This window comes from Camelus bactrianus, chromosome 10 (genome assembly GCF_048773025.1).
Source record: "Camelus bactrianus isolate YW-2024 breed Bactrian camel chromosome 10, ASM4877302v1, whole genome shotgun sequence".
NCBI classification, from domain to species: Eukaryota; Metazoa; Chordata; class Mammalia; order Artiodactyla; family Camelidae; genus Camelus; species Camelus bactrianus.
In genome coordinates, this window is record NC_133548.1 from 23,252,021 (window position 1) to 23,396,199 (window position 144,179).

General features: G+C 44.9%; 1 protein-coding gene and 2 long non-coding RNA genes across 17 annotated transcripts; 2 read left to right on the forward strand and 1 right to left on the reverse strand.

Annotated features, from left to right (window-relative positions):
• Positions 1-1,383: 1,383 nt before the first annotated feature.
• CD44 (CD44 molecule (IN blood group)) lies at positions 1,384-84,249 on the reverse strand. Of its 15 annotated transcripts, none has more exons than XM_045523944.2 (19): positions 83,811-84,247; positions 49,920-50,085; positions 46,123-46,256; positions 40,257-40,325; positions 37,540-37,770; positions 33,394-33,510; positions 30,993-31,121; positions 29,332-29,487; positions 27,032-27,145; positions 26,452-26,559; positions 23,508-23,636; positions 21,896-22,033; positions 20,188-20,289; positions 18,262-18,351; positions 17,175-17,381; positions 14,471-14,536; positions 10,797-10,868; positions 8,624-8,702; positions 1,384-2,369 (listed from the first exon to the last, which is right to left on the reverse strand). In XM_045523944.2, exons 1-19 carry the CDS (start codon positions 83,878-83,880, stop codon positions 2,165-2,167), a joined length of 2,382 nt encoding a protein of 793 aa, XP_045379900.1. In that variant the 5' UTR covers positions 83,881-84,247; the 3' UTR covers positions 1,384-2,164. The 15 variants fall into 15 exon arrangements, with proteins under 15 accessions (XP_045379900.1, XP_010962981.1, XP_045379901.1 ...); XM_010964679.3 differs by having other exon boundaries at positions 29,332-29,457; positions 83,811-84,244; XM_045523945.2 differs by lacking the exon at positions 18,262-18,351 and having other exon boundaries at positions 83,811-84,249.
• LOC123619585 (uncharacterized) lies at positions 12,380-20,129 on the forward strand. Its single transcript, XR_006728241.2, has 3 exons — positions 12,380-12,718; positions 14,415-14,576; positions 18,232-20,129. It is a non-coding gene; the product is annotated as an uncharacterized LOC123619585 (long non-coding RNA).
• On the forward strand, positions 50,092-52,438 carry LOC141578847 (uncharacterized). The gene is made up of 3 exons (XR_012509627.1): positions 50,092-50,265; positions 50,973-51,113; positions 52,222-52,438. It is a non-coding gene; the product is annotated as an uncharacterized LOC141578847 (long non-coding RNA).
• Positions 84,250-144,179: the final 59,930 nt, after the last annotated feature.

The window sequence follows — 144,179 nt, forward strand, 5'->3', positions numbered from 1 at the left end:
AGCGGGTGGAAAACCAACCCTAACTGTGAGACTTGAATGACCATCCACGGCCCCATAGAGAAGCTGGCGTGGAACCTGGCATGGCCCTTCTGAACCTGACCCTGGAGTGGCGGGCTGCGCTGGGGCGAAGAGCCTGCGTGAGCGTGTCTGGGTCTGCGGCAGACCCAGGAGAGCTCTTGGAAAGCAGGGAGCAACGTGGACACCAGCGGCCGCATAACTGCATGGGCTGGTGTGCCCGTTTTCTTTTCATTCAACTTGAAAATAAAATGGACACCAGACAGCTGAACATGGAGCTGGCCAGTGGTGTTCACAGAAGAGAAAGGTTTTCAAAGACCATGATGGGGAGGGGCTTGTGAGGGTGGACAAGGGAGAGCAAAGGTCGGGAATGGGCAGAAAGCCAGCATCTCTCCTTTAAATATATCCTTCAGAATCAGCTCTTGGTGTAAGCCTGCCCTGATGTATGTGGGACCTTTTCCTTCTTATCTTCCTCCTCCTCCTCCCCCATAGTTGGTCTGAGAAACAGTGCCAGTTAAGTTTGTCAGTTTAAGCAACAGATTACTTTTTATGGGGGCCCAAAGAAGGAGGTCCCGTTTTATAGGAGTCCTTATTTTCCAGATTCAATTTCTTCTGTTACAAGTAGCCTCTGGAAGGTTCAGGACTAAGGGAGCCTCCTGAATTTATAAATAAAGACACAAAGGATTTGCCAAGCAAGGGATAAAGCCTTATTATTCTCTTAACTGGCCATAAACCTACCCGTCTGGTGATAAGATTCCAGTGGTGGGAAAGAAGCCCTGTAACCTTTTGAGGGACTCCCCAGGCACTTAACCCTGAGTAGCAGTTGCATACGGGACAGACCACTGGCTTGGTAAAATACAGAGTCATAAAAATACTCCAACAGGATTTACAATGCTCCCTCCCCCACTTCTCCAACCTGTGCCAGTCAGTGGGCTACTGTCTGTGTTCCTTCATTTCCACTGGCTTCTCCTTTTATTACAGAAGGTCAGAAGGCACTTCCATGTTGGTTTTGGACATCACTAACAGGGGCAGCGTCTAGGACATGGGACGCCGCAAATGGTAGGTCGTGCAAATGTAATGTGACTTTTCAGAGTCTTTCAGGGGAAAAAATCAATAGCCATGAAAACATAACAGCACCTGAAGCTCCTCCTCTCACAACTCTGGTTCTAGGTCAGGACTAGAAAGCCTTCGGAGCCTCAGCAAACAGCATTGTCTCCTTTCTATGAGATTCAGTTGAGTGCGCCTGAGTCGGGGCTTAGCGGCTTAGAGGTGAAGACCTTCAAGGAGAACCTCCTCACATCTTCCTGATGAGCTGGTGGGACCCAGACCTGGCTGATTAAAAAACTGAAGGAATACAGCACAAACGGCGAAGGTGGAAGAAGTACAGGTGTTTATTATGAATCAGCGTAAACCCTTTATGCCTCTGACAAAGTATCAACAAAGGCATAATCCTCAAAGGACCTCCAGGGTTTAATATTTCAAAAACACAGATAAATAGCTTACTACAGATAAATAGCTTCACCCTTTGGGTATTTCCCAGAAGCATTTGAAAAATTTCCAGGGGTTCTGTAGCAGGTGATGTGTAACCAGTACACCCCCGTTCCCGGCCCCACGGGAGAGAAATGCCCAGGGGTTGGGCGCTGGAAGGGCAGTGTGGACCCATTCAAGCTCCCTCCCAGGGACCCATCCCTCCTAGCCCTGGGGGACATCCTTAGCAGGAAGCTGTCACCTGGGAGGTGGGGTGGAGGGAAGGCTGGGGTCAGGAAGATGGGTTTGTAGCTTTTGCCAGAAGCTGTCAGCCCATATCCCAGGAGGTGAGAGGCTTCTGGGTGGGAACTGGAACTGTCAAATTTGTGCCAATAATTAATAGGGCCCTCATTTCAGAAAGCAATGCTGTTTTTAGAAATTGGACCTAACTTTAAAAACACACAGACACACACACACACACACACACACACACACACACACAGACACAGACACACACACACCGATACACACCCACCCCCCCTAAAAAGGAATAGAAAATTTTATGCTAAAAAAAGATCCCCAATGAAACAATCAGTAGCACACTGCATCTGTGAAGTGTCCCAGCTCCCTGTAACGGTTAGGTCTCCGACGGTGGCTTCTTTCAAAGGTCATGGAGTAGGTGTTACACCCCAATCTTCATGTCCACGTTCTGCAGGTTCCGCGTCTCGTCGGCTGTCATAAACTGGTCTGTGGCCTCTGACGACTCCTTGTTCACCAAGTGCACCATCTCCTGAGACTTGCTAGCTTCTCCGTTGAGTCCACTCGACTTTCTCTCCTCCATAGCTCCGTTGCCATTGTTAATCACCAGTTTTTTCTTCTGCCCACACCTAATCATTTATAAAAATCAGATGAGAAATGGGTGCAATGATTCAGTTATCACGGTCATTGTCACTGCCACGATCACCACAGTTTATGACGGTCTGAGTATGTTTCATCTTACCGACTCTGAACAATCAGCGCTTCTCAAAGCAAGACCCCTGAGGCAGCAGCAAAAGCAGCACCTGTAAACTTGTCACAATGTAATTTCTCAGCCCCCATCTCAGGCACACTGAATCAGAAAACTCGAAGGAGGAGGGCCCAGGATCTGCGGTTTAGCAAACACTCAAGAGCTTTCTGATGTGCACTTGAGTTTGAGAATTACAACTCTGGGAAGCCAGTGTTATTATTATCCCCCTATTACAGCTGAAGGAATCCTGGGGCTCAGAAAATTCTGCAACTTGCTCCAGGTTACTCCATAAGTAACAAAAGAACTGAGATTCAAACCCTGGTGTGTCTGACTCTCAAGTTCTAACTCTCCTACCATATGATGCAATGGAAACGTCTGTCTCTCTTAAGCTCTCTAGCAGTGCCTGCAGACTCAGATAAGCCATCAACATGACGGTTATCAATCATTCTGATTTGTGTACTCAAGAAAGCCCCATGACTTCCTCTCCCAGTCAACACTTCGATGGCCTTGTCAGGGTTATGCCTGCAAGTACGGGGAAGAATGAAACAATAGTTCTCTGGAAGTGTAACTCCATACTGATTTTTCCCTTAACATTGGTTAACTGCCGTACAACCCTGGGTCTGGACGTTTGACTACCTAAGGCAAGTTGTTCACTGTTACTTTAAGAATTCTCAGTAACGTTACTTAAGATTCAAAAGCAGGTCTTCCACGGAAGAGCATGACCTTGATCTTGTCCCTGGGTCACAGCACTGCCTTACCCTGCCCAGCCTGATGTAACCCTTCCTCTTTCCTGTAACACGATCACTGCCACATGTCTAGTAAGTCAGATGTTGCTTAAACGAAAGCAAAGTTGCAGAACTTCACAACCAGAAGTGGGGTGGGGATGAGGGGAAACAGGATAGTATTTATGGGACACCTCCTGCATGCCAGGCACTTTACATGTAATTTCATGTAATCCTCACAATAATCTCATAAAGCAGCTATTATTCCCATTATACAGCAGTGGAGACTGAGGCCCAGGGAGGTTTAGTAACTAGCCAGAGGTCACAAAGCTAGTAAGACAGACAGAGTCAATATTCAAATCTAGGCTTTTATGGCCAAAAGCCTGGGCTCTGCCCAGCTCTATGCATGCTGCTAGCCATCTGGAGATGTGGAAAGAGGATGAAGGCAGAACTGTTCCCTTTGCCGCTGGATATTTGGAGTCGTACAGACAAAGCTTCTATTATTCATGATCATGGGCCATTCCCTCCAGGACTGCCAAGGCCATAAACTTTAATCACTTGTTTGAGGAAGCAGAAATTATACCTCCTGAACAGGAGGTAGATCCTGTCTCCCCTGGCATGATGCGTGGTGAGGGGTGGAGGGCGGGATGCTTGACCTGGGCTGGTCTGTGGGGCTGGGAATATGGGTTCAGTACACGTAGACAGGAGCGAGAGCTTGGACGGCCTGGTGTGGGGACCTTGCCACTGTGTCACCTGGGGCAACTCACTTAACTTCTCTGAGCCTCAGCTTTCTGATCTGTGACACCAGGCTGTTAAGAGTACCAGTCTCACAGGATTGTGAAAATCCCCTGAAACAGAGCCTGGCACTGGATACATGGGTGTGCTGCAATTTTATTTGTTGCTGTTATGAACCATGTGGGGTGAGGAAACCAGGGCCTTGGATAAACACTTAGAATAGTATCCGGAACTCAGTAAAAGTTCAGGAAACCCTCACTATCATTGTTAGTACAACCAGAGCCGTGTGAAATGGATTTGGCTTGTTTCATCTGGCTACCTCCACCCACCTTGTTATATTTACTATGAAGATGATGTAAAAAGCCAAAGGTGGAAGGCTGCTTGTGGTTTTTAAAATTCTCAGTGGGTATCCCAGGTGTTCTTTGGAGCAAAGGTGTCTTATTAAAGTCATTCCCATTTGCCTACCTCGTGGGTGCTTGAGAAGTTGGATGAACTATTGCAGGAAAGTGATTTATAATCATAAAAAATGTGTGTGCGTGGAGGTGAGTCGGGGGGGGATTCATGGTATTTCCCCAAACGAAGCTGATTTTGAAAGTGGGTAACATTTGACCTGCAGGGCTTTGCAGTGTGCGCTTGGGTTTTGTCCTGCCCCAGTTTCTCTTTGGATTTAGGTGTGTGTCTGTTTTCTGTCTGAGTTCTTTTAGGAGGGAAGGGTGATTCTCATAAATAACTCAGCTCAATATTTGATGCTCTGGGCATTTAATAAGTACTTAAAAAAAAAAAACAAGTTCTAATTTCTTCATTCTTATTAGTCACAGGAATTTTAGAAGGAACCTGAGAGCCAAGTTCGTCAGAGGGTCCCCACCTCTTCTCTGAGTCCAAGAGGTCAAGCATGTCATCCGAAGAGACACTGCTGGTGACAGCAATAACGACATAGTATCTGCGACTTAGACGTTCTGACTCCAAAGACTCTACTGAGCTGCATCTTGCCTGTTATCTCCCTTCCACGTCAATCTCAGGCATTAGCTGAAGATGCAGTGACCACATGATGTGGAAGATGCCAGACTGTTGTCTGGCCAGGAGAGGGTGGGCAGGCTGGGCAGGGCTTAGGACCCAGGTAACATACCTTTAGGGCTTTTATCTTAAAGCCTTAGTGGGGTAACTTAACAGCTGATCTTATGTCTCTTCTACCAGACAATCCTTACAGGTATTTAGAGATTTATTTTGCATCCTGTCAGAGCTGTACCATTCAATCCAATAGCTACCAGCTACATGTGGCCATTTAAATTCAATCTAATTAAAATGAAATAAAATTTAAAATTCACCTTTTTAAGGTAAACTAGCCACAGTATGAGTGCTCAGAAGCCACAAGTTAGTTAGTGGTTGTATATTAGGGCAGAGTGGAACATTTCCGTCAACACAAAGTTCTACGGGACAGCTCCATTGTAGAGGGCAGAAGCAGGTTGGGTGAGCTCAGAATACAGTGAGCTAGGCTGCAGCTTAAAAGAAGGAAGGCATTTCTAAATCGTGGAGCTTTATGGAGGAGACATACCAAGCCCAGGGTGGATGGCTGTCCTCTTGAGTGAACAGAAAAGACAGTTATTCCTATGAGAGTGAATGCCAGCAAATGCATTTTCTGTACAATCAGTGCAGAAATATTCCTTAATCACTCCTGTTTTGTGAAGCCTTCTCTGGCCAGGTCCTGACTTTTCTTCTCTTCTTCATATAAATCAGATAAATTCTTTAAGGGAAAAGCACCTAACTTCTTCTCTTGGGCCTCATTCAATATCTACCAACTCAACTGACTCCTAAGACAATTGTTGGCTCTTAAAGACAGTGAATAAAGCTATGCTTTCCACTGGAAAGGTGCAATTCACCAACTCTGGTTATAGGAGGAACAGCAAGGAAAGATGATGTGGGTTATGACAGGGATGGAAAAGCTAAGGAAATAGCAGGACCCCTAAATCTGCATCTTTAAGATGATGTGACTCACAGGTCACTTGGTCATGGAAGTTCACAGTCAACTCTCAAACCTCAGCTTCAGCAATGAATGCTTTTCCACTTTCAGCCGTTATCTGTAATTCATGTGACAGTGGCCGGCCCAATGTATGTTCTCAATGCACTTAGCTAACTCAAATTCAGCAGGCCAATCCTGCCACAAAACCTCAAGATTCTCGTAGGGAAGGAAGAACCCTTTCCGTTTTAGCCTCCTCATCCCCCTCTGCAGCGCTGACGGCCAGAGCCGCCACGCCAAAGACGCTGGCTGGATAAATGAGTGCCTGTTGTAGGCCTCTTATCTCCAACCAAACTTTCTTTGAGGAAAATAGCATTCTGTATCCCTCTAAAAGGCAACACTCCAAGCAGAAAGGCGCCAGCCTTTTAAGAGGATTAGAGCTGGGCCGGCAGCTTTAGAAACACAGTGCACATTCAGGGGCCGGTGCAGCCGTTAACCACCCTTTAACTGCGTGGCAAATCTGTTTTCGATGATCAAATCAGGACCTGGTAATTTACGGCATCTCAGCAGCTACTTTCCCAGTGAGATACTCGCTGTGCTGGATCCCGCGCGTCCCTGTTTGCCTGTTGCTAGGGTGACCGCTGGTCTTGGGAGGAGGGGGAGGGCAGCAAGGGGGCCCGTTTTTTGCTGCAGATATGATGGGAAGCGACGCGGGAGCTAAGGAGCCACGCTGTAGGGCCTCCAGCTGCTCTGGGGACAGCTGCGATGCTTCCCTGAGGTCTCCTCCGCACTGACAGCATCTGGGGCCACCGTTTCTCTGGTGACAAGTGCGAAGCTTACGGACTATATCCGTGAGCAGGAGTGGTGTATTCTAGGGCCCGGAACACAAGGACTGAGTTCCAACAATAGGAAATTCATATTTAATTGAGTGAGAGTAATCAAAGGGGAAACATGGAGGCCGAGGGAAAATATAAAGGCTCTTTGTAAAGGCTCCCTCAAGTTGCATTATTTCAATTCAACTAAAAAAAAAAAAATCTCTTTCCATTTAGTCATGGGCGCTTTTCTAGGAGGTCTTTCAGATTTCTTTTCCTAGTTTTCCTTCCTTATGCAATCGGCTATCGTGACTAATTTTTTTTTTTATTCTGCCCTCAAAGGTTCAGAGAGCAATATAGCTGTTTGACTTTCAAAGCCCTTTCATTAACTTGTACCAGCGTCAGGTGGCATTATTTGCTTTCCTCAGATAAGCACCAGCTGCACACGGCAATGGAATTAGCTGTTTCCTGCTTTCCAAAAGCCAACAGGAAAGATTCCAGAATTTTCTCCAAGTCTTTTCCCAAATAAAGGGGCATTCTGTGGCCTGTTAGATGATTTATTGATACGATAAAGGATGGTCCCGTGTGGAAATATGATTTTTTTACCTTATAAGAAAAAAAACCTCAAGGGATGTTTATGAAAGGTTTAAAGTTCCTCTCCATTCGCTTGGAGAAAAATCATGCATCTTTAAAGCATCTCAAATAGGGAATTTACTCTTAGGTTCTGGAGTAAGTTCATTTCCTCTGATGCTAGAATTACTCTTTTACTTCACTTTAGGTGGCGGAATTTCTGAGCAGGGTCATAGCTCAATCAGGTGTACACATTGTATAAATTCCAAAATGATAGGCTTTGGTCCAGGTAGGGAGACAGGGGGCCTTAACAAAATGAAAACAGCCGACATGCCAGTTCTAGGGAGTTGACTGTCTTTGTTCAGACTTTCCTAAGGAAAATTCTTCATTGTTTCATAGACCTCACTCTCAGGGAACTCTTCCTAGGCCATAACCTGAATCTTTTCAATGGCAGCTTCCAGAAAATAGAAAACAGTGTCATTACAAAATACGAACAACAAACAAACACACAAACCCAATGCCTGCTTTAGGGAAGGGTTCTAGAAGTTTCTATGGGCTTCAGACAGGCGAAAGGGCCAATTTCTGAATCTCCGTAACAGCGTTTCCGTGAGCTATGACTACACTTAATAAATATTTGCTTAATGACTCAATGAATGAATATATTCTTTCATGCCTTCCTGGTGAGATATTTCACAACTTTCATCAGATAAAGTCCCCATGGGTTTCACCCGGCCTCCCCCCAAATTAAGAAGCACAAAAGATTCAACCATTATTTAAAAACAGATGTTCAAATACTCACAGCCTCGTTTCTCTAACAAGCATCCAGAACAGGGCTTCCTGAACTGTACTGCCCGCATGAATCCTTATCAAAGGGGCCTGGGGTCTTATCAAAACACAGACTCTGATACGGGCGGTCTGGGGTAGGGCCTGAGCCTGGCATTCTGCATTTCTCACAAGCTCCTATGGTGCAGAGGCTGCTGGTTCCGGGGGCTACACTCTGAGCAGCAAGGACATAACGCCTCAATTTTTTTTTAAATTGAAGTGTAGTTGACTTACAATATTCTATTAGTCTCAGGTGTACAACATAGTAATTCAATAGTTTTATAGAGTATACACCACATAAAATCAATGCAAAATATTGGCTATATTCCCTGTGTTATATATCTTTGTAGCTTACCTACTTTACATTTAGTAGTTATACAAAGTGGTTTTTTTTTTTTAAATAAGGTTCTTTAATAGCCTCCATTTAATTGGTTTATTTGTTCTTCATAAACTGACAACACAAGCCTAAGTTTAAACGATGCCCTTTCAAAGCTGAAGGCCCTGAGGACCGTCCCCTTACCTTCTCCGACTGTTGACCGCGATGCACACCGCGAGGATCAAAGCCAGGGCCAGGAGGGATGCCAAGATGATCAGCCACTCTGGTGTGAGTGAAGCAAAAGGCACGCGTGAGCTTGGGGAACACACTTTGTGAAAACAAAAATGCACTTTATAAATGGACCTGGTCCAAACAAGAATTACAGTCAGCTCTGCACATGGGTCTAACCAAAGGTCCAGCCAATAATCAGGTAATACTGGAGGAATAATTTTGCTATATAGGTCTTTGTCCAACAGGTCTCTTGTTTTCATCTCTTATCATCAGTCAAGATTTCCAAGACCCTCCGGGAGAAACACGTTTCCAAAAAAGTGCAGATTAACCTGTGGAAACCTGTAGATGCCTTTGGGGCATTGTTAAGTAGGTTAAAGGGGTATTCCTTAAAAGGAACATTCTTCTCCTGTATGAGAGCATTCAGCTTACATTTTACTAAGGAATGAAAGCAGAGGCCATATACTAGGGGGTGGGAAAAAAGACATTCCCGTGGAGGGCTGAACTTGTGTGCATTCACTGTTAGGGGGGGTTCTTTGGCAAAACTTGTCAAGCATCTTCAAAATGTCCATGCTTCTGATCCAGGAATTTACAGGACCTCAGAATTAGCTATACAGATATTTATTTCTGTGCTATTTATAATAGTGAAAGTTGGAAACAACCTACTATTCAACAGTAAAGGACTGGTTAAATTAATGAGGGAACATCCATTGTATTGCGTACTAAGATACAGGAGGAGTGTATGCAATGACACTGGAAAGCTGTGGCTGATCAGTTGGGAATGTAGTATATGGTATAATTATGGGTTTGTATGGAAATTGCATTGAAAAGTGACAGCAAGGACGTACATGAACATGGTAACCGTGGTGTTTATGGATGATGAGGTAGATAATAAGGGACTTATATTTTTACCCTTCTGAAAATGTCTCCAATAATTAATAGGTTACTTGTAGACCAATAAAATGTCATATACGTGTTTTAAAACCAAGCTTTAGTAGCATTAAAATATGACTTGACAATTTGAATAAATTTAGTTGCAAAGTGGGTTGAATATCCATGCAATGAACTAGAGCTTAAGGAACAAGGAAGATGGGAAGTCATTCATTGTCCATTCTTCTTTGGGAATCTTGATTCTCCTCTGATTTCCTGCTCAGTCCTGCCTGATCTCTACCTGGTGAGGTGAGTTTGGGGAGGAAGGTAGAGTCAGGAGATGGGGAGGCTGACAAGAAGGTACCATTTCTGTTCTTTCCCTGGGTTTCTAGCCCTGAGATGCTCTGTATTCACTCTGACTAGAGCTGGGAAAAATCCTGCTGCCTGGTTATAGCTAACTGCGTCCCACTCACCCCACCTTCTCAGCCCACTCCGCCTTTCCACCTGCTCAGCTCAGACAAGCCAAGGCAAAGTGACGAGGCCCCCACCATGTCCTTCCCTCTCCCCCAGGAAGGCTCAGTTTGGAGACCTCTGGAGAGGGGAGAGTTTACAAATTTGTAAAGAATAATTTACTACCCTAGGAAAAACCTTCCTTTTTTGTAACCCCTCCCTTTACAAATGCTCAATTTTGAGCCCAAATCAAATAAACAATGCCTCAAATCTTGATGCTCGAGGGAGTCAGGTGGCCCAGCCCTCTCCCTGCAGGCGTCTCCCTCTCTCCTGTCTGGATCGGTACAGACTGCCCCACGAGAAAAAGTAGCTTGGGAACCATAAGATTTTTCACTCCACTCAACACACATGACCCTTGTATCTCCTCACTGTCTGCGAAGTAAGAGGAAAGTTACATACTTCACCCCCAAACCCAGAAATAAAGAAGGAACTGGACTGGGATAAGAAGGCCCTGGGGGTGATGTGGACTCCTCAGGGGGCCACTCATCTGCGAAGGAAGCTTTAGTAACTAACATGGTGCTTACTTTGCGACAGGCCAGGGACAGCTCTGAATATGAGCTCTGCCAACCTATGGGACAGAGGCCAGAAGGAAGCTTCAATCCTCTCCTACCAAGAGGCTGTGGTGCTCTCAGTCACCCTTTAGCTTGCAGGTTCAAGGTTAGACATTTAGGAGAATGTGCTTTCCAACTGGCCTCTTCTTCCTTTCTAGGACCTCCAGACAGACCTGCTTTTAGCATCTTTTTTTCTTGCTTCACAGCTCAAAACTCACCTGGAATTTGAGGTTTCCGTATAGGACCCGAGGTGGTGTTTGCCCCGCCTTCTTGACTCCCACTTGAGTGTCCTAAAGAGAAAAACGACATCTCTCAACCAAAATTTGGAACTCAGAACCACGAGTTCCTTACAGAGCCAACCTCTATGTGTTGCATCACTGCAAAACTATTTATAGATTCAAGCCACTGACATTATAATGTGTTACACGAAAGATTATCTGCCCAGAAAAGTTTGGTTTGATTAAGGCTAAGGCTTGGAAATGTTATTTTTCAACAAGAGCACGAGAACTCTCAGCGGCAGTACTGTGCAGTGTTTAAGAGGCTGTGGGGCAGGACGGCGCCGGATTCGAGTCCTACCTCTGCTAGGTCAAGTCATCCCTCTCCAGGTCTCAGTCTTCTTGCTCATAAAATGGGGTAACAATAGAATCCACTTCCTCATCACTTTACAGAGGTTTAAAGAAGTGTGCAAGAATGGTGATCGTGTACAGTTTACTATTTTCGACTTTTAATTTAGGACCTTGCTACTCAAAGTGTGGTCCCTGGACAGGCAACACCACATGGGAGCTTGCTAGCAGTACAGAGTCCCAGGCCTCACCCCAAACCTCAGAAGCCTCATTTTAACAAGACCTTTAGGGGACTCAAAGGCTCCAAATAGTCCAAAGCAAATCTAAAAATTACATCCAATATCTTCAGTAGACACAGGCATAAATATTAAAAAATAAGGATTTGGGGCAGATGGCAGGGGAAGGGGTTGGCAATGGTCCTTTCTGTCTGAACAAAATCACCCTAATGAGAGTACCGGCTAATATATTCCTGCAACATGCATTGTCTTTTGAAGACAACATTTTCTACTGCCACAAAACCAACTAAGGAGACAAAGAAAGAATCTCAGACTGAAAGGAAGCAGGAAGTATCGCAAGATAAAGAATCCACAAGTCAGAACCAGAGGTTCATCAAAACCAGGGGTGAATCATGTTTTACAAGAAACTTCTAAGACATCTTGTGAAGAGACGCACCCAAATGAAAGCTTTGGTTTTTGTTTGTATTTTGTGTGCATGTGTGCTTCCTTCACTGCTTCAAAACAAAATGTGAAACATCCCCACTGAAATGAACTCTTTTGCCCTACCCAGTGGGAACCCACTGCAGAATTCTCAGGGCTCCCAAGGAAAGAAAATAACCCAGGAAGTCTGTCTGGCTAGTCAGTGGATGGAGATGATCAGGACTTCAATGAAAAGCTTTTCTCAGAGAGTCAGACTGTCGAAGGTGCACAGTGGACACTGAAATTTTGTTAACTCCCGTCATTTTGGATAGAAAGGCTCCTGTTCATGCAATTTGATGTTCTTGTTAAACTCAAAACAGAGGAAAACAGATTCTACCGGACATTTGGCTGTTTCAACATGCCATCTGGACAGTGGCCTTTTGCTTCACAAACCTCAGGAGTCCAAAGGGTTTTCTGTAGTTGCCTCCCAGTGGCCTTGGCCATTGGCAGGTGTTTGCCTGCACAGGTCATAGGATATTTGCCATCTAAACTGGAGATCTTTGGCCTTGAAAACCACCTAAGAGGTACAACCACTCTTGCTGGTCTGTCTCTGACTCACAGCAGCCTCTGATAATTGAAAGGGAGGCCATTAATGCATCATAATCTCTTTATTAGGATTAAAAAAAAAAGTGCTCCCAGCAAGGAAAGATCTGGGTGTGTGTGCGGCCAGATGAAACCTCCCGCTTGAACAACAGACACCTGCACAGGAGTCAAACAAAAGAGACCGTTCCCGCCCACCTGATTTTCACTTCAAACAAAAGCAGAAGATGGACCGGATACACCGGTCTTGCCTTGCACCCTAGAGGTCTGCAAACTAGCCGGAGCTGGGCTGGCTGGGAAAGCAGGTTCTGCAAAGGGGATGCTCAACACTGCAGCTGGGAGGTGAGATCCAATCTGAGACATGTGCACAGAGATAATTCAACTGGCTGGTGCGACTGTGAGGCAAAATAGCCTAGGATAGTGCTTCTCAAACTTTACTGCACATACGAACCACCTAGTGGGGCTGGGTGGGGTAGGTCTGGTTAAAATGCGGCTCTTGGTTCAACTGGTCCAGGATGGCTGGGGATTCTGCAGTTCCAGCCAGCTCTTAGGTGATGTCCCTTGCCGTTGGTCCTAGGACCACACGTGGAATAGCTGGGGTCTCCTGATTTTAGAGAGCATTGTCTTGCAGTAATAACTCCAAATTCAGATCATTTTCAAAATCCTTTCATATTCCTGATACCTCATGCTTTTCATAAGAACTCTAGGAGGTAATGGAGGCTGGTGTTCCAATCTCATTTTTACTAGTAAAGAAGTTATGGCTGGGAAAGGCTAAATGCCCCACCCAAGGCCCCCAGAGAGCCTGGGACTTCTGTCTTTATTTTAGAAGCGTTTCTACTGAGTCCCCTCACCCCTGTGCTCTTCTTACATAATAGGTCATTACTGAAGTCACCATGTAAATATCCATCTTCATATTTGCTTTAAGTGTCTGAACTTTAAGCCTAGAGGCAACCCTCCTCCCACTTAGGCATGAAGGGGACAGTAGTTCATATGGATCACCTGACTTGCCTGGGGTCACCTGGACTGGAGATGCCAGGGAGACCCCAGTAAGACAGCGCCAGCAGAACCTCTCAGTAGCCCCAGTGTCAGTGGTCACACGTAAACCTGCCTCATGGCAGACTTTTGCTGCCTGAAGTCATATTTCTAGGGGTGTGATCAGTACAGTAATTACAGCAGTAATAATGGTCATTACAGAGTACTTTCTCCAGATCATGCTTCTGAGAGGCAAAACAAATCCCTGGGGCTGGGAACCTGGCTTCACCTCCCAGCTCACTAGTCATGTCAACTCAGCCAGGTAACTTAGCTTCTCTGAGCTTGAGTTTCCTCATCTGTAATATTGGGATAATAATAGGACTGACATAATTAAGTGAGTTAATCATAAATGAAATATATGAAATCGCTGATATTTGACTGTTGACCTATAGAAACGGCAGTTTCATATCGTCCAACTTAATACATGCAAAGTGCTTAGAACAATGCCGCCAGCACACAGGAAATTCTCAACGAATGCTAGCTATTATGCCATGTGCTGGGGGTTATGCTAAATACTTTATAAGTATATCATCATTTAGTCTTTAAAACAATGCCCTGTGACAATTATTATTACCCCAGTTTTATTGGTTAGGAAATTGAGTCTTAGATCCTTTAAATAAGGCCCCCAGTTTACATATGGAGGAGCTGGAATTGAACCCAGGCCATTCTTATGGCAAAGTCTATGTTTTTATTCACTCTAGTGTAATGCAGTGTTAAACTGGACAGCCTGCTTGATTCTTTCTGATCCTTTCAGATGGAAGAATTATCTTGAAAGCGGTGGTTGTCAAAGTGGAGTCCCTGTCCCAGCAGAATCAGAATCACCAGGGCACTTGTTAGAAATCCATGCTCAGGCACCACCCCAGACCTACTGAATCGGAAGCTTTAAGGATGGGGGCCCAGCAATGTGATTTAGTAAGCTCCCTCTGAGATTGTGATGCATCCAAAGAAAAATATGAGAACAATTTTTCAGGAGACACTGACTCATACATACTTCATTCATAATCAGCAGGTTCCATGGTGAAAACAGAAAATAACTCAATAAATAAAGCAGCTCAAACTCACCAGCTGATTCAGATCCGTCAGTGGTATGAGACCTCTCGCTGGAGTCAACCGGTGAGACTTGGTCATCTGGAAGAAGCAACGAGGGAAGATTCAGTACTGTGTTCAGGTACGCTGCATCTGTGTTTTCATACAGCCCATCACAAAGTGTAGTCTTTCAAAGGTAACCAAAGACGATGACAAATGAGCTTTGCATGGGTCCATGATATTAATTACTGTTCATTGCTGAATCCACTGATGAGTGGGCCAGAGCTTTAATCAAAATTTTAAAACCTGGGACAGCACAGACCATCAAAGATAACCATAGGAAGTGTGGCTTTAGTAGAAACTGTAACACTTTAACAAAAATATTATAGTGTCTTTGCAGGTCTGATGGTGGGATTTGATACTATATCTTTGAAATAAGGACTGTATGCTTTGGATTATGATAAATGTGATTACTGGGGACAGGTGTACTCTGTGGCTTAGGGCATGAGACATTTAAAGAGATTTCTTTGAGGCAGGAAATAGAAAAAGGTTTTGATGTGCAATAAAGAATATTGGAGTTGAAGTATATAAAGATTCAAAGAGAAAAGTCAACTGCTTATTTAGAGAAAAAGAGTCTGAAAATAAGTGAAAAAGAAATGGGGAAATGATAAGTAACATGTGACTAAGGTGTCCCTGGTTATTAGAATATGTTTCAAATAATAATACTTTTCAAAAATTAAATCTATATTTTTAATATTGGAAGTTAATGTGGTCCCATATCCTCAAATATCCATCACCAAAAGGCTTTTGATTGAGACAAGTTCATGAATTGCCAAAATCTGAACCCGCAGGTCAAATTTGGACTCAACATATGGAAACTCACTCTTCTCCCTTTTCCCCACACATTTCCCAAAACTATAATGGCATCTTAAAACAAAACAGGACAATAATTTCATAAAATGGCTATAGTCACCCATTATGAAAAGTACATATAAGGAATATACAGTAATCTGATCATCACCATTTCCTTGATTAGAGTAGGTGAAGATTACCTGTAATCTCTCATGTAATTGTATAGAGGAGATAGATTGCTTTGTTCTTTGGTTGATGGTAAGAATAACTGAAAATAGCATTTGCTGAAAGATGACACCAATACTGCCCCCACCACCACCACCATCACAGTCACCGCCACCACCACCACCACCACCATCACAGTCACTACCACCACCACCACCATCACCACCGTCACCACCATTACCACCACTACCACAATTCCAAATGTTTACATTGTATGGGAAGAAATGAGCCTTATCCAAGTGTTTTGGAAGAAAACCAAGGATGAGAGTCAGATCATTTACCCATGGAGAACAACGGAAAGTCTGTACCACCGCAGGATGTAGAAGGAATCAGCATATGTAAAAATCAGCTTTGCGGAGAACACTTTATTTACTAATAAATAGTCTATGTAATCCTTCTAGGCTACTGTGACTATTAAAATTGCCATTTAAAATCTAAATTCATTAGGCTACATAACAGGTCTTATTTTGCCAAGAGAAACCAGGCAGTGCTTTAAGATTCATTTCTCCCGAAGAATACCGACCACACTACTTGGAATTTTGAATAAACCGAGAGCAGAATCATGCTGCATAAAGAGCCAGTGGCTGTAAGGGGATTTGTCTTGCTAATATTGCTGAGGTTAGTATTTTTAAAACCTGTTTTCCTTGAAGCCCTGGGGTGGGCAGCCCAGAGGGGAGAGGCTGAGCATGTGGCATTCTGGGTTTCTGTCTCCACATCAGTTAGAGCGCCAATGATGTTATCTGTTTTAAATACTGGGTTCTCATAAGATCTATCCTTCTTTTGAGGTGGAAGGGGCAGGGAAAGGACCAATGCTGCTACATATGTACATACACACTCACATAAATACATATACATATATATTTAAATAATATGTCTTAATGGTTGAGTGTAAAAAAAACACCTGAATAACTGCCATCAGGAGGGAGAGTTCGGTTTTAGTTTCTTAGCCAGATCAGGTATTTTGCAGTTCTGTTTTCTTCAGTGTTAGTTTCTTAATGCAAATGAAGAAACACAGAAAAGTCAAGTTGGGAGGACTGCTTATTTGAGGAAAAAGGTCTCATTCTTACACTAGGTTCATGTCCATCTTAACTGAATAAGTCATCTTCAGTCATCTCTTTGCCATCACAAGAGAAACGATGCCTGTTCATTAATAGGAGATTAAATCGTATTAAGTGTGTATCTTAACTGGAAAAGGTTATCCATAAGCCCTTCACCAAAAGTATATTCACCAATCCATCACCAGTAGAAGAAAATAATTTCAGAGCAAAGACATCAGTATATAGAAATTATTTACAAGTTGGGTAAAACCTTACTAATGGGTGGCATATGCTGAATCAAATGAAATTACTAATATTTGGCTACTTTGACTGACATATGATTCAACTTAACATATCATAAGATCAGAAACAAGACAAAGAAGGAAATTCTACCATAACAACCAAGTCAAAAAAATAAATGGAAGTTACACAAGCAAATAAAAGCATTATTTATCTAAAGGAAGTCTGTTCACTTGCACACTACAATGATGATCTGTGATGAAAGCCGTTCCTGGGTCACAAATCAGTCTCGTCACAGCCTACACAAGAGAATGTCCCCTGTAATAAGAAAGTGTGTTGTTTTTCCCTATTGAGAAAGCAAATCAGATAACAGATGGCCAAATTACCTGATAAGGAATGATCAAGATTAGAGGTGAAATCTCCAAGAACAGTAACTCCGGTAACTCCAGGGGACTCAGGCTCAGTAGGGGTCACTGGGAGGAGGGTTGTGTATTCATTTGTGTCTGGAGAATGAGGAGTATAACCTTCCACTGAAGTGGCTGAGTCGTCAGGAAGATTTCCACCTCTTCTTCCACCTCTGCCATCATTCCTATCTGTGTGAAGGTGGAATTAATGGTAAACCCACTTTTGTAAGAACACCACCCATCATATGCTTGTCTTCAGAATGTGCAATTGCTGCAAAAGCTTGTCGCTTGTTATTTGTGAACACGGAGCAAAAGACAGGGAGGTTTGTTACACCACTGGGCAGAATCAATATTTTGCAATCAACACCACCTGGATATTACTCAATGGAAGAGATTTTGGTGATCTTAATACCCAGAAGAGACATTTGTTACAACAACCGCCTGGGTTATTAAAATAAGGTTTATGCCGCTAGAACTGTTACCTTGAAGTCAACCCAAGTACCAGATAATCTTGAGCTCTTACTCTACTGGACCACCACCTTTGATGAAGTGGAAGGTAAAACTGAACTGAAAGGTAAAATTATGCTGCCTGCAACTGGAATGGCCAATGAAAAGTTTCAAAGACCAGAGGCTTTGATTATTCTTTCCTTGGCCATTTCACACGGCTTCTTAGTCACCAGCATCATGGATTTATGGTCCAGAGGATAAACAGCAAAGTAATATTACTAATGCCAGGAAATCAGAGCATGACATAATTCAGACCTTTATACCAATTGTAAATCATACATAAGCGATGTTATGTGTAAACCAAGCCACTAACTCTGGATTTGAAGAAGCCCAGTCTTTAAGATTAAAAAATAGAGTTTGCCTTTAATGTACAATAGTTTCTAACAGGTCTACAAGCAGAAAAATCAGAGACCCATCACCAGCCACACCTTCTGATCAGAAGTATCAGCATAACTGCAGCCAACTGATGTCCCTCCACCAAAGACACTGCAAAGGCACCCATAATTCATTGATTTCTTTTTTTTTTCACTAGCTGAAGCCACCTGGGCTTTACAGTCCTTACTGCTAGATGTTGGAGCAGAAGTCGTCGGGTGCTCTTTATCTTCTTCCAAGCCTCCGTGTGATGTAGAGAAGCTCAGAGTATCACTCCACTCTGTTTCAATGAGGGATGAATCTGGTATTAATTTGGAGCCATGAAACAAATCCTCTGTTATCTAGCTACAAGTGTCAGATGGGTAGGTGCGTAGGAATACCAAGGTTTGGGCATGCCATTCTTCTCTGATTGACATAAATGCACAACAGATTTCTGCTTTGCCCCTAGTTGGCTTTGCTTTTCAGTATAATCAACAAGGTCAAGTGCCAAGGTGACACCTGAGCCAAAACTTTGTCCATCCTGGATCATTGTGGCCCAATTATAGCACTTCTTCCTGTCACTCGGGAAAACCAGAGAGCACAGAGACAAAGAAAAAGGAACGTGTGAATCCCAGTGTTCCTATTAACCATCAAGAGCACCTAGCTATGTGTCAAGACACGTGACGGTAGAGAAAATAAACACCATCATAGCGGATAGCGTATTTGTCACCACAAAAGAGGAAGAAGTTTATCTAGAATTACTTGCTCAAGTAACTCAGACCAAATTTATACAAGGAAACACTTAAATCTCTTCTGAAGAATATTAAAGTTATCATCGTACTCAGTTATTAGGTTTTTGATCTCATCTGTGGATGCGGATTCTCATCACTGAGCTGAAACACCAGGAAACTCTTATCTGGGCAAACACAGGGCCCTCGCTGATATGTACAATTTCATGTTGAATCATTGCCCGTATCTGAAAAAGCTTTGATTGTTCTCAGTTAATTTCTTTTGTGTTCTTCTAAGAAACATACCAACCTCTGAGTTACAGGTGCAAGCACTCCATAAAGCACACCACTAAGCACACCATGTCCACCACCAAGTAAATATTACAACCAGGAGAGAGACATTCACCAAATCCCAAACTCAACTGCACAGCAAAAGTCAACAAGGACATAAAGTAGGAATACAAAACCCTTGACTGGCAAGGACCACTTTTAGGCTTATCTGCATCTCCTTTGATGCTTAACACTGGGCTATTTACATTCCTGACGATCAACACATGCCTGTTAATTTTTCCTTTTGCCTAAAAGGGCTCACATGGAAAGACTCTGCCCATTATGTAAGACCTACTTAATTCTGGATTTCTTTCATATTCTGTCAAGAAATTATGAATGGGTGATCTCCAGGATAGCCCTGTAAATGTAGTGGGCATTAAGGCTACTAGAAGTTTAGCACTGTTTCTACCATGATGATAGGAGGAGACATGAGCAAATGCTCCTCTTTTGTTCCCTGGCCCTGCCATCTATGTCAACTGTCAACAGCAAGCCTTGCTCCTCCTCTGTGACCTGATGTGATTTCCCTACTCTCCACCACTATCTGGCCCCAAAATATCTTTTTACAACCATCAAAACGTCCTACCCCTATTCTGCATTGACTGAAAGATGGGAATCAAAAGGAGCTGGTCAGTTAAAACGTAGAGAAACCACCGTCTGAGCTGTGGTCTTGGGTTTCACTGACATTACTACTCAGAGAATGAATGGAGTCCCACACCCTTTTTAGTTTTTTTTTAACATAAAATCATTGACTCTGGGAAGCACCAAGAATGGAGGTATAATCAGGTTTAAAGAATTCATCAAGAAAATATAGACAGTGAAGACAGCTTTTACGTTCTGAGCTGAGCTGAGCTACGTAGCACTGAGCGAGCTGTTCCACCACCAAGCTCTGCACCAGGGTCCACGGGAGCAAGAGCTGAAGCAGGAATACAGGTCAATAAGGACACTGGAGGAGGGTATAGCTCAGTGGTAGAGTGTGTGCCTAGCATGCACTAGGTCCTGGGTTCAATCCCCAGTACTACCATTAAGATAAATAAATAAACAAACAAATAAATAAAGAGACTGAGTGTCATTATCCTTACGAGTTGTCATTGAAAGAGGTCCTGTCCTGTCCAAGTCTTCCACCAAACCTGTGTTTGGATCTGCAGAAGGCTGAAGCGTTGTACTATGGCTGGTTTCCATATCTGAAGGAATTAAATCGGGGTGATTACTTGATTTCCTAACTACTACCTGAGGGTGGTTTATGGTCTAGAGACAAATTATTCTTCTATTCAAACTTGAATAAGAGGAACTGAAGTAGATTATCATTTCTCCAAAAGAGCATTCCGAGAAGTAACTGGTTTTCCCTGAAGGGCCGAGTTATAATAAGAGCTGTGATTTTTGTTCTTTTTTGCTGAGTCTGGAAGGACGCTAAATGAGCACATGATGGGCTTCCCAAGCCTTGCAGAGAGAGAAGTCTAACCCCTGTGTGACTTGTCCCGTTCCATACACATGATGTGACACGTGGAGACGAGATAAAGTGCACTGGTTCAGGAGCCATTGTGTTACATCCTCCTTACTTGGCAAAATAATTTTCTTTACAGCCCTCTTCCCTCATTTGCTCCTCTTTTGCTTTACAAAATGAAGGTACAAATAAAACACAAAATCATCATTCAATAATCTCTAGATGGAGGCCACAGGAATATTCTAGGGCAAGAAATAAGAAGCAGTGGATGTCAGTGAATCATTCTTCCCATAAACACAAGCAGGAGATGTCTTTGGAATGTGACATGTACAATGTTGAGCAGTACAGTTTTCACTGACAATAGTTACGGAAGCTGTTTCTAATAATTATCACCAATCAGTTCTGCTGAAATAACAAGTTCTGGGTGAAAGAGTGGTCACACAACCCACAAACACCATCACCACTGCTGGTTCGATTTGAAGTCCACCCACACTGCTACCTCGGGGGAGATATAATCAGTCCCAAATCACCCCAGAGGGAAACACTGGACCATCAGGCACCCACCTGTGCATTGTAGCCTTTACATACAAAAAGAAAAGGACAAAACGTGGCTGACTCCATTATCCCAGATTTCAAAAAAGAAAGGCTAGCTAAGTCAAATCAAAACCCCAAGTGGATATTCTTCCAGAAAAAGTCCTGCCTGTTGATGGTCCCTAGACACTCTTGTTCAGCTTCTTGTTGATAAGTGGAATCCTTTAAGAGGTATCACACCATTCCATGGTTGAAGCCATTTATAATGTTCCTGACATGATCAATTTAATGGAACATCTATCTGCTCATCAGTAAGTCACTGGGTATCATATTTATTTCTAAATATGCAAGAGTAAATAATAAAATTGTTGGAGCCTTTGAGGTACTTGTTTGGAATGAGTACTCACCAATTTTTGATCTCTAAGATTTCACTACCAAAGACAAGTTACATCTTTGGGCCTACAGTGGAAATAGTCATTGAATGCATTACTTCACTCTTTTTAAAACACTGCATTTAGAAGTAAATGGAAAAGAAATCTTGAAACTGCTCCTCTTCAGAGGAAATGACTTCCAGTCTCAACAGCTTAGGACTAATTCTTCTTTGACTCCCTTGCCAAATTCTCCACCCTCAACCAGGACTTCATATCCAGATGAATGTGCATATCACTCTTACCAAGAAAACTAGTTTTTTAAGAAACTTAAAGTTCCTTAGGAAAGCAGACTGGTCAAAACTCAAGGGCACATTTCTAGGAGAACAGCCATTTGGCAGCTTTAAAAAACATAATATATATATATAAAAGCTCAGAGGCTATTACCCATCCTTCTTTCTGTTTGATGACCTCGTTCCATTGGATGTGAGATTGGGTCCAAGATATAAGTCCAGGAACTGTCCTCTTGATGCTGTGTGGTCACTCTTTGATTTGGATGGCTGTCATGGGCTGAAGCTGTTGTGACTATGCAGTTCAAGCAAGTGTCAAAATGTTAGTTGACATTTGGCCAAGGATAGACTGATTTTTTTTTTTAAAAAAGACTGTATTCTCAACACAAGACAATGAAACCGTGTTCTAGGTTTAGAGGGCCAGGAAGCAGCATAAATGCAGAATGTCTTAGCAGGTATGGGTTCATTCAGGCTCATTTTCCTAGCAATCAGCATGTGAACTAGAGGACCCAAAACCATTAGTGACTTCTCTAGTGGGTAGACAATAAGTTATAGACATCAAAGTAAAGATGAAGGAGCAGTTCTTGACCCATGCCAAGTTGCCACTGTCCCCTAAAGGAGGAAGTGTAAGAGCCCAACACATGATGTCATTCCAAGACAACCACATCCCAGCAAAACACACATTAGGCCAGCGGTGATTTAGAGAAGGAATCAAGTAACAGCTTCCCATGAGATACACACGAAAGTAAATGCCACTCATCTCAAAAGCATGAATGGAATCCATTAGAAGCATTACCTTCTAACAACAGGATTTATGGCACAAGTGACATACAGGAATGAAGCGCATGCTTTTGCTTCCTTCTGAGCCAAGAAGTATAGGTGGCAACGATGACAAGAATAGCCCCTTAGCAACAACCACACCACACAGCCAGTCACCGAATCCATCGCTCTGCTAGGTATGCATTCAGAAGTTGCCGTGCACGGGAACAACATTATGCATTACAGTCTATGTTGCAAATGGAAACATGGGAATATTTCTCGCTGACACCAACTAAGAATATGGTATTCACAGTCTTTAACAGGCAGGATGCATTTCAGTCTTTCTGTCACACAGACAAAAGAATCACGCATGGGAGCCGGCAGAGCCAAGTTAGCGGGCATCATTTAGAAATGATGACAAGATTTGAGTCCAGTCTCCACAATCCCACAATTCAAGAATAGACAAGAGGTGTTTTCTGTACATCTAAGAAGAAATCATTATATATTCAAGGAGAAATCTCCAAACAAACATGGCAAAAGGGCCAAATGACACCAGACAGGTATTTTTCTCAAAATGTCTGGCTCCATTTCCTCAAATACTGGGGTTATGAACAAATGCTTTCTAACAAGCCCACTGTTTCATAGAACTATGTTGTAAAGCTGGACCCACATCATAGGGTAGATGCCTTTACAAAGGAAAAGGGAGTGTTTTGTAAGATCAGAGTCTCTGTTACAGTCTCACTAGGGGATACTCCAAACTAGGTCTGAGAGTGACACCTGCAAGGGCATGTTTCCTGTGTTTCCCTTCTGTGCCTGAATCCATTGCTCTTCACGTAATTTGCTACGAGAGTTTAAGGGTTGGCTCTGTGCCGACGGCATCATCATTGATGAAGGAACCTTAACATCTTGTGACAGTCCCTTCAAAGTCTTCTTGTTCACTGCCCTCAATGCCCAACATTTAACCCAAGAGGAAGTTTTCACCCAAATTTGCCTGTTAAACCATCCATTACCAGCTGTCCCTGCTGTTGAATGAGAGTCTTCCTTTGGTGTTTGGGGATATTCCCCAGGCCGTTCATTCTCGAGCCACTGCTCTTTCTGGATAGCTGTTTCTTCTGTTGTACTACTAGGGGTTGCCCAGGCTGTGAGAAGAATGTCAATTGTGAGCCATTATTGTTCAGTTAATTTCCTTACCAACATACATCTTTCTACCCTGAGAGCACATACACGTAGGAGAGAAGGTAGAAGAGGAAAGGAGTAAGGAGCAAGACCACTGATAAACTGAAAGTAGTATCAGAAATCAAATGGTCCAAGACTTTGATTTTTCAGATGGGAAAACTAGAGCCCAAAGAAGTTCTGATTTGCTCAAAATCATATAGTCAGACTGGTACAAACTTAGGACTAGACCATGATCTATGAATTCCCAGTATTATTCATATTTTACTAGAGTCTGTGGACTCATATATCCTGTCTGAGAAAACCCTTTGTTCAAAAAATTAACTTCTTGTCTCCAGGGATTTGGGGGGAGGAATATATTATATAAGAATCAATGACAAGACCAGCCTAGTGGGAAGCCTTCTCTCAAATGGTGGCCACGTGACTCATAACCACACACACTGGAAACGCACCAGCAGTGGATCTGCCCAGCATGAAAGATGCTGGGAACGGCTGGGATGCTACTCCGCTGACATATTACGAGGTTATGTCTATGGAGCATCCAAAACTGCCAAAATTACTTTTTAACAAAAGTAATTCAGTGGAAGAAAACTTCTCTAGCCAGTGTTTGGCATTTATATAAACAACAGCAGTGTAGGACAGGCTTAAAATTTCAAACACTCAGGGTTGCAATTGTTCAGTTTTAAAAAGGACAAAATGAATGAAGTAAAATTGTATCAGGGTGCCTTTGGGAAAAATCAGAAAGCCACTGACATTTTCATCTATAGCAACTAATAGTAAATTTTTGGTTCATCGAGAAAATGAAAGTGTATAACACAGCAATGATATCTCGATTAAAAAAAGAAAAGAAAATGAGTGTGTAAACTTGCCAATTCGAAGTATGTTTTGCAACTTGTAAAACTGGTTGTATTTCATTATTTTAGAAAATGATATACGTGACTTGATAATACCAAAGACTTAAAAAAAAAATAAAATGTATTGTCCTCGTTTTACCCTTGCATTGGCCAAAACATTCCTGGGGTTAACTGGTTATCCAGAGGGAGGAAAAGAAAGAAACAAACTCTTAAATTTTACCTCCCACTGACTAAATCACTACCTCCTGACAATAATGAAGTTAGAAGAAACACTGGGTGTGATTACAAAAAAAAAGAAAAATTAAGCCAAACATAGATTGCCTATTTAAAGCTTAAAAAAAAAGAAAGAAAAATAAAACAAACCAAAAAATGCATGCGCACACACACACCCCACCACTGCTCTATACTTCTTTTACCACTGTCTTTATAAACACAATGATCCTTTAAAGATCCAGTAATCTTCTGTTGCTTTCAACATATGGGTTAGCAGGGTATAGGATTTCCATTGTAAATATGAAGGTTGGATCTCTTCTAGAAGTTGTGATGTTCTTTGGATAAAGCCCAGAGCTCACCAATCAGAATCTCTTTGTTTTGAGAGTCCTGATAATAGACCTGCCGTAGCAGCTACTGCTTCCCCTCTGCTCAGTTCTGTGTTGTCCCGTATTTCAACTACCCTCCAGTAATCATGCCCCTTTCCCCACACCTTTTGGCAATAGGCTTATGAATTCCAAGCCTCCTAAATAGTTTTCTGCTTTTTAAGTACAAACTGTCTAAAATAATTTCTAAGATATACTGTTAGGACCCAAAGGGATGGGTACAGAATCCCATTCTGAAGAGACCTCTGCTTCTTAATTTTTTCTTCTATCAAAAGACTCTTGTTAACTCACCTCGTAAACCTCATGCGTGTATCAAATCTATTAGGGTAAATAATGAGACGTAGGCCTGTTGGGCGTAATCAATACAATGCCCAAGACTTATTAACCTATTCAGTCCTAGCTGATGTCTGAGACATTTCTTTTGTTGTCTGAGGACATCCTCAATCATGGATTCCCAAACTCTTTTGGCTTCTAAGTGATTATTTCTTACATTTCTGCTTTAGGAGTATTCCAGGCTATGAGAATGATCGTTGAACCATAATTTTAAGCATGCTACAAGCTATTATCCTAAGCTAAATCTTCTTTTATTCCAAACATCATAAGCATCTCCCTGAGAGGTAGATTTTAAAAAAAGAAGAGTATAAACTTCTTATTTCTTTTTTTGTTCTATCCTCATAGTCCAGCAGTGAGACCTGAAATTGTTTTAGGAAACCTGAGATGTTTGCACATAAGTAGGAATAACAGCATCAAAGCCTTCCCCAAGAGTTACCATGGGCTTAAAAACAGAAAAAAAAACAGTCATGGAATTCAAATGCAGACCATCTGAGCTACTAACGTTCCTCCAAGGGGTACAAGGGGTGCCTTTCTACAATGCAGCGAGGAACAGAATGTGAAAAAGAAACTGGATTCATCAAAGATCTTCATAGAAAGTAAAGATTTCAAAGATCATTGCACTTTTCATGTTTTCTTTCCAGGTCCCACTACAGGCATCAAAAGAACACACATCATACACTTCCATGAAAACACACAGATTACCCAGATGGAAACTCTGGGAATCTTTAACACAGATTCTTCAAATATCTCACATATTTTTAAACATTTTAACTTTTTAGACATTTTGGCCATTTAGGCAATCTGGTAAGTTAGCATTTTTCCCCAAAATTCTAAGAAATTGGGCACATATTTGGCAGCTTTTCATGCTCTGGGGATAAGAGAAGTTATTGTGTGGAAATAGAAGATGTAGCCAGTGTCTACACAAGAGTCTTCCCTATTCTTTGGAATGACTTCCCTAACTCATCTCAGCCAGGACTGCTGACCACCATCCTTCTTACGTGTGCCTGTAGAATGCTGGGTCTCCTCTTCATCATGGTGACTCAAAGACGAGTGTGGCGTCTGGGTCCACTTTTCTCCATAAGCACTGGTGCTACTTCTGTCCACATCTGTCGTGATGATGGTTATACACATAGTGACTTTTTATCAACCAACTTTTGATGATTCTGTTCTTCCACTAAAGTACATGACCTCTAATGGTCCTGTGCCTAAATGGTACCTCTGAGCATCTACCTTCAATGCTTTTGAGTGACTTCACTCATCTCTCCCAAGGGAAAACCAACGGGCATGGACTTTCTTAATGTTTACCTTTTATTCCACTATAACCATTTTGTCAAGGGCAGTATCACAAACCATTTAAATGCATTCATTTTTAAAATGAAGAACATAAAATATCCTGTACTCAGATGATATAATTGATAAATGACTCCTAAGTTGACCTGAGTATCCTCATGAAAGTTCACTAAAAATTTGTGATGAGATATTAACTAAATTTCCCACTGTGTCCTGATGATTGATCTTTGCAACATCAAAGACTTTGAGGGAAAAAAAATATTTAATTAAGTATGCATAACCCATTACCAGTCATCCTTGTGGTTGTCTGAAGCGATACTTCTGGATTTGAATGGCCTGGGCTCCATTGGGTCCAATCCTGGTTCTGTTGTGGGTGGTTAAAAACCCAGGGTGTAGTTGAAACTGTGATAATGATGATTGAAGTAATTAGGAAAATGTTATTTCTGGAGCTTACTCTGGAGTTCACCACTTGCTTTGCACATTACTCCCTTCTTTAGTCTATAAAGTAAGTCATCTATACCAGGTGGTATAGACGGTTAAGTAGAAATGCCGGGAAAGCAGAGAGTTCCTTCAGCTTGATTCAGCCATACTGTTAAGCATCTCAGTGTCCTTTGCATTCTGTCAGAGAATACGCTGGGGTCAGAACATGAGATCTTCTGGAGAAAGCAGCCAAAGAAGCTGCAGCAGGAGGAAGAAGAGCTTTGAAAACACCAGCCCTCCACCGAGGATAACCAAAGGCATCAGAGCTTTGCCCATCCATGCAGTCTGCAAGTACCCTCTGCACTTGAAAGCCCAGGGAATTCATATCACTGGCAAGTGAGCAACACGGAGATCCACTGGCTGAAGCGTAGACACCTGGAAGTTATACCACGATGACCACTTCACTTCATTAGCAGTTTTGGTGGGGAAAGAAACACCATGAGCAGCCAGAGCTTTCCTAGAGATGAGTCCAAGAAAGAATAGCTACCTAGAACAGCCATATGACTCAGCTATACATTTCTGAATATTTATCAAACGCTTACAGTATTCTCACCAAAAACAAAGCATTTCACAAGCAAGCCATTCATAGCCAATGAAAGAAAACCAAGACGCATACATTCAGTAGAAAAACACCGTTAAGTAACCAACCACCATCCGCAGAAGCTCCCGGAAACTAAAAAGTGGCGTCCATCCACCAGGGCCCTGATGCTGTCACCCAAAACAGTAGAGCTGGAGTAAGAGATGCACCTGGCAAAACCACGACGAAATCAGAATCTTTGTCTTTTGTGAAGGGTTATTTGTAAATCCATCCTAATTCTTTCCAACTTTTATTTTGATGCCCAGATAATACAAAACTCTTTTCAGAACTATAATACTTTCAGCTCTATTTCACAAATTAATGAAGTCAGGTTTAGAGCCATTAACCACATTCTCAGTAAGCATGAGAAAGTGGCAGTTATCACACCCCAACAGAAAAAAGTCGGGCATCCTGCTGAATTACGTGCACAGGTGCCAAGAAGAAAAGTGAGCTGAAATTGGAAAATATGCCACAGAGATGAGAAAATATCAAGGGAAGTTTTCCCCTGGTGTATAAGCATATGTTTTATTTTCAGCTTGATCTGTTTGGCTTACCACCCAAGAGTTTAGTTTCTCAGATATCAAGACCACATCTTTACGATGGCCCCACCTAGAAGATGCGGCCACATTCCGAACTCAGGAGACAGTATAAATCTCCAGTGTTTGGGGTTATTTGGTTTTCTTTCTGAAGTTACTAAAGATAGTTTCCTTGTTCCCTAGACTAAGCTCTGCGGAGATGTCCAGCTGAAGGATATACTCCCTAAAAGCTTAGATATAAAGCATTTAGTTCATCTCCAGTATTTATTGTTATCGATGTCCTCCATTCAGATGCACTTGGGCTTAAGCTCTTCCTTTGGAGCCCTCCCTCCTGGGGTGCTGACCTCTTGGGAATGAAACTCTCAAGTTTCAATAGAATGGACAGAATTTCAATGACCTGAGAGAGCTCACATAGCACCCCAAAGGTACACCTTCTCTGAAAAAAAAAAAAAAAAAAGGAGAGCTGTAATAAAATCAGGCTCAAGATTCTCATCTCTGTTCAGTAATATCTTAGATCATTACAGGCATGAACAGGAAACTCAGTCATCTGGTAGAATATTAGATGAATCTTTGAATTTTTAAGGGGATATTTCAGCTCAATTTCAGTCCCTGCTCTCAAAAAGTTTTATAATTGCCACCAATTTGGGTACCATTAGGCAGTGGTTTCACTATTTGTCTTTAAGAATTGGCCCTGTTTTGTTGTAGCTCAGCTTTAACACTTAAACCAAACAGGAAGAACATGAGGTATTAGGAATTGCATAAAAGACATTTTTCCCACTTCTCCTCCAAATACGTTTTGGCTTCCATTAAAAAAAAAAAACACAAACAAAGAGCAGTTTCTTCCTCTACAGTCTCATCAAGGTATAACTAATGTATAGGCTTATGTTCATTTTTCATATTAACTGTTTCCCAAGATTGGAAATCACTACTGGGCATCAATCGGATTAATCGATACATCTGGCAGGAATGGTTCTACTGGAATGGATTATTCTTACTGGTGCTGGAGAGAAAATCTTCATCATCATCAATGCCTGATCCAGAATAACTGGGCTGTTTGTCTCTTTCATCTTCATTTTCTTCAGTTGGCTCCCAGCCTGCTGAGATGATATTTGAATCCGTACCTGTTGTGGTGACTTGCGTTAGTGGCTGAGCTGGATGCCAAGCAACCCATTTGACAAAGGAAGAAAATCAGGCTCAGAATGTATAACGGAATTCCCAAGATTATAAGAAAAAAAGTGAGACATTTGACTTGTACAACCCAAATGCTCATAGTCTGGTCTCTGAAGCTAATATAGAGATCCTAAAACAATTAGCGAGGATCTTTCCAATTGAACACTCTCATTAAGGAAGTTAAAAGAATAAATGTGGACAAAACCCCACCAAAGAGGTAAAAGAAAAAAAAAAGCCAATAAACACTCCCCCATGCTTTCAGATGCATTTATTATTAACTTGTGAAGCCTATGCCATTAAAGCTAGAATGTCAAGAATAGAACGAAAAGATTTCACACATGCCTATTGGTTTTGTCAAGCCACCTTTAGAAAAATCTTGGAATCTAAACCCATGCCAATCATTTCTAAAACCCGTTAGTTGTATTCACAATGGGCCAATTCACTTTTTGGTCTTCTCCAGCACCCAGTCTCTGTAGCTCTGAATGCAAACGAAAGCTACACTGCAGTTTCCTGTAACACTTCCGCATATAGCGTGAAAAAAAAAGTTAGTCAATCAACAGAAAAACCATGCCTGGTTGTGGTTACCAGGGAGGTGGAGGGTGGGAAGGGATAGACTGGGATTTCAAAATTGTAGAATACATAAACAAGACTACACTGTATAGCACAGGGAAATATACACAAAATGTTATGATAACTCACAGAGAAAAAAATGTGACAATGAGTGTGTATATGTCCATGAATGACTGAAAAATTGTGCTGAACACTGGAATTTGACACAACATTGTAAAATGATTATAAATCAATAAAAAATGTTAAAAAACAAAAAAACAAAAAACCATGCCTGGCATTTATTAGTTAACCAAAAGGGTTGACTAAAGTGGACTGTAGCCAGTATTGGGGGAAATGTTCACTTTTCCCCTTTTGGATGCAGTCAGTCATAGGCAAGGAAGTGGAAAGCCTCCACCTCTTCTCAGTGGTTACTCAGTGGTCAATCTCCCTTTACCTTTAAGAAAAAGGGGTTTTCTACATTTCGAATGAGATTCATGCTATCTTTTGGAATGACCACTTGCATTTTCATACTATGAGTATCTATCCCAAGAACAGTCTCACTGTTGGAGGTTTTCTGTGTTTTGTTAGCTCTAGCTATGCTACTTTATTTTCTCATAAAAAGTCAAGAACGTTTCATGACTTCAATCGTTTTAGAATATCTTTCAGAATCGAAATTTTGTTCTGTCTTTGAGAAAGACCTAGCGCCTTTTTAGCAGCCCCCTTATTAGCCTCCTCCCGAGACACATAGAAGAAATGTGCTTATGAGTGTTACAAAATCAAACATAAATCATAATGCGCATGATCCTTCTAAAGTCATCAAAAACATTTATGAAACCAGAATGGACTTTAGACTTTGACAACATCCCCGAGGTCAACAAGAATTACTGAAGACTGTCAAGAAAACATACGAAATGAGATGATAATAATAACTCATTACCAGCCGTTACTGTTGTTGTGTCAAGATGACTCTTGGAATCTGATGGCTGAAACCACCATGAAAACCAGTCCTGGGCTTCTTGCCTCTCGGTTGCTGTTTTGGAAGTTGTACCACTAGTGATCATCAGAGCTGTTGTGATCATAATTGAATTGAGTGTGGAAAGGTTAATTATCAGTTCCTAAGAAACAGCACTGTATATGCTTTCACTCTTTTACTGCTCAAGTGTCATCTCTACTTGATATCGACGGCGAAAGAAAAGGAAGAAGCACAGATGTTCCATTTCTTTCAGAGGCCCAAGCTGGGATTCACAGAATGTCAGAGATGGAAAGACCTTAAATATCTGGTTCGTGCTCCTCATATGGACAGACTTTGACTTGTTAAAAAGGTTAAACAAGACAGGTCTTGAGGAAAACATGAGAACTGTCTTTGAATTTTGAAAGGCTCTGACGTAAATCAGGGATTACATTTTTATCTATGCCAAACAGGGACTGCTGGTGAGAATTTCAAGGGGATGAATATTCTTCCAGATGTTGGATTTAAAAAGGTAATCAATCATCTGAACCATCCAATAGTGAGCTTTTGCATAAAGTATTACATTCCCTACCATCGGAAAGATCACTTAGCAGGAAAACATTATGTGTAAGACATTAACAAAAGATCAGAAATGCTGATTGAACTAGACCATTTAAGATCCTCTCCAAATCTGAGCATCCATGATTCCAAAACCCAGCTCTTCAGAGTCCTAGCCTTTTGTCTTCTACATACTCCATCTTGGCCAACCAATATCATCTCCAATAATTTAGGGTATGATATTTCTGCCAGCAGTCCCAGACACAAAGCCCCAGCAACCCGAAACACGTGGAAGAAGGACACGGGAAATGGAAGACTGAAAAAGATGCTGTTCCACTTTTCTCCATTTAGCATCCAAATCCTCTAGCAGCCTTGCCCATGGTCACTTTTACATCAGCACTAGATTTTGCAAAGCAGAACAGAATATTCTGAGTCCCAGTCTTTGAAAACAGAATAATCAATCAGGCAAGACAGAGAAGAATTGAGCCCATGATCTCATGAACAAGACAAGAAGCAAGAGTCTTGGTTGGAAAGCTTCCAAACACTGCCATTTCTGCAACCAGGATGTCCATCAGAGGAAGAGTAGAGAATAGTAGATAACAAACTGAGAAAAAGTTCAAGGAGAGAAGCTGGAGCCATTATTACACCCAAATACAAAAGTAAAGTAAGTTAGATTTCTTTTTCCAGCTATCAAGAAAGCCCAGAAATAGCCCAAGATGAAGTACTGACAAGAAGACTTTCTCCTTCACAGTGTTTGTCCTATGAAGATATGCATTGTAAACATTTTAAAATAGCATTTCTTTATTCTGCAGGCAATCTCTCTCCCTCTTTTCAGCATCATCTTAATCACTATGATATGTAATCATAACATCACATCAGCACTATTTTCCTTACAGGAGTATTTGTCCAAATAAAAAATACAGTTTATTCAATGTCTTATAAGCTAAGCAAATGTAGAGGATCATTTAAAAATATATTTTATTTATTTATTATTGTATTACTTAATTATTTTATTTTGGTGGTGGTGGGAGGTAAGTAGGTTTGTTTATTTTTAGAGGCGGTACTGAGGATTAAACCCAGGATCTCCTGCATACTAAGCATGCACTCTACCACTTAAGCTATACCCTCCTCTCTGTAAAGGACTATTTTTATAACTCTTCTTCTGAAAAAAGAATGCCTAATTATTCTAAAATATAGCCCTATCCTCCATCAATGAAAGTTAACAAATGAACATATGCTTATAATCTCCAATGGCTATAGACTTTGAATCTTTTCCCATCAAAAGCTCTCAAGTCAAAACACTTTATAATGATTTAGAATTAATAGTCAGGCATCTAGGGAGCTTGTTAGAGGCTCAGATGCTGACATAAAGCAACAAGTCAATTCCTGTATTTCACAGTTGAGGTTTTAGACATCCAAACAAGAATCCAGGGCTGACACTTTCCATCCGTAAATCAGTATTTCCCTCTGGCATTATGATTGGCTGTGCTAATTAGATCAGCAGAAAATAGGAGTAGGCATTTTCTAATAGACTTCTTTCAAGAAGACGTGTTCTGAACAAATCTCCTAACTGAAGCCTCTGAGGGAAAAGTAATTCTGATTCTATGTGCATGTTGCCAAATGGAAAACAAGGAGGAATTTAGGAGAATCCAGTTATATCCTCAGACCCGTGGGCCTCTCATAAATTGGATGGTCCCACACCCTGTTCTCACTAAGGATGATGACAGAGCATCAGCAGGAAGCTTCGGCATGAGAACGGATGTCCTCTTCCTTAACACTGAAGGCCTTGGCATTCAGGGCAACACGATGAGCAAAAGATGTAACAGTTTACCTGTCGTTGCTGTTGTCTGATCCTGAGTCTTAGGCCGTGAGTTACCATACCAGGACCATATCCAATTATTTTGCTCCTGAGCGGCTGCATGACTGTTTGAGTGCACAGTTGAAGTAACTGGATCAATTATAAAAATATCATTTAGTGAGGTCTTTCTATAAAACCTTTATCTCAGCTCCATCTATGTATAATGTACATATATATCATAGAATGAAGATCGGACAAGAAAGATGGAGGCCTGGTTTTATCTCTGCAGTCTCCGAAAGCCTCTTAGAATCTTAGGACAACATCAGAAATGCAAATTCTGTATGGGTATCAGTTCAGTACTACTCATTCTTCCAACTGAGCCTCTTGGATACAGGCTCAGAGCAAAATCAAATAGCAACTTAAGAACCAATTATGGAAAAGAGATTTTCTATCTACTTGATAGGGTGACCCAGGCATGAGCTGAAATTAGCATCTCATAAAGTTGCTTTTCATTCATTTATTTTCGGAGTATCTTTAGAAGTGCTTGCTTGTATCTTTTGGGTCTGTCTAGCATTTTACTTAGGTAGCCTGTGATGACAACTAGCATTTCAAAGTTCCACCCACACTCGTTAATCTCAAGTTAAGCTTCATTCTCGAGCGGGAACTTTGCAAAGGGTGTGTGTTCAAAGTGTTGAAATCAGATAACGCTTCCTCAAGTATTCATCCATCACTTCCCGTCACTTTTAATTCTAATTCAGAGTGTGTTTCCAGAAAGGAAACAAAACTGCCCAAGCTTGAAAAATTCTGGACTCTATTCAAATTAGAGAAAAGATAACCAGTGCTATTTTGCAATCTGAAATCTCCCACTTGACTCTCAAGTTGGACTTGAGTCCAGAATGTTTCCCTGTAGCAGCAGAATGGCAAAGATCATCAGGATAAACATCTAAACCAGTTGAGATTTTTAAAAGCCATTTAAAATCATACGCCGCTTTGAAAATCTGATCTAAGTTATGGCTTCTCTCCTCAAAAAACAGATCCTACACATATGCAGTTTCAAAGTTTTGCATATTATTTCAGGTGACCTTTGAATGCCTCATGGCCAGTCGAGTCAACTGGAAGTCCATGAACTCCAGGTTAAAAGCTTTGATTCTAAACACATCCAGTGTTAACTGCCCACACAATACGTTCTGTGCTACAAAGGACACATTTACAAAGGATGAACTAGACAGACAGGAGCCAATTTCACCAATCACGCCCCCAGTTAAACCTGGGCAACCCCCTGGAAAATCTGCAGAGAGCTCATTCTTCCCTCAGAAACGTTATGAAAGATGCAGAACTGTGGCCTTCCTCACCCTATAGTACATCAGGTAGAGACCAACAGGAAGGAAACATACAAGAGTGAGTTGTATGAGATTTGTATGAGATTTGGGGAAAAAGAAAAAAAAATTAAAGCTACTGCCTAAGCAGCACAGTTTTCAATTTTCTCCACCCAAGTGGACCATGCCAGACCAAAAAATATATATATACACACACATATATACACAAATATATTATATAAAATATATATTACATAATTATTATAATAAATGTATACAATATATATTTTAAATATATATTTAAAAAATATATAACCCAGAAGACAAGGAAATAGAGCTTTCCAAATAGGAGTCTGCTTCTTGAATTCGTTTAAGTTACTGGATTCCAAAGGATTCCAGATCAACAACAGAGAAGAGGCTGACGACAGAACTCTAGGAAGACTTTTCCAAAAACATTTATAATAAAAAGCCTGCTGGAAGTCAAAACCTACCCAGATGGTGGTTCTTACTGGCTCTCCCTACTGCCACCCACTAAGGACACTTAAGGATGGAATGAGCTGCACAAGCCCAAGATGCACTTCTCTGTACTGAGCCAGCCCTCCTTGACCTCTGCCCCCCTGCCTGCATCAAGAAGGATTTGCAATCACTCCCTCTCACTGAGTCCCACCTCTCAGTCCAACAGTCACGAGGCTTGAGGACTCTCCTTACTGGATTTGGTAAATACGGTCTATTCAGGAACTTACTAGCACTAACTGTTTTGAGTACACCGTATGCTGCAGTCAAGTTTCTACCCGATCGTTTTCTTTGACAGTTTTCTTTGCATGAGTTGACTTATTTGGAGCCACCACTAGCCTTCCTGGCCCCTACAGCACATCCCTGACTCTCAGGTTGGCCCTGTTCTCACTCTGCTGGACATCATGAGTCTCTTTCTAAACCACTAAAAGAAACTTAGCTAAGTGCTCTGGAAAGAGGAAAGCATAATTCTTTTCTCAACTCAAATCCTGAACTGCTTTAGTTAAGAAAACACACTTAACTAAATCATTCCCTTGATTTCTGAATGGTACACAGGCTCCATGAAGACACGTCCAGCTCTGAGTCCCCAGTAACTACAGCAATGCCTGGCACAAAGGAGACCTCAAATACTAGCAGAATGAATGGCTAGAGCTTGCTAGGCCTTCCTTCTCATCAATATTACTTCCTAATAGTGTTTACCGTTGGATCCCAAGCACGAGAATAGCTTGGTACATAGTAGGTCTCCAAAATATGTTTGCTGACTAATTTAGGCAGGAAAGGTGCAGTCCTTAAAAGATGTGCTAGGAATGTTTATAAAATGTCCTCATTGCCTTTTCTAAAGCACATGTGAAATACTCTTCTACACAGGCTATTAGCAGCTTGACTGCTAATTTCTTCTGGCTCCCATGAGATATATTTTGGCCCGATTTTCTTCTTTGGTGGGAAATGGGACTTGAGGATAGACCCGATCTGCTTCCCGCTGAGAGCACTAACAGTTGTGTTGGCCAACATCTGACAAAACTGCATGCCCTGGTGATAACCACCTTCAACGTGGCTACTTTACAAAGGCGGGGAACTCAGGAAGCGGCAGGGAAGGCTTCTCTCAAGAAGGATCGTCTGTGCGATTATAGACAACACAGTGACACCCTCTCCAGAGAGCCAATAGTCTGGGAAATCATGGGCAATTTGAAAACATCTGCTTTTGAAATGTTTCACAGAATCTGCCGGGGATGACCAGAACCCAATCCTATCTGTACCACCCCCTCAGTAAGATGCTAACAGAAATTTAGAACACCACTGAGAAAGTAACCTTACATTACATCACAGTGTTCTGGAGACTGCCCTGGCTTCTGGGCGATGAGGAAGAGAAAAGGGCCCCGTCTTGAGCATTTGCAAAACCAGGACATTTCTGCCACACTCTTTGGAGCTCAGAGTTCGTTCCACCCCTCAAGAGTTGTAGCCAGGAAAAGAGAAAATCCACACCATACTAGGAAAATTGCCCAGGAGGCAGATGTCCTGTTTGAGTTCGAATAATCCTCCACAGGAGGAACGCAGCCAATCTGGAAACCTGTTCTAAAACAAACCATAGGGAAAAAGCAAAGAAGGAAGCAAAAACGGAGACAAGAGGAAGATGTCAACACTTTCCAATGAAAGTGAAGCACCAGGGGCCAAACCCCAAGAAATCCAGTGCAATGTTTACATATCTCTGCTCCAGCAGCCCCAAAGTCATGAATTAGCCACGTAACCAAGCAAGTATTAAGAGCCTTCCCCTATCGGCTGGGATATAAAACTCTTAAAAAGGTTTAATTTGATCAGGTAACTCCTTCAGATACACTTTCTCAGACCAAAAACAAAAGAATTGTTTAGTCAATCATGGATGGTGACTATGACTAATAATAGTTAAGGACACAATTAAGAACATGAATATAAATCAGGTTAGAACATCAAAATATAAAATGAAGCTGAAGAAGGTAGCAGATGGATGGTATGCGTACACTACCATCCCAATTTACAAAAACAATCTTATCCATAGGTGGGTAAAAACAAGAAGGAAACACGCGAAAATGCTAATAGCTTCCACACCAGGCTTGAACCGTCACATCTCATCAACAAAGGATGTTCTTCTAAAAAACTTCCAATAAGGTATTTCTCGTAGATGAAAAAAAAATTGTAGGCAGTAGGAGTCAACGCATACAGCGCACTGACACCCACAGTAGCCCGCCCCCCTCCCCAAATGAGGTCACCACCTTCTATCACAATCAACACACGAGTGCCTAGCACTCGGGGAAGATCAGAGATGTTTTTTGCAAACTCATTGCTATTGGAAAGCACAGTGATTCATTCTCCTTACTGGTAGCAGCGGTGTTCTCCGGGTTGCTAGAGACCGGGGGACTGCCTTGGTCTTGGGTCGGATGTGCAGTTGGAAGGTGAGTGTGGAAGATACTGTAACCCCCGGAAGTGCTTCTTTCGCTGGAGCCACTGCTCACGTCATCGTCGAGCGTGTTGCTGGGGTTGATGTCCTCGGGGTTCCTTCTGTATTCCCCTTTCTGGCTGTAGCGGGTGCCGTCACGGTTAACGATGGCTGGGAGACAGAGAAGGCACTTTCAGAACCTGCCTGCTGACGTGTCCTGACTATAGGAAAGACTGTGGTTACCATATGAGACAGTGACTTCAAAGTCACTTTCCTTTTTTATTGAGCAAAACAACACAGAGTGGCCGATGCACTAAGGAAATGAACCCTCCCCTACTCACCCTCACACCCTGGAAACGGGGAGAGGGAAGCAGGTGTGCTTGGGAGTCCCCATGTTTGAATCCCAGCTTTGTGTGGCTCTAGGCAAGGCAGGTAACCGAGCTTCAGTTTCATCACGTGTAAAATGGGATAACACCACCTTCTGTCGTGAGCACTACAGGAGACGTTGTATGGAAAGTGCTTAACATTGTATCCAAAATACAGTTAGTGCTCAATAAGTGATCATTCTTCCTCCTGGTTCCCACCCTCCCTTCTTAAGTCCATGTGATATTTGTTGCTATTAATTCCACCTATTTGAAAAAGGATTTAAACTAGGAGACAAAGAGGCCAGCAGTCTTTGCAGGGATCAACCAGGCGTTACTGGTTTATCTGTGCTTCGTTTTATTGGGCTTTGCAGATACTGTGTTTTTCATGAATTGAAGATTTGTGGCAACTCTTGTGCTGTCAGATGATGGTTAGCATTTTTTAGCAATAAAGTATTTTTAATTAAGGCATGTATATTTTTAAAACACACTACTGTTGAACACTTGGACTACAGCAGAGTGTAAAAGTAAGCTCTATGTGCACTGGGAAAACAAACAAAATCTTTATCACAGTATTCACTTTATTGCGGTGGTCTGAAACCAAACCCACAGTGTCTCCGATGTATGCTTGTACATTTACAAAGCCACAAAGAATTAGATTTTCTTTCTAAGGTGCCAGTTTTGTCAGTTTAAGTGAACTCCTACTGCCGGCTGAGAAATCAGCATGCTTAAATATTGGCAGACCCTCTGCTACCTTCTGTGAAATTCAACTTGAAATTAAGAAGCACAGATGGACATAAAGATCAAGATCTTTGGTTTAAACAAAGAAATGACTAGAATGACAGGAGGAAGAAAAGCAGGAAGTCGTTCACTGTTCCCCTCTTAAAGTGTCTGCTGCCTTTAAGTGTGGGTCCCTCAATGCACAAATGTGTATTTAGCTGAAATGATTTTCTGCTACATTGCGCTGGTAGGGCTAAAGATTATTTTTGTCCACCTATCTTGGTTGCCCAAGTGGAACTGTTAATAAAACATGTATTAAAAATGTCCCAGAGTCTCAATCACCCTGATAATCTCTGCAGATGAAGATCTGATAAGGAAACAGGACCAAACTTGAACAGGTCTGGACTTTGATGAAGATCTATAGGGATCGAGAAAATGGGGCACTTATTGAGCATCTGCCATGGGCCAGGCAGACATCAGACACATTGTCTTTCTTAATTTTCATGACAAACCTCATTTGTTGTTCCATTAGCCAGATGAGAAAACTGAGGCTAGGAAAGAGTAAGTCATCCCTCTAAGATCAGCCAGATGGTAAAAAACTAGTATTTCAAACCAGCCTGATGTAGCCAGAACATCTCACACTGCAAGCCTCCTCTTCCTTTTGCAAAGTATGGGTCAGGGGCAATCCCTTATGTAATAGTGGAGGTGGGGAGGAGGGGCTGGATTTCTGTGGTCCAGAAAGATTCTAGTCCCCCTGCCGCCACCACCGCTGTCCCTATGCACACCGAGGGGTCTGGCTCTTAGGAGGCAGAAATCCAGTCTCCTCATCACTGTGATGCTTCTCAAAAAATGAGGCTCAGAGGCAATCAGATCAGGGTTAATAGAGTGACCTATTCAAAAGTTCTGGCTGAAATATTCTGTTTGCTGAAGTGCCAAATGCCTACTTCTGGGGATAATCAAGATGATTTTTAGGTTGACATGGTGTAAATAATGTTGAAACACGTATCAGGAAGGTTGTACACTTTATTATCATTTCTCAATAATCCAGTTAAATCAAACAGAAACTCTGTGTGGAATGCCCCTTACCCCTAAAACTTATTAATCCCCCTTCTCTGAGAGAAAGCCTAGAGTTCAGACTCAGAGCCTTTAGCAGCTAGAATTTAAGAACATTATTGAATTTTTCCTATGTTTAAATTAGGTTACCTTCTATTTATGATCAGGATGTTGGTTTTCCATTTGCAGTTTTTTAAAAATGTATTTTAAGTAGAAAAGAATGGGTCAATTGAATGAAAAATACCAAGTAAATGACAGTGCCATGTCCACAGAGATGCAAAAAAAAAAAAAAAAAAAGTGCAAGCTTTCAAATGACCAAAGTTTGAGGAACAAAGAATTGGGGTAAACCAGATAGCAGTTTCAAGTCACTGAAGGAAAAGGGGAAGGGATGGTAAATCATAGTCAGTGTCCCTAGTTGTAGGGAAATGAGTGCTATTCTGTTCAAATATAAAAGACAGGAAATGCACCTGATCCTTTGCCCAAGAACAGGGAAACTTATTCAAGGTTAGAAGAGATACGTACTGATGGTAACTTGTCCTTCAAAGGCACTGGGCAGCTCTGTGACTGACGTACAATCTTCTCCAGGTGGGGCTAGAGGTAGACAAGAAAAAAAGGCATGAGAACACTAAAAATATGAGCATAATTAATGTCCATTTCTATTATGACAAGTTTCTGAAACTTGATTAAGTCTCTTAAGAAATTCTCTGAATTTTGTGATGCATTTTTCCACTTTTATTTCACTTTGTACACTTTTGGAAGCTTATCTGTTCCTCTTCCCAAGCCAACAAATCCATTCATTAACCAATGTATATATTCCACACCAGGGGCTGTGGAAGGCTGGGACGGAATGATAATAAGACAGACATGGTCCTTCTCTAATGAGGCGTATGTTAGGAGTTAGCTTTTAAAAATTTGTTATTATAAACGTCATGTTAAAATAAAGAAGTGTATGAACTATAATGAGGAAATCATGTGTAATCCCAATAATATATAGAAATGATGGGACAACATGGCCAGCAAATGTAATCAAATGCTTATCAACATGAACAGCATGAGAATCTGAAGATTAAAATAATCAACAAAGAATTTAGGGGTAGCAGTATTTTTCAAAAACCAACCTTTTGTCTTTTTATTAATGCATTAAATAATTTATTTAACTAAAATCCTTAAGTGCCTACTCTGTAGACTGCTTCTCACCAAGTAGTTTCTGAGGTTGTCCACCTTTGGTCTAGGTGTTCACTTTGGCATATTTCCGGGGACCACTGCTTTGGCATATCTCACCATGGGCACCTCTGGCTTCTTTGTTTTTTGTCCTCTTCTACTTTCCCTCTTCTTTGGGAATAAAAATTTCTGACTGTACGCTGGGCCTGCCTGACTACCCACAAATGTTACGAGCAGTGATTTGAGAAGCACTGTCTAAGGCCCTCTGAAAGCAGACCTGAAGGTTCCACCCTGCCTGCCCTCCCTTGAGTCCTAAAGGAAGCCTGTAGGATGCTTTAACCAATCATTCCATTCATGCCCAAATGCTCTAGTCCGTAACTGGACCTTGTGTTGAGTACTACAAACTCAGAGCGCTTTGAACTGGCTTTGCAGTTATAAAAAGGTTGGATTCATTTGTGTATGACGGCTATTATACTGTGTGTGTGTATGTGTGTGTGTGTGCTTTAATGTAAAATGGAAACATCTGTTAGGCTGATTTCTTCTAGAGTTGCTTCTTGGCAAAGAGGAAGGAACAAAAAGGGATGGGTGGACAGATGGATGGATGGATGGATGGATGGATGGATAGGTGAATGGATAGAGGGAGGCGGGCAGGCAGATTGCTGTCACAAGGAAGTCTGTCATCATAAGTATTTTAAAGGTCCTGCATAAATCGCTGGGTACTCATGACATTGGACAAAAACACAATTTGAACAAAACAGGGTTTGATCGCTTTCCAGTTCCTAAGAGCATCTTTTCCCACAGATACAAGGGATGTCCTTTACCTGCTTATCCTTTTGTCTCACGGTAAAAGTAATCAGCAGCTTTATATATTCAACTGGAGAAAAGCAGGTTTTAGAAATAGCCATTCTTGCATGGGCTGATTAAAAGATTTTTCAGAAGAGAGATTCTTCAAAGAGAAAGTCACCTCCTTGGAAAGACCATTCCTCACCATCCAATCCAAAAGAGCCCCTCGCATCTCCCCAACACCCATCACCATTACATACTTGTTCTCATTTATTCTTCTTCTGGCTTACCTTTACCTGAAATTATCTTGTTCATTTTACGTGACAGCACATCTCCCATCCCCTTCCCCCTGCTACCCACCCATCTCCACAGAAATACGTAAGCTCCCCAAGATTAGTAGTAACTGTATCTGTCTTAGCTGGAACATGTATGTGTGATGGGGACAGAGAGGCACTCAAATATTCGCTGAATGAACAACAAAGAAAAAAAGTACCAATGTAATTTCCCAAAAGTCCATCCTTCCAGTAAACGTACCTGAGATGTTAACCCCCAAAATGGTCTGCAACTATAAACAGGTCAAGAAACATTCAGATAAACCCTGAATGGCAATGCCATAAGAAATAAGTTTCAGATCCATCCGTTCCTTTATTCATATCAAGCATTTACTCAACACATATGAGAGATTACATTACAAACAAGGAGCAAAAGATGAATGTTTCTTGTCCCTGTTTTGGAGGAATTCACAGGTCATGGGGGACATTTCTTTACATTTTTACAATTTTCAAAAAATTTTCCCAAAGATTCCCTCACTTGAAGATCAGGGCAAACAGCCAACCTGGGAGGTCTTGAAGAGTATCGACCTGCTCTGTTTCGGGGATACCACCCGAAATTAGCCTGACTTGTGAGATGTTTCTGGTACTGTTATGCTGCAGAGACCCAGAAACAGGTCTTTGGAACATGACTTCTTAATGGCAGGGATGGAATAACCTCCCCCAAATTCAAATACAACTGCTGGTAACAGCAGTGCCCTGGGAATTTCCAGGAATGAAGTTGTAATAGAATGAAGCGTGATGTCAAAAACACTGAGAGAGTTTTGCAAATGATTAGAGCATTTGTTCAAATGGCGCCCCTTCACGCTCCAATTCACCCTAACTTTTATAAAGAACATCAAAGCTGGCAAGCAGACTAAGATGGATGCTGACCCAAATGTGCAATTCATACATTCATGCTCCCATGTCGGAAAGCAGGGCCTCCCTGGACAGCCTTTCATTCTGTTTAATGAGCACTGCACTGCTGGGACAATCAGGCTTGGTGAGGTTTTCCCGAAGCTAAAGATTTGTTAGAAAGACTCTGACGTGGGCTTCCTGGTGGGCTGCATCTCAGAGACCTAGCCTCCACCACACCAAAATGGCCAAGAGAAATGTTAATTACTCAGTCTAGCCAACCACTCAGTGAGAGGTAGAAAGACACCTTCCTCGATGCCTAATGCACTCAGGGTATCCAATACATTGAATAAATGAGCGAATGAATAAACAATCTTCCCCTAAATTTCTCCTTCCAAAAAGAATGAGGCATTTTACTGAAAGCACACTTTGACAATGAACTAATTTAGGTCAGTTCTCTGTGTTAATACAAAAGTCACCAAGCTTGTAATGGACCTGACCACTGAGAGAAGGGGTAATAAAAAATCATGAAGCCTTTTCAGGGTCTGCCTTATTTTCATTTGTAAACCGCAGGCTGTGTTTTATAAAAATACTGCTGAAGCTGTAAGCTTCTGGGAGCCATCTGCTAAGACGGAGCTGGCTCTGGTAGTGACCAGACGTAGCCGGTTTGTGGGGGATCCCATCCCAAGGTCCTGACACCTGCTTGGAGGTCTCAGGCTAAGCTGGAGTCAAGGACCTTTCTAATGTGATCCTTCGCAGAGAGCAGAAAATTATTAGGCTCTGTAGCTCACTTAACACCCCCATCATCCAACTCTAAACCAAGACATTTAGAATTTATTTTTCCTTGGATAAACGTTCTTCCTCGGCCCTTTATTTTTCCTCTCATTCCTTCAACAACGTGAACTCCCAAGACAAGAAATATGGCCTCTGGTTCCTTCTCACTCCACTCTGCCCAGCACGGTACTGAGCACGTGAAATTGATCAATAAACAATCTTTTTAAAACGTATCAAAATTTGATAAAAGCACTCTAACCATACTGAGTAAATCTGGACAAGAGAAAAGGAAAACATCACTTCAAACTTCACTGCTTTACTGCAGCTAATCTGGTATGCAACACCCCCGGCCAGGACTTCTCAAGTTTTCAGTGGAACTAACCTCCCCCAAGAAGAGAGAAGTTAATGAGCACTGCTCACTCTCTTTTCTGAAGATGGGCCCAATCTTATGAGCAAAAATGAGGGCAGGGAGAAAAGTCTCAGCAGTAACTTGTCTAGATGGCTTCAACTTCAGGCAATAAAACAGTGTGAGCTTCTAACTTTTTGAGTGAAGGTTGTCTCCAGCAAGGGATACCAACTTGTAAAACAGGTGAGACAACGAGCATACACAACAAGGTAACCGACTGCACACATTCACTCCAGAAGGTTCAGTGCGGGGAGCAACAGGCAGTGCTCAGAGGCTCTGGAGAGTCCACAGTCCCCAGCCAGCCCTTCCCACGTGACCAACCCCTTCACCTAAACACAAAGCCTTCCCAAAGGCTTCCTCTGTCCTCTGAGATTAAGATAAGCTAGCAAGACCACATGATGCTTTGTGTCTATTTCCTGTTTATTTGCACGTGGTTTTTCTCATTATCATGTCATTAGAATGGACATTCTGGTGTGGGTATGGAGACTGGGTATCAATCACGTATTGTTAAGCCTCAGGTGGACTCTCCTCCTTTTGCTCAAACTCCATTTGTGTTCTTTACTTATACAGCAGGGGAGAGTAAACACTCTGCAGTTCTCTCCTCCTTGTTTTGAGTGTCTCTCCACTGGTTCATAATTTGCTAGCACATCACACACTCCATTTCAGCTAACCAGCCCTGATACTCTCTTTCTCCTAAACTCTAGATTTCCTTTCTGAATTCCCACTCTGATTCCTACTACTCACGCAATAGTGGGTGGGTGGTATAGCCAAAAGCTACAGATGTAATCTCGTAATTTCTTTGATGTGTTTATTTAACCTTAAAACTTCATGCAGATTTTTGTAACATTTTTTTATTGAGCTATAGTCATTTTACAATGTTGTGTCAAATTTTATACTCTACTACCATATATAATATCTGTGTGTGTCTCATAAACGCCGCGTCTTAAGTCATCACATAATAACATCTGTGTCTCATGCAGATAATGTCTTAAGTCATTTTCTAGCTAATTTAACATCCCCTTCCCATGTTTAAAGAAATTTACACGTCCAGATGCGCCAAGTCTACCTTAAGACTTCATCTTCCCCTTCATACAATCTTAAACCTTAAGGGGGAACAGAAGGCCCAGTTTGAGAAGTAAGACATTTGATCGTTGGCATTCAAAAATTTGACACTGATGGATTTAACTCTCCACAAAAGACCCTAAAGACCCACGATTGATAGAATTTTAAAACTGTGCTGGGGCCTGAGTTAGGCTTGTAAGCATGAGTTTCCAGGCTAGTGGCTGGAAGCAAATCCTTCACCCAAGGAGGGGGCCTGACCAGCAGCCCACCATGCACAATCTAACTTGGCCATCTTATTCTCTAGTTACTGGGCTTTCAATTGTTAGGTAAGGACACTCAGCAAGGTCAGAGGCCTACCAGCCTTCTCTCCAGCCCCCACAGACAATAAATGCCTCTAAGCCAAGCCATTTGGCTTACACCCCAATTCTACCATTAGATTGATGTCACTCCCTTATTCAAACCCTGCAGTGACTTCCCATCACACTGAGAATACAGTCCAAACTCTCTACCATAGCGTACAAGGCCCTGTGTGATCTGGCACCTGCTTACCTCTCCGCCCTGGCACTCTTCCCCCTGTTCCCTGGGTTTTATCCACCACTGCCTCCCTGCTCTTCTCAGAACAGGCCACGATGCTCCCACGTGCCTGGCTTTGCACTGCTGTCCACCGTACTGTGGCTTCCCTCTCTCGCTCCGATCAGCCTGCCCTAAACCCAGACCCGCTATCTTCTCAGAAAAGAAGCCTCCCTAGCCTCGTGTGGTCCCTTGCTCTGCTTTCTCTTTTATAACCCTTGTCACTCTCTGACTTCATGTAAGTTACTTAACATTTATTTGTTTACTGCTGGCCCCCCCCCCCCAACGTAGCAGGTAAGCACCCTGGAGACAGGAATCTTTTTCCTGCTGGAGAGACACTCAGTGAGCCTCTGCTATGTGGATGGAGGCCACGGGAATTCCCAAGTTAAGTGGAGATTGTCAGCCATGCTGTGGAAGGCTGGCTGGTCAAGGCAACCCAAAACACAGAGCCAGTCCACCTGGAACCAACCTGAAGCATTGAAGCAATACGTGTCGTACTGGGAGGTATTGGACGTGAGGACGTACACCCCTGTGTTATTGGCAGCACAGATGGAATTGGGGTGGATCCGGGGGATCACCACGTGCCCGTCTATGAACCCATACCTGCAAAAGAAAAGCCAGAGGTTATCCACCTGCAAGGCTGCAACCAGGGATTTCACAATATCCCGCTGAGTGACATTGCATGCCGTGCAATGCTTGCTTCAGTTCACCCCTAGGGATGTTAGCAGTTTCGACAACTGAGGTAAATGAAAGCCAAACATGACAGCAGAGGGGCAGTCAAAGGGATCAACAAGGCTGATGGAGACAAAGTGACTTTTTTAGAGCTCTATAAAAAGCTAAAAAAAAAAAATAGATTCATGAAGGAAAAAAAGTTAGTTTCAAATAAAATCTGTGGTCAGCAGTCAGGCTGGTCTGAACAAGCAGAGGGAAGCCCAAGTCACAGAAGAGAGAATGACCCCTTTATGGTGTGAGACCCACTCTGGCCCTCCATTTCCTTCCTATTTTCCAGAAAATACAGAAAATGACTGGCTCCCATGAGGTGGCAGTAAGTGGCTCTTCATTTCCGTCCACGAATGTCAAACCTGCCTTGTTTCCCCTCCCCTCCTCTTCTTCCCTGGCCTCGCCTTTTTCTTCATTCCCCTTGCCCCAGACCTCGTTGCTCTAAACACGAAGTCTTATTATATAAACAGATACAGTGCATCTTGCCCTGTGAGCATCCAGGGCATAATTCCATTGCCAGTGGAAGTCAATTGACCACCATTAAAATGGGAGTAATAGTGATTAAATAAGTAGATGGCAATGTCTCATTAGCTCAGGAATTTTCCAGAAGCAGCGGTCAGAGAAGCACTTAAGCCCCTCTGCCCCATCATGGTGTTTCTGGGAGCCTGTTGGAGCGGGAAGCCCTTTCAGATACAACACACAGCACCCAGCCTCTTCCACTAGCATCACGGTGGCTGAATACTCACTGCATGAATTCTCTAGGATTAAAAAAAAAATGCCTCAAAAAATGAGATGTGGGCTGAGAAAATACCATTTGCAAGGGAAGAGCAGAGAGGGAGAAGCTAAATCCAACAGGTTTTTGAAAATGCAATGCTGGCTAAAATGCGCAGCCCAAATCCTTTAAATCTTTCCTGCCAGGGGCGACATACTGCATCACCCTGCAAGACCCATGGAAATGGCTGTGAGTTTGACATTTCTAAGTACTTAGAACTCATTATGTCTACATTGCAAAAGCTGGCATGACTCATTCCTCATCTGAATGGCCAGACTGGTTTCTCCAAAGACTCCTGAGTTTGGAGGGGGAGGGGGTGCAATTAAATGTTAATACGTTTCCTTATATCTGAGAATTGCTACTAATCAGGGTGGGGCACACAGAAGAGAGTAGCTGCTAAGGTTTTACCATCACCTGTGAGACTCTCCCATCTGTCCTCCGGTGGGTATCTGATTCATAGCTACCTGAGTGAAATGATGGAAATGAATTTTGCAACACTTAAAACCAGCTATGGGTGGAACGATAGATTTCTTTGGCACAGTTTTTCTTTTTTCTTTTTTAAATACTAATACCCCTTGGTAAGCCTGCTCCCCATCCCATTTTCAGCTAGTCCATGTAACACTGAGGTGCCAGAATCTGTAATTCCTTTTGTAAATTATCTCTGAGTTTTTTGCCACACATCATGTCGACCGCCAGTTTTATGAGTCGCCCTGCCCCTGAGTTGGGGATATTACAATTTATAAGTGTGTATACAGCAGGAGTGGGTTGCCGATCACAGGAAGGAGAGAAATACTCAGCAAATCCATCCAGTAGCACACTTCCAACTCCCTTTTGCTCTCAGTCCTTGGGGAAGGCTGGGTCATTAAATCTTGCCCTGGGCTCAGAAGCAGGTCTGGAAACCCGACTCCTCCCCCGCAAGGGATGTGGCCCAGAGTGGGCTGCAGAAGTAAGCCTCAGTTGCTTCCTCTATAAAGTGGATAATAAAACTGACCCGTGGTGCAGTCTGAGGATTGAGTGAGGGACGTGGGCAGGTGGGCCGGGGGTGCCCAGGATCTAAGCCCTCGATGATTGGCCAGTGGGCGTTGTAAGAACTTCCCTTGTTTTCAGCATAGGAGAACGTTTCTGTATTTCATAAGTTTGTCTTGTCTGCATTTCACAATCAAAATTCAGCTTACTAAATCCACTTTCTCAGGCGACTGGCTTCTCAGGGCTGTATTTAAACAATTAGCCTTGGGAATAGAACAAATGGATCTGCTAATTAGCCTTCCTTCACTGCAGCCTACAGCTCAGGAGCAGTAGCTACCAGAGCGGTCCGTTCCTTTAATTTTCTCCCAGACGTAGGTCTGAACACTTGTCTGCACACCTCGGCTCTGTTTTACAGCAGTGCTGCTCAACAGAATTTTCTGTGATAATGGAAATGTTCTCTAATCTATGTTGTCTGATAAGAGTAGCCACTAGTCATTTATGACTAATGAAGCACTTGAAATGTAGCTCATGCCACTGAAGAATTAAAGTTTTGATTTTATCTAATTTTAATTAAGTGTGAACGTGGCTAGTGGCTACCACATTAGTGCAATTGTAAAGATTTTCCTTTTCCTTTTCAGCAAAAGAGTCTCAGCTCCCATCCATACTCTGGCTGCCTCACTCTGTAACCAAGGACAGGGATAGGTGTATTTAACTTACGTTTAATGGTTTCTGTAAAGAGTTCTGCAGCTTGACTTTTTAAAAAGCAGTCTAGTTGCGTACGTGCGCATTAAAGAAAAAAGAGAACCAAGTTACCTAAGGACATCACATTGCAAAAGCACAGAAGGGTAGCTGCAGGCTGGGGTGGAAACTTCGGAGCAGTCACTCAGATTCCCCAGAGCTCTTCTAACAAAAACAAACCAGACCAAAACACTTCACCACGGTGGTCACCACTGCTCATTCCTAATGTGCACCACTCACCACAGGCCATCAGAAATTCAAAAATAAAAAAAAATTAAAAAAATAAGGGCCATGCCTGCTGTGAATGTCCTTGAGCAAAAGGCCCGGCGACCAGCTCCATGAACAGGGTGATATCCGGTGGGAGGCCGCCTATCTTCCTCTGATCACTTGTAATAATACATCGGATAGGTCATTACAAGCTATTGAACTGTGCTCTATAGGAGGACACTGTTGTTTATCTATATATGTAGAACTGAATCACTATCCTGTACACCAGAAGCTAACACAACATTGTGAATCAACTATACTACAATAAAAACAAATAAAATAAAAACAGACTTAGAGAAAAAAGAATATATCTCAATAATTTCCATGTCCTTTTCTCTCAAAATAGAGCAACACAGAAGAGAAACGAAATAAAGAGAGAGAGTTGTTAGAAAAATCTGCTTTAGCCAAGTCTGCAGGGTCAGGACTCCACCAGGTACATATTTATTTTAAACACTGTTATTTGCTTTCCGTGTTCTTGTGGTTCCGACAGTGCTATAATATTGCACGCTTCTTCAAAGCCCGGAGAGAGCGCTGTGGAAGCACTTCAGGCAAGTGGATGCCAACCCATGACCCTTAATGGCCTCTTCTGGGCAACCCCGCCCTGATTCACAAAGTGTCTCTAGCCGGCCTCAGATTTTAGTCTTCGTACAGGTTCCAGATGGACGTGACCAAGTTAATGGGCGGGGCTGACTCTTCAGGCAACCATCCATTCAGCTGTCTGGGAGGGGCCTTCCCGGCTCTAAGCCCCGCCCCCTGCACCCAGGCTGACAGCTTTCAGCAGAGGGCTGGTGCTAGTCTCTCACCTGCAGGTCTCAAACCCTTTGTTCCGGGCTGCCTCCATCTGGGCCATGGTGGGCAGCGTGCTGTTGAAGGCCTTGCAGAGGTCAGCAGCCTCAGTCTTCGAGATGCTGTAGCGACCATTTTTCTCCACGTGGAACACACCTGCGTAGCGGCAGGTTATATTCAGATCTGCGGGATGAAACGGGAAACGTTAGAGTCTTCTGCATCATTAATTTGGAAAGGGTAAGAAGTCTGCTTTAGAGCAACCTCATTAAAAAGCCAAATGATCTTCCCTACTGGCCAGAGCCTTCGACATTCACGGCAGCATTTCAAAGCACCACTAGCTCAAGCTCAAATGTGCGGTAAGAGGTAAGCCTCAGTTAAAGCAGCATCGCGCTTACCGTCTCTCCACCGATAGCTCCACAACAAAGTTTGTTAAAAGCGGATGATTTCTTTCTGGTTAAGAAAGTGATACAAACTTATGGCAAACCTATGAAAATCAGGGAGGTAATGAAGAAATAGCAACTTCACCTCTAAGAAGACTACTGCAAGCATTTTCAACATTTTCCTGTATCTTGTTTCAGTCTGTTTTCTGAATGTGTGTGTGTTGTGTGTGTGTGTGTGTGCTTGTATAGTTTAAATATACAATTTTAGCTGTGGGAAACTTTTTTCCCCACTTAATCTTACATTATGAATATTTCCCCACCATCATGTGATGTTGCTCCCTGGCTGATAACCTCCAATGGCTCCTAGTTGGACCCAGAATAAATTTCCTTATCATGGCTGATAAGACTTACATGATCTGGCTCCTTGCTCCCCCTCTAACCTTTAAGTAGCCCCCTCTGCTCTAGGCACAAAGCTTTCCTTCAGTTCCTTTGGATGTTCTGAGCGCTTCCCCACCTTAGAACATTTATAGCCATCTTCCCTCATCTATATCTGTCTGGAATGTTCTGTCCTCCAATCATCCTGTTTTTGTTTTTCACCTCCACATTGCCTCATGGTAGGATCGTTTCTTGAACATTCTTATCCAACCCTCAGCATCTCCCTCACCTCGCCCTGCTTTTGTGTCTTCACAGCAACTCGTTTGTGATTTATGTATCTGGTTATTTTCCGTCGGCCCTTTCTGTGATGAAAGCCTCAAGGAAGCAAGGGCCTTTGCCCGTTTACGGCTGTTTCTTTAACACTCAGGACCGTGGCTGACAGAGAGAGGATGCTCAGTAAGTATCTGCTGAGTAAATAAACAACTCATTGGAATTTCCTCAAAAACACACTTTGAACATCTGACAGACTGACCCAGGACTTGTTCTTTCCTCCCAAGAGTTAACTGCATCCAAAACGAAACCTAACTGCCACCAACCAGTTAAAAAATGATTTAGTCCTAGGACTTCTGTGAGTTCTGCAGACACGAATCTGAAATCTCAATAGGAGCTAGGAAAAAAAAAAAAAATCACCTGACCCTACGTAACAATCTCAGAAGACTTCAAAGACCTTCAGTGAAAACTTGTTATTCTTCTGTATTACGCTTGGTTTGCACTAGAGTAAACGCCAACACAGAAAGGTTAAGTCCTTGAAGCCATCCTGGTGAAGTGTCAGCACGTCCTTGAGCTTCGGGGACAGTCCTTCTCTAAGGAAGCTCACGGGCGTTGACTCTGGGCCCACCACATGGTGGCCCACGTGCCAGACTCAACACCACTCCATCATTCCCAAGCCAGGTCTGGATTCAGACAGAACTGGCTTTAACTCAGACTCTCCCTCTCACATGGGCACGTCCAGAGGTAGCCAGGAAGATTCTGCTTAGTGATCAATGAAAGAACTGAGGCTCAGAGAAGTGAGTTGCCCAAGGAAGTGAGAATTGCTGTCCGGAGCCTGGAGTTGCCTTCCTGAATCCCAGTGGCTTTGTTCTGCGTTGTTGGGCTGACAGACAGGGGAGGGGAGGAGGCCTGTGACTGCAGCATCCCTGGGTACCCAGCACTTTTGGGGTTCTATGTTGTACCATCTTCCAAGAACCCTAAGAAGCATCTTTTATGTATGTAGGTATGTATTACTCACAGGTAAAGAAACTGAGACTCAGAAAAGTTCAATGACTTTGCAAAGTCACCCAGCTACTTAGTGGCAGAGCTGGAAATCCATTTCAGGCCTGTTTAACACCAAAAGCCACGCTCCAATCCACTCTGTTATGTGACAAGGATCCTTTCGTATCATTAGAGCAAGTTCTCTCTCTGGAGGGGAGAGACAGACCTAAGCAAACTAAACTTACATAATGACAAAGATAGGGTCCATGGTCTGAAATTGTACAGCCAACAACTGCTTTCTCCTTTCTGGCAGGAAGCAGGTTCCAACCACTAGAAAAGTGTCTGACAAATGCAAACCGAGATGATAAGAGAACAGTTACATTTCTGTACAACCTTTCTGGACGCTGAAAATGATAAAAGAAGAAACAAGAAATGGAGCTTTGAAAAGACATAGGCCAGTATCAAGTAATTTTCTTTTCTTTGTATCATTAGCATGCAGGTGCCCTTTAAAAGCATCAGAACTGGGTGAAGTGGAGAAAATGTGTTTGGGGACAATTAATTCCTTTTTGGGTCTAATTCCTTTTTGGTGTCCTTCTAAATCCACCGGCACAATACTTGGCTGATGAGGCAGGGGGAACACAGAGCAGGGAAATGTACACAGTCCTTCTGAAATACTGTTTGTTTTTACTGACATTTTCAGCTCTGGTCTCGGTCAGCTTATCTTTGCCAAAGGAAACTGTCACGCTGGGTGACCGTCCTTCCGGGCACCCTCCATGTCTAGCTTCCAAAAGAAAAACAAAGCCTCCCGATCAGCTTCTCGGAGGTGAGGCTGACTGCAGAGACTTCAGCAGATGCCAGGAGAGGCAGACCTCCCATCAGTGCACGGTCAGGTGGCCACTGTCACTCCCAGGTTAAAAATAAAGTCTGCGGCATGGACGGTGGTTTGGAGCTGAACGGCAGTTCCTGTCTTATTAAAATGAATTTGAGTTTGCCACCTGCCACACAAAATATGCAAATGCAAAAAGAGCCAATTCTGACTGAGACTTCTGAGTAAAATCCCTTGAGTTCCGTGGGCAGCAGCCAACATCGCTTGATAGACAATACACACACGCATGTGTGTGACTCTGGGTGTGCATGCAAGCAGCGAGTGCGTGTTGTGCGTGCCTGTGGTCAGCCAAGACAGGAAGGGACAGATAAACTCAAGCTTCAGCCTTCCTGGACTGCGAGGCTTAAACAGACGGTATAGCACTTTTCAGAAAAGAGCTGCTGAATGAATGAAGAAATTCTATGTGATGTGAGACTTCCACAGCTTACATTTCTTTTCATTTCACAGAAAAAGGTCTGATTCCTAACCCTGATGGCACTGAGCCATCTAGGAATTACAAAGATGTTGCCAAAAGCTTTGTTTCAGGTCAACTATCCGTGAGTGTTCACAGTTCCTCCCCTCTGGGTCCTTTGTGTCTTAAAAGGGACCAAGGCTTCAGGGTTGCGTATCCTTTAAGTCCCGACAGTTGATGAAGTCTTTCCAAAAGGCTTCCTTAACACTTAACGCAAATGGAAATTATTACCCCAAAGGGTACTAACAATACAGCAATAAGAGCAACTAGTGCATATTGTACACTTACCATGTGTATGACAGGCACTCTTCTAAGCATTTTCCGAGTATGAATTCATTTCATCCTTAAAACAGCCCCAAGAGGTAGGTAATTATATTACCCCCATTTTCCCGATACAGAAACTGAGGCACAGAGAAGGGTAGAAACGTGGCCAAGTTCACAGAGCTAGTGATGAGGGAGCCAGCCAGTCGGGGTCCCAAGAGCCCACAGGCTCAGCCGCCAGCTACCACTCCTCACCCCGATTCACGTAACTTTGTGTTCCGTCTCAATCACCCCGGCGTAGAACATTCCCGAGGTTTGAGTAAAGTAAGAGTAGGGCCGAGGCCTGAGTAGCCGTGGACCACAGATCACTGGACAGACACCTGTGTCCCCGGGAATGGTCCGGAACACACAGCAAACCCCCGCAGAGAGGCAGGACTCCCCAGGAGGTCTGTGTGTCTCTCCTGAGAAACAAGGACCTCTGGGCTCCGGGATCTGCCGGTTCTCAAGAGCCTAATATTAAACAGCCGATCACATCTCTCAAACAAGACTCTCCAACTGGACGTGGATCAAGAATGTGTTCCGTTGAGGCCTCTGGTCTCCACTAAACTCCTGTGTCATGTAATAAAGGCATGCTCCCACGGTCCTCGCTCGGAGAGAGCCAATGGGCAACAGTGACTGTTGGAGGCCGCTTTTAGATTCAGGGTGGGGCCCCTCTGGAGGGAGAGTGTCGGTTACCGTCAGGTTTGCCAGGAGGGCAGAGGCGTCGTGGGCCCAGCACCCAGGGCTCTCACTGCCCACATGGGACGAGGTGTGCCAGTGATCTGCTAGGAAGACCACAAACAAGCAGCTCTCTAAGAGAGCATCCTTACGGCTTCACCTACTCTCCAGCGCCAACCAACCTTAACCTCTCTGACACTGAGCCTTCCCTTAATGGAGGACAGGACTGCCCTGTCAGGGCTTGTGGGACTGTGAAATGAGCTAAGGCATGTCGGACACTGGAAGAAGCGTTTGGCACTTAATTAGAGCCAATGGGCGTTGCATACTTACTAGGTGGCTGTACACTTCAGCTAAATTAATTCCCACAAAAATGCTATAGACTCTGAAAAGACAAATGCTCAGGAGTAGGCACTACGGCCAGATCTGTTTTAGAGACAAGCAAACTGAGGCACAGAGAGGTTAAGTGGCTTGCCCAAAAGTCATCTAAATGGGAGAGTCAGCGTTCTAACTTCTGCTATGTTGCCAATTATGCAGGGCTCTGGGTAAATTCATTCTCACTTGGGCAAACCATAGTTGACCAGTAACACCAGTCATCTACCTATATGTTCCACTAAGCCTCACATCAAGGAAAATAGATCTGTCTAGTGAAATTGCCCTGGCACATTTCAAAACCTTCCCTAGGCCCTGAAATGAATTGCTTCTGGGTGTGCTCCAGTCACTTTGCAAGTGGTAGAAAATCGCGTCTGCTGAGAGCAGAGCACTGCGTCATTTGTACTTAACTTGCCATTATCTACCAGTTTCCAAATTTTCCTGAGAGTTGAACAGGGCTGGGGGCGGGGGTGTCACACAACTAACCAGTGGAGCTGAGTGACAAGAGGTCTTCAACCTGGCATCCACGAGTTGGTCTTCAGGGGTCTAGAAACCTGGGAAACTATACACAAGACTGTGTGTGTGTATATATATGTGTGTGTGTGTGTGTGTGTGTGTAGGTGTTTTGGTGAAGACAGCATCCCCGGGTTTCCATTAGCTTTTCAAAAATATCTATGACAGAAACAAGTAAAGAATTACAGGAAATTATCTTCAGGGTCTCTTCAGTAATCTGAAATTCCAGGATTCTGGAATTTTGGAACCTCTTTATGGGCTTCATGACAGCAGGGACCGCATCTCTCCCTCAGGACCCAGCACAGCACTGCACAGAGTAGGCACGTGTGGGACAGATGAATGAATGAATGAATGAATGAGTGACTATACCTCCCTTCCCCCCTCCACGAGACAAGCAGACTGTGGGGTGCGAAGGAGACATGTCTTAGGTCCACTCCCCTCGTCACGTCTGAAAGAATCGCCAGCTGGGCCCTGTGCCTTGAGAATTCCCACCTGGACACTTCCCATGTCTTTAACTCGAAGGATTTGCTTCTGATTTGCTTTGCTATTTTCCCTGAAAGCAAATGTTTCAGAGACCAGCTGTCAGCTTTGTAACGGGCTTTGTCTGGCTGTCATCTCAGAGATGAGCACAGCCTTCTTCTGAGGCCAGATCTGAGAGAGGACGACAGATACAGTGCATCCTGTGCGAAGACCACAGGAGACAGTCTACAGTCAACGGTGCCCGAGACTCCCCGTTCTCCAAACCAGACTTCTCCGGATGGTCCAAAATTGAACCCACTGGTTTTCCAACAGGCTCCAGCCAGATATGCCTGGTCCCTTTTGTCACCTCCTCAGGAGGGAGGAGGCAGGATTAGATTTTTTCCTACTGATTTGGTCCCCGAGTAGGCTCTGTGTCTGGGGAAGCTGGTTTTCTGGAAGATGGGAATAAGGCTTGGTCCCTGTGACCCAATGACGTGCGGTTCCCACGGCCATGATGACAACGGCGAGCGCGCACCCAGCGCCTGGTCCGGCCCAGGCGAGGTTTTCAACACTTTGCACCTAAGAATTCACTGACTTCTCACAACAGTCCCGTGTGGTCGGCACTTTTATTATCCCCATTTGATGCAGGAGGTAACTGATTCCTTGAGAAGACATGAGAGACCTGAGCCAGGGGCTGGTGGACGTGGTTTCAGACTGGGCAGCCTGGCTGGTGACACCACGGTGTTAAGTGATCCCTTGTGCGTGGGAAGATACTAAAGCACAGGAAACCCTCTTATTTTCCATCTTGCATTTTTACAGTGCCGAGAGGTGAGGATTAAAAACAGAGCTCTGGGGAGGGAAACTGGAGTTTATTAAATATAATTTTGAGATCAGAGGTCTCTTGATTTTGGAACATGGGGCTTAAAAGGGCAAGGCCCTTTGCCCAAGAGTTTGGTAAGACTTTAAAGTGAGAAAATCTGAACTAATGGAACTTCCACCCGTCCCCAGGGAGATTTTGAGGTCTCGTGTTCACTGGCTTTCCCTAACAGTGGGCTGGCTTCCTCTCCCCCATTCCCCCTGTGCTCTTCCCATGAGCCCCTCGGCAATCAGAGAATCCAACTCCAGCTGCAGCCTCACGCCTCCTCTGGGCTCTGGCCAAGGTCAGGCAGGGCAGAATAAAGAGAGGACCCCGGACTCAAGGGTGGCCCAGGGCTGGGACGCCAGACCACAGGCTATCCTTGTGACATTTTGAGATGATAGTTGCTCAACCCGAAAATCTCAACAGACCAGGCCATTGTAGCGGAGCACTGTACTCCAAGCCGTGGGTTCCCGACCCCATTGAGCTCCCGACCCCATTGAGCTCCTGCAGTCGGTTACATGCGAGTCTGCTGAGCAATGACAGCCAAAAGCACTGGTGAGCTCACCCCACTTTTCATCTTTATAGTGTTTATCATGAAATAGTGACGTTTCTGTTTCTGTCTTCTGATTTGCTGAGCTCATGTCCGAAAAAGGATTATGTAACTCACAAATCTAACCAAAATGATTCTGATCAGAAGTAGGGAGAGAAAAAGCCAATTTTTTAAAAAGCCTTATTGCTGATCAGATCATCTGTGTTTAAAGCCAGGAGGGACAACAGACAGCTTCTAACCAAATTCTCCTGAGATGCAAGAGAAAACAAAACCCGCAATGACTGAGCCTGGTCCCCAAGCCAGTTTTGAGAAAAGCAGGACCTCAGGGGTCCAGAATTGCCAGATTCCTGACCCTTAGTTCAATGCTCTTACTACTGAACCCCTTTTATAAGAGGCTTGTGCAAGCTGTTCCAATAAAGCCACAATCCACTGTCTTAATGGGACATGAAGAAGCCATTCTGTTCTTCACTATGATTGTCTGATGTCTTCAAAGCCCAGAAGTTTCCATCTGGGAGTCTTCCTGGCTAGATTAGCCCCTGCTGCCACCCAGGCCTGCCCGTCCAGAGGGCTGGGCAGCCTTCCTGCCGCCCCACATCACTCGCCCCCATCCCCTGACGTCCATGTGATGGGCGCCTGGTGAAAGGCTCCATTGTTCAGCATCCACTTCTCAATGAGGCCAAAATCACACTTGGTGGCCGAATCGCCTTTGGCTGCCCAGGGCAGACCATGAGTCTTGAGTGACTCAGTCTCTCCCGGAATTGCCCTGGAGGCAGGCGAGGGTTTAAGGAGCAGAGAAAATAGTCAGACACCATCATACCCGGAGAATTTCCTCCAGAATGTGTCCTGGGTTGCTTTCAACTGAGCTATTCATCTCTTGGCACTTTGAAAAGAAATGCACCCCAACTTCTTGGCACCTGGCTATACTCCCTGACCGCTCAGCTTCTTGTCCAAAGAAACTGTCATGGCAGCCAACAGGGGCCCATCGCATCCCCTCTGCCAGAGAAGAGTCCAAGGCTTCCCTCAGCCACTACCTCGGCCTTTCTCCAGCCCAGGCCTCCAAATGACCAACCCAGTGAGGCCTTCTGGTTGTTTTCACAGTCTGAAGAAAGACCTCACCCCTGCCTCCTAGTGGGGTAATGGGAACTGGGGGAGACGAGGGGTGGGGAGGGCCTGGATCCAACAGCGAAGAAGAGAGTGTGTCCCAGAACTGTCACCTCAGTCCCCAATTCTGTAAGGCCAAGTGGTCTTTGGGGAGCAAGTCTCGGGGAAGACAGTCGAGGGAGAGAAACCGCAGTGTGTACCTTTTGGGTGTTGCCATGGTGACCACGAAATGCTTGGCTCTGGCCCTAAGACTTTGTTTTCTTCTTTTTTGGATCGTATCTGTTTAGCAGACTGACTAGCACAAACCCAGGATGTGGTCAATGAAATGAAAAAGCATCTCAGGGGCCCACATGGGGTTTTTCCTGTTGCAAGTAGAAAAAAAAAAAAAGAAAGAGGTCCCTCTTTGTTTTGTAACTAGATTTTCTTCCCCCAGGGCTAGTTACAGTTTTGGCTACATCACCTAGTTCAGGTACAACTTTTGCTCAGGTCTGTCACTGGATGTTTGAGGAACTGGCTGACTTGATATTGAAGGAAGTATGTCATGAGAGTCGAGGTGAGCTGAGACAGTCACTCACAGGTAATCACTGCATTTTGGGGTAGTTAGTGGGTCACTGACACACTGATGAGCCAGGGGTCTCCATCTGGGAGAAGAATGAAAGGGTTCTAGCCTAAATCCTGGGTTGTATAAGCTGTGTGACCTTGAACAAGTCATTCGAGTTGTCTGGTTCACACCTAGCCTCTGTCTCCCAGGATGAAATACGGAAGGAGTAAAGAAATGCTTTGAGCTGGTGGGATAAAAGGGAGAGGGGGGATACACACACCTGGGACAGTATGAACACCTCAGAAAGCTCCTATAAATTAAGGCATACACAGGCCCCAGCCCCAGCAGAACAGATGCATGAAAGAACAAGCAAGCGTCAGCAATCGCGCCACGGGAGAACGTTCCTCCTTCAATTAAGAAGCACTTCCACATCCAAAAGCAGTTCTGTGAAGCCTGTCAGGTAGGCAGTATGGACCCATTTTCCAGATGAAGAAGCTAGGAGCAAGAGATGCAGAGACTCCAAAGTTTCACAGCGTTTGAATAAAATCCAGACCTCAGCTCAGATTTCCAAGGTCCTCTGATTTTCCCCGTTACCTGTGGTACTGCCCTTTCCTTCCTGGGTTGTCAGCAAACGGGAAACGTGGCAGCACTCAGGGAAGAGCGATGGTTTTCAAACTTCCCCCTCCCCCCAATGATGTCTTAGGTGGAACCACAGGATTTAGGAGAGGTAATGGCAGAGCTGCCCCAGTAGGAGCGGGAGTGAGGGTGGAGGGCAGACCCCAGACCCCCAATCCACCAGCTACTCATTCCTGCCCGGCCCCACCCCACCCCATCAATAGTCCCGCCACCCTCCACAATGCTCTAGGAGGCTGCGTGGAACACTCTGGAAACCACCGCAGGAGGGTCCAATCCTAGCAATGATAACCACCACTTGGGAAGGCCTCCCATGTGCGGGGGACTCCAAAGCCCAGCGTGATAGCTGAGGAAACAGAGGCTCAGAGCACCAAGCGGTTAGCCCAGGGCTCTGCAGTTCAAAGGAAATGCATTGTATAAAAATGCTTTACAGGTGATGCAGGCTGAGTATTTTCTTTTTTTGTATTTTTCCCCCTCAGTCTCAAGAATAAAAATACCTTGCAATTAAAGTTCTCCTTAAAGACTGTCTCTAGTTCACCCCACGGAGAGGAGATAGCAAAGTTTGCTTAAAAAATCCTGTTCTACAGGGGCGGGAGCTGGGTAACAGCAGACTTGACAGGATTGACAGAGTCAGAAGCTGAGGTGAGGCTGTTGTCCTTCACGATAGAGCCATCCAGACGGAGGGGAGCGAGCGGCCAGCACCGATCCCCACAGAGCCCGACATCACCACACAGGCCAGGGTATCTCCATCTTGGATTTGACTTCCTCTTCTCTCTTTTCAGCATCTTCTCAAGGTATAAAGAAAAGATTCTGGAATTCATGGAGCCGCTATCCTACCTCGGGCACGAGTCTAGGTGTGGTAACAGGTGTCACACCGTGGCATCCCCAGAGCCGCTTCGAGAGGTCAAATCATTAAGCCCATTTTGCAGATGAAGCAAGTGAGGTTCAGAGCACAACTGACAACATTTGCTGTGAAAGTGGCAGGGCCGTGAGTCAAACGCTGGGAGGATAGCTGGTCTCCGACATCCCTTAGCCCACGCGTTTACCAAAGCCACGCCCCCTGCTCGGGGCACACGGGTTCTCCCCCTGGGGGCTGGGAATGCAAGGGCACCGTGGGGTGTGGCTGAGCCTCTGGCTGGGGCCCCAGCAACAGTAACATTAACAGAGTACCTACTGTGTGCTAGGTGCTTCACACCGATTATCTCATTTAATCCCTACAGTAAACACGTAAGGACTATTATAGGATCCGACCTTATTACAGATAAGAAAACTGAGGTTTAGAGAGGTTTAGAAACCTGTCCAAGTTGCACCATTGCAGAATCAGGCAGTCTGGCCCCTCGCTCTTAGCCGCCACACAGGAAAGCCTCTCTCATTGCTTAATTTCCAGAGGTCCCTGGTGAGTTTTGGGATAACGCCTTTTGCCAGACAGTTTGAGCACCACTGGATTCGTATTTGCTAGTGCCATGCCAAGAGAGTTGGTGGATGGGAGCTGGTTACCACTGTCTCCTCCCAGGGGTAACTAATAGACCCAGTGAGATGGGGACATTTTCATAGAGAAATCAGTCCTACACTGGGACTTAAGAGGCCTGTGCCCTGGACAGGGGTGACAATCTCAGAACCACAGTCTGAGGAAAAGCTTGATGAATGGCTTGGATTTCTACCTGGCTTTGAGAGTCTCTCACTACCTGTGCTCTTCCCATGACGGATGCTATCTGGTTCAGACACCCCTTAGACTGATGGTTTTTACCCTCTTTGCCCCACAGCACCACTTCCATTCACAGGAGGGACCATGCCAGTCACACTCCGATGGGCACCAGGTGCCTTGCAATCCCAGTGGCCTCTCCCTGTCACTCAAAAAATCTTATCTGAATGCAAGTATGTGAGTGTGCAGGTTTTTCTGGGACTAGCCACGGGTTTGCTGCAGTTTATAAAGAAAAGAAAGTCATCCATCGGCCTTGGTACTTGGTCGCTAGTAGCCCTGTACTTATAATTCACCTGCAACCCATCCTGACTCACATGTGGATTGAGATAGAACAAGAACCATGCCTTTAGGTTACCCCTTTCCTCTTCAAACACATCAGCAGCGAAGTGATGGAGCTGCAAAAGTATTTGTTTGCAGCAACAAGCACTACAAGTGACCGAGGAGAGGTCTAGATTTCCACTGAATCTGAATTAAGGGGGCTCAGAAATCATTAGGTAAGTTTCCTCCCCAGGCCAAGAATCCTACCATTATTCATTCTTCAGATGCTTTCACCAGTCATGCAAATGTTTCAAAGCAGAAACCCTACAGAGGGAGAGGCTGGATTGTGGGGATATTTTTTAAAAATCTGGGCCAAAAGATTTCCAGGATTAGTACAGTTCCAACTGCCCTGTGAGCTAATAGCTTGTAATTCACACCCCTTCCTGAGCTTTCAATCCGTGAAATCTCATCTGTAACCACAGATGCCACTTGCAAACGCCAGGCTCTGGAGAACTTACTTCTGACAAACTTTTAAATCCGACTCAAGCCACAGGGTTTGGACCAAGATCTTTACCATTTCATGCGCAGCTGGAGTGGGCCAACCATAACTTCCTGCTTTTAAGGAACATGGCTCATGAAAAAAGCCAGGAGGCTGGGAAATGGAGGAAGTTACAAATGACCCTTCTGTGAAGTTTTCAAAGCAAATAAGATCCTGATGTTCCTTCAAATAAATGGCCATCAAATGTGGCAAGAGACTACACTCAGGTGAAGGCTTAAGCTCGTTTCACCAAGGACAGTTGAGGGCTAGAAACATCAGGAAGAGGAGACCCGGGCCTCTTCCTCTGAAGTCTGTGCCTCCCAAGTCATTCTTAGCTCCCTGAGGGCATGGCACAGGCATCCATTCAAAGCACCTTCTAGAAGATACGAGTGTTCTGTACCAGACACGACCTTCGATGCTAAGGAGACATATGAGGTCCTTACCCTGAAAGAGCTTATGTTCCAGTGCGGGAAGCAGACAGTATACAGGTAAACAATTAGCATAGAAACAAGGCCACTTCAGGTAGTGATAGGGTGACCCCAAAACAAAAGGGGATTCTATGCTATGGGAGAGAATGACGGGCTGCCTTGCCAGGCCGTCTGTGTGGTCTGACGCTCACTCTTCCATGAACTTATGGGTGTATTTTACTTTATTATGGGGCTCTCGGTGACAGGGAGGAGGGAGGAGGGAGGAAGGAAGGAAGACAAATGATAGATAGATGAATAGACAGATGGATGGATAAATGAATGAATGGACAGAAGCATAGATAGACAGACACTATCATAAAACATCACTTTAGGAAGAAGTCTGCCTCGAGTGATACTAACCCATAAAACGTTCTACTGGGACCTTCCCTTATTAGCTCTACATTCACAATGTCTGATGCACAGTATGGCGCCCAACAGATGTTTCTTTAGTTTAATGGGAAACGCATCAGACCAAGTTCAGTGACCTGGGCTCTCGTGTTGGACTTCTTACTGATAAGCTGTCAGCCCTTTGGAGAAGTCTTCAGTTTCTTCATCAGACCAGGAGGAAGTTGGATTTGGTAGTCTCTAGGCCCCTGGCCAACCCAGCCCTCTGCCTCCAGAAGGGAAGCCTACGTGTCTTTGTAACTTGTTCTCTAAACACTCCAGGAACTGAGTGGGTCCCAGTCGCTTGCAGGGTTGTGGCGTTTCCCTCTGGAATCTGGGCAGTGCTGGTGTGATGAGCACGTCAGGCAGGCTGGAGCGGCCAGCAAAAAGACACAAGAGACAAAACAAGAGCGTAACCAGCATCCTGCTCTCCAATTACACCAACGAACCGCCGTCCAGCACACAGAGACCTGCCCCATCGTCGCTGGAGGGAAAGAATGGTTTCAATTAAGAGGAATACAGCAGGACCGCTGATTTCCTTAGAGAGACTACTCCTAAATCACTCCAAACGGCCCCAGTGCTCCCTGCAGCCAGTTCAAACCATTCTTCAGCTGTGAGACAATCCTCAAGTGAGCCGCTGCGCACAGCCCCCACCTGCACAACTGGAAGTCCAGACACCCACCCCCAGCTGGCTCCTTGATCTTTGGTGGTCTCGGAGGTTCCAGGGCCCGTGCAAAGGGCAGAGAGGGAAGCTCCCTCCACCTCCTTTCTCGAAGAGAACTCTCAGTAGTGCCAATTTGCTTCAAGGCCCTCCATGGTCAAGGAGCCAGAAAAATCCAGGCTCTCAGGAACAGGAGATGTCTTGAATTTTCAAGGCCTCCAATTCTGGGTCTAGAAGAGCAGGATGCACCCCAGAAAGCTGACTGGGCAAGCCGCTGTGAAGTTCAAGGGAGAAGGGAGCTCTGGACCAAATTCCAGCCCCACAACATGAGAGTGGAGGCTTCTTAGGCAAGTTCCTTCATTTTATGAGCCTCAGTTTTTCAGCCTGCATAATGGCTTTAATGAAATTCATTCATTTAGTCAAAGGTTATTTGTTGCATCCCTCAAAGAGAGGTTTAGGGGAGTAAGAGAATAAACACAGGTTCAGTTTGTTTCATAACAGGTGCTGAGTAAATGTCAATCGTATTCCTTCTCCCACAGGAAGATGAAGCCTTGGACAATCCACAGCTCCCCTGGATACCAAGGGGACCCCCAAGTTCTAACTTATAATGTACTTGCACCATGAGCCATCATTTGTGCTTTCCTCTCAGCCCAGACAACAGCTTGCAGCCACACTCTCATAAAATCAAAAGCAAAATGAGAACCTGCCACAAATGCAAACACTCCTATTAAAAGATACAAGTTTCAGTCACTTCTGAGGTGTGGCTGGGAGGGGCCAGATCTTCCTCTCTTTAGAGGCAAACAGAACTACGAAGTTAAAGACAATTAAAGGTATTTTTGGAGATGAGAGAATTGGACACCCCAGTGATTGACGGGTGGGCACTTCGTGCCCTCAAAAGCTGGTCCCCCATCCACCATCAGGAAATTCCAAGCTTGGGCTTCTGGGGAGGAAGTGGGCACTGGGAAACTTCACAATTTCCAGAATGAGAAGGAAGTGATCACATTAAATTGCCCCTAAGGGCCTTTCGAGACCGAGGCCAGAGAACAGCACTTTATAAAAACACTTCTGCCCAAGAAGGAGGAAAATACCATCTCGTCCTCCGGCCCCACCACCCACTGCCAGCACCCAAGGCAGGAAGGGGCAGGTCCTGCTGAGACAAGCAGCCTGGGAGACTGACTGCCGTTGTGCAAGTAAAGACAGGACCTGGAGTGTGTTTCCCCATTCGCTTTCACCAGCTTCTGCCATAGCCAAGCTTCCTGGAACATCCCAGGCTGCTTTAACTGCTCTGCAACCGTCCGTTGTTCCAGTGAGCATGTGGGTGTCAGCGCTCTGCTGTGCCCTCCCCCCAAATTAAATGAGATCTTACTGGGCTAATGTTTTGCCCAGAAATGGAATGAAAGTCTTCCAAAGGTGGTTGGAAGCATTTCTCAAGTGCAACAGGAACCAAGCGTGGGCTGAATGGGGAAGGGAGAGGTCCCAGGTCTAGAACAGCCCTTCCGCACACGATCAGAGTGGTCCTCACACAGCCCTGCAGGGAGGTATCATCGCTCTATTTTAAAGATGAGAAAACTGAGGCTCAGATGTTAAGTCAATTGCTTAAGGCCATGGAGTTGATGAGTGGCGGGACTTGAAGCCAGGTTTAACTCCAGGACCCACACTGCTTTCTGAGAGCTGGGGAGAACCAGACTCAGACCCGACCTGTGCTTGGCCCACAGACCGAACCAGGCATAAACGTCCTCAGGTTCAGCCTTTAGCAAAGGAAGTAGAGAATATGAGTTTGAGAGACGTCATTTCCTGCTGGCCTATCTGAAGTGGGGTCTGTTCCTAAATGTCTTCCAGGGGGACTGGGAAGCTCATTTGGAGAAGAAACCGGAAGAGTTCTTCACAGGCTTTCACAATGCAGAATGCAGACGTGGCTATTAAGTTTGGCCTTCCAAACAATACAAAGAACAGGAAGCTCAAAGAGATAATAGGGTACCCTTCCTCTACCCTGATAAACAGTCCTTAGGGAAGGCTGGGATTATCTGATGATGCTTGTTTGAAAGGAGGGAGAGCTGTCCCCCACCACGTCCCAGAGGGGAGCAATGGCGAGACCCTCCCTCTGCCCCCAGCAAGAAGAGTCTGGAATATCCAAGGCTTGCTTCCCCAAACCCTGCCCCATCTTTCCCGTCCCTCAGCAGAAAAGGTTTCCTCCTTGTCTTTCACATCCATCCTGAGTGGTCAAACATTGCACATATTCAGCTTCCCTTTTGGTGGTCTGGCAGGAAACCATGGAAGAGACTGTTTCTTAGGTGACACCAGCCAAAGACGAGGGTGGGAACTGGGGTGGTGCAAGGCCATAAAGCAGAAGGAGAGAAGATATGGTCAGCTTGCGGACTCTTATTTATTTTTTAAGCACTTGTCTCTTATTCCAATAGATAGATAGATAGATAAAGTTTCTTTGTAAGCTGAATTTGGACATCACAGCCTGACTCCACCATGGTAAGCCACAATCCCACAAACCCAAGCAAACATTAAAAGTGGATACTAGCCTTCAGAAAAGAGAACACCAATCCCAAATTTATTCACTCAACAAGGTTTCATTCAATGCCCCCATGTGCTGGGCACTGTGCTAGGCACTGGGACCAGGGCACTGAACAAGGTCAGCAGGGTTACTGCCCCAAAGGAGTTTATAGCCCAGGAGAAAAGACAGACATTCAACAAGTCCAGAGCAGAGCATAATGAACATTATAACAGAAGTACAAGGTGCTGAGTGCTTAGTCTAAAGGGAGGCCTTTCCTCCCCAGGGCCTTTCTGTCCCTAAGAGATGCCTCCCCGAGGCAATGCCACTCAGCTGAGAGCTGAAGGATGGATGGGGACTCTCAGGCCAGGCTCAGCAAGCCTCATGGTCAGGAAATTCACCCTCAAAATAAAGCATAAATCATTTTAGCTTAATAGAATCCATTTCCTCTAGCTGTTTCATCATTAGATTTTGAAAAGCAGCAGCCCCCTTCCTGTGTAAGAAATAATCACATCCTTGAGGTCCACGTTACACATCGTTGGGTTTCTCATCCCTAGATTCAGTCATTATAAATCCTTTAATAATATTTAAGTGAAAAAAAGGAATGGAAAACAAACAAACAAGCAAAAATCCTGAAGTTTCCGTCCATGCTGATGGACTCGTGAACTAACGACACGGAGGCAGGGGACTGGCCCAGAAAACCCGCCTGTTCATCTTTGGGCTTATGAAAGTGTTAAGATGTTGGGCCCTTGAGCTTTGGACTCAAAGAAACTATTAGGAAGGAGTTTTCCTGCTTGTGAAAGAGCAATTATTAATGTAAAATTCAATAGTCAATTCCAGACTACTCGAAAGCAAATCAAATCCACTGGGATCCAACACAGCGCAGGAACGTGGACTTCAGCCCTGGTGGGTGGACATCTAGGGTCCAAATCCTGAATCTGCACTAATTAGCTACCTGACCCTGGAAAAGTCATTAAACCTCTCTCCTCTGCAGGAGTGTAATGATGCTAACCATGAAGTTAATGTGAGGGGTGGATTCGATAATGGAGCTGAAAACACTTCACACACATTAAAACACTCCAGGAGTGTAGTTATTGAAAAGGGAAGCAGGCTATCTCCCTTAGGGGTCACCACCTCATAATCTACAGGAAGAGCCGCTTGCCCAAGGTCATAGCAATTCTTTTTAAATGGACCGCTACACAGTAGTGGTCCTCATGCCTGGTGCACTCCAGCAGTGCTGAGACGGTTTGCAATAATGAGTTTCTAATAATAAAGTACTCAAGTGTGCACGAGTTTGACTATTTCTTGTAAATTATAACAGATTTAAGATTATTCCCTGATACGCTTTTGTTGGAGAGAGAAAAGGATAAAGTTACAGCTGTTGTGACCATAAGCCACAGACCACCTAAGCTTCAAACTGCAGTGCGTCCACCTTGTGAACTCTATCCATGAGGCATGTCTTCTTGGAATAAAGTTGAGGGTGTGGCTTAGGAACAAAAGAACTTAGCTTTTATTTTTTTTCCAAAGACTCTACAGAGTCTCAAACCACAACTCTAACAGATGTACAGACACCCTTTGGGGCCTTACTCACTGTAACAGACATTATTAACAATGCAACAAAATTCTTCTAATTGAACACTGATTTTGTTCAAAATTTTAAACCTATGCTTCAGGGAAGATGAGTTCCCCGCCCCACCGCAACTCCTAGCTCCAATGGATAGGTCACGGCTGATGTAAGTCAAGACCTACAGCCAGAGTTCTCCTCGCCAATGATTGGTTCAGTGTGGGCATTCCGGGGCATGTGAGACCCCATCTTTGCAATAAGAATTCAAGTCAATTAAAGACTTCTGGAATAGCCATCCTTCCAGTTTTTAGAAGAGATGTTTGTGAATAAGCACTCCTCTTTCTGGTACTGGATATTTTTTTTTTCATGGGATGCCTGAAACTGTGGGAGTCAATTTAGGCTCATGAAGGAGGCTAACCTATAGGAAGACACTGTGAGCAGCAGAGTGGAAACTTGGAAGAAAACTGGGTCTTTGATAAACACCACGGAGCCCCTGGAATCGCCCTGCTTCCACACTTCTTGTTGTGGGAGATAACGTTTTATGAGGGCTGATTGCTCTGTTACTTACAGAGATACTCGGCTGACATGCACTGATATGCGTATATCAAGAAACACGTGACAGATAACAATTTCATAGGGGACAGATCATGATTTGATGCATGGATGGGTTGTAGCTTATGGTCAAGCATAATAGCTGTAACTCCGCCCTTATCTCTTCTACCCAAGAAAGCACATCTGAGTAGAAGTGAAAGGATGTTATCGTCGTTGGGGTGATCACCTGGAATCTGTTCATGTTTACAAGACACAGTTGTTCATAACAGACCATTCGGATTGCTGGTGCCTATGCTCTACCAATTAATAAATAGTGTTATTATTACATGTGCTTTCCTCTGAAAGCATCTTAAGTGATTTTTTTTCTCACCACATCTATCACACTCCCCTGATAGAGTCCACTCTGGTCATCTCTCAGTAGTTACCACCAGCAAAGAAGATAAAAGGGTGAGGCCCTTGGAGCCAAACGGCTGGACATCTATCCCAGGGTTCTTGGGTGTTCCTTCTTCCTGGACCCAGTAGCTGCACCTGCGTGGCTGCTGGAAGTCATCCTATAAACCACCTCCTTCACACACTCCAGTCAAAGCCTGGGCCACGCTCTAGCCACCAAAGTGCTCAAAACAAGACAAAGACACTTCCAATAAAATGGACCAGACTTGATCCTAAACCAAGGCTTAATGTTCAAGATTCTTAAATAATGAATTTTTCTCCCATGGGAAAAAATGACACTTATTGTTTCCCAGAGTTTGGGCTCCTTTGTTCCCCCAACATGTGCTTCTAAAAGTCTGAGTCAGCTTGGAGGTTCCCATGGTTTTCTTCCCACCACTAGTCTATTGCAGGGCGTATGCGCTAAGCCAGCTGCTTTCAGAATGTTGACGTATAGAACTTTCTTTCCTGGCTGTCTCACTCAGATGGCCCACACATGAGGCAGCTGGAACAGGACCTGTGTTGGCTAGAGTTGCTATGAGGAGATTTGACCCCACCCTCCAGACTGTCCCCTGGTCCTGAGAGCCGGTGGGGTTGAGAAGTTCCAACAAGTCGGCCCCCACAAGGAACTGCGGGGATCTGAGAAACACCGGCAGTGCTACTCATCCTTGAGAAGCCTTGAGAGGCTTTCCCTGAGGCCCTGCCCAGCTGAGGTCTCCCTGTCACATGCTGTCACCAGCTCCTGTGCTTCCCTTTCCTTGTTTTACCACCACTGTCATCAAACAAAGGCGCCATCAGTTGTTTACTGTGTCTTCTCAGATAGACCGTAAGTTCCGTCAGAGCAGAGCATGTGCGTCTTTTGTTTAAGGTTGTAGCCCCAGCGCCTGGCAGAGTGCTCGGTACATGTTGGTATTTGATAAACACATGTTGGGTGAACAAAAGAATCACTTGAAAACCGCTGATTGCTCAGGCAGGCTGGGCAGAAGCTAGGCCAGGTTATGCTGGGCCTTCTGGTTTCCGGATGCTCATTGAATCAAAAAGGATCAAAATGAAGGCCAAATATGGATGTACAAGGTCCTGCCCAGAAAACCAGATCCAAGTACAGTGACAGCCTCAGTAGAGTGTAAACATCTACACTATTTCCCATTGTGCCACGGAAAAAGCAAAAACGAAAAACAAACGAACAAAAAAAAAAACCCAGAAACATTTTACCTTCCTCTCTCTGTCACTCAAGGTCTTCCTGCCCTGGTCATCCACTGTCTTGTGTAGTGCCCTTCCCTCTCCTCTATCATCTCAAAGGATGAAACAGAAAGTACACTGGACTGAGAGTCAGAAACCAGGGTTTTGACTCTAACTAGTTGTGTGAACTTGGGCAAGTCATGTGCAGTCTTTGAGACATCCTTCCCTTACTTGTCCAATAAAACAAGTGGGCTACATCATTTCCAGCACTTTGCCCCATCCTAACACGCCATCATCACTTCACTGTGTCACCAGCTCATGATAACTTCCACTTAGGGCCCTTTCTCCTTTTCTCCACTTTTCCCTCTTTGGAGCCATACTTTGGTGCCGTCATGGGGACCCAGGTCAGCCTGCACCTTCTAAGCCCTGGCAAAGCATCTGAAAACCCTCCCACACCTGCCTCCAGCACTTTTATTGAATTACCCCAGCAATGGCATTGGGACTCAACTTGGCAGGGCACCCCTGTCCCCTGTAGGCTGGCTGCATCCACCGGCCTCAGGAAGCAGCAGAACCAAGAATCTGAACACATACCAGGTCCCCTAGGTAAGCACTGCCCAGGACGGCAGCTCAGAGGAGATGGGTGAGCATTCCGAAGAATACAATTTCAACGATTGGGGTCAACCAGCAACAGGAGACAGAGATAAAGGGGAACGTTACCTCAGGTAATAATAGAACCTTGTAGTTCTGCCTCACGTGCTCCTGCCTACCAGCACAGAACACTTTCACACCAGCAGGCAGAGGTGGAGAGGTCTGGGGCAGACAGACGGATTATTATCCCCAGGTGGCTCACACAGTGTATTGAAACATTAGGCAGATAAAGCCAGCAGCCCCAGGTCACACAATTAGGCTTTGACACGGTGGGAATTAGAGCAGAATGTCCTAATCTCACCCAGGGGCTATTTCTAGTAGACTCTTGACGGAGCCTTTAGTTCATACCTTGGTTCTATCTTATCTTACCTGCCCAGGTAGCAAGCTTCTTTTTTTCCCTTGGGGATGAGTACGGGGAAACTTGGGCGGCCCAGAGCGGGCTGATCAGGGTGAGTTCAGAATCCAACCTTCTCGGCTTGGATGCTACCGGCAGGACCCAGCAGGACCAGTCTGTGGAATGCTGCCACTGTTTGCTTTTGGGAGGCACGGAGGAGCCCCGGTGGCAGCTGAGAACGCAGAGGCTCCAGGGCTGGGAAAAGTTGTAATTAACGTGCACACACAACCCTTTCATCTTCAAAGGCTTTACTCACATTAGCGAGTTATGCCTCCTATCACCCCCGTGGCTGAGGCATCACTCTGTCTTCTCTGCTTTCAGATGGAGAAGCTGATGCGAGAAGGGGCCCTTTGCCAGGAAGTCTGGCCCTGATTCAAACAGAGGAAATTCCTGGCCCCGGCATCTTACTTCGCTTGGGGTGATGAGAAAACAGATTGTGAATGAATCCTAAGAGAAGGCTGGAGTGAGCAAACTCCTCTGGGTAAGAGACTGCATTTATATTGTTCTGAAAGGAGGTGGAGTCTACGCTACGGCTAGCTGACTGGATTCAACTGGCTACCCGCCCCAAGTTACACACAACTATCAGAAAGGTAGACTGGAAAAGCCCACTGCTGCAATGTGATGACATCTATGTGACACAAGGGGGTCAAACCCTCCATATTGTGCCCATGGCAGACATCGCTAATGGACCACAGCACTCTCTGTGGCTGAGCCAAGGTTGGCTTCTCAGCACAGTCCTCTGGGATGCCTCTGGTGATCAGCGGGAAATGGTACATGAGCTGAAATTGGTTTGCCATTGCTGCCCTGCCATAGAGTCTGTTTGGGATTCTCTCAAATTGCTACTCAGGCAAAGCTACCAAAGTTTTATCTAAACCAATGTTAGAGCTGGCCTTTTTCTTTCTTCCTTCCTTCCTTCCTTCCTTCCTTCCTTCCTTCCTTCCTTCCTTCCTTCCTTCCTTCCTTCCTTTCTCTCTCTCTCTTTCTTTCTTTCTTTTTCTTTCTACATCTTTATTGTAGTATGGTTTCCGTACAGTAAACTACACATATTTCAGATGTACAATTTGACGAATTTTGATAGATGTGTACACCAATGAAACCACCCCCACAATCAAGATAGCTAACGTTTCCATCACACTAACATTTCCATCACTCCCCAAGAGGTGCAATTTTCGATTTCCCAATTTATCCCTTCCCACCCCTTTTACCCACTGGTAACCATAAGTTTGTTCATGTCCATGAGTCTGTTTCTGTTTTGTAGATAAGTTCACTTATGTCCTTTTTCTTTTAAGATTCCACATATAAGTGATAACATATGGCATTTTTCTTTCTCTTTCTGGCTTACTTCTCTTAGAATGATGATCTCCAGGTCCATCCATGTTTCTGCAAATGGCATTTTATTCTTTTTTTATGGCTGAGTATTATCCCATTATGTATATATATGGGATATATATATATATATATCACATTTTCTTTATCTGAAGCTGGCCTTTTCCTGAAGTCTGTCTAGTACTGTCTAAAGAGGGTGTCATGAGAACTTCTAAGTCTCTGGGGCAGAAGAATTGGAACGCATAGATGGTGCCACTGTTACCTGATCACCTGAATCACGCCAACCTCACCGCTCACTGCTCTTCAACATGGCCTCTCTTATTCAGGTGGACTGAGCCCCCTCTCCACCCGAGTCAGGCCATACTTATTTCTCCCACTTTAAATTTTCAGCTCATCCTTTACATTTGCTTGGGCTGCTCCCCTCTCTCTGTCCATCTCCCTTCCCATGCTCAATTCATCCTCAAATCTCACTCCTTCCATGATGCCATCCTCTACAATTGCCACTCCTGGAGATGTCTGCTTTCTTGTATAATTCACCTGTTTGCTTTTCTTTCACCAAACTGTAAGCTCTGTGAGGACAGAAACTATGTCTTCTAATTCCCTCACTTCTTTCCACAGTGCCAATCACAGAATAGATTTTAGTGCATTGAATTGGTGAGTCTATCCCCATTTTACAACTGGGGAAACAGAAGCAAACAAAAAAGGCAGAATCTTGCCCACAGTCATCCTGTGACTAAGAGGGAGAAATGTGGTCCCTGCTGGCCACACGTGGTTCTCACTTCTCCTAGAACTCTGTGTCTGGGGGACTGGCTGGAGATACAGATGACTGAAGCGTACCCAGTGATCACTAAGGCCACTGACTATGGTGTCATCTTTCAACTTCTGGTCGGCGGCTTCTAAGACTGATATGAAACGAGTCCACCCAGGGTGGACTGTGATCTGATGAGGATTTTCAGGGACTGACAGAAGGTCAGAACCCCAGCAGGGCATACGGTCTCTGACTCTCCGCTTTGGCAAACACCTAAGTAACGTAGTCTTCATAACCTCCTTTTTCTTTCTTTCTTCCCTCCCTCCCTGCTCCCCACCAACCCGCAGTGAGCAAGAAGAGCTTCTCTAGTTTCATGAAAAAGAAATAAGTATCTTAGTAGGAATCTGGAAGGTTCTCCATAGAAGTAGCAACTCACCATCCCAAAGGCCTGCCTTGCCCAGTGCTTTGGCGTGTGTGTGTGTGTATATACACACACACCAATATATACATTTGTTTTTTGCTTGTGTTGGTTGACTATTTTTTTTTTTCTCTTCAGATTCCCATGGCCACCCTAGTTATCTCGCCCTCTAAGCACTGCTTTGTCTGAACATTGTGGCCCATTTTGCACCAACGCATCCCAGGGTCCCCTTGAGGGAAGCCAAGAAATCCAAGGTGTTCATGGAGCTTTCAGAGTGAAGGATATAATCTTTTCTCTTCTTCAGGAGTTGGCATTTCTGGCATCTTGAAGTAATGTTGGTTCAGAGTAAAGCATCTTGCGTTCAGATCCTGTAGCTAATCCCAGGACTGGCTTCTTGTGGTTGTCGCTGTGTGACTGAGACCTGGTGCTAACCTCTCTGCTGCAAGCTTCTCCATCTGCTCTCCTGTCAGTGGTCAGGAGGATTCGGTGGAGTCCTCTGAGCAAAGCACCTTGGCCCAAGAGTCATTCTTGCCCATTGGAGTTTAGAGTGTATCTGGGTCCATTCGCTGGTTGCTTCTGGTGTGGATTAATAATTCACTTGTGATATTTGATACAAACCAGGCATCACTTTTGTGTGTTGTGGTGGGGGGAGGGCGGCACTGCCTTATAGTCATGTTACTCTTTCCATTCAGTTTTATGAGGCTTAGGCATTCACAGGCCCACAGAATGATGGATTTATAGAACAGGAGGTCTGAAAAGGAGCTTACAAGAATCCTGTTGTCTCATTTTACATGTGGGAAACTGGAGGCAAATCGGGGTGAAATGATTGGTTCGGCATCACATAGTCAAATCAGAAACAGAGAGTAACTAAAATGTCATAGTCATTTTTGCTCTTGAGGCACCTTCTATGTACTAGACCCTGAGCTTCAGATACTACGTGCTGAACGTTGTTCTAGACACTCAGCGTGTGCAACCACAGGGTCTCACGCTGCTCTTCAGTGGCAGGAAGGAGAATCAACCTGGGGTCTGTCTTGTTTCAAAGCCCTGACTCCTTCTACATGGTCCTCCTCCAAAGCCAGCCTCCTCGTTTCCATCACATCACAGGAAACAGCTGGTTTGGTACGGAAGGTCTTTAAACCATGGAAAGAAACAACTTCTCCCTTTTTATTTTATCAGTGACCAAAAAGCCAACCTCTTTTCTCTGAGTGTTGTTAAGAACATGACTTTGCAACTTGGGGTTCTTTGTACACAAGACCAGATTGGGAGGGGAGCACTGGGGCAGAGAGGCAGACAGACCTCTAGGAAATCAAGTTCTGTTCTGGTCCACTGGACACAAACCCAATGAGCTCTAAATCTCCCCTGCCTTGCCTGACATGTCAAATGTGAAGAAAGATACACTCAAATGAGAGAGAAGGCAGACAAAGGTGATTTCAAGGAGATTTGAGGATCAGTACATGAGACCCTAGGAAGAAAAAGAAGAAGAAGAAGAAGCTTTCTAGAGACCAGAAAGAAGAGAAAGGGCGCAAACGTATTAGCCAGAAACTATTAAAAAAAAAATCACAGAAGGTAAACGATAGAGATGGCTTTGCTAGCCAAATCTAGAAATTTTACTCATTCAGTCGTCCAGTATTTACTGAACACGTACTATAACTGAGGAACTGACAGCTGGGGACTACAACGATACAAAATTGTATTAATGTCCATAAATGTACAACAATGCATGAGATTATTCTGTAAGGCACTTATATGCTCATCTGTAAAATAGAACAGATTATCATAATATAGCTCAAAGGCATCCCTTGAACATCTTTTTTAGTAAAGATATGCTTGTGAAGGTTTTAGGAATTATCAGGGCGAAACAACTAGAAGACAGCAGGGAAAAGTAAAAGTCACTCTGGGAAGTCTAGAGGGACGTACTTGACCCCTAAGGCTGACACTGATAACCAGTCCCACCACAGAGGACCCCCTACGAAGGACTTCTGGGCAGGAGACTTCTATGACAATGTTACTTCTCTCTCCAAACTCTGGCTTGCATCTGTGTGCCCAGCACTCTGGTGGGTACCTGAACCCTTGTCCTCCCCTTTCAGGGAAATGTGGCCCTGAAACTTACTGGTGGCTGCGGGGCTGATTCGGTGACATCCACTGGTCACCTGCAGACTGTAAGGTAGTGCTCAGCTCTGCTGGAACCTGCTTCGTGGACTGGACACCTTCAACAATGTCAACATCTGACTGGTAAACAGTAGATAATCGTTTAATGCTTTTGGAGTGTACGAAGACTGGGGCCAGGGCCTGGGCCTAGAAATGACCTTCTAGGCCAAAGGCAGGAGACCAGGTATGAGCTGCATGGACTTGTTCATTTTTCCCTGGTGTCTCAGTTTGCAAAACGGTGAACACTTGTGAAGAGGCCTTACCATCTTCTCTAATACCTTGGTGGGTTCTCTTTGAGAGAGGAAGTAGAAAAAGACACTGCCTAGATCCATGATGGTTATGTGGTTTCTTCTAGAAGGCATTGCAGACCTGCTCAAGTGCAAAGAGATGTACTGAAAATGAAACAGATGGGGATCTGGGTTGAATCTCTGCCCTGGGGCCAAAGGCTCAGGTCCCTTCTTGAAAACAGAGTCAGATGTCTCCAGGGGGCTTTGCCTCCTTGCTTCCAGGGTGGCTTGTTCCTCAGGCAGAGCCCTCTGGAGAAAATGCTCTCTACCTCCTTCCCCTCCCCCCACGCAAAGGTCACCTGCTGGGGCCAAGCAGAAGCCAGGCCTCTGGTTTGCGCTGGGGCTCGGAAGAAGGGATGCAGCTCACCTCTAGCTTTTGCTCATTCCTGGTACCCAGGGTGAGGGTAGTCTGATTTGACAGCCTTTGCTCTCAGAGCCCCCTCCTTCCCTCACCAGTTCTAGCCAGTAGAGAGAGGCCCTGACACTAAAGACCCTTAAGCTGAGGGCAAACATTTTTGCTGCTATTTGATGGGCTCATTTCCCAACTGTATCCTGTTACGATCCAAAGTCCCAGATGATGGAGCAGTACCAGTCAGCAATCTTCATCTTCCATCCAGTTGAACAAACAACTCAATTCACCATCCTTTTCAATCCTAACCCGTCTCTAAGTCCCCACCCCCTACCCCATCAGCCCGTATAGAAGAAAGCAGAACTTCTGTCCAGGAGTTGGAATGAATGAGTCACTCAGAAGACGAACGGGAAGAAGTTTCCATTACAACTTCTTTCTCCTTCATATGTGCAATTCCAGCCTTCTCCTGCGACATCATGGTAGAAAGGGAGAGCAAAACCAGCTCTGTGGATGTTACGATCCTGCCCACGTCAGATTCCTGAACGGAGTTTGTGAAGACAACCGGCGTACTATCAGGTACCGTCATACGGGTTTCTGGGATGCCCTGACATCCTGATACACTAAGGGTGGCACAGCAACGCAGTGACCAAGGGCATGAGCCCCGTAGCTGGACCACCTGGGGTGGAACCCCGGCTTCATCGCTCACCCGCCCTGTGGCCCTGGGCAAGTTACTTAAATTCTTTACGCCTCAGTTTCTTCATATGTAAAAGAGGGATAATCAAAGCATTCATTCACGAGGTTAGTGCGTGGATTAAACAAGTTTGTATTTGGGAAACAACTGAGGTGGTGCCAACATGTGGTCAGCACTCTGTTTGCTGTTATTACTAGCAAAGGTCATGGTATCTCAAATACATACAACTAGGGGCAAAGAAACAAACACAAAAGGAACAAGAGCTGTAACTCTCAGGGTGTGGGGAAGAAAGATGAACGTCAGGCACAGCCCGAGGGGGCTGGCCACGACACCACAGCAAATGCTCAGAATTACTGGTCTACGGGAGTCATCTCTCTCTCCCCGGAGTTTTGCAATTAACGTTTACTCCCAAAAGCTGAAGACTTGAGAAAGTTTGGGGGGTGGGGGGTGCCTGAGTTTTGCAAATCACCTCCTTGGTGACTCAGCCCCTCCCCACCTACCTGGGACCTGCGTGCCCACACCTGCACTTAGGAGGGACACCTGCCTCAGGAGGACGCACCCAGGCAGCCAGTGCACCACAAACTCAGGGAGATCCGGCTTCATGAGGTTCTGTTGCGCCATGACACCAACCCCTCCTCTTGTATTTGCCTCCCTGTCCCCAAGCTCCAGGGGACAGCTGACCTACGGGTGGGCAGGACCGCCCCCGTTGTGGACAACTTCACACTTGCCAAGCTCAGTGGGGAGGAGGCATGGTTTGCCAATATGGCTCCCCCTCCGACGTCAGGCTTCCCTGGAGACCTTTAGTAGCTGCAGGAGACCTACAGAAAGAGCAAGAGCCTTCTGAAGTACTCCTGCTTCTCTCCCGACTGCCAACACCTTCTAGAAGCAGGAGGCGGGAGTTGGAAGGCTGTGGGCCTCTCACCCAGGGAGTCCAGCCTTAGCTCAGCAACTCCAAAATAACCAGACCTCCAAGCGGGCCGCTGCTCCAGAGCGTTTTCTTTTGAGGCTTAAACTGGGGGGTTGGTATCATCATCCTGCCTGGCTCCCACTCCCTTCTTAGCTCAAGAATCTAGTAACCCTGTCCTCAGACAGACGTCCCCAGCCACAGCAAGCAGCCACCAAAGCCACAAATAGACAGGCGATGTCCCTCCCTCGGCAGACCAAACACGAGCCCTGTGGTGGGCAGCTGGCCAGCCAAGCACCCTTCTCAGCCCAGTCCTGAACGAGGCAGCCATTACCACCGTTATCACATACAGATAAACGTTTGGCATCTTGGGTAGACTTTCCAGCATGCTTTCATATATACGGCTGTAGTAATTTCTATATTCTAGATATTAATTTCAGTTCCACAGTTACTGGTAAAAACTATGGGCCATGACTGGGAGCTGGGACCACAAAAACGAATGCGATATGATGCCTGATGTTAGGGGGCTCCCACAGCACTGCCGAAGAGAGATAAGAGAAGACAGATCCGGTTTGGGGTTTTCCTCCATTGAGAAGTGTGAAAGTCATTAGCACCTCTTGGCCCTAAAAGATAAATATGGCTCTTTATCTTGATTTTCCTGTGCAGCTTTTAGCCTAATTAACTGGGGATCTATGGGAACCAGATACCACATTGTCAGAGACAGAGTTGGCCACCATCCCATTACACCAGGCGGTGACTTTAACCCCCTCCCCCTCATTTGGCAATGTCTGGAGGCAATTTTGGTTGTCACATCTTCGGAGGAGGGCGCACTACCAGAATCTATTGTGTGGAAACCAGAGGTGCACAGTCAGCTGTTATCCAGGAAACCCTACGCTAGACCGTGAGCTAGTCGGAAGCAAGGACTGTGCCCTGGCAGTGAGTTCTCGGGACCCAACCGCTGTGTGCATCCAATAGGCAATGCATAATCACTTGTTGACTATATCATTCAGTTAATGAACTTACTTGAGAGGGGATAAATTAATAGCAGGGTAACAGAAATATACACGCCTTTAACTCATCCCCTCTTCAGATACCCAAATTGTCTCTTGTCCACATTGCCGCCTCTTCCCCATCACTGATTCCCCAGCCCTCCTGGCTGTGCCTCAGCTTGACAATGCTGTTAGCCTTACGGTCTCAGTTGGACAGGCTGTCACTCGATTGCACTGTGTTACACGTGTAAAACTATAGGTTCTAGGAAATAAGTCCCACATCTCACACATTTAATTCCCCTGTAGTACCCAACACAATGTGGGACCCACAGAAGACACCTTATAAATGCTTCACGAGTGACCAGCAATACCCAAATTATGTGTAGACACACGTGTTCAGAGGCATATATACCTACAAGCACACCCACAACGTGTCTATATCCACATCAAGCAACCGAGAATCCAATATGCTGCTTTTCTTGATTCTTCACATATTGGGGTGATCAAGAAATGGATGGAGAACAGAGGAATACAAATGTTTCTCTCCAAACGTACATGTCTTCTGGACCAAATATCAATTTAATCAGACACTAGACTGATTAAGGAGTTGTATGGATATGAATTCACTCAAGCAAAAAGCCTTGCAAGTCTCTGACTTTGAATCACACGAAGCCGTGAATTTGTTTGTAGAAAAATGCATAGATATTTGGTCAAAATATACACTAGGCTTCAACTGGTAGAGTACTGGCACATTTGAAATCCTGACTCTCCTGGAAAATCTGGAGCGCACAGTCCCAGTGTCTGTGCCAAGCCAGATTCCACAACCACAAACTTTAGAAAACACCCCGTCCTTACTCCGGCGAATCAGGCTGGCTTCCCAAACCCCTGTTGGCCAGCTTTGAGGGAGTACCTTTTTTAAGGAAAACGGTCAATTTGCTAAGTGAGTGACAAGTGGGGTTCCAATGTAAGGTCGGAGGTCCCATTCTAAAGAACACTTGTGTATTTCCCATGCAAGCAGGGACACAAAGGAAATTGAGCCATCGGCTTCTTGCTGTGCAAACCCCTCAGAATTTCTCTGAGACAGAAAAGGTCCCCTTTGAGGACAGCTCTGTCCAACAGCATCTGCCACCTACTGCAGCTCTTTCTTTCACAAGAGCCACTTCCCTTTCAGGCTCTGGGTGGAGTCGGTTAAAAAGGAGGCGCTGGTGAAACACAAGGACAGCCCAGCCCAGCCCCGATCAGGATGGATGGCCGAAGAGGTCGGCTCCCCTCCCATCACCCCCTGTCCATCACGGAACCCTGCCTGGAACTGCCTGACACCGAAGGCGGATCTTAAATCTCATTTGGGTGGCCACATGTCTCCGAGAGCCCCACAATGGCTTTCCATTCAAGAGCCTTGATTTTTCTAGAGAACCGTATCAGTCCATCCCAGGGTCCTTAATACTCTCCCTCACTGGCGCACATACAACCTGCTAAGCGCTGAGGGTTTCCACCGAACATGTGACAAAGGAGCTTCCTGGGTCATCGCACTCAAAATGCTCACAGGGTCAGAGCCTCCACAGGGCCTCTTTCTTAATTTCCAGGCAGAAGGCACTGCCCTGACTTGTCTCTTACACAAGGAACAGCCTCTCCCTTTTCACCAAGCCTGCAAATGAGAGCATGTCTAGAAGGGCAGCTGGACTCTGATAAGGGAATTGGTTTAATTTTAGTTACAAATAACTAGGTTGGCATCTCTGGACAGCTGTGGCCAGGCCTGGGGAGAGACAGGCCAAGGCAGAGCAGGGCAGCCAAAAGTCCTCAGTCTGCCAGGGGGAGAGGAAAGCCACTCACACCAGGCTTCGTGTTCGCCAGCCTCATACAATTTCCAATGTCCTCCAGAGGCTAAGTAACAAACCAGAGGAACACAGGCCCTGGAGTCTAACCCGAGGGATGTCAGACAGTGGGGGACCCCAACGCCACCACTCACTAGCTGTGCATCCTTGGGCAAGTCATGCCATCTCCCTGAGCCTCAATTTCTTTATCTAGAAAAAGGAACTAAGAGAGAGCTAAATGTACATAGGGCTATCGTGAGGCTTATATAGGATAACCTACTTAAGCTCCTGGCTGAATGCCTAGCATAGAGTCAGTACTCAGTAAATTGAATTCCTTGGGGACTCAGGAAGCTACAGGAGCAGAGTGCCTCCGAGGGGTCCAGCAACACTCCAGGAGACCCTGGACGGTACAGAGACTCTTCCCTGAGCAGCAACTTTGCTTGATAATAAGAAATCTATATAATTATTCTTATATTAAACTCAAACTGGGTACACTGTGAAGTAAAATACAAAATTGTAATGAGTGTTGAGGATAGCATTTAAGGCATGAAACAAACATTGCTCCATCGGTAGACCACACCTTCCCCGCCCACTGAAGTGGGTAGAGGTGCGGCTCATGACAGCCCATGATGATAGAGGTATTCTGGAGACCCGAAGTTTGGAAAATGTCCTTGGCTTACACTCTGCCTAAGAGAGGAAAGTGACTTCTCCTCTCTTCTCTCTTTTTCAGGATCTGTTTCCTCCGTGGGAAAAAGAAGGGGTTTTTCAGAATGATCTGTAGAGTCCCTGTCTCTGAGTCTACAACAATAAGTCAAGAAATATTTCTTGAATGAATGAAAGGGGATTTGTCGTCAACTAAGAATTTCATGCTGCTTAGCACCCTCTCCTGCATGGGGCTATTGCGGGGTGGCGGTGAGGGAGAAATGGAAACTTTCCCTACTAGCTGCTAGCCTCAAACATACCTCCTTGGCACCATGCCTTTGCAGGAAGTAAGATGTCCATTGTGTATGTGGAGGACAACTGAATTAACTAATGCTAACCTCAGCAATGATGGTGTTTTGCTTCCTTGCTTCTTCACCTGGGAAAACACGACTAAAGCCGGAACTCCCAGAAAGAGGGGTCTCTAATGCTCAGAGGCCACCCCCAAGCCCCAAGAGCTCTCAGACACATCCATCTTTCTAAACGCCAGGAGTGCAATTCCCTAGCAATGACCTCTCACCCAAAGAGGAAAGGAGAAGGAGGTGCCCACTGCCCAGGGCCACCTTCTTCCTTCCACATGTGACACCTAGTTCAAGGTATCTGTTCTCCAAGTTACAGATTCTGGGTCCAATGCTGCTTCACTACATTTGGCCATTTCTCTACTTCTTCCTTTCTAATATGAAGACTGGACTTTTCTTCCTCCCTAAAGTCTTGCCTTTTTCCAAAGTTTCTTCACTGTCCTCTGGAGCCTACTGCCTCCACTGGAGGGGTGCCACAGAGCCTCCCCGCCTTCTCTTTCTCCTTGCCCTCTCTGCCTGCCCAGCCCCAGCCCCAGCCCGAGCCCGCTGTTAAGTCACGTCTCCTGTCCAAGTCTCAGTTCCTCTCAAACAACTTTATGAGCACATGGAAGCCTGGGCCCAGGCGGTTATTGCTACTAGCACTTTTTTGTGCTTCCTCCGAATTACCGCTACCCAAGGGACCATGAAAATGCAGGCAGGAGTGAGCTGGCTGGTCTCAGGGAGAACTTCAAGGGTCAGGACATTGCCAAATATTTGGGGACGGGGCCCTTTAGAAAAATCAGTGATACAGGGTGGAAGGAGTCAGGAGTCAGAATCCTCACAAAGCAGAAGACATTATAGGAAATTAACAGACAAAGAAACTTGTCTGGAGGCCACGGAGACACCAGCATGGCTCCCTTTCCCTGAGGGCAGGCTCAGGGCTCTCCCCAAAGTCTTTCCCTTTTCTCTCTCATCTCAAGCATGTCTGCCTTTTAAGGGCTCCTTGGAGCTCCCATTCCCTTTGGAAGCTTCCTCTAAGGCCCCTGTCCACCCCACTCCTCCTTCCATAAAATCCTGTCCAAGTTTGTCCCTGCCATACGGACAGCCTAACATATCCTGACTAAGCACAGGCCAAGGGGTCTGGTTCACAGGAGCACCAGTCCTTCCGGCTGTGTGAATACTAGCAGGTGACTTAACGTCTTTGAGCTGCAGTTTCCCTCCTGTACAACAGGGCTAATGACACGACACTTCTCTCCGGGCCATGGAGAGGGTAAAATGAGATGTAAAGAATTTAGCGGGATGCCTGGCACAGTGACGAAAGTTACAATAAATGCTGGCTAATGCTGCCACCCCTAGTATTATTTATTATTATGATTAATTTTGTTTGTTTGTTTGTTTGTTTGTTTCAGGAATCTAAATCCTAGATCCCCACTTATCCTCAGTCTAAAATACCCAGGTCAGACGGTGTCTTTTACTTTCTTGGTACACCCCAGAACTGGTTTTAATAAATACTTGCTGAGTGGAATTAACCATAGGTTGAGCTGTCTTAACAACCCAGCTGGCACTTCTTAAAAGAAAAATTAATTCTGCGAGTGATAAGCAAATCAGCCATGTAATTATCTGTATATATATATATATATATATATATATATATATATATATATATATATATATATAGACAAAGAAAAGGAATGCTTGAAGTTCAGCCTGGCCAGAATACCTCACACGCAGCCACCCCCAGGCCCTCCACAGCCATCAAAAGTCACAGACCCTGTTGGGATGGGATCTTGGCAGCCCCAACTCCAGGATCCCTGATGCAGCCCTGGTGCCCAAGTTCCTCCTGCTCCCAGGCTGCCGGGCAGGGAATCCGAGCAGCATTTCTGTCTGGATTTCCCCTAACTGATTGGCAGAAGCAGGAGGTTGCAAGCTTGGAGCTGCTGGCCCAGTCATTGCCTCTCCTACTCACACTCCCTGCTCCAGCCTGGCACCTCGTGGCGACCCAGAACCTCACCACAGGGCTGAATCAAGTTCCCACAAGTGCTAAGATCCTTAGTAGCTGGGGCCAACTGTAAGAGCTTCGGAGGCCAGGCGCAGTGAGGGAGCCGCAGGAACCCAGGATTCCTCTCGGGAAAGCTCGCTGCCACCAGCTCTCACACATGGCAACTATGCCCACCTCTCTGGCCACCTCGCTAACAGCCCAGCCCCTGCCCCTGCCCCAGTCCCTGCCTCTGTCCCAGCCCTGGTCCCTGCCCTTCTCTGCCCGTACTCAGCCCCGCCTGACTTCGAGCGCCCTTGGGCACAGGAGCCTGTTCCATCCAGACACGGGCTGCGCGCACTCAGGAATACAGTTACTTTCCGCCTTGGTGCTCCCGCTCCATCGACCTCACCCAAAACTGCGCGCCGGCAGCCTGCCCAGTAAACTTGTCCTCGTTCTTTCTCTTTTCAACAAAACGGTGCTTCCCACTGACAGGCTCTCCAACAGCTTAGCGCAAATCCTCGCCCTGCTCTCCTTAACCAAATCCGCGCGGCTCGCCGCCCACTCGACTCCGGCCCCCAAGGGCCAACTCAGCCCGCGCGGCTGCTGGCTGGGTCCCGGCCGCGCCCGCCACTCCCTCCCGCGGCCCCGGCGGCGGGCACTCACCAATCTGCACCTCCAAGCTCAGCTGCACGAGGCAGAGTCCCCAGGCTGCGCGCCACCAAAACGTGTCCATGGCGTCGGAGAGACCGAGAGAGCAAGCGAGTGGAGCTGGGGCGCTGGGCGGGGGCCGGAGCGCTGGGCGGAGGAGGGCGCCCGAACCTGTCGGAGGCTGGGGTCCGGCTGGCAATGAGGGCGCCTCGGAAGTTGGGTGCAGTTTTTATTCGAGGGCCGAGAGTGACCTAAGAGGGAGGGAGCGAGCAGAGGACACACCCAAGCGAGGGGGCTGTGACTAAGCAGCCGGCAGACGTTTAAAGACGTACCGGCTCTCCCTGGCGCTGGCCCCTCCGCCCCCGCCCCGTTCTCCGCCGAGCCGGTAAAGCGGGGCTGCCGGGGCGGCCGCCCGGAGGGCAGCGGGGTCCCCGTGCACCCGGGGCGCGCCGACCTTCCTTTTCCGGCCGGCGGGGAGCGCGGCCTCCGGAGGCAGAAGGGAAAGACTGAGTCCTGAAACCTTTCCTCGTGGGGATGAGCCTCTGGCCTCTCCTCTCCGCTAAGTTTCTCTTTGAATCTAGCTGGGGAACTCGTCTCTCTGGGTTTCACAGGCAGCTGGATCTTCTGGGAGAGGAGCCGGGACAGTGGCCAGGTCCTTCACTGGACAGTGGTGCTTTCCTGCCCACGGTGGGCAGCTTGTGATTCTTCCCAGAGGAAAGAGGAAGAGCTCATTCTTTCGCCGTGAAAGGGAAGGGAAATCCATGTGCCTTAGGTGGATTTTTGATTCTTATCAGGACTGCTCAGCGAAAGCTAATAATAACCAGCCGTGGGGCTGTTATTGGGCTCCACTAACCCATGTGTCATCTTCCAGTCACCTTCCACCTGGACCCATCCACCCATTCATCCATCCACTCACTCACACTCTCAGTCATCCTCCCAAACATCCTTCCATCCACCCATTCAACTATCTACCCATCTTACCCTATGTCCCTCCAGGGCTCACACATCTATCCATCCACTGTCCATCCATTATGCACCCACATCCAACCATCCTCCTGTCCATCCATTTATCCAACCACATATCTTTTCATCTGTACAATCAACCACATATTCTTCCATCCACCCTCCCATACAATTTATCATCCACCTTTCTTAATCTTTTCACATCTCTTTATAAATCCACATCCATCTATATACTATCCTCTTCTCCCCCTATCTGTTCATCCATGTATCCATCCATCATCCATATATCCATTCATCATTTTATCCATCCTGTCATCCACCCATACAACTATCCCTTCTTTCTTGCTCTCATTTATACTCCTATCTATGCAAACATTAATCCACTTTCCCCATCTATCTTACCCAGCAAATCTCAAAAACGGGAGGAGATTGTCATATTCTGCATTTTAAGTTTGAAAAACCATACTTTGCATCGTAATTTCATATCTACCTATAATATATCATGATTTAATATTGAAAAGCAAAAGCAGTATTTATTGTTAATGTGGACTGCTGAAAGTAAATCTGAATGGAATTCTTGCCTTGTGAGACACACAGAAAATAATAGTCGTTACCAGTGACTATGGCAGGACCATGATGGAGCTGTGCCAGAATTTCTGAGGGAAAGTAATTCCCTTTTGATTTTGGAGAGCAGTTTAGAATGACTTGAACGTTTGATCAGATGAAGAGGTTGAGGGGGGACAGCAAGACATGAGGCTCGGGGGATAAACAGGGGCCAGGTCATAAATTATACTAGGAAGTTTGAGCTTGATTCCTAAGAAATAAGGAGCCAATGTGAATTTTATTTGTATTACTATTGTTGTTGTTGTTACTGTTCTTGTGCTGAAATACACATAACATAAAATTTACCATTTTATCAATTTTTAAAAGTTACCATTTTAGCCATTAGGTAGCATTTAGTACATTCAGAAAATTGTGCAACCATCACCACTGTCTTATTCGGGCTGCTGTAACAGAATAACATAGAGGGGGGGCTTAAACCACAAAAATTTATTTCTCACGTTTCTGGAGCCTGAGACATCCAAGGTCAGGTTGCCATTTTGGTCTAGTTCTGGTAAGAACACTCTTCTGGTTTGCAAATAGTTGTCTTCTCCATCTTCTCCTATCTTTACATGTGGGAGAGAGGAAGAGAGAGAGGAGAGAGAGGACAAGATCTCTTGTGTGTCTCTTCTTATAAAGGCAGTAATACCATTCATGAGGGCTCCATCCACATGACCTCATTACCTCGCAAAGGCTCTACCTCCTAAGACCGTCATACTGAGGGGTTTAAGATTTCAAAGTATGAATTTGCCTTGGTGGGAGGCAAACATTTAGCCAATAACAAACACTATCTGGCTCAGTGTAAGTTTTTTGAGTTAGGGAGAGACTGCTTGACTACAGGCTGCTCCTCTTGCATTTTCAGGGAGAGTGTTCGGGACTGAAAAAATCACTGGACCTACCACTCTCCAACCACTCAGCGACTGGCATCCCATGACTCATGGGGTGGTGTGTTTGAAACAAAAACAGTGCCCCTGAGCCCCACCTGAAGAGCAAGCACTTTGAAAAATACTGCCAGTAGCAGCAGAGTAGGCCCTGCCACTGTCTGTGACCAAGAGGATGCTCTCCTGAAACAACTGGGGGCAAACTGGCTCCCAGGTAGATCTCCAGGCTCTAACCACCTGAGAAGCCAGCCCTGGTGAGTTTCATGGCAAGAACACTGCACAAGTGATGGCCTTGGCCATCTCATGTCACCTCCTGGGCTTCCAGCTTTCTTTTTTTTTTGGAAGAGGGGAGAAATGTGGGGTGGGTATTATATAAATACTAGACAAACTGTCTTTCTGTGCTTCATGGAAGTTGGAGGTTCCTTGGAAACCCCTCAGAAGCAGACACAGAGTGGTCTGTGCCGCCCCCAGCACTGTCCCCATCACAGCCACAGAAGTGCCACTTGCATCAATTTTATACACTCAACTACTGGGTGAGATTTCATTTTGACAAAGAATTTCACCTTTAAAAAATGTATAAAAACCACTCGACTAGGTCATCTTGAAGCCTGGTCCCTTCTGCACTTGTGTGGTAACCTCAGCAAACAAAGAAACAAAGTAATGGATGTGAAAGTATTTTGCAAACTGCAGTGGGACACGCAAATGCGAGGCATTGTAATTAGGATTATTCTCCCAGGGGAGATCTTTTGCCTGCCTGCTTCCCGACAGTTTAGTGAGGGACTGAGGTTGTTTGCCCCCATACCACAAATGACTCATTTCAAGCTGACCTGGTGACTTACTGAGTCAGGGCTGGCCTTTGGGGCTTCCTGGATCACCTCTCTGAGCCAATCCCCTCCCCACTCCCACCCATGGGTCTTGGTCTCACCAAGTCTTTCCCGTGCTCTATAAAGGTGAAATCCTCAAAATTACTAATCTTAGATGCTCAATATCACTTGTAATTTGCAGCAAATACTTTTTTCTTTTAAGCAAACACTTCTTAAAGCCAAACCATGCAATGTGGGAAACTGAAATAGAGAGCTTGAATTGATCTGGGTTGATGTGAGATTACACTATTTGAGAAGAATCCAGAATTCGATCTGCAGCCTTGGATGAGGAAGACCAAGTCTGAGCCTCAGCTCTCCCCTTATCAGCTGGTGACTTTATTCAGGTCACTTAACCTCTGGGAGGGTCAGTTATCCTGTCCACAAAATGAGGTTAACCAGATTTTTCGCACAATTTGTTAGGAACAGTAAGTGAAGGAAGGCAGCAAGGACTGGGGTGCCTGCTTCATGGTGGGACACATGACCCGCCAGCCTCTAAGTCACCTGAGGACTGGACCATGGCTGTCTTAGGTCCCGTGCACGCTCAGCTCTCTGTGCCTGATGATTCTCTGTATGTGCTGTGCTCAACAAAAAAAACTCCATAAATGCATGAATGCCTGTTCATTCTGTTGTTCTTTTTCCTCCCAGCACACTTTAGAGGGTGACTTCAAGAATCACATGAGCCAACAGGTAGAAGCGTTGGGACAACTTGGTGCTTTCTAGACAAATACAAGCAGCAGGGTCACAACTGGGTGACCACTTTCAGACCCGAGGGAGCCAGAGTCTAGTTCATGCTGGCAGACTAGGCTTTGTTTATTTTTTTTCCCTAAGATGTTGGGACCCGCTGGCTTCTGACTAGGAATACATCTTGTTCTTCTTAAGCAAAGAAAAGTCAGATCAAAAGCAAATGTTAGAAGGAATGTGTGGAGCAAGCCTGGGAGATGGGCGATTCAATCCTGGGATTTGAGGGTTACGAACACAGCAGGCCACCAGGCTCTTTTAAAGGGACAACATTCAATTCTGCACACATGGGGCTGCTTCCCAGGGAGGGAGCAATCTGGCAAAGTGAATGAAAACGTTCCATTCCAGTTCAGCTTTCACTCAAAAAATAAATCCATTCCTGGGTCACCCTCACAGTGTGAATTCCACATATGCACGTGAGCAGAGGTGAAAAAGCTCTTGTGAAATAATTATCAGTGAAGTCTAAATACATCTGTACTTTGGGAAGTAATCTTCATGATACATAAACGACATTGCATGACTAATTGATCTTGAGCTAACCAAGTGTGATTATGGAGCTGAGCCTTTAGGATTACTAAGGCTTTCAAATTATGGCAACAAAAGTAGTTGGTGCATCCTGGAAATGCCAAGGAGGTACGATGCCTCTGGACTCCAGATATGGCATGTCAGTTACAAAATAAGCTTTACACAGACCTCTGGAAGTTAAAATAGTATGCTGTTAGGACCAAATCCGACAACTCAAATGGTAACTAATTAAGAAATGTGAATTTTCGAAGATGAGGTTTGAATGGACAGTGTGTGACTTTATGTAGCAAGCTAATTAGGAAGACAAATGAGAGTCTATATTGTGTGCATTATTATTTAAAAGAAATTTAAGTATTCCTTTTAAGTTCACGTAGTAACTAAAATTCTTATTTATTCATCTTCTCTTCACGTCGTATGAATTGCTAGTTAAACATCTATTGGAAGTCTTTAAGGGATCTGCATCAATGAAAATTTAAGCATGATTTGTGTTGGTCACATCCATGATTGATATACAATGTTAGCAAATATCCTTGAGGTTGTCTGAAAATTGTTTGTTCTCTTCATTCATTCACATGTGACTATTAGATGTTGAGCAAAATTTAAACATTTTTGATTCCATTATAATTAATTGTCACACACCACCACTGCTGCTATCACCACCACTACCACCACCACCATCTCCACCATCATCACCACCATCGTCACCACCCCCACCACCACACCACCACTGCCAGCAACACCATCACCACCACCGTTGCCACCACTACCATAATCACCACCACCAGCATTACCACCACCATCACTACAATCACCGTCACCACTACCCACCACCACCACAACCCCATGATCATCGACACTGCAGCTAACTGCCAGTGCTTAGTACCTGCCAAACCTCATGCCATTTAATTATCATCACAACCCTATGAAAGGTTCATTCTTATTTTATAGATGAGGAAACCAGGGCTCAAGGAAGTCAGTTGACTTGTTCAAAGTCACATCTTCATTTCACTTAAGGGAAATCTTTCTTGCCATTAAGAGATGGAAAGATAGAAAATTTTGATCCCTTTCTGATACTTGATCTAGCAAAAATGCTAAGTCAGTTGAGCCTTAATTAATTAGTTTTCATTGAATTTTGTTCCAGTCAGTTTCTTTTAAGAAGGAACATTTCCTCTGGAAGCTTTTGTTAGAGCTGGGGAGGCAGAAAGCAGGTTACAAAGATAAAAGATGGAGAATGTTGATTCTTACAACCCACTGAAAAATTAGACTGTTAGAATGAGGCAACTTGAAATATATAAACTCAGGTTTGATTACTTACTAGAAAATTCTAGATTTGCATAGGACTCTGCCTTCATTCCTTAGAGTGTCATCGTGAGATAGCTGCGTGTCCTCCCTAGAAATAAACACCATTCTCTGTTAATAGCACTGGGAGGTTTCTTCAGTGACATGCTCCTCATGAGACACTTTTTTGTTTGCTGGCCATACACACAAGTTATAGTTCCTTCTCTCAATATTGTGTCTAGATCCTGAAAGGCTGCCCCCCAATGGCAGTCATAGTTTTACTATGTGGCCCCTCCCCCACAAGCCCCTGACTGGCTGGGCCAGGTGCCGGACACCTGATGTAAGTTGGGCCAGTCAGAGTCTTCCTTCTAGAAACTTGGGAGTGGAGTGTGGCTCTTCCTGGAAAACAAAACGTGGAAGCTATGGCGTCGCCACATACCTCCACGTGGATGGAGAAACAAAAGAAAGAAGAAAAGCTGAGAGAAAGGCAGGAAGACATGAGTTCTGACACTTTACTGGTTTCCTCGTTCTAGTCCAGCCTAGACATCTGACTGCACTCTTCCCCCTGACGCGTGTGATGCACCCTGATGTCCTTTCACAAACCCCCTTTCTTCTCCTCATGTTAGCTTTATCTGGCTTCTGCTGTACACAAAAGACTTGTTGAATAAGGAGGGCATCCGTCTGTTTCACAAAAGAGTAAACAGAGGCACAAATGGCCGGGATGTGCCTTCTACCGCGTTTTCGATTCAGGACTATGACTCTAAATCTCAGGTCTTCTGATTCTAAGTTCCATACTCTCTCACTACCTGGCCTCACCTACAGTTTCCCTCCCCCGCCATCGGCTAATTATACTGAAAGAATACAACTATTTCTCCTTCACTGTTATAGAAACTAGGCATCTCTGATGATTTGCCCACAGTTGCATGGCAATCCGAAGGAGTGGCAGGTCTTGTGAGTCCTGTCTTCCCAAACCTTCTCCAAAAAGCCCCTTTCTGCCCGAACATGCCTTACAGTCTATTTTAAAGACAAAACCTTTCAGCTGGCAAATGGTAACAGCTGCTTCTCTTCAAAACACCCAAAGGGTAAAACTTCTGGGCTCTAGTGCACAGGCGTGAGGCTCCAGCCAGGTCTGGACGGGGCTTGGTATCAACTACTACAGAAAAGGGAGTAAGTACTGAACTTGGATGTGAGGCCAGGCCAAAACCCATTTTATTGCTGGATGCTGTACCTCAGCCGCAGTAGACTGCTGCTCTGGAAGGCCTTGCGTGGGTGAGAGGGAGACCTGAACTGAGCTTCATCGGAGAGGACGTGGTGAGAGAGAAGGGAGGAGAGAAAAAAGAAGAGACATCTTGAGAGAGCACATAAGAGGTGGAAGGGAAAAGGGCACAGACATGACGCCACCATGGTACAAAGGGAAATAAAAGCCTTCTAACCATCGATCAGTCAAGAACATAATGGACTCCTACTTGAGGCATTACATGGACAAAGCACGGAGGAAAAGCCAAAAACGAACTGGACCTGCCCTCCCTCACCAAAAAAGATTATAGTCCTTAGGAAGGTTGGCAGATGAGTTGCCTTTATTAGTTCCAGAAATATTTAGTAAGTGCCTCTGTGCATCAGGAAGCACTCAGTACTAGAACTGCAACAGCAAAAAAAAAAAAAAAAAAAGACAGACTAGTGTTTAATACGGTGAACAGGAAGTTCTGCTTGAAGAGGTGACATTTGAGCCAAACTTGCAAAAATATGAGAGAAAAGCTTTCAAAAAAGAGGGCACAGCAAATGTAAAGATTTGAGATGAGAATATTCTTGGTGTGTTTGAGGAACAGAAAGGTCAGTGTGGCTGGAGCAGAGTGAACGAGAAGTAAGTGGTTAGGAAATGAGATTGAAGAGGAGGCCAAGGGCTAGCTCTTGTGTAGCTCTGCAGGCTATGGTAGGAAGTCTGGATTTTACGCTGATTCAGTAGAATGATTTTGGTGGATTTCCCTTCATTTCCCAGCTCCTATTAGTTAGTGACGGCCTAGGTCACTGTGATAAGAAAGATTCTGAGGTCTTATAGCTCAATGGGTAAGAAGAGTTCAGTGATGGGTTGTTAGTATATATCCTATCTGCATGATAATGCTAATGGTCAGTATGTGCCATCTCTCATGAGGATAGAATATTACATTGTATTAGTCAGGATAGTCTGACTTATGCGGCAGAAAAAGCATCACCAAAATTTCAATAGCTTAACACAGTCACCTGAGTGACTTCTTGCCATGCTAAGTCTGCTGTGGGTCCAGGCAGTGCTTCAAGGCAGCTGTCTTCCATGCAGTAGCTTAGTGATTCTGTGTGTTTCAATTTTATGGAAACTCCGTTTTAACACAATTGCCACATCAGGGAAAGAGAACAGTAGAGGACCTCAGACCAGCGATTAAATGCTTTGGTTCAGAAACAATACATGCCATTAGTGCTCACAATGCATTGGCCAAAACTACTCACACAACCTCGTCTAGCTGCAAGAAGGCTGGGGAAGGGTAATTCTCCCATGTGCCTAAAGATGGAGGAGAACTTAATGTAAGTACAGTTGTCCTTCTGGTATCCAAGGGGGATTAGCTCCAGGAGCCCCCGACAAATACCAAAATCTGCCCATCCTCGAGTCCCTTATATAAAATGGTGAAGTACAATGATACAGTTGGCCCTCTGTATCTGCTGCTTCTGCACCTGCTGTTCAACCAATCTGTGGATACAGAAGGCCCTGCAAGCAGTAAAAATGGACGCGTAAGTCAACTTTAAAGAAAGTCCAGTAATCTTTCAGGGCAGTCTATACTGAACTGGATGGGGAGGAGTAAATAAAAAAGGAGTTTGAAGAGTAGTGAGGTGGACCAGTGAGGTTCAGAAAGGCTCTATAGAGAACGGGTACGCGAGAGAGATCTTGATGGATATTTTTGTTAGAAGGTCACCCTGTAGCTCAACTCTCCCCACTGCAAGCTCATTAAACCCTTCCCTTTCCCTGGTCCATCCCTTTCCACGATCTTGCAATGGGCTCTTTACTCGTACCTGGCTCTTTAGATTTAGCATTTTGGATGAATTATCACATGATGTGGAACAGCGTTATTTATTTGCTGTATAACCTTCAGCGATTTACTCATCCTCTCAGAGCTTAAGTTCCTCATTTAATGCTTTATATAATTATCATGAAAATTAAAATATATCGTGTAACAACGTATCTCTGTAGATTATCATAGGATTGGGAATAGAGCAGAGTCCAAAAAACTGTAGTTACTGTTATTATTTTTTAAGGAGAGCCATTATTGTTTTATTAACCAAAAAGTACAGAGAAAAGTAGTTCCAGGGTTGGTTTGGAGCAAAAAAGAAAGAGAGTGGGGGTGGCAGCAGGGGTTCGATTCCAAAATCAGTCATCTAGGACCTTGGGCACAGTGCACAAGCAGGGAACTGGTCTGTTTAGCAGTGGACTATACGCTGTGCCTCTCTTTGCCGACTCACTGGGACCTTGTGAGGCTAGTTTCAATACTATTTGTAAAATGTGTTGAGCCCATTTCCCAAAATACTAATTTCAAGGGAGGTTAATGTAAGGGTGCTCATCAATAAAGGTGTTCATTGACAAATACGTTTGCGAACACTGGACTAACTATGGGTTAACAGGTTTCCTTACTGCAGAGTCTGTTTCTTTTCACCCCTTGGCCACTTGTTGAATATTTGTCTGTTCCAGGAACTGCAGGTCAGCGGTGTATTTGCCCACGCAGTCTTGATTCTCCATAGTAAGTAATACACAATGTACGTTTCCAAGAGGGGGCCAGGGTATGCAATTTTCCCCAAAATTATTTGACTGCAGATTCTTCCCCCTTTCTTTAAAGAAATTTCTCAGAAAGTTAGTATATAAACATAATTTTTTTATAAACATAATTTTGAAATCCCCACAATAAAGTGTGGAAATATTAATATTGACCAAACAAGGTCTTATTTTCAACGCACTGTTACAAATCCCAATAGAGTACAGTTTCACCTTGTGTAAATCTGTGTACTGAAAAAGGACTGGGGTGAGATGCTGGTGATTTTTTTTCCAAATAAGGCAATGAAGATTTAATGGAAGGATATATATGGCACAAAAGGAAGACCAGAAGTTTTAAAAGGTTTTTTTAAATAATAGAAAATTTCAATCATAAATATAGATAAACAAGAAGTGAGAAAAATATTATGGATTCCCACGTACACATCACCCAACTTCAACAATATCAACTCATGGCCCATTTTATCTATCTGCACCCCCTACTTCCTTCTTTACCCCTGGACTGGATTATTTTGGAACAAATCCCAGACATCATATCTGTTTATCTATAAATACTTTAATATATGACTGTAAGAGATAAGAGCTCTTTACAATAACAGAACCACCTATGGGTGATTTAAAATTTTCTCCACCAGAAGCTTTCATATGAATCATTTTATATATATATATATATATATATATATATAAAACTTGTTGATTTTTTTAATCTTTATTTTTTGATTTACAATGTTGTATGAGTTTCTGGTATACAGCATAGTGATTCAGTTATACTATAAATACATTACTTTTGAATCTAACAATCACATTTTAAAAACATATTAAGATGCAGTAAGCATCACTGGTATCTTCAGGTGCGTGCACGAGCATACACACACACACACACACACACACACACACCCATACACATACGCTGAGTGGCGCCCACATCATCTCTAGGGAAACACCCGGGTCCCGAAGGCAGCCTCTACCACAAACTGGGTGGACCTGTTCTGCCTGCAGTAGACCTGGAAGGGAAATCCTGCCCATTCTCATCCCAGTCTGTGGGAAATGGGGCCAAGGGGAGTCTGGTCCAGTCTTAAAAGTGAGTGGTCCAGACTGGTGGCCTCTGGAAAGCAATGTGAGGGAGTTTATCACAGCTGGGAAGCAGGAGGCAGGACCACCATGTGACATCCTTCAGAGAAGGTCCCGTCAGCCCCTCTTCTGCCAGACAGCAGATGCCCTGACATCTGCCATCTAAACTAGCCACTGGGTCAGAGAGTTTAGAAGATCATTCCTCACCAGCAAGTCTGGCTCAGGGATGGTGGATGTGGGTGAGGGCATGAGAACTCTGAATACTCAGGAAAAACCAGAGGGAAAACCCAGAAAGACAGACTGTACCTAAGTTATAGTTGGCTTTTGTTCCAGTTGTACCTAATCTGGCTTCTCAGAAGCAACCACTGCCCCTTTCCCAGTCCAAACGGGGCCACACCAGTGATGGTTGGTGCTGTCAAGACCGGGCTTGCCTTATTCAAGGATGGAAAACTTTCTTCATTCTGGCCTAGGCTTGCGGAGGAGGGGGATCCCCAGGACAAGGGTTCATGGATCTCCACCGAGAAATCAACCAACAATGGCATTTCCATTGCCTCATCTCGTGGAGAAACTGCCCCTTGTCCAATGACTGGTTCCTGCTCACATCCACATTGTATCATGATGCACCTAGGCTGGGACCAGGTGGGTGATGTCTGCAGGATGCAGACGAATGACGGGCAGTCTGTCAATTTCTCAGATACATTTCATCTTTCTCACTCCCCACTCTTTCCATCTTCTTTTAACTTCTGTTTTCTCCTGACTTGTCCCTCTCGCTTTTCCTCTGCCCACCTCACATCCTCATTATTCAACCTCTCCCCAGTTTCCCTTCACTCCTACATCTTGGCTGGCTGGCTTCCCCTCCCACCAGCCACATTTATGCATTTTCTTAAAACTTCACTCTTGCTCCCGCCTCTTTGGTCTGCCCATCTGCCACCTCGTCAGCAGGGGTTTGTCCCCTTCTCTTTCCCCACCCACAGAGTGTCAGCCCCAGGTGGCCTGATTTAAGTTTTTCATGTGTTTCCATTCTCATCACACGCAATCTGGAAACTCACCTTCAGAGTAGAAAGATGGCTCTGGGGTGCAGCCCTCAGGATATTCCAGTTTCACACTTCTCTGTTCCCTCAGAAAGTAGGGACAGGCTTCTTCAAGCAGGGGGGAAGACAGAATGCTAGGAAGTTATCTCATGGAATGAGCATGGGGGGCATGGGAAATGCCTTCCAGTTTCAGTGCTTATAAAGAACCCCATCTCCACAGGGAAAGAGATGGAGGACAAAGAAAGAACCATTTATGTTATCAGGCAGGCACTGGGAGAAGGGCAACCTCAGGATGTCTCACTGAATTCTGTGTTGTAGGACTGGCTATTGCCACTTAAGGATAAAGAATCTGAAAATCAGAGAGACTAAGTGACTTGCCCATAGTCACACAGCAACCGAGCCAGCGACAGAACCTGGTCTCCTGTCAAAGCACTTGTTCATTCCACTGCAGTGAGGGCCTCTGTGGACTGAGGAAACTGGCTCACTGGAGTTCCTTTTTCTGTCGTAACCATCTGAGAAAGTCTCTTACCATCCAACACCTCAATACTTGTTTCCCTCGTTCCTGCCCTTTACTCATTTGCATCTCATTTCCTCTAGATAAGTTTTTGGTGTAAATGTCTTCACCTCCTCTCCTGTCCTGCCCCATGCACTTCTCCACCCACATCTCAGTGATGTCACCAGCCCCTTGGGCAAGTTGTGGAACACTTCCCCGCTCCGTGGTGCTTCGGGATTCTAGCTGTCTGGAGTCAGGGTCAAAGTTTCCCTTCCCTGTGAGATGCTTAGAGGAAGCTGCGCTCAGGATTTCAGTGTCTTCCTCAAGTTAAATGGAGACCTGGTTAGCACATGTTGAGCCATCCTGTGTCCCTGGGATGAATCCAGCTTGATTGTAGTGTATAATCTTTTTTATGTGTTGCTGTATTTGATTTGCTAATATTTTGTTGAAATGCTGGAGAGGCTGTGGAGAAAAGGGAACCCTCCTACACTGTTGGTAAGAAGGTAGTTTTGTGCAGCCATTATGGAAAACAGTATGGAGATGCCTTAAAAAACAAAAAACAGACTTACCATAAGGTCCAGCAATTCCACTCCTGGGCATATATCCAGAGGGAAGCTTAATTCAAAAAGATACATGCATCCCAGTGTTCACAGCAGCACTATTTACAATAGCTGAGACATGGAAACAACCTAAGTGTCCATCAACAGATGACTAGATAAAGAAGATGTGGTATATTTATATAATGGAATACTACTCAGCCATAAAAAGAATGAAATAATGCCATTTGCAGCAACGTGGGTGGACTTGGAGATTGTCTTGCTAAGTGAAATAAGTCAGAAGGAGAAAGAAAAATACCACATGATATCACCTATATGTGGAATCTAAAAAAACACAAATGAACTTATTTACAAAACAGAAACAGACTCACAGACATAGAGAACAAGCTTGTGGTTACAAGGTGGGAAAGAGGGGTTGGAGGGATAAATTGAGAGTTTAGGATTTACAGATACATACTACTATATATAAAATAGATGACAGGGTCCCACTGTACAGCACAAGAAACTATACTCAATACCTTATAATAGCTTATAATGGAAAAGAATATGAAAAGGAATATATATAACTGAATCACTATGCTGTATACCAGAAACTAACATAAAAAAACAAATGAAATAAAAGCATACTAAGAGTAAATTCAGGTCACCTAATTTAATTCTTTGATCAATTTTATATTAAACTCTATTGAAACATTGAAATAAAAAGATTTGAGATCAGGAAAGGGGAGAACATGACCCGACTGCAGCCCTCACAAGGTCAGGCTAATATCTACGGGTCAGATGGAGGCTGAACCCCATCAAGCCGTCCCACATATGCCCAGGGACCCTCTCCCCACCCACGCACTAACTGATGCACAAACACGTAGTTCTGCCTACGGCGCCCCGTGCAGATCTGTTCTGATTTTATTGACAAGGTAGTGTCTCTGCAATGCAGAAAACAATTTTGGTAAAAAGAAAAAAGATTCACCCGGATCCCATTTGGCATTAAAAGTTATTTTTGCTTTTGCATATTTCCTTTCAGTTTTTGATCACATGCACTCTCAGACTTTTTTTCTACCCTGTTTGCTGTCACGCTGTTCAAAACATTTTCTTTTCTGTTTTGTACCCTAAGCACTGTATTCTCTAGTGCTCAGTTTTCACTGTAAGTTCCACAATTTACTATTTTAAAATTGTGACTAACATTCCACTGAGTGGATGTAGCATAATTTATTAATATATTTTCCTGTTGAGGTACACGTAAGTTGCTTCTTCTGGCCACAATTACATAAAACATTCTAAGGAAAATTTTTTTATGCATGTAGCTTTTTGCTTAAATTGAATTATTTCCTCAGAAAATATATCAGGAATGCGAATGGTCATGAACTGCTTGATTGCAGTACAGAGTTAGTATTGAGTGGCGTTCCAACGACCAGGTTAAAAACATAAGTTTGGCAATTGCTAGCTGTGTGACCTTGGACAAACCACTTAATCTTTTTAAGCCTCAATTTCCTCAAATGTAAAACAAAGCTAATACATAATGCTTAATCCATAGGGTTGTGGTGAGGACTTGAATAAAATAAAATACCACGCATTCCATATATCTTACCTATTACTAGTACTCCCCTGGCTACAACTGCTGCTAACACGAACACTGTTTTTTTTCTGTTCTTTACATTCAGCTGACTCAACACCATGTGGCTGAAACCCAAAATATTTTCTTAGAGGCAAACAGAATTTGGTTTGCAATCATTCTACAGGTCAAACTATTCTAGAACTTCTTATTTCATGCACATCTCTCAGCCTCGCCACCTGCTCCCTGCACGCATCTCCTGTCTGTCCAGAGTCTGAGTCTTTAATCAAATCTCGGTCCTGACCTGGTCTCTTTTCAGGCTCTTTAAAGGTCTTTGTGGGAACCTGGCCCTCTTTGTTTCAGAAACCATACTCCAGATCACATCAGGTATATTAAAACTCCCCCGCCCGCCTCCATATCCTGCAGGAAATAGAATTATATAGAAGCAATAGACTAGCAGATGTAATGTGAGGTTTTGTTTTAAATTAAGTACCTGATAATTTTGATTCATTATTCCAGTGAATAATGACTTTCACTTTCCTTCCTGAATTCAGAACCAAAGAAGAAATACATTCAGGAGTCAGATAGATGGAGGTGGAGATAATGGCTTTATTGCTAGGAAAAGCTGAAGAAAAGAATATGGTTTAAATATGTGGCCACAGAGAGCTTTCTAATACTGCCTCCCGAAATGAACTTCCAGGCTTCTCCCATTTGCCACGGAGTGGCTGGAAGCCCAGAATGGTCCCTTGCTGCAGGCAGGCAGATCTGAAGGAGGGGAGAGGGAGGAGCCGAGTGGAGAATGTTCAGTTTTTCTCCAAACTCACCCGCAAAAAAAGAGGGAGCAAAGGATGATCAGAGAGGCCAGGAGTATTTTTAGCTGAAATTCTCCACATGAAAATATCAGGCAAGGGAACAACAGGTCTCTTTCTGGATCCAGTATTCGATCCTGTGCTGACCTGCTGGGCATAATTCCCGTCTCATCATCTGGATCTTGCATTGTCTGTCTCACAGCCATGGTTAAACCCACTCTCCCCTTCCTTATTCCCTGGCCCTCCCCTTGTCAGCCCCAGGCAGTCCCTGCTCCGGACAGTGTTGGCCTAAAGCTGACACCCCCAACATGGGGACGCAGCTCTCACATTTACGGCTCTTAATTCATGGTTTCACACTGCTTTCCTGTCCATGTATATATAAGTCCATCCATCATAGAATAGGATTATGTCAGAAGCAAAAACAAACAAAAAACAAAACCAAAAACAAACAAGCAAAACAAAAATCCCAGATCAAACTGGCCCAGTTTATATCTGGGATATTTATTAGCTCACGCGACGTCAAGGGAAAACCTGAATGTGGTCTTGTCAATGACTCAGTGATACTGAACCCAGGCTCTTTCTGCTCTGTCATCCTAAAATTTGACTTCATCCTAAAATTGGTCCCACTTGTGTTCCTAAGATAGGTGCTGAAATTCCAGGCACCCCGTCCAGGGACCACCTCATCCAGAAAAAGAAAAGAGACAAAAGAGACCATGCTGTCCCTGTTTCACCTTTTTTTTAAAGGAAGAAATCTTTCCTAGAATCCCCCTCACACCATACTGACAACTGCAAAACCAATCTCTAAGCAAGAGGCCGGGACCACTGTTACTGTTTGAGACCTCCTCATGGAGTTATGACTAGCAAGGATGGATACCCCAGCAAAACTAGGGCCCTGACAAAAAGAAAAAGAGAGAACGGATGTCGGGTAGGCAGCCAGCCATGTCTGTTGTGCATCACTAGGTCTCAGCGGTTATGATTTTAAAGAACTAGTTTCTACCTATTTCTCTGTTCTCATCTCGGAACCTCAATTTCCTCATCTGCCTTCTGCATCTTGCGAAGCTGCTGTGATCAAGTGAGATAACACGTAAACTACAAAGTGCTGTGTAAACCTTGCATCTGATGAACGTGATGATCAAAACATGAGCTTCTCCTACCACCGCTGAGGTGCCGCTCATCGCAGACCTGAGCAGTTGTTTGCAAAGTTGGGGTAGTCCTTGTAAGACCTGAAAGTGTAAACATCTCGTTATCGGGGTGAAAGTTCCTCTTTGCCCTTTGAATAGAATGAAAAAATGGAAATACAAAGCCAAAGCAGATTAAACCAACAAACATATGAAAAGATGCTCAATGTCACTAATCATTAGGGAGATGCAAATCAAAATCACAGTGAGACGTCACCTTATACCCATTAGGATGGCTACTGTGACCAGTGCTGGCCGGAATGTGGAGACAGTGCGCCCTTGTACACTCTTGGTAGGAAGCAAAATGATGGCAGCCATTATGGAAAACAGTATAGAGGTTCCTCAAAAAAGTCAAACTAGAATTACTGTATGATTTCTCAATTCCACCTCTGGATGTATAGACAGAAGAACTGAAAGCAGGGTCTTGAAGAAACATTTGCACAGCCATGTTCGTAGCAGCACCATTCACAACAGCTAAAAGGTGGACGCAACCAAAGTGTCCACTGGATGAATGGAAAAGAAAAACGTGGTATATACATACAATGAAACATTATTCAGCCTTAAAAAGAAAGGAAGGCTGTCACATGCTACAACTGAATGAACTTTGAAGACATTATGCTAAGAGAAGTAAGCCAGTCACAAAAAGAAAATATCGCATGATTCCACTTATGTGAGGCATCCGGAGTAGTCAAGTTCATAGAAACAGAAAGTAGAATGGCGGCTGCTGGGGGGAGGATGGAGGGAGGGGAAAGGGGCCGTTTTTGTTTAGTGGGTAGAGTTTTTTTGCAAGGTGGAAGAGTTCTGGAGACTGGTCAGACAACAATGCAAATGCACTTAATGCCATCGAGCTGTACATTAGAAATGGTTAAGATGGTGAGATGGATGTTATGCATTTTTACTGCAATAAAAATTTTTCAAAAATTAAAGCTTGATAATATAAAGTGCTAGGTAGTACAAAGTGAATTAGGCACTCACCCCCACCCCATAGACAGTCGATGGGACTTGAAATGGGCTTGTGTGTGTGTGTTGTGTGTGTGTGTGTGTGTGTGTAAGTTGATTTGGCAGTATCTGTCAAAATGAAAGGCAGAGGAGGGAGGAGGGTCAGAGGAGCATTATCAGGGAGAAGGTCTATGGGACCTAAAAGAAGGGCCATTGTGTAATAGGACCAGGTGGGACCCCAAGAACAGGAGTAGAGTCAGTGTCCAAGGACTGTCCAGCCTCTGCCCAGCAGGTGCCATTTGCAGCCAACTTTCTCCCTCTTTTACTAGAATTTAATTACTGAGACTTCCCAGTAGTTATAGAGAACCTCTGAAACATACTGCAGAGGCTAGAAGAGCTGAGAAACAGACCCCTTGCACTTGCTTGGCCCTCTGCATGGAGAAATCCCCAGCCCTGCCTATCTGAATTCTACCCATTCACTGGGGACACGTCTCAAGTCCTAAGAATCCTTTCCTCACTTTTCAGTCCACAGAACAATGATTATTTTCGTTAACATCTTTTGAGATCTGGCAGTCGTTTGTATTGAATTTCACATCTCAATTCCACAAATTCGTTCTAAGCGTATCTGGTCCAGACTAAGGGAGTCAAAGATGATGAAAGGGTAGCAGCCTCCATGGAATATGCAATCCAGTGAGGGAGGCAAATGAGCATTCTCTAAAGCTAAATATTCTACTGCTATCAGGCAGATACAAAGCATCTTGGAGACTCAAAAAGAAAGAGAGTCCTTCTGATTGAGAGGATGAGTTGGTGCTTTTGGATCTGGACTTTGAAGAGTGCAAAAGATTTTAACAAGTCAAGTCTAGGGGAGAACATTCCAGGTGAAGGCAAAAATAAGTGAAGGCACCAAAGTGGGAATGTGTGGGAACTCTCAGAACAGGTAAGGTTTTCTCTATGGCTTGAGATAAAGCTGGAAAGGTGGATGTATCAGTTAGGGTTCTTTGAGCTGCAAGTCACCAAAGTATGTTTTAATGTATCTCACACATTGTAGGTGAAAGCAGGGGAACTCCAGAAGCATTTTGACCAAGGATCCGTGCTGTTTCTTTGTTCTTCTCCTGGTTCTCCTCTGCTCTGTGCTGACGCTGCCCTCGTGGCAGTCATCCTCATGATGCCTCATGATCACAAGGTGGCTGCTGGCAACATCCAGGGCATAGGGTGTTCATGTTGAAAGGGAGAGAATTAAAAAAAAAAAGTTTTTCTTTCCAAGAAGCCCTAAGCAAATCTCTCCTCAGATCCCATTGATACGAAGGACTGCCCAATCCTGAGCCAATCAATCACAGGGGAACTAGTATGGATGGTATAAAATAATTGTATAATCAACATGCAAGGTAGAAAGTCAACAACAGTGACTCCTGGCAGGCTTGGACCAGACTGTGGAAAGTCTTAAGTCTCAGCCTCAGGAATCTGTACGTAAAATAAAAGGCATGGGGGAGCTATTGATTGTTTTTCCAGCAGGAGAATAGAGAGAACTAAGTTCAGGGCATAATTACTTGGGTGTGGTGATCAGAAATATCCAAGCAGAGGAGAGTGGATGTGGAAGAACCACGTACCTACTGCCACCACGTCTGCTTCTCCCCACATCAAAAATGGCTCCCAGGAGAGGCTCCCAGAAATGACTGATGACATATGAGACCAGTGGGAATGGAAAAGAGAGTCTGGATGGAAGAAACATTCCAGGCAGAACTGACAGGAAAACAGTAGATGGGGAAAGAAAACTTAAAGGGATTTGAGATTAAGTTATCATAAGTCAGAGGCACGACTAATAGTAATATTAATAACAACATGATGCTAATAGTAAAGTAAGAATAATTAATAGTGAAGAGTTGCATATATTGAGCAGTTAATATTTCCCAAGGTACTTAGTTAATATTTACTGAGATACTTACTATTGTTCTGACACACATTTATGCATTCATTTACTCCTTACAATAATCCTATCATTAGCCCCATTTTGTAGAGGAATAAACTGAGGAACATAGTGGTAAAAGTAAAAAATTCAAGGTCATGTAACTGGTAAGTAGGTAATTTAGGGTCAAACCCAGTCTATCTGACACGGGACCCTATTCTTTCAGTCATTAAAACAATAGCTAATATTTATTAAGTGCCTATCATGTGACAGTACTCTACATAGTCTCTTTAATCCTTAAGAGTCAACCTATAAAATGGGTAGTATTACCCCTGTTTCATAGATGAGGAAGCTGGGGCACAGAAAGGGTAAGAGACTTGCCCAGAGCAACCCAGCTAGTAAATGGCAGAGGTGGGATTCAAATTGCAGCAGGCGTAGTTCTGAAATACCAGCTCTTTCCATGATGCTGTGAAAAAGACAAATGCATCCCAGGATCACAGGATCTACATCCCTGGTCTCGTCAACTAATTTCTAGCTTCGGGACCAAGCCTCATACATTTGGGGTAACCCCTCGGTGAGTCCAGGACCTGGCACATAGATGCCCGAAATCAAGAAAATTATGAAGTCTCTGGGAAACTCTGCATACAAAGAAAAAGCTGAAATGACAGTAGGAGGATCCTGACCAACAGAGGCATGAAGTTCCAGGAGGTGGAAGGGCGGGATGCTAAAGATAGCAAGCTTGAGGTCAGACAGTCCTGAGTCCAGTTGCATTAGCTGGGGAGCCTTGGGCAAATGGCTTCATCTCTGAACTTCAACGTCCTCATCTGTAAAAGGGAGACAATAGTAGCAGGACCTCACTCTGGGCAGCTGTCTAACGAGGACTCCCCATCATAAGAGGAAGCAAGTGAACATCTGGCTCATTGCCTGGCACGCAGCAGACGCTCATTACATGGCAGCGATGTTGCTAAGATTGTTATTATTTCTACAAGAGAACGTGGAAGGCAAACAGTTCATGCCTCAGGGAGAAGGGTTCTTCGGCTTCTATTTCACAATGTTCCTGCCCCTTTGAAGCCTCCACACGGCAGCTGCCTTGGCCTCCAAGTATCACGTCAGGATCTCTTCAAACCCAACCGACAAAAGCCAGCTGCTGCTCCAGGAGCAAAGGAGGAAGGGGGGGGTGGGGGGGGGCTAGGAGAGAGGAGGTGGAGAAGGCCTGCCCACCCAAGGAGACTTCTGCCAGGCCCTTCCCAGATCCTGCCAGCTCTGCAGTATGGCCCCAGCACTTGCTGAAGCTGCGCTTCCTGCCCCATCACGTGGTTTGTATTTCAAAATGTAACCAGCAGCTGTTGGCCGCTGGTTCCATCTATTAATACCATGACTGAAACGTGGTGGAGCTCTGAGGTCAGTGCTGGCCCTGGAGCAGCTGCTTCCCTCTCCACATGGGTGGGGAGCGAGAAGATGGAGAGAACCCAGCCCTGGGAAGCCCTGGGAACCACAGCACAGGGCACTGGCTACCCCGGAGGAGCCGTTAGCTCTACCAGACTGAGACCCCCCCAAGCCTGGCTAGCCTAGACCCAGACTCTGGGTTACTCCCTAGGAAGAAGCAACTTCCCCTCAGCACCCAACGCTCCCAGAGGCTTCTGGAATCCCGTGAGTCTATAAGTGCTTAGTCATGGAACATTAGAGCTGGCAAAGCCCTTAATCCAACCATCCCGTTTTATAGGCAAAGAAACTGAGGCCTAGAGGGGTGAGGTGACTAGTCTAAGATGGCCCCATGAGTCAGGGAAGGGCTGGGGCAGGAATGCTGGCTGCACACAGCGAGCCTGGGGCTTTTCCATTACTCAAAACCACAGAGCCTGCCCCAGCACTCTTACCTAAAAAGGGCTGGATCCTGGGATCCAGGTGGGACCCGCAACCCTGATCCAAGTTCCACACACCTTTAAACGAGAACTTGCTGAGAACAGATGGTGGGCAAAATTATTGGCAAAGATAAATGTAGTTTTACATAGAAGTGTGCTCCCCTGACAATGTGAAATAAAGAAGAAACAGATTCCCCAGGCAGAAAGCATCCTACAGTCCCATCTGGCTAAGGACACGAGCACACACGTGTGCACCAGCAGAAGAAAGACTGGAAAGAAAGGGAAATCAAACTCACTTCCGAGAGGCTGGGCTACAGATTTGTCTCTTCGTTTGCCTTTTCCATATTTTCTAAAATTTCTTCTTTGGGAGTGTTCATGTTTGAAAGAGCAATATTAAAAGGATGCAGAATAAATAGACAAGTGCCCGGTCCCCAGTCACCGTCCCTCAGTCGGGCTTGGGCTTGGCTCGCGGAAGATCCCAGAACAGGCCGCACCCATTGCACAAGGCGGGGGCGTTGTCCTTTCTGGTGAAGCCTCTGCAAGCTTGGGCTTGAGGACCGCAGCCACAGGCGTTGCTGCCGTCTGGAGCCGCAGCTCGGGCTCAGGGTTCTCCAGCGTGCACCGGGGAGGAAGGGCCAGGAGCCAGTCCCCGGCCTCCCAGTTGGCTCAGCCGCGTGTGCGCCCGAGGCCTGCCGTGTGGAGAGTGGGCAAGAGCCAGACGAAGGCCGGGTGGCCCTCTTGGGAGCTCTGCCAGGCCCGGCCACACCCTCCAGGAAAGCGCCTGGCCCAGTTTTGTCTCTCAGACACGCGCATCTTATTCCCGTTTTGCTGTCACGTACCCATTATGATGCCAATGTCCCCAAGACCAAGCTACCTTTCTGGGTTAGCCCTTAAGGGCTGCCTGCCGGGGGACCTCCCAATCTCCTTCTCGCTGAGCACAGCCCAGGGAAAGGCAGATCTTGTCCCCAGGGCCACAGAGCCCAGAGGTGGTTTAGTTTAGACAGAACACCGTCCCATGCCATATACCAAGTCAGAACTGCGGCGCCTGCCCAGTGACAGGGCTGGGCCCCCTGCTTCCTGGATATCGGCTAATCCACGTCTCACCAAAGGGCCCAGGTACCACAGGAAGTGTCATCATACTTTGAAGGGGCACTTTCATTAGGACAGCTTTTCTTGTCTCATAAAGGGTGGGTCTCACTATGTCTTCATAAGGTGGTGACAAATGCAGAGGGAACCCAAACAACCAGGTGAGAGGGCTGCATGGAGCAAACACGCGGGGCGGAGGAGCTGAGTCCCGGCTCTGCTCTCCACTAGCCCATCTCTGGGCCCGGTTATGGGACCTCCCGCAGCTTCACCTTCCTCTGGTGTAAAATGCACCTCAGTGGTGCTGGCAGGATTAATTCACTCTAAACCTCTACCTCTGAGGTTAGCACACTTCCACCCTCGGGTACCTGGGGTCCTGCTTGTTTTTGTGTGGCCCTCGAACCAAGAATAGTTTTTACATTTTCAAATGGCTGGAAAAATAGAATAAAAAGAAGAGTAGTAGTTCACCATAGATGAACATTATATGAAATTCAAACTTCAGTATCTGTAAATAAAGTTTTATGAGAACACAACCATGCAGTCATATTTATGTATTTCCTGTGGCTGCTTTTGGGTGGTAACAGCAGAGCTGAGAGGTTGCAGCAGAGACCAGACGGCCCACAAAGACTAGAGGATTTACTATCTGGCCCTAAACAGAAAAAGGTTTGCCAACCCCTGATCTGGACAGTCTGGGCCATGGCAGAATATTAACAAGCATTCCTCTCCCTTCTCATCATCTTTTTGATCCTCTCCACCAGGTACCTTTGGTCCTGTCCCAAAGACAGGGAGCATCACTGTTTTGGGAGGTTGATGAAGGAGGGGGACCCTCCCCACTGTGGATTATCAGGCTCAGAGTCGGAAAGTCAAGTTACAGAGACTGGATCTTCATTCTGCCATCAACTGGCTGTGTGGCCTGGGGAAAGGTGCCCCACCTCTCTGAGCCTCGGTTTCCCTTACCTATGAAATGGAATAATGATAACAGCTCATGTTTCCATTACCGCTTGCCACGTGCCAGACAATGCTGGGTGATGTCAGTCACATCGGTCACTTATTTAATCCTACCAGTTCTACGAGGAGGTCCTCTCATCACCCCACTTATGGGCAAGGAGAGCTGAGGCAACGGGAGGTTAGGTGAGTTGTCCCGGTTTTGTCGGCAGTGAGATTCAAACAGCCTGTGTGGGAGTCAAACAGCTGCATCACTTGGGTGCTTCAACAACTATTATAGACCCCTGCGGGCTTCCCAGCCCTCCTGGGAGATTCAACTGAGATAAGGAAGCTTGAATGCTTTTCGTGACAAGTTCTCAGATGAAATAAGCTCTTTTTATCTTGAAAGAAGAGGAAGGCATAAGTTTCCCAATCTTTCACTGATGGCGGCATTTCAGAGAGTGTAGCAGCACCAGAACGGAGACCTTGCTGGGTGACAGCAAGTCCTGCCAGGGTGGTTCTGTTCCTAGCTCAGCTGGAGGAGGGGGAGACAACCCCCTCTGCTCCCAAAGTCAGATACTGTCTGACCCTGACCGAGACCTTCCCAGCCCACCCTGGATTGACAAACAGGAGTCACCTTTCTCCTCGGGTGGTGGGGAAGCCTTGGCACCTTGCCCACTTGGCTTGTGTCTCCGTGCAGCTGCTGCCCCCTGCCCCATCTTGGCAGGGATCACGGAGGAACAGTGTCAGTTCCTCAGGCTTGAGCACAGGACCTGCTGCTCTGCATCCTCCTGTTACCGAAGGCAAGTTCATACACCCGTCACACCATGAGGCCAGACTGAAGCATCCAAGTTTGGAGCAGAGAAGGGTTTATTGCAGGGCCAAGCAAGGAGGACCGGGGTGGCTCATGCCCAAGAAAACCCCGAACTCCCCGCAGGGTTTCAGCAAAGCATATTTAAAGGCCAGGTAAGGGAGCAGGTCTCAGGGTACGTGATCAGCTTATGCACAATTCTCTGATTGGCTGATATGGAGGGAACAAGGTGGTCAAAACTATCAACCCCTAGGCGCCAGAAGGTCTGGGGGCCATGTGCTCTTGATCATCAAGTAGTTAATTTCTGCCCCTTGGTGATGGTTTTAAGCATCTGAAAAACTCAGGAAGTATACACGAGATACTATTATCTGGGTACTTCAGAGAGGAGCTGCAGCAGAGGACATGGGGGAGGGCCCTGCTCAGTTATACTGCCAGGCAGATGAGGACGCACCTTTTCTGAGGAAGTCTCCCCCAGCCCTCCCTCCCGTCCGGCCCTCAGCCCTCCCCCTGCTCCTCTTACTCCCACGTGAGCATTTGGACGAGGATGGAGTGGTAAGGGCTGGGCAGGCTGTGTCTTGCCTTTTGGTCTAGCTGATCCTCTTGTGTGGCTGGGAGGGTGGGGAGCTGGCACTAAAGATGCAGCCAGTGTGGTAAAGGGTTAATAGCTCCATCACCACAGTTGAAATTCCTCCACCACTGCCTGGCTGTGGGACCTTGAGCAAGTTACTTGACCTTTCTGTGCCTCTGTTTCCTAATGAGCAAAATGGAGAGCGCACACACCTTGCAGGCTGGTTGTGAGGGTTCAGCGAGCCTTTAATAGTGCCTGGCGTGTATCAAGCGCTCAGCAAACATGGACTATGATCATTTCGCTCCCTCTCAGCAACTGCTTCAGCTTCAGGTACCTCAAGAGTGTGAGAGAAGCTTTGAGAGATGCTTGCATTACATTCTGCACCAGAATATGTCCTTAATTCACCTGATGTGTGTTGAGAGCCTGCTGAATGCCAGGCACTGTTTAGACCTGGAGAATGCAAGGGGCTCACAGTCTCGGAGGCAGGGGGGCGGGGGGTGAGAAGGAAGGTGGGCAAACAGACATGTACCCTGCAGAGGAAGGTTGATGCTTTGACACCTGTGGGCCTTGGCGAGGGATCTTCTAACACCGACGAGATGAGCATGTGACGGTGGAGGGGACAGAGGGCAGGGAAGACCTGCCAAAGGAAATACACTGGAACTGAGTTGTAAGTCACATGTTGGCCTCGCAGGAGCAGGGATAGCATTAGTAGGCAGTGGGAACGGTGGTGAGAGGCACGGCTCAGCACACTCCATCCACACAGCCTCCTTCACAAGCCTCCACGGAGGCCCAGCTTGGTGCCCAGGCTCAGTGCCCAGGCGTGGTCCATGGGAGAAGCCCGAAAGTTCCTCCTAGCATCTAATATTGAGGCCCTGGCTGCCAGGACTCGACAGGAAGGAGAAACAGCCAGAGCCACCGCTGGGAGGGTGGGGAGGAAAAGCGAAAGTCTTAGGGGAGGGCCAGGGCCGCTCCTTCCCAAGGCTGGTTCAGAGCTACTCCACCCTGAACCCAGTCAACACGCTGCTGTTGGCCAAGGAGGCTCCGCAGGAATTGAGAGCAGGGAGGGATGGAAATCAGGCCAACAGAAGACAGCCCAAGCCCCTGGCGGAGGGGAACGAAGCAGCTGGGCCTGACTCGTAGAAGACAGAGAACTTGTCCAGGGAGGTGGCAGCCTAGCCGGCCGAGGACGGGGACGCCTTCCCAAAGCCTCTGACTGTGGGAAGAGTGAGCACCGTCTCCCCTGCAAGGACCAGGGCAGTGGGCACCCATCAGCCCGCCTGGTGGATGCCATGTCTGACCGCTCTGATGCCATGTCTGACCACTTCGCCCTCCTTCTCTGACCTGCCCCTTCCCCCAAGCTAGGCTTTCTTCTCAGTCCTGCTCAGCACAGGCAGCTCGTGGGTACCCACCCCGGGGCAGGGCCTGGCCCTGGACAGGAGAGAAGCAGAAGCCCTGCATCTCAGCCCAGCGTTTGCCCCTAACCTGCAGCGTGGCCCTGGGCTGTCTCCATCCTCTGTGGCCTTCTGCTTCCTTACCCTTATAATGAGACCACACGCTTGCTTTCCCTTCAAGCTTGCTGGGAGGGATTAATACGACGTGAAAAAACACTGAAATGCTTCAAGTGGGAATGGTTGTGTTTTTGACGTCTTCACTGAATGCAGCATCTCGGAGCAGGGGGAATCCGTCCGGTTCCCTGTTGCATCTGACACTGAGCACACCCATGGTGCTCGCAGGTGGTTCTGCCCAGAAAGGGGAGGAATAGGGGAGGGGATTTTAGGCTTCGGCGAGTCCTCCTTACCTGCCTCAGCCTTGTGATCAACTGCAACTTCTGGAGTGGGAAGAGCTGAAAACAAACAAACAAGCAAGCCAGCAAGCAAGCAAACCACGCGGGCCACAGCACAGGAAGGGGCACCTGCCCCCTCCCCTGGCCCTGGCCCCTGGGACGGATTGTTGGAAGCCTCTCCACAGTAGTCACTTCAGCTTCTTCCTGATGAACAAGTGGGTTTAGCCTGGGTGGGCAAGACTTTGAGCCAAAAGCTGCATTCCTCACCACCCTTGCTTCTAGAGTAGCCATGAGACAGAGCTGTGGCCAAAAAGATAAGAAGGCACGGGACTGAAATTTTGGAAAACCTCCAACATGTTCACCTGGCATTGTGCCACTGTTCTTCCTCTTCTTTCTGCCTGGAATGCAGAATTGGTGCGTGGACCTTTAAAAGCCATTTTGCAACCATGAGGACACAATCCATATGCTAAGAATGAGCAAAGGTCCTGATGACATCTTTGAGCTGCCTGGACCGCCTACTTCTGGAAATATGAAGTTCTTAGTTGTTAAAACCACCGTTTTCTCCCCCTCCCTGGGAAGAGGTTAGGGTGAGGAGATGGAATCTGCTATCTTGCAGTCAAGCGCAGTTTGACTTACTTCCAGAGACCAGGTCAGTACCACCTTGGGCATCATCCAAGACCCCACGAAGGACTTACCACACTGCACTATGAGAGTCACTTGCTTACACACAGTCCCCACCAGACACAAGCTCAGGGAAGGCAGGGTCTGCACACTGTGTTGATCACCAGTGCATCCCCAGGGCATTACAGCTTCCGGCAAACATTAGCTTCTTATATGCTTTTCTTGAATCAGTGAAGGGAAGAACACTTTAAGTTCTAATTCCAGGAGACGTAGGTAACTTGCCTTAGACCTAGGAACCATCTCATCTCAGGCCAATTTTGAAACCTCTGTTGGCATATTTTTGAAAAAGTCAGCTCTTAGAATGGCTTGCTTAAAATACACAAAGCTTTGTAAATAACTCTCCCAGCCTCCCACAGAACCACTGCTTTTTCCTAACCACCCACAGCCCATCATGACTGCCCTCAACTTGCCACTACATGACCCAGAAGGCAACTCACGCAAACCCTCCGGCCGATTCTGATGCCAAGTGATTATCCTGACTGAGAGACAGCACATCCCACAGCATATGGAGAGCCTGATTGAATATACACGATTGTGTATGGGGAAACATTTACAGACATCGTTGTCAGGTTGTCTCCCTATCCTAAACATCTGCTATTTTTAGACTTGTAAAATTACTTTCTCCAAGACTTCCGGAAGGTTCTAACAGTCTCCTCCTCCTCTTTCCTTTATTGTGACTTTCTCCTCAAAACCTGCTATTTTCAGTGTTTCCTCAAAACATTCACACTTTTTCTGTATCCAAGTTATCCAACTTGGAAATCCAAGTATATAATTTCTTTGCCTTCTTTTGGAAAAGCATGGGAAGTCCATACATTACTAACGAGAATGCAAAGTTCATATGTTTCCTACAAACTTGCAGTTTATTTGTGCAGGAGTGATGACAGTCCCTTGAAGAAAATCACAGATGAGGCGGCAAGACTATCTGCTAAAGCCCCCTCGGTCTCTTTCTAGGTTCACACCCTCCCACGAAGTTTGGCGGGGCGATACAACCTGGGATCCTTGCTCTCCTTCCTAGCCCACTGACATAGCAAAGAGATTTAGATCCTGGGCAGTCAAACAAAATGATAGATATCTGCTAATTTCAGGAAATTAAACACTATACAATTTTCATTTCCTTAAAAAAAAAAAAACAAATCCTCCTCTGGTATTTCCATGTCATGCAGAGAATTGTAAAAAAAATAAGACACTTGCATGCTAGCTCTGAAAGAAAGCATGTGTTTCCTTGGCATGAACAGTGCTTCCTCAAAGTCTCTGGATCTCAAGGAGCCATAAAATTGATTCTGTGAACATTTCAATAAGGAGGAAATATGTGTGTGGTGGGTGGCTATAGCAACACTAGACCTTGTCTAGACCAGCTGTCTGGATTTTAGCTCATTATATGTTCACCTCTGGAGACTCTTTCTATCTGTTAGAGTTTTGGCACAAAACAGATGGCTACTTCAAAGGATGACTGAAGAGAGTTCAAGGAGGGGCTATTTACCAAAGTGCAGTCCTCATTAGCGGAAACAAACAAGGGATAATGAAGCACCCTGGGGCTAGTAAGGGCAGGGAGCTGTTGTTGTGATGATTGGGTCTGAAGGGACAAAGGAAAGAAGTAGCCCTGGGGTCCTGTAGCTGTGAGAGAGCTAGGAGACGCTGGTGACACACTCCACCGTAGACCCTCTGTCCACCTGACTCTGGTACCATGTGGTGGACAGTTCCGTGCTTTTTACCCACATCAAGGTCACACATCAAGGTCCCACATCAAGGACAGAGTGACTGTTCAAGGAATTCCTCTACTTTGTTGCTTGGAGCTTTCTCCAAGGTTGCAGGAGGCCACTTAGTCAACACAGGTACAACACAGAAATTCACAGAGTTTGTATTTGCAGAAGCAACATCAATCAATGTGACTAGGAGTCAGTGGATAAGTGGCCAAACCTCTCAATCTCCGTGGAATCCTTCTGGGGCACATACTATCAGTGCCTCAGAGAGTCCTCAAAGTGGCTGAACCCCATTGCCCAGGGCAATAACCAGGTTATTAATAAACACTTTATTATTCCTTCTGCTTCCTGGGATCAATTCCCAAGTAAACCCCCAATACTCAGGTACTGCTTTCAAGGGAATGCAAACTTAAACACAGAAAGCCAATCGTGGGCAGAGAAACACAATCACTGTCAATCTGAGACTGGACATGGCAGGAACTAGAGGGATAAGTAACACTGCCTATGTCCTTCCAGCCCCATGATGTCCTGCCAGGACCTCTCAGAAGCCAGAGGCAAGAAAACCCAGTTGATAAGGTCTGTAAAGATCAAGGCACGGAGAAGACAGATGGAGGAGAACAGAGTGGATCAGGATAGGCAAATAGAAACTATTCATTTCCATCCACCCCTTTTGTCCCTCAGCAGTTTCAAAGCCCCTCAACTATGGTGTCATTTCAGGATGATATTCTGTCACACCATTACCTGAAATCTAAAACTTCAGTTACCACCAGAGCTATTCTTATAAAGTAGTGGGGAGAACAGAGGCAAAGGAATAATGAACATAAAATATGGCTTCTACAGACCCCACACCTAGCCCTAGACATTAAGCTTAAGGTAATGACCAGAGTCCTTTCCTTCTTCTGCCATCCATTCTTTTCTTCCCAGACCTTCTGCCAGCAAGCTGGTTGGGTGAGATCCTTTACCTGTTGCAACCCAACCATCATTCCCACCAGATCTAAGTCCTGGATGCCATCATTTTGCAATGATCAGGACAAAAAGGCGAAGAGTACTAGGTTCAACTTATAATTTATTAGAACCAAGGTTGTGGGCTCTGGGGAAAGCATTCTACCTTTGGGCACCAGAACTTCCAAATCCATTAAGCTCAAGGACACAGGGAAGGGAGGCAAAATTTTTCTAAGTGAGTTATTTCTTGTAATAGTGAGAGAGGATACTTCTACCTCAATCCCTGGTTTTCTACACCTGTGCATTCTCTGGATGGGAGAGGTGGTGCCCTAGGTTAGCTGTTACTCATTTTTATAGACTGTAGGACAGGACCCTAACCTACAGGGTGTTGTCTGCCAAGTAGAACCACAAAGGAGGCTTCATCAGGCTGTTTTACTGCTATTTGCAGTGTAACAGGAAGCCTCTAAAAAGGTTCCTAAAGATCCTTGCTTCCAGATATCCTTGCCCTTGTGCATTCCCCGCCCTTTAAATGTGGGCTAGACCTAGTCACTTGCTTTCACTGAACAGAATACAGCAAAAGTGATGGGGTGTCACTTCTCAGATAAGATTACAAAGACTCTGGCTTCTGTCTTGCTGGCTTTCGCTTGCTCTCTGGTTTGCTTGCCCTGATGGAATCCAGCTGCTCCGTTGTGAGCTGCTCTCTGGGGAGGTCCACACGGCAAGAAACTGATCTCTCCAGCCAACAGCCAGCCAGGATCTGAAGCCTGCCAACAGCCATGTGAGCAAGTGACTCCTCCCCTAGTCAAGGCCTGAGAAGAAAAAAGCCCAGGCCTTTATCTTGCTTGCAGCTTTGTGAAAGACTCTAATCTGAGGTACCCAGCTAAGCTCTTGACCCATCAAGAAACTGAGAGATAGTGTTTATTGTTTTAAAATGCTAAGTTTTGGGGTAATATGCAATAGATAGCTAATATATTAGGTCAGCTCCTTCTGGACGATAGGGTATCTAGAACCCCCAGTGAATTCTGTAGTCATGAGTCCAATGCTATATTTCTGTTGTTCTTATAAAATGAGTTCCTTGCTTGGTGTGGAACACCATCATAATCAATAAAGCTCTTTTTACATCCTTAAAAGATAATGCTGGCAAATGCATTGTGGGTAAGGAAGGCAAACTCTAGAAATGAAATGGGTATCTTTTCCCATGAAGAGGAAACCTTGCCTTCTCCAAATAAAAGGGTCCAATGTAATGATCCTGCTACCAAGTGGCTGTTGGCTTCTGGGGGAATAGAGCCACATTAGAGGCTTATATTGACATGACAGTCTTGGTGATGGTGATAGCTGGGGCAGCCTTGGTAAGGGGCCATCTATGTTGTTGGGCCCATGCATGCCATTCACCCCTGCTGCCGTGACCACTTTGCATGTGGAGTGAGCACAGGGTCACCTGGAAGAAAGACTGGCATCCCTCAGACAGATCATCTCAGCCATTTGGTCATTTGGAACCTCATCTGCAGTAAGTGCCCTTGGTGAGTATATTCATAGGACACAGCTGTCTTTATACTCTGCACCCACTCCCAGAGATCCATCTACCTACCTCTCCCAGGACCTCCTTGTCACAGTCCCCTAATCCTGCAAGAGCCGAAGTCCTTGCACTGCCCAAAGTTCTACCCACTTGGTGGATTTCTCATCACCACTATTTTTTAGGGTCACCCCTGAGCAGGTGTGTAAGTAGCGGCCAGACCATCCAGGATGCTGTATGTATCCACCCATTCACCTGGCCTGTCATTGTCATTTGCAAGAAGGAGGAGGAGAGGAAGAAGAGGAGGAACAGAAAGACGAGGAGGAAGAGGATGAGGAAGAGGAAGAAGGAGAAGGAGGAGAAACTTCCGCGGCGCCTTAGTTATGGTTGCAAGGAGGAGTGAGGGCTGTGGGGGTCTGAGCCACTTGTTTAGACAGCGCGCTGTCCCTTCCAGACCACAGAGGCTTGCTGATCTATCTGCCTTCTATCTGCCTTCTCAGTTGGATATTCAAAACTTTTCAGTTCTCCTTTTGTCTGCAAATACTCTTTAGAGTCTCCAGAGGTAGCCAGCCCGCATAAACACCACTGTCACCAGAGTGGCATAGGCACTGATCTCAAAACGTAATACCCTCCCTGTGTGTCCCAGTCCATCCACTGCTACAGCTGGTGATGATTCAAGTGATCGTGAGGGCACCACAAACCACAATAACCAGTGCTACCCCCCCACCTCAACACACACACACACACACACACACACACGCTTGATAAATGTGCCAGCAGCCCAGTCCCAGAATCCCATTTAAGGGGCTGTTTCCTTGGGCTGCTCTGGTACCATTTATGATCAGTGTCCTGGCAGAAAACAAATGGCACTCGGACAAAGGGGATTGAGGACAATGTCATGACGGCACTGTAGACAAACGTGCGGCTGGGGTAGTGAAACACCCTAGGGCTGACAGGTGAAGAAGCTGCTACTACCCCTAGATTAAAGGAGGAGAAAGGAGTAGTTCCCACACCCCAAAGGGGCCTCTAACTGGACGGGGGAGCTGGCTGCGGGAGAGGAGCGCAGCCACTGTCAGCCTGAGGCCTGGCAGGGAGGGGGACGGCAAAACAAAAACCCTGACCACTCTCTCATCGTGATACCCAGCAGGACCCTGTGGGGTCCTCCCTGGTACAAATCTTTCCATGTTCCCTGTTTCTTGTTTGTAGGAAATAGGCTTCATTCGGCCTCCTTGATTTTCCCTGAGCTCCAAAGGGCAGATTCAAACAGTTGTTAATCAGAGAAGGGAGGGAATACAGAAATGAAAGAGGAACAGTCAAGGAACAATACTGTAGCCATGGGGCAGGGTTCTGGTTTACTAGGCTGTTGCCCCCAGGATCCTACCCCTGCCTCTCCCTTGAATAGAAACCAATTACTCTTACCTAAGTCTCAGGAGGCAAAGAGAAGAACTGGTTAGAATCTGTGAAGCCCAAGATGGCAGAAGATTTGACTTCCAGTGGACCTTGTGCCTCTTTGTATGTTCACTGAAATGTATTAACATGCTAAGTGACACACCCACCAGCGCAGTGACGGTTGGTGATTGCCATGACAAGCACTGGAGAAGCCCATTCTAGGACAGAAAAGAAAGGCGGTTGGCTCCAGCACACCAGGAAGGAGGACATGATGGCAGAAGCCTTCCATGGAAGTCCACGTGGCCCGAGCTACAGCCAGAGCAGTCTCTATTGGACATCTTGGCTGACGGCTTTCCACTCAGGAGTTTTCTTCTTGCCTCAAGAGCCTTTCTTTCCTTCTTTCCGCTCCAGCACTTTCTTTCCTTTTCCTCTTCTGAGCAATAGAGCAGCTGTTCACTTTGTCCCTCTGCCTCTTCTGCTGCTTGAATTCTTTCCTAGCCGGCGGCAAGGACCCACACTTTGGTGGGCTTCCTAATTTAAGGGCCCGTCTATCTGCTGGCCATCCCATTCTCCATTCCCCTGCCCTTGTCTGCCATTGGTCCCTGATCAGAAGTCAGCGGGCAAGAGAGACACAGATGCAGCATGTAAATATCAGTCTCCTGGGTCACAGAGCGTGGGGAGGAGGGTGGCAGGTGGGTCTGGAGGGGCGGCCAGAGGCCATTCAGCACACGCCTAATCCCACCACAGATTAGCTCACCCTCCCAAGAAGGCAGGAAGGGAGCAGGCCTAAAGGTAAGGAGGCTCCGTTTCTATTGCCATCTCTGTTGAGTCTTCAGTTTCCTCACTCATTAAAGGAAACTTTGGTTAGTTTCCACACTTAGCAAGCTGTCCCAGTACCAGTGGGGGTGAGGGCACAGGCAGGAGAGTGTGAGGGATGGATAAAGCCATGGTGTGACGTGGCTCACAATTCCTCTTGAAGACTTGGGAAAAAATGATTATTTCTTTAAAAATCTAATATGAAATAAAATACCATGTTCTAATGAATTCTGGGAGGTGAGGTTTAAGGAACACCTCCACTCCCTGCTGGGGAAAAGTGTCCTTCTCACTTGCCACTGGGTGACTTTTGGCAGAGAAACTTGAGAAGCACCAGGTGATTACACAAAGCTTCTCCATATCTGACATCTAGAGCTTCTTAGATAAATTTCCCCTGACCCCTGAGTTCCATTCCCTAAAGAGCCTGGATTTATTTTTCAAATAACCTCCCATAGAGAAACTCTACATGGTATGAAGGTACAAAAATGTGTGTGAGTCTTTAAGACACCTCAAAACATCACACCTCACAGTTCCACCTAGAAATATCTGAGAGGAACGCCATGTTGCCTTGGTCGACCTCCTAAGGACGAATTGCTGCATGGAGGGCTGCTGGCTTCCTGGAAGGTCGAGAACTGGGTTAAAAAAAGTACACAAGGTGAAAAGCAAGAAGACACGGGCAGCTGGGGATGTCCAAGCAGGATAAGAAAGAGACAAAATGGGGGCAAGAGATAGGAGCAGAGGAGAGCTTGGCAGTTGGTAATGGGGGTGTGAAGGTGACCATGGAGGAGATGGGGCTTATCTTAAGGTATATACTGAATGTCATTGTTGCTGCAATGGAGCAAAAGGAAATAGACCTGAATCCATCATCTGGGCTACTGTTATTTGTTGGCTCTGTGTCAGGCACTGTGCTAAGAAAGAATGAAAGCACTCAGATCAAGACAGATGAGTCCTTGGATGGCACTTACATTCTCGTGGGGGGAGGAAAGCAAAACGCAAGGAAACATTGATTCGTAGTTCAGACACTGAAAGGTGACGTGGATGAAAAGAGGCTCTGCGAAAGGCAGGGGTTGGCAGACTTCCTGTCAAGCGCCAGATGGTAAATAGCTTCAGCCTTATGGACCGTATGGTCTCGTTTGCTGCTACACATACATGGTACTCAACTCTGCTGTTGTGACACAAAGACAGCCACAGGCAACGTGTGAATAAATGGGTGTGAACAGATTTTCCCCTTGGACCGTAATTTGCCAAACCTTGGGACAGGAGGGTAGGGTGGCGAGGTTGGGCAGTGGAGGATGTTAAGCAAGGCCCCCCAGGAACCCAAATGATGAGAAAGGACCAGTCCTGGGTGGTCTGGGAGAAGAGCACTCCAGACAGAAGGATGGGCACGTGCAAATCCCCTGGAATAAAGGACACAGAATGTTCCGTGGATGAAATGAGGGCTAGTGCATCTGGAGTGTATTAAATAAGAGTAAAAGAAGTATGAGGTGATGTCACCAAGATAGGATGCCACTGAGTCTGGAGTTTTTCTACTTATGACAGGAAGCCACTGGAGGGTTTTAAACAGAGTGATGATCAGAGAAGCCTGTTTCTCATCAGAGAGAACAAGTCCTTATTTACAGGGCACCTGGCACTGCTTGGTTCATGGAGCTAGCTCATGTCTTCTTGGGTATTGGCTGCTAAGGCACTGTGCCTCCAAAGGGCCATCAAATCCTAAAACAGAAGGGATTATAGAAACAAGCTAGCACATCTCCTGTGTTTTACAGATAAATAAACTGAAACCCAGAGAGGTCAAAAGCTTTGCCCAAGATCACTCAGCAAGTCAGCCGCAGAGCAGGGACTGGACCCTGAAGGAGAGAGAAGCTTGGCCTGACGGCAAAGCAGCCAGTGTGGGATCCGGGTCCAGTATGGCAATGTCGCTTGGCCATGTCGGCGCGCCCTCTATGGATGCCATGTGAGAGTCCCGGGGAGAGACAAGCTGGGAGAAAATCCTGAGCAGAGATTTCCAGGTGCTGTGGAACCGAGCGGTGGCCTTGGGTGCACAGAGAAAACACAAGCCACATTTCAGATTCACATGACAATATACGGACCCATATCCTCCTCCATTCAGCAAACACGCAGCACTACCTTAAGTATCTCTCTAATGCCTCCTCCACACATTGGTTTTTCTTGGAGCAGGTACACATGGTATCAGTGACCCCAGACCTGTGCCAAGGTAAGCTCTGGCAAGCGAGCACACGGGTCTGGGCAGGATGGTGAGAGATGGAAGGGTCACACCTTCTGTGTGGAACACAGCGGGGCTGGGCAGCAGGGGGGCTGTGGAGCTAAGGCCTCTCCCCAAGCGGGGAAGCCAGTCTCACCAGGTCAAGACAAGGCAGCCTTCCTCTCCTTCCAGGCTAGGGCCCCAGTCTTGCCTCTCGCACAGCAAAGCTACTTTTCTATTTTTAGGGGAACAAAAACTGCTATGAAATGTACTTTCCAATTTTAGGGTTCTATTTCTAGTGACCAACTGGAAAAATAGCTCTCATTTTGCATGTACATATTTGAAATCTGGCCAGTGGTTTCAGAGTCCACTCCCTGGAGAGGGTTTGCAGTTCCCAACAATGACAGGCCCTTGCCTTTAGGAGAACGTCAGCCTGCATTGTGCAGAGAAGATGTGAACCTCCATGGCACCGACCCGACTACCTTCAGCCACAGGGAAATTTGAACCGTGTTTTGTTTCTCTCGGTGATTCATTGATGGCCTTGGGGCTCTCAGCTAATGAAGATGGGAAAATTTCAGGAAGTATAAGAAAAGTCAAAGTTCAAGAAAAGAGCAGCAATCCTGTCCTGGCTCTCTCCCAGTGGGTTCCATTCTGAGCAGGAATTATGGACCAGGATAGGGGAGGGGCTTGATGCTTTACTATAAACAAAACCGGACTTGAGATGGGCTGAGTGGGTCTGAATTACCTGCACCAGACGGGCACCAAGCCTTCACAGGAAAGGGGGGAAGGAAGCCATGGAAACCAACATCAACTGAAACATTAGGTGATGTTCACACTGGGACTGGTGACCAGCACAGTTAAAGAGTGTCAGCTCCAGTGGTCCAATATGACAGTCACATAGCCGGCACCATTCAAATGTCTCCAACCTGCTTCCGCTCCTAGGGGACAGAGAAACTGGGTGCTCTTTCCAGGGAGAGGACTCTAACCCCGGGTACACTTGGTGAGGCTGGGGAATGCCTGTGGAGGGTCTAAGGCCTGGCTTTTCAAGCTGGAGCACCTTTGTCCCTGAGTCTCTACACAAACTGTGACAGGTACACAAAGCAAAGGAAAACAGAGCATATGTTTCGGGACCATTCATTTCACTTGCAGATCGGTGGTTAAAACATAATGTTACAGTACATGGGGTATAGGTGAGGCTTTTTATGACCACTTAGTGTCTTCTAAAGTCTCCTCACTATCGGGAAAATGTCCCACATGGGGTGGGGTGGGGGCGCCTGACGGATTTCGCTCTTTCTTCTTCCCGTGAAGCCGGGCTACCGGCTGTGCCTGAGGCCGCGTCGTACGGACGCACTCACGCAAGTCTTCAGTTCAGCGGAAAGCCACGTGAGGGTGGAGGCCTTGGGGTACCCAAGTTTTAGCAGCATGGTGGCAGGGGCACCGACTTCCACATGCAGCAGAGGTGAAGCCTGGTGGGTATCCCGTCCCCAGTGGGCTCAGAGCCAGCAGCTCCATCTGGCAGCTGTGGTGTCTGTGTTCAAGGTCAGTGCTACTGGGGATTCTCTGGGGCAGGCCCCGAGGGGCGGCTGGGCGTGTTTCCTGTGTGCGGAGAGCTCGACTCTCTGGTTCACCTACAAAGTCCACAGTTGCCCTTCAATTCCTGTTCTGCCTGAGCTGCTGAGAACAGGTTCTGTCGTTTCCAACCAAGAACGGTAACTGCTCCACATGGATCTATGACGGAGCCAAACGCAAGATTCACAGGAATCTCAGAAATACACATGAGATGCCAATGAAATTTCACACCGTATTGGGAAATTTAGGCTGAATCTTTTCTACCCTTTTTGGTTGTTAGGGGCATTTTGGTGGAGATGTTTGAAAAATCCCTGACCTAAGAAAATCCCTGGCCTGGAAAAAAAAGGAAATAAATGAAGATAGGAAGGAGGCTGGACAAAGGGAAAAGAAAGCACAGAGAGGAAGCAAATAAGCAAAAGAAGTATTTGTGCACACAACTGCTGGCCTTAAAAAGGCTGAGACATACATTATCTCCTGTGATCCTTGTGTCAACCTTGTGGTTGTCCCCATTTTACAGATACGCAAGTTGAGGCTGCAAGAAGAGACAATGGGACTTGCCCAAGAATATGTTGATGGAAGGCAGCAGGGGAGATATTGAAGCCAAGCTGCCTCTGTCAAGTCCTGTGCTCCTCCCACACTGTACTACAATGGGGCATGTGCTTTTTCCCATCGAGTAAAGGAAACGGAAGCTCAGAGAGTGAGAACCAGAGGGCATCCTTCCCACCTCCCTAGCATTCTTTCCCTCTAAAACTTATCCCCACCACCCCATCCAGGCCAGATGACTGGATCCTTGTGGCCCAGCAGGGCAGTCTGGCAGGGGTAGCCCTACCCGGGCCCTACAGCTTCCAGTGTTGAAACCCTCCTCCTGGACAGCAGGCACTGTCCAAAGCCGGGTGTAAACAGCCCTTGGCCTGGAGCACCTTGGCTTCTTGTCCTGCTGGCTCTGGCTCAGCATCTCTGTGTCTTCCTCCTCTGCCCAGCCCTCTCATTAAGCAGTGTCACAATGGCTGGGGCCTCACAGACACACTGGGCTTTGTCTGCAGTGACACAGGCCCAAGGGGCCTGGAAATGGGAGCTGTGCTGCTGAGAAAACAGCATCTCCTTAGGGCGTCGCGTGCACCCCCACACGGCCTGTGTTCACAGGGCAGGCAGCTGGAGGCTGGGCCAGGGAAGGAAGAGGGGAGAGCCAGGCCCACTGGGGGCAAGCACCCAGAAATTCTGGCCCTGGGCAGTTAGAGCCTGATGCCACTTGTGGGTAAGGCGGAGAAAGCAGAAAGGGGATGAGGTGTGGGAAATTCTCCCAAAGAGTCCAGAACCAAATTGCTAATAATTGTGGCTGTCATTTATTGAGCATTTACTATATGCCAGGTGTTCTGTTAAGTACTTTACATATGCATTCTATCTTCACCAAAGCCACGAGGTAAGTTCTATTCTTATCCCTATTTTTCAAATGAAGACCCTGAGGGTTAAGGCATTTTTCCAAAGTCACACGAGTGGAGAAGGGCAGAGAAGAGACTGGGGAGCAGGTCTTGTGGATGACAGAAGCCATATTGGATTAAGTGCTTATGAAGTACTCAGCCTTTTGAGTTCTAGATGGCTCACAAAGTGAACAGACCTTCCGGAACAGGGCAGCGCAGTGAATGTAAAATCTTTCATCTCCCCGCAGTTGTCCAGATATTGTGCATCCAATCCAGTCTGGGCTCTCCAGGGGGGCTACTGAAAAGTTTCCACTGTGTTTGTGAAACGCCCTTTGGGAGCACTGCCCAGCCCTCTTGAGGACTCACAGGCTTGCCAAGGCTGTCAACAGATTAACCACATTCGCACTAGATAAACACAAGAAACCTGACTGGTTGGGTTTTCTTTATTTTGTTGCCCGTGTGATGCCAAGTCCAAATGGGCTGGTGTTATTTCAGTGCTTCTTTTCAAGACTGGGTTATGGTCTTTTTACCTCCAAACCTTTATCACTCTGCTGGAGAATGGTGGAGGCTTTTTTTTTTTTGTCACTGTACATAGGTTTCCTTCCATACTCCATTCTACCCCATCCTCATTCTAAGGATTATGTTTCTGACTTACAGGGGAGGAGCAGAAAGAGAAACAGAGAAAATGTCACTCTCCTTTGTTTGTTAATAAAGAATGCCAACTCAGAACCACCTTCCTTAGCATCAATACAGCCCTTTGTCACCCAGCCAAGATAGGAAGAGGCAGTGGGAGATGGGTTTACATAGAATATATGCAAGAGGTCTAGTTTATAGATCTAAATAGTACTATGGAGCCAGGAAATAAATCTAGACTACCAGGATCCCACATACGTGGCCAAAGCAGACATTGCTAGTCAATCACAGCACTCCTCTGAATCAGAATGCAGCCACTCAAATTCTCCTCAAGACAGTCAGTGCTCTAGATAGCCATTATCAATCAATCAGAGCACACAAGATAGAACTTATTTTGAAATGTGAACCAGTCTGTGGGCTCCTTATGGGCAGGGACCCTACCTTAGGAGTGCATTTGTCTCCCCTCAGTGTTTGTTGAACACAGAAATAAATGAAATACTGAATTAATGTAGCTATTTAGACACATGTGACTTAGTCCTCTCCTGGGTACCGTATCTTTGCTCCATCTCTGACTGAGGTGCTGAAGTCTTCTGGGTACCAAACTTCTGCTTTGTCCATAGATTCTCTCATGCTCCTTCAGCTTTACAAACTCCTACACTGATCCTAAAGCTGGGGATCTTGTACCCCAATGTCCTACAGAGGTGTCAGTGAAATAATACTTTCTAACTGTACCTTCCGTGTATGCTCAACCATAAAAGTCAGACAAGAAATCCGTTGACCTTAAGCCAGAAGACCCATCAGAATGACAGACACTGTGGTGGATTTTCTCAGTCTCTCACGTCTAAGTCATTGTTCCCAGGCCAAGCTTCTCTGCTTGACTTGTTCATCCCTTGGGATGAATTCTCTTCTGGGATGCACCTTAGGCAAATAGCCTTCTAACAGATCTGCCCCATCAACTTCTCAGAGTTTCCTAGTCACAGCTGAATTCCAACAGTGCACACAGCTTACACCTAATCTATTACCCTCCTTCTTTACCCCTACGTGTGGGAGACCATGTGTCACAGTTAGTTATTGCTGTATAACAAACCATCCAAATATTTAATGGCTTAAAATAACAAACATTCCTTTTATTTCTCACAAGACTATCACTCAGCTGGGTGGTTCTGCTGGTCTGCGTTGGGCTTGGATGATGACGGCTGGGTTCAAGCTTGTGTCAGTGGTCAGTTTGATAGGTGACCGGGGAATAGTTCATCTAGGATGGCTTTGGCCAGATGACCTGGTTCTCTATCATGTGTCTCTGACTTAATTCCAGCAGATTAGCCTGGACATATTTTCATGAGGAGGGCCAGGGTCAAAGAGAGACAAGCAGAAATGTAGCTTCTGGACAAGAAGAGAATGTAGCCTTTACTAGAGGGAAACATTTAAAACAGGCCTTAGGTGTGACCCTGATCCTCTTATATGATGGAAAATGTTTCAAATCAGTGACAATCATACTTCAGAGGAATGTCATGAGTGCAAAGGCCTCAATCAAAATATTCTCTGCTGGTGAGCAGGCTTTGGTGTTGATCAGTCTGCCAGGTTTTCACCAAGGAACTCAGCAGATGAAACAAAAATGAAGGACTTCCCTGGAAATAGTCCAAGCCGCCTTTAAGGTCCCAAGTCACTTCCCCTCTGAAAATACTTCCTTTGTGTCCGTGACTGGCTTCCTGTCACTTCCCAGTTTTTGTCTCCTGTACCAAGCTTGGCTGGCTCAAGGTGGGCATTCCTGCTCTGACTTAGATTTCTACAGCAATTGCCATCATCTGATGATTCTGGTGCTAAAGGTGTCAAGAGTGGGAGTAAGGATCTAGTTCTGGTGCTTCCAGAAGCTCACTTCCTATCTGGCTCCAGAAAGCATTCAGAAAGCCCAGACTGCTCCTGTCTTTCTAAAGATCAAACTCCTTTCCCCCTCACTGTGGAGTAGCCGAGTCCTACTGAAGACTGCAACACCTTCATGCACTAGGCTGGAAGGCTGTGCAAGGATGATTTCGTGTGGCAAGACTGCAAATTGGCAATCACCTTTAGAGGATCAGCTCAAATGGAGAGATCTGAAAAAAGCAGTTCTTTTGAAGGTTTCTCACTTTATGGTGAGGTCCTTGCTTTAGGGATGAGCAGCAGAATTTTTAAGTCTTCTGTTCCTTGGGAGAGCAGGCACATGACAGACCCCTATTCCTTATCTCCTGTAGCCATGAAGGAAAAAAAAACAAAAAACAAAACTTGAGCCAATTCTAGTCACCTTACAATGAATCCTGGAAATCAATTCAGAATACTTTTCTACACAACACTCCAGATAATCTCTCCAATTGATCAGAGCTGATAAATAAAATGAAAAAGATCTACCACCTTGGATAAGAATGGACCAAGGATTCCAAGGTAGAAATGGATAAAACTGGTTATTATGGGTTGAATTGTGTCCCCTCCCCAAATTCATATGTTGAAGTCCTAACCCTCAGAATGTGACCTTCTTTGGAAATAGGGTTATTGTAAACATAATTAGTTAAGATGAGCTTATACAGTTAAGAAAGTGTTATACTGAGATATATGACCTCAGTATATATATATATATATAAGATTGGTAACCACATCAAAGAGAAATTTGAACATAGATACACTTAGGAGAACACCATATGAACATGAAGATAGAACATGGATAAGCCAGGGAATGTCAAAGATTGCCAGCAAACCACCAGAAACTAAGGAAGAGGCATGGAACAGACTCTCACATCCCTCAGAAGGAACCAACTGCTAACACCTTGATCTCAGACTTCCAGCCTCCAGAGCCATGAGACAGTGTCTGTTATTGAGAACACTCAATTTGGGTGTCCATTTTGTTACAGCAGACCTAGAAAACGAATACAAGGGCAGGGAGAATCTTACCTATGGAGTGCAGGTTATTTCTAGGAGGTTCAAAGAGACAGGCAATTTTAAAACAGAAAGGCAACTTGGAGACCAGATAGACACCTTCTCTCCTTTCCAACTACAAACCCATTTTACAAATAAAGAAACCAAAATCCAGAGAAGTTACAGTACGTGACTAAAGTCACAGAGCCATCTGGTCAGAGCTGACATTGGATATTAGATTTTTTGACTGTCACTTCCCCATGTTCAATTTCCATGCACTTAGTCATTTGCTTATAGACACAGCTCCTCTAATTTACCATGACACCAAGCAAAGAGTATATGCCTGGACTCTGGCATGATGCCTCACAAATAGCAAGTCTTCAAAAATATCTGCTCATAGTTTATATTTTCAGGGTCTTCCACAGGGTGATCAGCATATTGACCCAAGAAATGGTGCTTTTCCAAAAGCAATTCCTATCCTAGACAGAGAACAGAAAGCCAGGCTCTCAGTGTGTCAAGCTGTGGACAGCCACTCCCAGTGGTCTGTCAGTGACCAAGCCCTGTCCACAGTCAGTCTGGCCAAGCAGCCTTTTGCTGACAATATGGCACCCCAAAGGAGTAAGCCACTAAGAAAGGCCTGCCAGCCGCCCAGAAGCTCTTGGCCAGCTCCCTTCAGCAGCTACAAATTTACACTTTTTCCCTAGCCGAGGGGCGTATATACTTCCTAAAAGCAGGGACAGTCTTATTCATCACTACCTCCTCCACATTGCCCAGGGCCCAGGGTTCAGCTCCTATCATGGCAGATGCCCAATGACTATGTGTCAGTTTGGACCCACTTCCTACGCCATCGCCTCCCTGCTGAGCGCAAGGAGGGGGAAATTTACAAGGTGTTATTTTGCTAAAAATAAGCCTCTGAGGGGAATCTCGTTCCTTGTTATTTGTAACTCTTTTTTCTAACGCTGGAAGAGCATTGAAAGAAATCGTCATCAAAATGACACTTTTCAACACTTAACATGTCTGCCCGAGTTTAGAGAACAAAACTTTAGTCAGTTCAGTCTCTGCAGGAAAATCTCCCACAAGGCACGTTTATGATGTGAATTTCACATTGTGCTTGGTTTTCCATAATAAGCAAAAGCTTGCAAAAGCTTAAGATGTAGAACACGTCTTAAAATAGCACATTCTAAAGATCGTGATTATTCTGAATGTATTAAATGCATCAAGTGTATTAAATACATTTAGGAAGTGACTTTATAGTACTCACATCTCACTTCCACTGAGGTGGGAAGCCCCATAAAAAGACCAGCAGGACCCCCAGGCAGGGCCACTACTCTCTTGCCAGCACCATCTGGTTCTCTGGCCCAGAGGCTCTATCTCAGTTTTTGCCTCTGAAAGGGCTTACTTCTAGGAAAGTGGAACTTACCCCTAAAATTCTATTGGTTCCCTGAGCTAACTCCTGATCGGTGATTTCCTTCACTCCTAATTGGTCCACTTCCCTAACTTCCGATTGGTCCATTTATAGTACTTTATTTGCATGGAGCTCACTCCTGCTTGGTTATTTCTCTCACTCCTGACTGGTCCATTTCCCTCACTCCTGATTGGTTATTTCTCTCCGACCTGATTGGTCCATTTCTACAAAGTTTGTTCCTAATTAGTCAACTTTTGTTACACCTTATTTGCATATGACTTTGCCAAGTATAAACTGGCAGCCTATAAAAGCCTGTGTAAACCCACAGACAGGGTCCAGAGCTTGGAGTGTTAACTCTTTTGGGCCCACTGGCATAATAAACCTGAGTTCTCCAATTCTCTGAGTGCTGTTTGGTCTCTCGCCCTGATCCAGGTTGCTGTCACAACTGAGCTGTAACACATTTTTTCTGCAACACCACAATTTTGGTACTTTTATGGTTGAAATGGGTTCTGAGGAACACAGTACAATTTGCTTTTCATTGAACTGATAGGGAGGCAGGATGGACTTACACGGGCTTTTTTCATGACAGCTGTTCAAGACCTGCTTTGATGGAAAGGAGGAAGTCACTGGAGTCCATTTAGTCCGGCTCAAGTATGAAATGAAAACGTGGCAGGGAAGTCAATCTCCCCTTCCCACTGTCAGTAACGTCAACCCATGGTGCCCCTCAAGGGATTACAACCTCCAGCACGCACTGGGTACACCAGTCGAGGTGATTGAAAAACCTCCACTAAGTCAAATGCACCATGACACTGCCAGTTCAGGGCAGGGACAGCACTGTCATGTCCCTCCCCAAGATGCCGTGGGGTGCATGCCCAACCACGCCTCTTCCTACATCAGCTCCCAGGTCTCCTCCAGGGAGCAGAGGCAGAATGAGGTCTCCCCGCATGCTGACAAGATCTGGTACCCACCCTGGATGGAATAGGGCAGCAGTCATGGAATGGGGATGGGAAAGAGAAAGTAGGTTGAGGTCTGGAACAACAGGGGCTGGAGGTGGGAGGCAGGACCACCAGTGAACTGAGCTCCATTGTCTCATTAGACTTCACTTACAAAACACAAATTCGAAGATAAATTAAGAAATGCAAGACAGTAGTGGCAATACATTAAACCCCAAGCAAGTCTTTCTGAGTACAAGGCTTGAGCAGTGACACCAGTTGCCCCACCATCAATCCAGCCCCACCAGGGACAATTGCGGAGGGGCTCAGTTTTTCATATGAGCCTTAATAGATGTGTTGGTCACATGTTGAGTGTGTAATGCTGGGAATGAATTGAATGAATGCAACATAAGAGCCTAGCTAAAATAGATTGTAAGATCTCTGGGGTCAGTAATTCTTTTATTCCTGTTTCTCCCAAAGCACTTAAAAGCTTTGGACGCACAACACATTAACCAACAGCACATAAATCACATAGTCTGTCACAAACTGAAATGTTGGAGATAAAATATTCTGTGGTACATATGAGGAGTTGAAATACAGTTTTAATCACAGCAACGTAGGCTTTATTCCTGATCAAGGAGCCCATTTGAGGAAGAAAGGGGAGAAGTCATCATTTTAAGGTGCAACATGGACAAAGGGACATGGGAGGGAGGTTTCTGAGAAAGACAGTTTCCTGGCTCCGAGTCTCAGCATCACTGATACATATGCATCATAAGGCAATTTCAATTCTCCAGGGAGAATTAGGTAATGATGTGCACTTGGAAAACTATAAGAAAGATGGAGCCACGCCTTAAATGTTGTGGTTAAAAGCTGGAAACCACAACCTCTCAACTCCTTACCATTGAGACTTATTAATAACAAAATCCCTTCCTGACTCTGTGCATAATGGCCTGGAAGCGGGAGCAGGAGATGAGGCCCTTCCATCCTGCAAGGTTCAAATGTAGATTGAACTGACTCATGAGCTCCCTTCTGCTGGAAACCTTCCTGCCAAGTGGCTGCTGGGAGAAATCACAAAGCCAGTGGATGGAAACCTTTCTGCCCTACCCACTTCTCATCTTACAAACAGCGAGAAGCATTTTTGCACCTCTGCCAGTTGCTATGGAGACCGTGTGGGGAACACATGTAAACAGTCAGCATGTGTGAGACACACTAAGGTCCACCAGTGCAATGGGGTTTCTCTTCTCCTTGACTTTTCTCTTTCTGGCTGAGAGCTGCAGTTTGCAGCTGCATCAGTAAGCCCTGAGGTTTCAGGCTTCAGACTCGTGTGGCTCCTGTTTAAGGAACTCGTCTACCAGGAGTGAGTGGGAAACACCCCATGTGTAGGGCATGAGATCTGGGTTTGAAATGCTTTCCTGCTGCTTTTATGGTAGCAGAAAGTTGCTCCACCTGCATCTTCTCATCTGTAAAATGAGGGAAATAAAACTCTCTTCATGTGGGAAGAAGACTGAGCATAGACCTGACAAGCTTTGCAAAGATGGAAGCCTTGGGTGCATTTAGTAGCATGATTATGGAATTACTATATATCCCAAAAAGCTTGTCAAATCCAATCACAGTCTCATTTAGGCCCTGGCATGTACAAACAGGGCTGGCTCGTCATCGGAGTTAGCGGTTAGATGGCCTTGTTCCTTCTCAAAGTTCAGTGTGGATGTCTCCCTGCTATCACTTTGTTCTGCTAAAGGCCGTCAGCTCAGAGAAGGAATCCAGGCCCTGAGGCCTGGCTCCTGGAATGTCTCCTTCAAATTGTCCAGGGTTTCCATGGTGATCAAGGGCCCCAGGTCACAGCCGCCCATCCACAGGAGAGCAGAAGAGCTCAGCTGCTCATCTTGTCTGATCTTTGAAGAAACCCAGGAGTTTTCTTACAATATATATAATATATATACAATCCTCCCAGCCTCTGAAAAGCCCACAGATCCAGCAGTAAGATCCAAGCTCACAGCAAGATCCAAGCTCACAGCAAGATCCAAGCTTGGAGGCAGGGCGGGCCAGAAAGCACGTGTGGGCAAGCTCTGGTTTGAATCTCAAAGGCAGCCCCTCCAATTCCAGCTCCTTGTCTGGCTTCTTCTGGGGCGTGGGAGGAGGGGCAGAGCCAAGGATTAGGGCATGGTCCTCCATGACCGTCTGCTGCCACCCACGCCCCGAGACGGTCTCACCAGTATGTTCCCTTATATCTCCTTGGTAACCCGACACTGCTGCCGAGAGGAAACAGGCGGACAGAATCAGTCAGCTGTGGGGACCTCGCGGCTCACTCCTTCCTTCGTGCTGGCTCTCCATTCCTGAGTTCTAGATTTGTGTTCGTGACTTGTCATTCACTCAAACAGAACAGCGACGCCAAATTCTGGCCCCCCAAAGAGGCGTCTTGGCACACATGTTTCTGATGCTCCCCGCCCAGTCCAAGAGGGGATGCTAGAAATGCTGAGCCTCCAACCATCCCAGTCCAAATGCTCCAGGCTGCTGAGGAGCAACTCACCACGCAGGAATGTGGGAGGGGTGTGAGCACCCGGGGTGGGAAGGAAGAGGGACCCAGAACTGGGAGAAAGGCAGAGGTCAGCCAGGTCAAGAATTCCCCAAATTCTTTTCCCTTGGCACTCCACACCCCAAATCTCCCATCTGAAAGGAAAATACAATGTGTATACATATATAAAATGTGTATATAAATATAATGTGTATATATACAAATATAATTTTATATATATATAAAAGTATATATAAAATATATACATGTGTTATATAAAAATATATGTAATATATGATACATACAATGTAAACTGTATATATGTTATATATGATATATAATGTATGTATTAAATGTATATATAATGTATATAATATAAAAATGTGTTATATAAAAATATATGTACTATTCCTTTTCATATTACATGTTTTTATATAACACGTTTTAATATTTATATAAACATTATATCTACACTTTATATATATACATAAATACATTATATACCAAATATTCCATGTATGTGTTTTATATACAATTTTAAAATATATGTTATATATGATATATTAGAACTTCCATGATGAGGAGGGAACTAACAGTATCTTGTGGTTTTTCTTTGTTGTGTGTTTGTTTACTTTGCCAGGAAAGGAAGTAGAATTAAAAGGGAGGTGTGTGAGAAAGGGAAGACATGATACTGACAACCACAAGTAGGAGGGGGCCAAGAATTCATTTATTCCTTTGCTAAACACTGTGAGCAGTCACTACATACCAGGCCCGGTTTTAGATGGCGGGGATGCAGCAGTCAACAAAATAGGCAGGAATTCCTGACTTCATGGAGCTTACATTTAAGTGAGAGAGGCAGGAAATTCAAATGACAAAATTACAACAAAACAGTATGCATATGTAAAATCTATTGTGCGCACACATAGACATAAAGCAGGACGCAGGACACGGGGCATGGGAAGGAGTTGCGATCCAGGAGAGGGGAACTGAGGAGTCCTCACTACAACCGTGGTTCTGAGTCAAGTCCTGGCAGGTGAGGACTTGAGCGGTGCTGGTATCCACAGAAGAAACAGCCCAAGACCAATGAGGAGGCTCCTGTGGCTGAAGCAGAGTGAGTGAAGGAAGAGGAGAGAGGGTGAGGCTGGAGTGTGATGTGTCAGACCAGGTCGGGCTTGGGGGCCACTGAGAAGATTCAGACTTTGCCTCTGAGTTAAATGAGGAGGCATGGGAGGGTCTTCAGCAGAGGACGAGGATGGTTTGATTTCTGTTTAAGGATCATCGTGGCTGCTTCATGGAGAATAGATTGAGGGTGGAGGACTGCCGATATTCTGAGTCTGCAGTCTGCTCTCACATTGTTAAAAAGTGGAATTGAAAAGTGTTGGGGAGGTTAGAGACAAGAGCGCCACCCAGACTTCCTCTTACGTGATCAGGAGGATGGAGAAAAACTGGAAATGGCATGCTTTGGGTGTGATTCAGTGTTAATTAGAGGTGTTCACACACAACCTAAAATCTCCCACCCTTTGGAAAATGCGGTCTAGAGAAAAACCAAACGTTCACCATCCACAGATGCTATAATTTATCCAACCCGTGGGGGTTCTTGGCAGGCTATTCAGATATGACTTAGAGACACTAAGTCTGACCCTCCTTAACTCCATGGCTTGGACTAAAATTCAAAATGTAAAATATTTTATGCAAGTGCAGTGGGGTCACCAAGTGATTCACACACTCAGATGTGCTGATACAGGCAGCTCTTTGGTTTTCCATAACTGATCTCATCTTCCTTGTATTCTCTCAGCCCTATGGATCATGAAGGAAAAGATTGGACTTACATAGTCAGTTTGTATATCTTGGCCTCTTCTTGTATCCCCTGGTCTCCTGACATTAGCATTTGGGTCTTTGGTTGGTAGGGGGGGTCATTACCATGTGGCTGGGTGTGGGAATCAGTATGGTGACCTCTCTGGTCTTGAGAGACAGCCCTGCTGGCTGTTGAGGTCCTCTGCTACTGTCCCCTGAGATGCTCCAGGTCAAGTTTGTCCATTGGCATGCAATGGACAAACTTTCCCATGGGACATTGACACTGCCATTGCCTCTAGACATCAAACTACTTGAGCTCTCTGGCCTCTGGTTTCCAACTTCAAGCCTTTGTATTTCCAGCGCTCCATCTTGAACCTCCCTGACCTTCAGCAGGGCATGTGGAAATACAGGGATACATCACATCACGATCTACCAAGGTCCCCTCCATGTGCTAACGCTGCACTGTCCCACCCAAGCTAGGTTAGACATGGGGCCAAGACAGAAGTTGGGCTTCTCTTGGTTGCTTTCAGATTCTTCCAGGCTATGTGTGAGAAAGTAGGTCACTTGCCCTAATATTTTTAGTCTCTCCATACTTTTCTGAATATTTTTTAGTTTCTTCCCCGCAAAGCCTTGGCCTCTTGGAAGAGCCAAGGCAACACTCTGATGTGTGAAGGGCTTACCTTGTCTCCACCTCTCTCCTCATTTCCGTGCTCTACTGGACAGAAAGGAGTTCGCCCATTCCCCGCCTTCCTTTCTGGTGAGGGTGTATCCCTCAACATGTCTTTTTCCTGAGATGGGACCTGCTCTTCCCACTTTCCTGGGGCCATCATGGTTGTGTCAAGACAATTAAGATCACAAGAGGTTTCTTGGTGAGTAACACTGAAGATAGAAAGATAGAAAAGGGAGAAAGTAGGGTTGGACAAGGAGAGCCCCAGACCACAATGCAGATCAGTTATTTTGGCCAACTCAATGAGGAATTCTAGAACAAGGATGGCTCATCAGAGGAGTCTCATGTTGAAAAGAAATGGCCGGGCCCAGCAACTGCTTGTGCTCGGTCGCTGGCTGGGGGCTGCCCCCAGAAGAGCGTGGCCCCAGCTCTAAAAGCACGGTGGGTCCTGAGGCACCAGAGCTGGGGGCTGTGTGCTCACTGCACTTTTCACAGCTGAACAGTAAGTTCTTTTTTTTTTTTTTAAGGTTGGAGGAGAGGGTATTTGGTTTATTTATTTATTTTTGGAGGAGGTACTGGGGATTGAACCCAGGACCTCACACATGCTAAGTGGGTACTCTACCACATGAGCTATACCCTTCCCCCAGAACAGCAAGTTCTTTCTTGAAGGGAGACCCAAGTGGGCACTTCTGAGACTATCACAATGAGAGAAAGGCTGCTGGAGAAGTGACAGATGGAGGGGGGGCTGATGAAATTCATATTGGATTAATATTTTCTACATATGTTACATATCACCCGATCTCTTTAAAGTCATCACCGAGCACAATCTTCACCCACATCCTCTCCACTGCAGGTGAGGTTTAATCCACTGTGACCACAGCACAAAGCGAGTCACACAGATTTGACTTCTCTCCTAAGTCCTAAGACCCTCTTTACAGAACGCAGGGCTGACATCATGCTTTAAAACCACGGGCACAGCCCTCACGGAGCCTTCTGCTTTTAATCTAAGAGTCTTTTTGTAAATGAAAAAAAGAGAGAAAAAGGTCCACTTTAATTCAATATGTAGAACCAGCAAGTACCCAGTAGTTCTTCTAAACCCAAGTCTTTTACGAAGACAAGGATCTGCGTGCTGCCAAGGAAGCTTCAGTCTTTTGCTGATAGCAAACTAACGGTGATAAATGGCCTCAAATCTCTAGCAAAGAAAGTTCCTGTGAGTCAGAAGCCAATCATCTAACTGTCTGTTCACCAAGTTTCCTTCCTGTGAGTCACTTTAAGAAGTTTGACTTCTTCTTTCTCAGTTTTCAGCCCTTTTCTGGTTTAATCAATGACAGTTGAAGCCAAATTATAATTACTGGAAGTGTTGATAGATGCAGTTGGTCCTCTCTCCCAGGCAGCCCTTGGAAAGGAAGTGATCGAGAGGAGATGGAAGGAGGTGAGAAAGAAGATATCTTGTATATGGAGAGAGGAAGAAGCAAAAAAGACTAGGGGAGAAACCAAATGACTAGAAATTTCCTGCTGTCCCAGAAGTCAAAATATTGCTTAATTGAATCATGAGTTATCACAAAGATGGCTAGTGTCCTGGAAATAATGTTGCCAGAAAAATTGGAGGATTCCAGTTAAATCTGAATTGCAAATAATGAGTGATTTTTTAGTAGAAACTTGTCCAGTGCAGTTTTTCAGACATACTTATATGAGATTATTTCTTTGTCTGAAATTCAAATTGAACTCAATGTTCTGTATTTTACTTGCTAAATCCAACAACATTATCCAGGAGACATTTCAATCTCATTACTTTGGATTGGTGAGAGTGATAAGCTACCATATTGAAGAGGAAATACAGAATATAGCAGCATCCTCCTACTTTCTAGCAGAAAGATCCAGGATATTTGGACTTGATAGCTCCTTCCTTCTGAGGCAGCCTCTGTCTGCCTTCCCAGCTCTGCTCAGCACTGAGTACTTCAAACTGACCATTGGTTTCTACTCACCAGCAGGTCACTGAAGGGGACTTGCTGTCCTAGACGTGGTATCCTCTATGACTAAGAGGAGGCTTGGATCCCGCAAGTCTACTGAGCCTTATTCTTGCCTCCATTCCCACCATGTTTATTCTGTCAACAGGGTGGCACTTTTACCTTGGTTTCTGCTATACCTGAGGTCCTGAGCTCAAACCATTCCATTGTGGTTTTGATTCTTGCCTAAACCATTTTCTTCTTTGCAGAAGTTCCTCTCAGTCCATCCCTGGGGTGTGTCTCCAAACCAAACACCTCACCTGGGACCACAATGTCGACTCCAAGCCTCACCTTCTTGCAGAACAGGGGTTGCCAAACATTTTCTATATGGGGCCAGATAGAAAATATTTTTGGCTTTGTAAGCTCTAGAGTCTCTGTCACAACTACTCAATTCAGCCATTGTAGCATGAACAGACATGGGTTCCAATAAAACTTTATTTATAAAAATAGGACATGGGCCAGAGTTGGCCTATGGACCATAGTTTGCTGATCCCTGTTCTTGAAAATCCTATGATCTTGCTCTTCCTGCCCAAAGGTTTCCACTTAAATGTTGAATGCTGACCTATTAACTCATGGGAACCATTTCTACTTAACAGGATTTTGATGGATGCTCCAGTCTCCATCAGGAACCAGTCCTGTTTTACAGTTGGTGGCTTCGTCTTGGGTCTGGCAGTTCTCAGCTTTCTCCTCTTTCCCTCTGTCAGCCTCTGAGGTCCCGGCATGTCTAGAGGGTGAGCACACTCAGGGGAGCCAACTTCTGCTTTTGTTTCCACACTGCAGCCGGGATTCACTCTACTCCTTTCCATAAGTACTGTCTTAGTTCAAGACTTAGTTGTCAACACTTTAAACTGGTTCTGTCTCCTCTCTGGACTTCTGCCTGAGGAATCTTCATCTGCCCATCACTGCTGCATAAAAATCAGTGAGACGACCCACTAGTGCTAGGAGTGGTTTGTATTATAATACCTATGGATTTAGAGAAATCCCTTCTCTCTTAGGTGATTAAAAAACCCCTGGCAGAAACAGGTAAAGGCAGGCAGTGCCTGACTTCAGAACTACACACTGAGTGCTTCCGCGTAAAGAAAAATGCACTTAGGAATAATACTGATGCTGTTATTCAAAGTGACAGTATGCCCATAAAAGACCTTACTATGGTATGAAAATGCAAAGCAGACTTCACAGATTCACAAAGCAACTCAATACACATAGGAGTAAATCCACCTGTTCACAAGGGTGGGACTTCGGGACCTAGCTAATAAATTTCAAAAATAAGATTTTAAATTTAAAAAGACACCAATTTTGAAAGAACTCCGCACAAATCTTTCCCAATAATGTTCATTGACACTGGCTGCTGCTCTGGGTCAATTTGACCACCTTGTTCTACATAGCCTTTTACTTTATGGGATAAGTGTTTCTCTCAAAAGTTGAGTGCAATTGATGATTTTGTAAGCCGAATCATACTTTATTTTACTTTTTTTAACTGAAGTAGAGTCAGTTTACAATGTTGTATCAATTTCTGGTGTACAGCATAATGTTTCAGTCATACATGTACGTACATATATTTGTTTTCATATTCTTTTTCATTATAGGTTACTACAAGATGTTAAATTTTATCTACTGTACACTATACTGTATAGTTTTATACTGTGTTATACAGTAGAAACTTGTTGTTTGTTTATATTATATATACTAGTTAGTATCTGTAAATCTCGAACTCCCAGTTTTTCCTTCTTACACTCTCCCCCGCCCCCCTAGTAATCATAAGTTCATTCTCTGTGTCTCTGAGTCTGTTTCTGTTTTGTAAATAAGTTCATTTGTGTCTTTTTTTTTTTTTTAGATTCTATTTGTAAGTGATATCATATGGTATTTTTCTTTCCCTTTCTGGCTTACTTCACTTAGAATGACAATCTCCAGGTCCATTCATGTCACTGCAAATGGCATTATTTTATTACTTTTTATGGCTGAGTAGTATTCCATTGTATAAATCAAATCCTACTTTAAATAAAGAGAGCTCATTCTTTAATTTTGGAGTCTTCCTTCCCTCATGCTTTAAAATTTTGTTTTCTATTTATTTTCTTATATTACAACAAATTTCTAATAACCATTATACCCCCAGATTGAAACTCTCTATACTTGCTTAGGAAGAATACTTTTTGAACTATTTGAATGCCTTCAAACCAGTCAACTATTATAATTTAATTGTGATGACTTTGAAAGACATCCACAACTATTAGATCTTTATATTATTGCTATTTTGTGGTTTGATTATAGCTGATTGCATTAGACAGATGCTCAGCAAATACTTAATTGAGGCAAATGTTTCTGTAGTAATTATGATCAATGTTCAAAACTTTATTAACAAACTTTTTTAACAGATGTATTTTTGTATAATGGTTATACATAAACTGCACATATTTAAGGCATACAATTTGATAAACTTTGACATAAGTATAAATTTGTCATAAAAATTGACTACCATCAAAATAATGAACATATTCATTACCTCCAAATATTTCTTCATGCTTCTTTTTAATCCTTTCTTCCTATCTTTCCCCATTTGTCCCTTTACTCCAGTCCCTAGGTAACCACTGATATATTTTCTGTGTTTTCTAGATTTTTATGTAAATGGAACTGTGCGCTATGTACTCTTCCTTGCCTGACTTCTTTCATTCACCAAAATTATTTTTATATTCCTCCATGTTGACGTGTGCATCAGTAATTCACTTCTTTTTATCACTGAATAACATTGTTTGATGACAGTTGTTTATCCATTCACTTGTTGATGGACATTAGGGCTGTTTCCAGTTGGCGCTGATAAAAATAAAACTGCTATGAACATTTGTATATAGATCTTAATATGGTTATTTGTTTTTATTTGCCTTGGGTAAATACTCAGAAATAAAATGGCTGGATCATATGTTAGGTCTGTTTAAACTTTCAAGAAAAAACAGTTCAACTATTTTCAGAAGCATTTTGGAAACTCCCATCAGCCTCATATGAGAGTTTGGTTTTCTACATTCTTACCAACGCTTGGTATAGCCATTACAAAAATTTTTTAGCCATTCTAATATGCATGTAGTGTTTAATCATTCTGAGTTAATTTACATTTTTCTAATGACTAATGGTGTTGAGAATCTTTTCATGTTCTTATTTGACATTTGATGTTTTTCAGATCTGAACCTTTTTATTAATGTTTATTTGATATCTGACATTTTCTTTGGTGAAATGGCTGTTCAAATAGTTTGCCCATTTTTTAATTTGTTTTTTTTTTTTGCTTTCTTATAATGAGTTTGAGTATTTCAGATTGAAATCATACCACAAATATATATTTACAAATATTTTCTTCAGTCTTCATCTTTTTAACAAGACCTTTCACAGAGAAAAAGGTTTTATTTTTGATAAAGTCCAATTTCCCAATTTTTCCTTTTATGGATTGTGCATTTGGTGCCATCTAAGAACTCTTTGCCTAGTTTTGGATCCCACAGATTTTCTTTTATACTTTTTTCTAAAAGTTTTGTAGTTTATGTTTTACATTTAAGTCCTCAATCCATTTTCAGTCAGTTAATTGCCATGTAAGTTATGAGACTTAAGTTTTTTTGTTGTTTTTTATTTTTTTATTTTTTTGCTTATAAATGTCCAATGGCTTTTTCCTCCATGTTAAAAAAGCTATCCTTCCTTTGCTTTATTGGATTGCTTCTGTACCTTTGTCAAAAATCAGCTGGAATTTCTGTATAGGTCCATTTAACGGGACTTAACGGGTTCTGTGTTCTGTTTCCTTAATCTGGATGTAGGTCCTCTTACAAATATCACACAGCCTTGAATACTGCAGCAGTATAATAAGTCTTAAAATGAGATAGAATGAGTCCTGTCACCCATCCTTCTTTTAAAAAAATTATTCTCAACTATTTTAGTTCCTTTGCTTTTCCATATAAATTTTAGATTAATCTTTGTCTACATTTACAAAAAAAATCTTGGGGAGAGTTTGACAGAAAATATGTTAAACTTGAATGCCAGTTTGGAGAGAATTAGCATCTTCACTATGTTGAGTTTTCCAGTCCACAAACACAACATGCCTGTCCATTCATTTAAGTCTTTTCTTTTTGATTCCTTTCATCAGCATTTTGTAATTTTCAGCATACAAGTCTTGTACATGTTTTGTTAAGTTTATATCTAAGTAGTTAATTTGGGGGGCTATTGTAAATAGTATTATATTTTAAAATTTGATATCCACATGTTCATCATTAGTATATAGAAATACAATCGACTTTCCTATGCTTATTTTGTTTCTAGTGATCTTACTGAACATACTTATTAGTTCTAGGAAGCTTTTGTGTATTCCTTGGTATCTTCCAAGTAGACATTTATGTCATCAGCAAATAAGGACAGTTTTATTTCTTCCTTTCCGATACGTATGCCTTTTATTTTCTTTTCTTGCCTTAAAGAACTGAGTAGAATTTGCAGTACTATTTTGAATAAGGATGAACACCCTTGCCTTGTTCCTGGTTTTAGGTGCAAAGCATCCAGTCACGTACCATGAAGTATAACGTAAGCTGTAGATTTTTTAGCTGCTCTTCACAAGTTGAAGGAATTCCCCTCTATTGCTATTTTTCTGAGAGTTTTTATCGTGAAATAGTGTTGAATTTTGTCAAGGACTTTTTCTGCATCAATTGATATGATCATGTGATTTCTCCTCTTTAGCCTGTTAATATGGTTATTGACCAGTTTTAAAATATTGAAACAGCTTTGCATACTTAGAATAAATCCCACCTGGTCATGATGTATAATTTCTTTTAGATATTGATAGTATTTTGTTAAGGATTTTTACATTTATATGCATGAGGGATATTGGTCTATAATTTCTTTTCTTGTGCTGTTTTTGTCTGGTTTTGGTATCAGGGTAACATTAGCTTCATAAAATGAATTGGCAAGTGCCCCTCTTCCAACTCATACCATATATACACACCTCTTCTATTTTTTGGAAAAGATTGTGTAGAATCAATGTGTATTTTTTTAAATCTGCTAGAATTCATTAGCACATGAAGATTTTGGGGGGCATGGTGGTTATTACTAATTATATTTCCTAAATATTTATAGGGTTATAAAATTACCTGTTTTATATTGAGCAGTTGTGGTAGTTTGTGTTTTTTTAGGAACTGATTCGTTTCAACTAAGTTGTTGAATTTATGTGTGTAGAGTTGAACACAGCATTCCCTTATTGTCCTGAATAGACATTCTTCCAAAGAAGACATGCAAATGGCCAACAGGCACATGAAAAGATGCTCAACATCACTAATGAGCAAGGAAATGCAAATCAAAACGACAATGAGATATCACCTTGCACCTGTCCAAATGGCTGTTATCAAAAAGACAGCAAATAACAAGTGTTGGTGAGACTGTAGAGAAAAGGGAACCCTTGTGCACTGTTGGTGGGAATGTAAATTGGCATAGCCACTATGGAAAACAGTATGAAGATTCCTCAAAAAATTGAAAATAGAACTACCATATGATCCAACAACTCCACTTTTGGGTATTTATATGAAGAAAAGAAAAACACTAATTAGAAAAGATGTGCACCTCTGTGTTCACTGCAGCATTATTTACAATAGCCAAGATGTAGAAACAACCTACTTGTCCATCGATAGATGAATTGATTAAGAAAATGTGGTGTATACACACACACATAGAAATATTACTCAGCTATAAAAAAGAATGAAAATTTGTCATTTGTGACAACATGGATAGACCTAGAGGATATTATGCTAAGTAAAATTACTCAGAGACAGAAAGACAAATACTGTATGATTCCACTTACATGTGGAATCTAAAAAAAAATGAACAAACGTAACAAAACAAAAACAGAGTCATAGATACAGAGAACAAACAAGTGGTTGCCAGATGGGATGGGTTTGGGGGGAGGAGAGAAATAGGTGAGGGAGATTAAGAGGTACAAACTTCCCCTTGAAAAATAAATGAGTCATGAGGATGAAGTGCACTGGGTGAGAAATATACTCAATAATGAGGCAATATCTTTGTATGGTGACGGACTGTTACTAGACTTGCCATAGTGATCATTTTGAAATGTATTGAAACATCAAATCACTATGTTGTGGACCAGAAGCTAACACAGTGTTGTAGCTCAATTACACGTCGAAAACAAACAAACAAAATCGTAGAAAAAGAGATGAGATTTGTGGTTACCAGAGGTGGAGGTGGGGGGAGGAGGAGTTGGATGAAGGCAGTCAAAAGGTACAAACTTCCAGTTATAAGGTAAACAAGTACTAGGGATTAAACAATTAACCCTGCTGTATGTTATATATGAACGTTAAAAAGTAAATCCCAGAAGTTCTCATCACAGGGAAGTTTTTTTCTATTTCTTTAATTTTGTATCTGTATGAGTTGATGAATATTCGCTAAGCTTATTGTGATAATTGTTTCATGAGGTATGTAAGTCAGATTATTATTCTGTACGCCTTTAATTTACACAGTGTTGCATGTCAATTCTATCTCAGTTAAATTGGAAGGAAAAAGTTTTCTTACCTGTGTCCAGAAAAAAGTTCCTTCGATGACAAGATATTCTAGGAGGTAGTTTAATAGCTGCATAGTCACTACCCAGAGAAGATTCTTTGTACGACAGCTGTTGTTCGGATGTGGGCTCACCCCTGGAAGTACTGTGGTTTAGCAGCAGGTCCTAGATGAGGATTTAGTTGAGCAGGAAATACAAGGAAATGCTTCTATCGAGAAGCAAAGTTACCCCATGGTGGAGAACCAGCCCTACTGGCCTTTCCAGGTGGACTGGCCCCTCGATGCTTTATTATCTACAGCATTCAGTGGGCTCTTTCTCATTTATTTCAACCACAGAGCTTATCAACTCAACCCTGTTCTAAGCATTTCTACCCAGTTTTTACCAATAGAGGCAGGATTGTGTACTGGTTAAGTTTTGAAGTCAGACAGATTGCAATTTGAATTGTACGACTGCCCTCACTCCCTCTCCTGTGGCTAAAGGTGGACTGGACTCTGTAACTGAGCGCCAGCAGGAAGGGAGACAGAGAAAGGAAGAGACAGAGAGGAGCGAGAAGAGAGGAGTATTCTCTCTCTAACAAATGATGCTGAGCAACTAAACACAAAAGAAACATATACAACCTGACCTAGTGGGATTGATGCCGGGCATCCAGGGCTGGACCAGCCTTGAAGCACACCGGTTAGGAACTGCAAATGGAAGCAACACTGACATAGCACCAGACACCATGAAGAACAGCTCCATCCAGAACATTGCCAAGGCCAGAGGCTGACAAGGCTAAGGGGCGATGGAAACCGTCACTCACTGCTGCTGAGAAGGTGAGATTGTACAGCCATTGTCAAGGGACAGACCTGAACGCCCCCGCAGGTGCATCCATTAAAGTCCAAACTGCCAATGGGACTCTGTTGGGGGTGAGGGCTTTTCACACGGTCCCTAGGGTTAAAAGAAGTCCTAGGGGTGAGTCCTCTACCCGGTGACTACATTTGGAGACAAGGACTTCTTTGGGGGGAGAGGATGACGATAGAACGCACCCCTTCTAGAGGGGCCTGAATACAATATGACCAGTGTCTTTCAAAGAGCAGACAGGGACATCACACACAGAGGAAAGGCCATGCCAGGACACAGCCTGAAGGTGGGTGCCTGCAGCCCAGGGGAGAGGCATCACCGAGGAACGAGGAACGAGGAACGAAGCACAAGGCGCAAGTCAGCTCGCACCCGTGATCTGGGACTTCCCAGCCCCCAGAGCTGTGAGAAAATGCATTTGCATTGTTTCAACCCTCCCATCTCTGGCGTTTCCTTACGGTAACACTAGCTGACCAGGGCAGACACTTGGGGAAACCCTTTGGCTGTTTCTTACAAAACTACTCATACTCTGACCCTACAATCTGGCTCCTTGAGACTCACCCAAAGGAGCTGAAAGTTTGTACTCACATGGCAACCTGCGCCCAGAAGTTTATCGGATCTGCCTTCAAAATCGCCAAAGCCTGGAAGCAGCCAAATGCTCCTCATCTGGAGGAGTTGAAAAGAATAAGGTTCGGTGCATAGCTAGACAATGGAATATGATTCGGCACTCGGAAGCAATGAGTTATCAAGCTAGGAAAAGAGAGGTGCTGAACTCCAAATGCATATTTCCGAAGGGAGAGAAACCAGTGGGATGTTATGTGGCTGCAGACCATACGATTCCAAGGATGGAACACTGTGGAAAGGGTTGAGCAATGGAGAGAGTCAAAGCACCAGTAGTTGCCAGGGATTAGGGTGGAGGAAGGGACGACTAGGCGGAGCTCAGGGCACTTTGAGGGCAGGAAAACCATGAACTGTGTGTGATACTCTCACACGTGGTGGATGACTGTCATCAGCCACAGAATGGGTCAGAATCCATAGCATGTGCAACAGTCAGAGACTGCTGGTGGAAATGAGGGACTTCGGGGGATGCCGATGTGTCAAGGTGTGTTCACCCAGGGAAACATATGTACATTTGTGGTTCAGGATGTCGATGGTGGGGGAAGCTCTGCCTGGGGGTGGGGCCCGTGGGGAGGGGGCGTCGGGGGAGTGGGAGGTAGAGGAGAAGTGTGCAGTCAGTTTTGCCCTAAGTCAGCCAAAAGCGGCTTTAAAAGTAAACAGTATGGAAAGAAAATGGGGAAAAAAGCAAGCCCATTACACAAGATCAGGAGGGGAAATGCTGGAGTGTGGGATGCAGAGCTTCCAGGTTGAGAAGCAAGTTAGCTGGTTGGCTGAAAGGGAGTTTCCCAGGACAGGACGAGTAGGTAGCCGACGTCGTAAGGAGACCACTGAGATGAGGGGAGAAGTAGAAAGACTGCAAATCAGTTCAGGAACTAACTTTACAAACATGACCCAGACACCGTGGCATCTCTCTTGTGCTCAGCTTGGTGTGTGCTGTCAGGGAAAGCACTGCCCGTAAAAGCTCACATCTGGCAGTGGTGACGCAAAGAAAGGGAAAGGGCTGGAGCAGGTCAGCAAGCCCTGTGCCGATGGGATTTGTGTCGAGCTGGGTCAGGGTTAGGGCTCTCCCTAGAACTAACGCAGGGGGTTAAAATAAGGGCGGGCAGAGCAATGGAGGAATAATACATCTGGAGGGGCCAGCGAAGGGCTGGAGACTGAACTT

What these genes read in the sequence shown, in the direction of transcription:
- CD44 (XM_045523944.2), bottom strand. Translation starts at nt 83,880, where the DNA reads ATGGACACGTTTTGGTGGCGCGCAGCCTGGGGACTCTGCCTCGTGCAG. An exon ending in GGAGAACACCGCTGCTACCA is followed by an intron (nt 33,511 to 37,539) that starts GTAAGGAGAATG and finishes TAATTGATCCAG; the next exon opens with TTACTTCAACTGTGCACTCA. An exon ending in GACAACCACAAGGATGACTG is followed by an intron (nt 26,560 to 27,031) that starts GTAATGGGTTAT and finishes TCATCACGACAG; the next exon opens with ATGTGGACAGAAGTAGCACC.